Source organism: Hypomesus nipponensis, chromosome 2 (assembly GCF_054491055.1).
Source record: "Hypomesus nipponensis isolate SF chromosome 2, ASM5449105v1, whole genome shotgun sequence".
Taxonomy (NCBI): domain Eukaryota; kingdom Metazoa; phylum Chordata; class Actinopteri; order Osmeriformes; family Osmeridae; genus Hypomesus; species Hypomesus nipponensis.
In genome coordinates, this window is record NC_140362.1 from 13,886,516 (window position 1) to 14,000,061 (window position 113,546).

At 50.2% G+C, this 113,546-nt stretch overlaps 9 protein-coding genes across 11 annotated transcripts; 5 read left to right on the top strand and 4 right to left on the bottom strand.

Annotated features, from left to right (window-relative positions):
- Nucleotides 1-4,179: 4,179 nt before the first annotated feature.
- Nucleotides 4,180-11,570, top strand: fbxl4 (F-box and leucine-rich repeat protein 4). 2 transcript variants are annotated; one of them, XM_084707466.1, is made up of 8 exons: nt 4,180-4,300; nt 5,713-6,156; nt 6,337-6,667; nt 7,459-7,703; nt 8,436-8,649; nt 9,646-9,717; nt 10,027-10,339; nt 10,436-11,570. In XM_084707466.1, the coding sequence occupies exons 1-8, from the start codon at nt 4,227-4,229 to the stop codon at nt 10,597-10,599; spliced, it is 1,857 nt and encodes a 618-aa protein (XP_084563592.1). In that variant the 5' UTR covers nt 4,180-4,226; the 3' UTR covers nt 10,600-11,570. The 2 variants fall into 2 exon arrangements, with proteins under 2 accessions (XP_084563592.1, XP_084563602.1); XM_084707476.1 differs by having other exon boundaries at nt 4,186-4,300; nt 5,465-6,156.
- A 5,035-nt stretch (nt 11,571-16,605) lies between these two features.
- On the bottom strand, nt 16,606-17,835 carry pou3f2b (POU class 3 homeobox 2b). The gene has a single exon (XM_084669999.1). It carries the CDS (start codon nt 17,731-17,733, stop codon nt 16,606-16,608), a length of 1,128 nt encoding a protein of 375 aa, XP_084526125.1. The 5' UTR covers nt 17,734-17,835.
- A 1,674-nt stretch (nt 17,836-19,509) lies between these two features.
- LOC146300916 (proprotein convertase subtilisin/kexin type 4-like) lies at nt 19,510-72,659 on the bottom strand. Its single transcript, XM_084669134.1, has 23 exons — nt 72,492-72,659; nt 67,484-67,576; nt 63,525-63,606; nt 61,680-61,963; nt 60,519-60,624; nt 45,270-45,307; nt 43,911-43,990; nt 43,728-43,816; nt 42,421-42,593; nt 41,859-42,056; nt 41,333-41,436; nt 37,658-37,771; nt 30,265-30,375; nt 30,010-30,103; nt 28,821-29,006; nt 25,735-25,855; nt 25,422-25,493; nt 24,304-24,470; nt 23,697-23,867; nt 23,425-23,528; nt 23,038-23,147; nt 20,566-20,628; nt 19,510-19,517 (listed from the first exon to the last, which is right to left on the bottom strand). Exons 1-23 carry the CDS (start codon nt 72,657-72,659, stop codon nt 19,510-19,512), a joined length of 2,736 nt encoding a protein of 911 aa, XP_084525260.1.
- Nucleotides 72,660-74,599: 1,940 nt separating this feature from the next.
- mms22l (MMS22-like, DNA repair protein) lies at nt 74,600-84,639 on the top strand. The gene is made up of 25 exons (XM_084707488.1): nt 74,600-74,680; nt 74,904-75,087; nt 75,177-75,302; nt 75,655-75,707; nt 75,879-75,966; nt 76,340-76,514; nt 76,700-76,793; nt 76,900-77,024; nt 77,133-77,246; nt 77,362-77,538; nt 77,745-77,807; nt 77,904-78,023; nt 78,111-78,337; nt 79,662-80,168; nt 81,440-81,603; nt 81,827-81,977; nt 82,168-82,307; nt 82,419-82,561; nt 82,668-82,824; nt 82,958-83,103; nt 83,266-83,477; nt 83,655-83,821; nt 83,917-84,010; nt 84,096-84,263; nt 84,363-84,639. Exons 2-25 carry the CDS (start codon nt 74,912-74,914, stop codon nt 84,436-84,438), a joined length of 3,663 nt encoding a protein of 1,220 aa, XP_084563614.1. The 5' UTR covers nt 74,600-74,680; nt 74,904-74,911; the 3' UTR covers nt 84,439-84,639.
- Nucleotides 84,640-84,957: 318 nt separating this feature from the next.
- klhl32 (kelch-like family member 32) lies at nt 84,958-99,015 on the bottom strand. 2 transcript variants are annotated; one of them, XM_084707501.1, is made up of 11 exons: nt 98,595-99,015; nt 94,463-94,566; nt 93,563-93,770; nt 91,614-91,721; nt 91,189-91,287; nt 90,360-90,566; nt 87,914-88,661; nt 87,464-87,522; nt 86,293-86,485; nt 86,033-86,127; nt 84,958-85,947 (listed from the first exon to the last, which is right to left on the bottom strand). In XM_084707501.1, the coding sequence occupies exons 2-11, from the start codon at nt 94,483-94,485 to the stop codon at nt 85,786-85,788; spliced, it is 1,902 nt and encodes a 633-aa protein (XP_084563627.1). In that variant the 5' UTR covers nt 94,486-94,566; nt 98,595-99,015; the 3' UTR covers nt 84,958-85,785. The 2 variants fall into 2 exon arrangements, with proteins under 2 accessions (XP_084563627.1, XP_084563634.1); XM_084707508.1 differs by lacking the exon at nt 98,595-99,015 and adding an exon at nt 98,263-98,585.
- LOC146300919 (tubulin alpha-4A chain-like) lies at nt 95,621-97,733 on the top strand. Its single transcript, XM_084707521.1, has 4 exons — nt 95,621-95,709; nt 95,828-96,050; nt 96,167-96,315; nt 96,679-97,733. Exons 1-4 carry the CDS (start codon nt 95,659-95,661, stop codon nt 97,657-97,659), a joined length of 1,404 nt encoding a protein of 467 aa, XP_084563647.1. The 5' UTR covers nt 95,621-95,658; the 3' UTR covers nt 97,660-97,733.
- Nucleotides 99,016-101,353: 2,338 nt separating the features above from the next.
- Nucleotides 101,354-103,165, bottom strand: LOC146300920 (tubulin alpha chain-like). The gene is made up of 4 exons (XM_084707542.1): nt 103,086-103,165; nt 102,740-102,962; nt 102,475-102,623; nt 101,354-102,382 (listed from the first exon to the last, which is right to left on the bottom strand). The coding sequence occupies exons 1-4, from the start codon at nt 103,086-103,088 to the stop codon at nt 101,405-101,407; spliced, it is 1,353 nt and encodes a 450-aa protein (XP_084563668.1). The 5' UTR covers nt 103,089-103,165; the 3' UTR covers nt 101,354-101,404.
- Nucleotides 103,166-106,999: 3,834 nt separating this feature from the next.
- On the top strand, nt 107,000-109,259 carry calhm6 (calcium homeostasis modulator family member 6). Its single transcript, XM_084670011.1, has 2 exons — nt 107,000-107,567; nt 108,098-109,259. Exons 1-2 carry the CDS (start codon nt 107,031-107,033, stop codon nt 108,530-108,532), a joined length of 972 nt encoding a protein of 323 aa, XP_084526137.1. The 5' UTR covers nt 107,000-107,030; the 3' UTR covers nt 108,533-109,259.
- A 778-nt stretch (nt 109,260-110,037) lies between these two features.
- Nucleotides 110,038-112,584, top strand: LOC146300922 (calcium homeostasis modulator protein 5-like). The gene is made up of 2 exons (XM_084670025.1): nt 110,038-110,862; nt 111,261-112,584. The coding sequence occupies exons 1-2, from the start codon at nt 110,320-110,322 to the stop codon at nt 111,642-111,644; spliced, it is 927 nt and encodes a 308-aa protein (XP_084526151.1). The 5' UTR covers nt 110,038-110,319; the 3' UTR covers nt 111,645-112,584.
- Nucleotides 112,585-113,546: the final 962 nt, after the last annotated feature.

The following is a 113,546-nucleotide window of genomic DNA, read 5'->3' on the forward strand; positions in this document are numbered from 1 at the left end:
AGCAGTCATTTTATGCCAAGGCCCAGCATGCTTTGCAAACACTCAATAGATGTCGCTCCCAATACATTTGGCCACGGCTGTATATCTGTGTGTTTGTGTGCGTGTGCATGTGTGTGTGTTAGGAAGACCAATCAGAATGCACAGTAATGGAGGGTTGTCTTGTTGTTGTGTGGATCTTGTTGATGTGTGTGTGTGTGTGGCTGTGTCTGTATGTGTGTGTTGTTGGCACTGATGCAGGCCTGGTTGTTGCGACTACAGTTTCAGGTCAGACAGGTGCAGCGGGGAAGTCTTGGATTATTACTGAGGATATAACCACAGGCAAATACATTTGTCTTCTCTGCCCCTCCCTACCCAACACCCTTATTTCTCTGTCAACACCCCCCCCCCACACACACACACACACACACACTGATGATGGATGACAACCTTGAGCAATACGTAACTGAACCAAATACAGGCACATATGACCGGGGACAGTCGTCCGCTCTGACAGGCTCCACAGCGGCTAATGAGCTGCATCAGTCAAGTGGAGTGGAGCAGGGTACACCTCTCTCTCTCCCTCTCTCTCTTTCTCCCATCTCCATCTCTGTCTCTGTGTGTCTCCTCTCTCCCTCGCACTCTTCCTCGTTGTCGCTCGCTTCTTTCCATCTTCTCCCATCATTCCGTCTCTGTCTCTCTACCCATGTCCACCGTACACATTAGACACTCTCTAACGTTGCATCAGTGAACTGCATCCACTCGCAACGACGCACCAGAACGCACAAACCCAGTCGAGACCCGATCCCCCCCCCCCCCAGTTGTAGAAACTCTGGATGATATGCTGATCAGATGAGTTGACCCTTGGATGACCACCCCCTCGCCCCCTCAGCACGGTGTGGACCACAGCTGCGGACCAGAGGCCCCACCTGTACGCCAGCTGGCTGCGCGGAGCCTCACACCGGGGGCAGGATCTGAGGCGCACGCCGAGCGGAGAGAAACACGTCAACTCCCCCTCCTGTTCCCTGCTCCGGGGTGGCAGCCACTGACAGGAGGCACAGCCGTAAAGAGAGGAGAGGAGAGAGATGAGAGGGGAGAGACAGAGGAGAGAGAACCCCGGCCTTTGTGGGAGATCGACCAGGAGAAGGCGCCGAGCCAGAGGTGGAGGAGGAGGAGGAGGAGGAGAGGAAGGAGGAGGAGGAGAGGGCATCTCCAGCTGTCACATATCCTCTTTGCTCGGGAGGTGAGGGGAGGCGAAATGTCAAAATATTTGAATAAATTCCCACGGAAGGCTGTTAGGGGTGGGTGAGGAGCGGGGTGGGGGTGGGGTGTAGCAGCAGAGAGGGGATGTGAAAAGGAGGGAGGGGGGGAGGGGCTGAGGGGTGCAGGATGGAGGAGGAGGAGACTAGGATGGCGGCAGAGAGGGTTGGGTTTTGATGGTGGGAGGATGCACAGAACGAGTGGAGAGAGGCAGTGTGTGTGGAAGGGGGGGTGGATGAGACAGGGGGGTAAGGAGGGAAGGGAAATGAACTGTCGGGAGGGGGCAGAGGGCAGGGCGAGGCTTGGAGGATAGCCGTGAAGCCTTCAGAGGAACACAAATGGAGACTAAATAATGGTAGTGAGCTGGATGTGGCCACTCTCTTAGCACAGTGCCAGCAATAAGGATGTTTGTCAGGTGTATAGCCCACCGGTCCTCTCCTGTCTTCTCCTTTCCAGAGCATCTCACTGTAAACTTTAAAGGACAGTCTCATCTGCTGAACATGTACAGGAGTTTACTCAGTCAGAGGCCATGATGTTCTGTATGTATGGTGTCCCAGAAGCCCCAAGGGGGCAGGGGAGGTCACAGTCTCCTCTGAACTCTCCAACACCCTGTGTTTAAAGTATACCTCTAATCGCATCAACACACAATAAACAATATCTCTCTGTTTACCACCCCCCCCCTCCCACCACCACAGTTCCCCCACCTTCACACACACACACACACACACACGCACACATACGTGCACAAACATACACACACACACACACCACCACCTTGCATTTGCATCTAGCTGCTAAAAACAACACTTATCGTCAGGAAAGATCAAGGTCATGACTTTCCATGGCAGCTGATTTCCTGAAACCAATTAAAGTGTTGCCGGGCGAAGTAATGCTGGAGGTCACAGAGGCACGCAAAGACTCTGGGTGAGGTGGGTATGAGGGTGTGTGTGTGTGTTCCTGTGTGAGGGGGGTGGGGGATTGGAGGAGGTGGGGGCAAGGGGAGAGGGTGGAGGCAAGCGGCTGGCTGCTATCGCCCTGTAGCACTTCTTCTGCCAATGCTCATTAGCTTTGCAGATTCTGTCATTTAGACAAAAGCCACAGAAAAAGTCTGTAATCAGACCGAAATATTTAGGGGGCTCCTCAGATAAGATGAACTTAAAAGGTAAAATATGAGCTAATAACAAATATTATCATCTTGAAGTATGAGCTTATCATCTTGAAAATAATAAGTGGTGAATATTATCAGATGGATGATTACTAATGAGGACTGGGTGTGATGAATTGGAATGTGTTCTATACATGGTTTTACAGAGTACAAACTGAAACCGAGTTGGTCTGATCAGGGCTTTGGATGGAAACTGTTCTTCAAGGACATCCTGCACATCCACTTCTCTCCTCTCCTTCCCTCTCTTCTCTTCTCCTCAGCCTTTCTCAAGACTAACAGATCCTTAATTCAAATACGCCTTTGACAGCTGGTGCAATGCATGGGCACAGAGATCCACGGTGTCTCTGTGTGAGAGAGAAAGAAACCGAGAGAGAGAGAGAGAGAGAGAGAGAGAGAGAGAGATTAAAAAAACTGACTAGAGAGGAAGAACAGGAAAGAAAGAGAGAAAGGAGGCATGTGTGTCCATGCGTATTTGCATAAGTGTGTATGCCCTGCCATGTGTGTCAGCGTGTGTGTGCCAGTGGAGCAGATCAGGGAGCTGCCAAAGGGACGCACCCTGGTCACTGATGCTTAAAGGACCTGACAGAGCTGCCTGTCAATCACTCTGCTGGTCACACGGCTGCCCACTGGCGCCCAATCAGAAGCCCCCCACTCCCTCGTTAACTCTGGTTGGCTGGACACCAACTGAGAGTGCCTTGGTGCTGTGACTGGCACTTCCGTGCACAGGTTGAAGGGAGCATGCTTCAAACACCACATCACCACTGAGGCCTGGAGGATTCCAGTCACACAAGAGAAAAATGCGGTCTGTCCTAATGATTGTGGATGTCTAAGCACGTTTGGAAAATGTCCTTTGTTAATCCTTCTGGTGTAGTTTATTGTAAAGAGTACATTGAGGAAGCAGAGAGGCAGAAGAGGAAGATTGAGCAGGAGGATAGGAGAGGAGAGGAGAGCAGGATAGGAGAGCAGGATATAAGGTAGAGGATGGGGAGAGGAGGAGGAGAAGAAGGAGAGAGAAGATGTCAGAGGGGAGAGGAAGAGAGGACAAACAAAGAACAACAGGTTAGGAGAGGAGGCAAAGGGGACAGGAGAAAAAGAGAGAGTATACAGAGCTGTTAGTGGGAGAAAGGAGGTAGAGAGGAGGAGGGGATGAGAAGAGGATAGACAAAGAGCTGTTAGTCAGAGCAGGAGAGATAAGCAAGCTCATACAGCTGTTGGTCGATCATTACCTGGTCTCCTCCTCTGAGGATGTCTGCTAATGACAGAATCACTGTCATTCACTTGGGGTATTCCGGTATTCCGTTGAGACAGGCTGCTCTTTTACGGTGACAGTAAGACCTGAGTGCAATGGAGACTGAGTGGATCAGCAGTTAGTCTGAGGAACTGACAGTCACGATGTGGACACACACACATAGACAAACAGTCCCAAGGCATACAGGTTTGAGTAGCCTATAATGTTTACCATAGGAGGTGTGTGCATGTCTGTGTGTGTGTGTGTAGGTGTTGGTGTGTGTGTGTATATGTGTGTGTATATATGTGTGTGCAGAATGGAATGGGAATGTGGTCCACACTTACTCTCTGTGAGATTTCTACTCTATAAAGCCATTGGGTTGTGTGACATACACCAATTTAGCCAACACACATTTATCTACATTTTAGAAATGCTTAGGCACTAAATGAAATCTGCAAAACAACCATTCTAGGAGATTCTAACGATTTAGTATAGAGAACTATAATTCCCATAATACCCCACTTCCCCACGACCATATTTAACCGGATGTTGATAATCGAGGTGTAAACAGAACTGACAGATCGTGTATGCGGTTTTATGAATAGAGTTGTCTCTAGAATGGAAAGAAGACACATTCAGTACATTAATGGATCGTTTAACAACGAACTGGTGTAAGTTCAAAATACCTTATATTAGTTTCCTTGACGTAGCAATGTCCCACAAAACTTGGTTTCTAGCTCGCTATCGTTAGCTTACGGGAAGCCAAGCCCAGCTAGCTGGACTAGCAAGCTAGCAAGCCAGCTAATGTTTTCATTTACCTGAAGAATGCACGGCTATCTTAGCTTAGCACCATCCCCATCACTGTAACTGGCTAGCTAATGAATGATAAACTTGCAATGATGATCATTGTCCTCTGAGCTTCATATTGCGGCTGTGTGTTTTCATAACGACCATGTTAGCAACTAGAGTTGTTGCAATGTCATGATGATTTTACCAGATGTACTTTGGGCGAAGGCCCATATGAGAACAAAGTACACAGCTGGTAACAGAAAAACAAAAACCTTCTGGTGTTTCTGCTCTTTACACTAAGACTAACGGGGAACGGGCTCGTTCTAGATCAAGCGAAACGTTATAATTGTATTTAGTAAAATAGCGTTTTACAGGATACAGGCTAATGCATGTGGTTGAATGAATGTGGTATACAGTATGGTTTGCTAAATTAGCTTGCCCGTTGTTCCTAATCGAGCTAGTGAGGGTTCAAATGGTGGAACATGTTGTACATGTTTGATCTAGCTGTGTTTGTGACTGGGTGCCTCAGACTCTCAGGGCACCAAGACTAATAAAGTCCTTGGTAGTCTGTCACTGAACTCAAGAGCTTGTAGTCCCCTCCCCAATCATACCCTTCCGTCATACCCTTAACGCCTGACTTGGGGCCTGGACAGAACTGTTTCTTCTAAATATACCCACTGAATGTCCTCCTTGCCTGAGCAAACGGCAACAAACAATTTTTTGCTGATGCCACAGTAACAACCTCAGGACCTTCAACCTCTTCAACAGTTGTGTGTCCTGGAGGAAACACTGGGGACACACCACTCGCCTTTTGACGAAGTGAAAGTTGAGTCTCAGCTCAGGCTTCCAGCTCAAGTCTTTGTGGAATGTGAGATTTCACATCGCCAGGCTGTGGAAAGCCATTTGGTACAAGAACGAGTCAAACACTAAAACCGCTCAGATACCCTGTCTGTCATTGTTCTCACTCCAATGCTTTTGTGTGTGTGTGTGTGTGTGCACATGTGTGTATTTGTTTCTAACCAACAGGTGATGTGTCTAACCCTCAGGTGATGCATGCAGCTGGGTTCCTACGCTGTGCCCTCTAGAGCAAGACCCTGCGAGCCAGACTGCTTCTCTCACTCCCCTCGCGCACCCCCACCCCTCCACCCCCACCGCGCCTGCCCTCTGACTTCCCCAGGCCCCCAGAGCCCCCTCCACCCCGCCACCCTCATCCCTCCCTGGACCTGGCACAGGAGGTCCCTATGCTAACCTTGCTCAGCATGTTCTACTACATCTGTCTGCGGCGTCGGTCCAGGAGCGGGACTCGCGGCGAGGCCCTGACCAGCCGGCGCGCCGTGGAGTCCGGCCAACGGGCGGTGCTGCCGGTCAGCGTGGAGGTGGACCAGTACGCCAAGGAGGTGCTGGACTTCAGCTCTCACTACGGCAGCGAGAACAGCATGTCCTACACCATGTGGAACCTGGCCGGCGTGCCCAACGTCTACCCCAGCTCGGGCGACTTCACCCAGACCGCCGTGTTCCGCGCCTACGGGAAGTGGTGGGAGCAGTGTGCCAGCGCGCCGCCCGCCTTCCGCCGCACCCCGCAGGGCTTCCACAGCCAGGACTTCCTGGAGCTGGCCTTCGAGGAGCCCGTGTACCCCACGGCCGTGGAGGTGCTGGAGACCTATCACCCTGGGGCCATCGTCCGGATCCTGGCCTGCTCCCTCAACCCCTTCTCCCAGAACCAGCCCTCCGATGTCAGGTAGGGCTACACAAGGGGGCCTGGGGGCTGGGAAGAGGAGGCGTGTGTGTCTGGGGTGGTGGACTTGGGATGAGGGAAAGTGTTTGTTGGATGGAGGGCATCAGCCCGGAAGTTGACAAGACAAAAGTGGCGGAGGGATCTGACGGAGGGCCCTGTCCCTGCCTCTGTCTCCCCTCCCAGGTGGGAGGTGCTGTGGTCAGGGGAGCCCACCAAGGTTCTCAGCCCCCAGGCGAGGCAGTTTTCCCCCAGCATCAAGCAGCTGAGCTTCCCCACCAACCTGCTGCGCCTGGAGGTCAACTCGTCCCTGCTGGGCTACTACACGGAGCTGGACGCCGTCATCCTCCGCGGCGTGAAGGAGAGGCCCATTCTGTCGCTCTACAAGATGCCCGTCATCGACATCGGCGACCTGAGCGACAGCGAGGATGAGCTGGCCGAGCTGGGGCCGTGCGGGCCGGGCGGAGACGGCAGGAACGAAAGCGGCAACGGCTACTTCGATAAGCTGCCCTATGAGGTCTGTGAAGCAGGGGCGCACACGCACACACATGTTAAGAAAGGGGTACTCGCACTGCAACACGCACAATCCCAAGCCTTTGTGCAACACACACTAACGCACACACTCATGAACAAACAGGTACTCGCACTCATGGCTGCAACATACACTTTCCCCAAATGGTTGTGAAACGCACACACACGCCCGCAACACACACACACACACACAAAGAGGCACTCAGACACTGTAGCTGCAGCTCATGGAGCTATCTGATCCCCTGCCTCCAAACCCAGTAATTTAGGTGCCACGGAGGCATGTCAGGTGGTGTGAGAGGAGCTGACTGCAGCAGCAGTCTGGATGTTCTCCCCCCCCCCCCCCCCGTATCTCCGCTCCAAACCGCTGTCACCCTCCTCACTCCTCACAGCCCACGCCCCTGTGTGTCTGAAACACAATACAGCTATTATCTGCCAGCTGATAGCCTGCTGAACACAGTGCACGCACGCACACATACTTACAGACACACACACACACGTACACAAATATTCATCTATTCTGTTTTTCTCTCTGTGAGGGCGGCACGTGTGCAGATTGCACAAACAGGCCGACTCACTTCTTCTCAGATCACGCTTTGTGTTTCAGATAAGCACTTCACTGGGTTACTCTAACCTGCCCTCCTCTCTCCCTTCTCCTCCCCTCCCTTCCCCTCTTCTCCCCCCCCCACCCATCATCTCCGTTCTTCCTCTCCACGCTTCTCCTACTCTCTCCTTTGTCTCCTGCTCTCTCCTCCTCTCCTCCTCTTGTTTCCTCTCCAGCTGATCCAGTTGATAGTGAGTCACCTGACCCTCCCAGACCTGGGTTGTCTTGCCCAGACGTGTAAGCTGCTGCACCAGCACTGCTCGGACCCGCTCCAGTACATCCAGTTGAGCCTGCAGCCTTACTGGGCCCGCCTGTCGGACGCCTCTCTGGACCACCTGCAGGCCCGCTGCGCCCTGCTACAGAGGCTCAACCTGTCCTGGACCGGCAACCGGGGAGCCCTCACCCTGACCGGCTTCAGCAGGTAGGCCCCTCTCACCCTGTCACCCTCTCACCCTGTCACCCTCTCACTCTCTCACCCTCTCACCCTGACCGGCTTCAGCAGGTAGGCCCCTGTCACCCTCTCACTCTCTCACCCTCTCACCCTGATTGGCTTCAGCAGGTAGGCCCCTCTCACCCTGTAACCCTCTCACTCTCTCACCCTCTCACCCTGACCGGCTTCAGCAAGTAGGCCCCTCTCATCCTGTCACCCTCTCACTCTCTCACCCTTTCACCCTGACCGGCTTCAGCAGGTAGGCCCCTCTCATCCTGTCACCCTCTCACTCTCTCACCCTTTCACCCTGACCGGCTTCAGCAGGTAGGCCCCTCTCACCCTGTCACCCTCTCACCCTAACCGGCTTCAGCAGGTAGGCCCCTGTCACCCTCTCACTCTCTCACCCTCTCACCCTGACTGGCTTCAGCAGGTAGGCCCCTCTCACCCTGTCACCCTCTCACTCTCTCACCCTCTCACCCTGACTGGCTTCAGCAGGGAGGCCCCTCTCACCCTGTCACCCTCTCACCCTCTCGCCCTGACTGGCTTCAGCAGGTACGCCCTCCTTCTATCTCCCTGTCACTCTTTCTCACCCTCTCTCTTTGACCGGCCCTCACCTTAATCCCCCCCTAAAGCCCACCCTAACTGACTCGCTTCAGGATGTATGAGGCCGTTCACACTACTAATACACATCCTTAATTCCTTCCCTCCTGTCCTGACCCCCAGCTTCCTGAAAGTCTGTGGCTCTGGCCTGGTGTCTCTGGAGCTGTCGTGTTGTCACTTCCTGTCGGAGGCGTGTCTGGAGGTGGTCGCTCAGGCTTGCCCCGCCCTCCAGGAGCTCAACCTGGCGTCCTGCGACCGGCTCCACCCCCAGGCCTTCACCCACATCTCCAAGCTTCCACAACTCCGTAGACTGGTGCTCTACCGCACCAAGATCGAGGTACGTTCCTCTACCAGGATAGAGGTAGGCAGTCTGCTCTACCAGACCCAGAAAGAGGTGCTTTCTGTGCTCAGGTGTGTATGGGTGAACCCAGAGCTCGGGTTTGTAGGGCTGAACCCGACAATGGGGTCCTGAGGTGCATAGCTGTTCAGGATCAAGCCTGTACCAAACCACAACTCTGACTATCTCCTCATGTCTCATTGTGTCTGCTGGCAGACAGCCTAGTGGTGTGTGGCGGGAGGTGTGTGTAGGGGAAGGCTGGTATTCTAACGGGCAGATGTGTGTGTGTGTGTGCGTGTGTGTGTTTGTGTGGCGTTGTAAGGCTTAGACGTGTGTGCGTGCGCGTGTGTGTGTGGCGTTGCGAGGCAGAGGGGTGTCAAATGTCAGTGGTTGTTTACCCCGTCAGACAGAGCAACTAGTGTCTGCAATGGCTCTACGTGTCGTGCTGTCATTAACCTGTCACCGGGCTAATTACAGCGCTCTCTCACTGTCATGGTGCCAGAGAGGAACCCTTCATAATCCACACCCTCCACACACACACGCTCGCACACACCCCCACACACACACACACACCCACCCCTGCCTCTACAGACTGCTGGATTGTGTCGTAGCTGCCCGAGCTCAAGAGAGCGGTGCAGACACAGACAGGGGCCCCTTCCCGGAGCTGAGGAAGGTGTTTAGAGTGAGGGGAGCTGGGTGACTGTTCTGTCCTATCAGGTGTCTTCACGCTGCCGGGGGGGAGAGGGCCAGAGCCAGGTGGTTTCGAGGGATATTAAATGACACGACAGTTGTGGCTCCCACACACACATTTTTTTGTCTCGATTTACTGCGTGTTTACAGAAATGACTGCATGCACCCGTTGAATTTTGAGCTGTTTACTGACTCCTCACCCCCCCCCCCCCGCCCCCCTTCCTCTCTTTCTGTCTGTTGTCGTCGCTGCTGCTGCTGCTGCTGTTGTTGTTGTTGTTGTTGTTGTTGTGGCTGCTGCTGCTGTAGCAAACTTCCTTGCTCAGCATTCTGACCTTCTGTGTGGAGCTGAGACACCTCAACCTGGGCAGCTGTGTGATGGTAAGAACACGCGCGCGCACACGCAAGCGCGCGCGGCACGCACACACACATGCTGTGTTCCTACCCCTCCCTCTGACCTCCCCTGTCCCACCCCTGCAGTTTGAGGACTCGCACACACAAACACCCAGACCGACAAACACACACACACCCACCCACAGTTCCTACCCCCCCCACCCCCCCGTCCCTTCTCACCTCCCTCATCCTGTCCCCCGAAAAAGCCAAGGACACACCAACACACACGCCCCCCCCCCCCCCAAACCGCCCTCTGACCTCCCCCCCTCCACCTGCCCCCCCCCCCCCCCCACGCAGATCGAGGACTACGACGCCGTGGCGAGCATGCTGGCGGCGCGCTGCCGCTCGCTGCGCTCCCTGGACCTGTGGCGCAGCCGGAGCCTGACGGAGCGCGGCCTGGCGGAGGTGACCTCGGGCTGCCGGCAGCTGGAGGAGCTGGACCTGGGCTGGTGCTCCACGCTGCAGAGCAGCTCGGGGTGTTTCCTCCACCTGGCCCGCGCCCTGCCCCGCCTGCGCAAGCTCTTCCTCACCGCCAACCGGACCGTGTGTGACTCGGACATAGAGGAGCTGGCGGCCAACTGCCCCGCCCTGCAGCACATCGACATACTGGGTGAGCACGCGCGCGAACCTCTGTTGACGCGGCGACTTGGCCCCGAGCTGTTGCTGAGGAGTGGTCCTGATTGGCTGTCGGGTGTTGGATTGACAGGTACGCGGATGGTGAGCCCCGCCTCCCTGAAGAAGCTGTTGGCCGCGTGTCCGAAGCTGCTCCTGTTGGACGTGTCCTTCTGCTCCCAGGTGGACGCCCGCGTGGTCCAGGAGCTCTCCGCCCTCTTCCCCCGCGTGGACATTAAGAAGAGCTTCACCCAGTGACGGCGCCTCCGAGGCGGGCCCTCTCGCCTGGTGGGACACCCAGAGATCCTGGGGGAGAGGGGAAGGGTGGGAGGTTGACACCAGAATGAGACCCACCTCCCCCACACACATACCCTCTCTCTGCCTTGGGGAAGAGGGCTCAGGGGCGGACCCTGTTGACGGAGGTCAGGTGGGAGTTTGATGGGAGATTTCGATCGGTGTGGTAGAGGTTGTAGTGCATTTCATAGAGGCATAGGTATTAGGTGTGTTTGATTCGAGGTTGGGGTGTGTTTTATTACCACACGGGGTTGGAACCCTGCCATGTCTGCGACATCTTCTGGAGTCACATTTCCACATCAGCCTCCAGCCTCAGTCTCAGGGGTTTTTATTGTATTGTTTTATTCTTTTAATTAAGTTTTTACTTTCGTTCAGGAGTCATTTAAATGGCCTTCTCTACACAAAGCCACAGTCTGATCATCTTTAACACCCACACACACACACACACATTGACAGGTCCCTCACTACATGGAGACAAACATTGATATTCGATGTTCAATATTGTAGTAGAATTTGTATGATTGTAAAAATGTTGTTGATATTCCTTAATTATTTATTGAATGATTTTGTATTAAATGAATCCACCTTTACAAGTAGTGCAAGTGCTTGAACAGCATTTACTTTACGCAAAAAAAACTTGAAGTTTCCTTTTAAGCACATGCTCGCAAGTGTGTGAAGTCTTTTTGTGCCTTATGCTTCTGGTTGAATGTTGTGTGTGTGTGTGTGTCTGTGGTTGTAGCTCGGTGCCCTGTTTTTCTTGCCCTTCACCAAAGTCACATAGTAAATGGTCCTCAGGACTTTAAACCAATGAAAATACTGATCAGCCATGTTGATTTACATATGCAAAAAAAACAAGAAATTAAAGAGAAATGACTGTAAATCTGTTTGAGATGTCTGGATGATGATTTTTTTCATTAAATGGCTGATCTGTTCAACTAGGTTATACGTTAGTTTTTTCTTCAATTTGATGTCATTTTATCATATGTTGTTATTTCCACTGCTCCTGTAACAGGTCATATTCCCTGGGTATAAATACTACTTGCTCTCTACCCTACAGTAGAGGGGAAGAAATGAGAGGAGAATGAGGACATGGAGGTCTTTCCCTTGTTTTAGAACAATTGAAGGCCATCAGTCAGTCAAGCCGAGGGAGCAGAATTAGCCATAACCCTTTACCGTTTACATCCCATTAATACCACAGAGAGGAGTGACAGTAGCTTGTCTGCCTAACGGCCTTTTAATGAATTGTTTATGCCTGGTTTAATGGCTTGTGCTGAGGCTCAGTAATGGGCCCTAATGACAGAGAAGCAGGCGGGTGCTGGTGAAGGATTCATTTGGACCGTCTCCCCATTGATTACTCTTCCTTCTCCTCCTCTACCAGTTCCTTTCCACCTCTTTCCCCTCCCACCCAATCTTTCTCCTTTCCCTCCTCCACCAGTTCTTCCAGGTCTTTAACTCAACACTCCTTCCCCTCTTCCTTTCACCACCACTATCTACGTTTTGTCAGGAAGACAAGCAGTGAAAATGTATTCCTGTTGATTCCTGCTCCCTTCCGCCATGGGCGACTTTCATCAGAGAAACCAGAACCATTAAAGACATATGGAGACGCTGAACCATTTAAAGGCTGATAATGTTTCTGAAGTGGCATTCGGAAGTCGAAGACGGCCTGGCTGAGGCGCGGGCAAAGTGTCACTTTAACAGGGCGAGCAATTAGCCCGAGTAATTACAGGCTGAAGGGGAGACACGTTTCGCCCCGCTGATCAGCGAAGTTCACGCAAAGTTATAATTAAACAATAACTCGTTTACAAATGAATGCACACAAACATTTGTGTACTTAAGTGCGTCGAGTATAATTAGGTTTGATGCGTCTGAGTGAGACTGAAGAACAACAATGTCAACCGATGGAATTATCTGAGCTCGTGAGCACGTATCACTGCATTCGGTCAGAGAGAGAGAGAGAGAGAGAGACAGAGAGAGAGAGCGACAGCGAGAGAGAGAGCGAGAGAGAGAGAGAGAGAGAGAGAGAGAGAGAGAGAGAGAGAGAGAGAGAGAGAGAGAGAGAGAGAGAGAGAGAGAGAGAGAGAGAGAGAGAACGTGGAGCTATTAAATAATTTGTCAATAAGAAATGTGGACACACCCTACTAGACAAGTTAACTGTCATGGTCCGCGCTTTCAAGTTGTTATATTACAATTCGGAAACAAGATCAAATCATGTTTCCGCTGGTGATAAACTATGTTTTCTCTTTTAGTTAGGGCTGTCTCTGCGCACTGCTTATCTTTCCCCTTCCATCCTAAGCGCGTTACTCTCCAATTCCAATTTAGTGGAATTTGAGGGGCTTACCATGGTATGAAACACAAATGTGTCGTTTATTTTATCCCGAAAAAAATCACTAATTTTACCAAAATGCAGCTGACAGGACCATGGCGTAACGTTGACGTGGATTCCGCCAGATGGCGGCAGAGGACCTGTTTTATCAGCACCAGCGAGGCTCTGCGAGTCTCGTGAGAAATCTCTGTAAGTCACGGCAAAATAACTACAAATGTAATCAAAGTGGTGCAGTATTAATTGCATCTGCAAGTGAGCAGATGAAGTGCACGCGACCGTACTTTTCTGATTATGAAACGTTGCAGTTCACAGCTCGTGTAACATCCAAAGGGGTGCACGGGCCACATCCTAATGGAAACGCCAAGTCATATACTGCCTCGTTAGGACCCATGAATATTAGTTCCTCTAAACGCATATTGATAGCTAGGCCTATATATCAGGCAACTGATGCTCTTTTTAGATAGCCTATCTAACCCACTACTAGCCAATTAGGCTAGACCTACTGAAGATTAGAAATGTATGAATGTAGCCTATGCTTAAACATGATGATAAAGTTTTAGCCTACTAATTGCCGAATGACAAACTAGCACCTGTTTGGTTTTCTAATTTTCCTAATGTTCCTTTCCAAGCCAATGTGTTTAGGATAGACTACAAAAACGCACATCTCAATTTGTAGGCCTACTGTTGTATTCACAAAATATAGCTTGCTGAAGGACATCTGATGGTGTGGATTAGGCTACACAACACATCACATTCTGGACGCCTAAACTTTAGACGAGTTGGAGTTAACCCGACCGAGCGGATGCACACTAGGCCTGTAGCCTCCGATATTCAGACCAGACCACTAACACACAAGGTTGAAACATAAGTATGTCGGATAATGTGCCGGTGATTACTCCAATAAAATTCTTTATTTCGACGTAGAGTACAATGTGGTCTAACGACTGTCAGACGAAAGTCGTAACTACGACCATCCCTGTTTTACTTCAGCAGAGACCTGCCTTGTAGTGTGTAAGCTTTATGCTGGGTGTGGATCATGCAGTCTTCGATCCCTGATCCGTCATCGCGGGGGTGACATTGCAGTTCAGACACTGCGTGGTTTTGATATATCCGTCAGAGAACGCTTGTTTGGCCTCTGGGGTCCCGCCAGTTGTGCCCAGCAGAGTGTAGTTGAATCGTATCCGAATTGATTTATTGACCGTTGTGTCGACGTTAGCCTGGGCCAAGTTTGGAGCGATGCCTCTGCGGCCCCGAAGCGCACGGGACAGAAGGCTTTGATTGACAGTATACAGACAGGTGGAGCAGGCCGCGAGCCCTGCAGCCTCCTGTTCCGTTGTCACTCTGTCCCCATCATTCACGTGACCTCTGTGACACGTGAACGTTCAATTGTGAGAAGACAAAAAAAAGCATAGCAAACACAGATTAATGTGGTGGGTATAATATCAAACAATGCAATCAGCTGTGTGTCTTTCAAAGCGCTCTGAATAAAAATTCATAGAATCTCGACGTTGAAAAAAGTATTTTAATATCAACCCCCTTATTTAAAAATGTGCAAGTCTTTGTTCATAATACCAAGTGATGAAATACCTAAACATATTTCTATCACCATCTCTGCGCGTCTTGACTGAGCCCATGGTTCACTCAGACCAGAAAATGTGACAAACAAAATACAAAATCATAATAATAAAAAAATAAGTACATGAAAAGAAATGACATCAAATCATATCATCCCACTTCTTGATTTTAAATGAATTGTAGGATTGACGGATTACTTAAAGCTACAGGAGATTCTCCAAGTCATGACCGACGTTTCTGACGTTTCTTTTCTCCCAAAGAAAGACTGAAAAGGTTGCTTCGGAGAGAGGTCACGTGTCCCTGGATATTATTTTGCATTAAATAAAGCAAAGCTACAAACAATTCAAACGGTTATCAGAAAATATGTATATACACTTAGCAGTGACGGTGATCGTTATGACAATTCGCTGAAGAAGAAAAAAGATGTTCCTCAATAGCCTTCTCCATGCCACTGTGGTTTATCTCTCGTAGGCTACTTTGTATCATTTACATCTTTGTATCATAATAAATTAGAACCTCGATTACAAGACACCCAATCAAATCTGGGATAGATCAGCCATACCAAAAACAAGGTTGGAAGATGGCCAAAGGACAAAAATAAACAAACTTATAATTCAGCCAATAATATTGAAACTAATAATAATAATGACGTTTCGGAGGTTTAGAAACATTTGTTTATATTAATCAATAAATGATATCTGAATATCTTTTTCCTTTTTAAAGGAATTTAAAAACATATATATCTTTTAAATAGAATATATTGCAGCGAAAATATCGCCTCTCTGCCAATATGGTATGATTCATAGTTTAGTGGCCAATCATTTAAAACACAATTACCAAATTAATCTCAATTCGTATTTAAAGCACATGTTTGATTGTAATTATAATGACAGTGACCCTATCACTGTAAAAGCGAATTAAAATATCGAGGCCTATGAAAAACAATTCATGAACAAAATGTAGCCTGTACATGTATATGCAAAACATTAGGCTGCACTGTAAACAATAATAATGCCAGTGACAAATAACTTTAAATAGAAACATAAGAAATATAATAATATTGTGCCAAATCATTTGGAATAAAAAAATAAACTGCTATAGCTTGTTCTGTTTAAAACATTGAAAGAAAAAAGTGCCCCAGTGAGAATAAGCCATGATGTCATGTTTTACATTATATACAAAATAGTTCACAATGTTCTGTGGAACTTGCTGTATTTCTTTTTGAGAAAAGTGCCAGGTTTTCGTCGCCACGTAGCCCTTCCGTGACCTGCCTGCATGGCGCGAGGCTCACTGTTGGCAGCCTTTTGTGTTTAGAACTGCACGTGCTCCTATATCACTGCAAGAGAGGAGGTTGATGGTCCAGAATATAAAAACTCCCTACAGCCAAACGAAATTATTCTAGTTTAGTATAGCTGCGTTTAATATTGGCTTAATAATAATTATAACAATAATAATTATAATAACAACAACAACAATAATAATAATAATAATAACAATCACATAATAATAACGTAGGCCTATCGCGCAATAATTGATCATAATAAAGGGCTAACTAGCAGCTACCTTATAATTAAATGGAACACCCAACAACAATGCTGAATGTCAAACATAACTGGGTGATAAATGGCAGTGCTGAGTGTTTGGGACAGCTGGAGTTACAGGTCTATAGGGCTCTCTGCAGGATGCACACGTCCAGAACACAACTGGAATTGGGGATCACCCTTACAGATTCAAAACACTAGAAAAGTCGACAATGTAAACCGTCAAGTTAAGAAGCTAGTTTTGAATCAGGATTCCCTTCAGGTCAAGTGTTTTTTTCCAATCCACAATAGGGCTACACCTAAAAACTGCGTCGAATCACATAGGCATATCCTCGAAAACAGAGCCTACAATGCTCTCTTACAGCTCGTGAAGAAGCTCGTAATCTCCATTGCTATTCAGTTTTCAACGATATTCAAAGCAGATCTTGTGTGAGAACTCTCTTACTCTCCTCTCTGTCAACTATAAAACACCCTCTATCAATATAGTCCAGTGGTTTATATATAATGTTCAGGATAAATAAAAACAGCTGTTCATTGGACCGGCGTTTGGACTCCGTGATGTGGTGGCGTGTCCCCGTACACATCTTCGGTCCCGGGGAGCGGTCCACCGGGAGGAGTCATCCGTTTCTCCTTCTGTCTCCGGTTACAGAACCAAACCCTGACCACCTCCTTCTCCAGCTGCAGGCTGTCCGCCAAGGACGTAATCTCTGAGGCCGCGGGTTTTGGGCACTTTAAGAAATGACTCTCCAAAGCCCCTTTTACGCTTACCTCGATGGAGGTCCGTTTTTTCCTTTTCCTTCCTTGGGCAGCAATTTTATCCAAGCTAGTGGGACTGCCCGAGGTCGAGTCCGCCTCCTCCAGCCACTTGTTCAACAGAGGCTTCAGCTTGCACATGTTCTTGAAGCTGAGCTGCAGGGCCTCAAACCTACAGATGGTGGTCTGGGAGAACACGTTTCCATAGAGCGTCCCCAGGGCGAGACCCACGTCTGCCTGCGTGAAGCCCAGCTTGATCCTCCGTTGTTTAAACTGCTTGGCGAACTGCTCCAAATCATCGGAGGTCGGCGTGTCTTCGTCCGAGTGGTCATGATGGTTTTGCTGGTGCTGCTGGGACGGCGGGTGTCCGTGGTCGCTGAGATGCGGGCTGTGATGCTCCTCGTGTGCGTCTCTCAGGTTGTGGTGGTGCATTCCCTGTCCGCTACCGGGAATCAGTCCGTTCACACCAAACCCGGGCTGAGAATAAATCAGACCCTGTCCGTTTGAAGTTGCCATGGTCGGTATGTGAGCCGCGGTGGTTGTCCTCCAGGCTCGGGCGTCGTGGTGGTTCCCGTGCGGCGCATGCACCAGGTGTGGTGGACGCTGCTGGTGCTGGAGGTTGGGGGAGTTGTGCATGTCGTCCCTCGTGCCCTGCACCGAGGGCTTGATGTCCTGCTCGCCAAGGGGACTGCTCGACCACGGGGCGCCCTCCCCGTGAGACAGCGCTGTTATCCACTGGTGCGCGTGGCTGAGCGGGTGACTGTTGCTCTGCAGTGAGTAGTCGTTCTGCAACAGGGTCTGCGCGTCCCTGTACGGCGTGCCTTGCTGCATGTTTCCGGGCTCCGAGTGCACAACGGAGGCGCTGGAGGTGAGGATGCTGTAGTGGTTAGATGCTGTGGTCGCCATGTCTCTCAGAGCAGGACTGATAGCTCTTATTAAAGAAACCTTGCATTTGACAGTTACTCCGCTCGCTGCCACAGGCGTCTCCCAGGCTCTGTGCCAAGTGGACGCAGCGACACGCACCTGGAGCTCGCCTGGCCCGGCCGCTTATTGGCTACACGCGGCTGATGGACGTGGTTGCCAAGGGCAACGGCCTGTTCATTGGTTGGCTGGGAGTCTCATCAAACACTACCCCCCTCTCTGGGAGAGCAGCGAGTTCTGCGGCACCTCTGGACGTGCGAGACTGGGTACTGCATGGGAAATAGCGCGCCGATCTGGAGATTCTCAATGGAACAATAAGGAATAGTTCTGCCATTCTCGCAGGTGATAGATATCCTGTCCAAGGCCTTCTAGTAAAACGAATATTATGAATAGTATAATGAGTAAAGTATTGGATATATGCTTTTAATGCAACAGTCTAAATAGCTCACTGATTTCAAGTAAGTGAATTCAATTGTTTAAATGTAAGTATACATGCATTTCGTATTAAATAACATTTGTACGCATTAAATGTGTTGGCAATCTCATGTGCAATCTTGACTTTGTGACGATCATTGCATTTTCTGAAAGTTTTGGAAAACTTAATAATTGTTCTTTTGAAATACGTTAGTGAACTGAATGTGTGCCAAAGTTGGGGTGGCAGTGTGTGATATGCCAAATTAATAGTTAAACATTAATCTCTGCTTCTTGCCTAAATAGGCCTAGGCCTAGGCTTTACATGAGAAAACATTATTTTCATTTTTAAATTGACTAAAAGTATTATACGGTTTTGCATTAGTCACACAGTAAAAGAACACCCCACAATGATCTTCATCCAAATTGAATCAAATTGGAGGTAGACTTCTATGAAACAACAAGCTGGTATATTTGATCAGGTTAGAGGTGCCGTTGGTTGGATCGTGTCCGGGGCAGGTGCACCTATGTGAAGTGAATGAAAAGTAATGGGGTGTGTGTGACAACCTTAATGTGATGGCCTCACTGACGGTTCAACCACCATGATGATGATGTCATTGTGGTTTTAGGAACTCACTCCCTCTCTCTCTTTCCTCCTTTTTTCTGTCTTCCATGTGTGTGTGTGTGTGTGTGTGTGTGTGTGTGTGTGTGTGTGTGTGTGTGTGTGCGCGCGCGCACACGTGTGTGTGTGTGTGTGTGAATGTAAACTAAATTGAATTCAGACATAGGCCACAGTAATTCAATTCAATCCGAATCACAGGGTGAGGTGGAATTAGGTATGCAGTCCATGTTGTGTGACCAATATTAAACTAGGAATATGATGCTTCTTACCAGTCATTAAAATATAGCAGGCCACTGGCAGCCTATCAGCCTGAAAGCACCCGGGACAGACGTGCGCAAGCGGCTTAGCGCTTCAGTCCAGGGCTGGAGCGCAGGTGTCAGGCCCGTCACAGCTGCCGTCCCTTAGTGTCCTGTGTGTGTGTGTGTGTGTGTGTGTGTGTGTGTGTGTGTGATAGGGCAAGGGCATTGTCCGCAGAGGGACATTCTTGCCCAGCCGCTGCTGGTTGCCATAGAGAGAAGTAAAAGAAACAACAGAGCTCGCGCCGCAGCTACTTTCGCCCCCACTTCGTGACTATCTAAAGGCCTATTTAGAGTGGAGGGCCCCTCCGCGCGAACAAAGGGTACAGGGGAGGGGTTGGGGAGAGCGGGAATGGGGGAGAGGGACAGTTGGGGAGAAAGATGCAGTAACATGGGGAGAAGATAGACAGAGTGTAACCTACTTCTTTAGTCTCAGACGTCTAACAGAGAGTGAAGACAACATCAAAAAGATTCGAAGATGCAGATTCGACCCAACTTTGCGAAAGCATATGGCTCTTTAACTATCTGACTCCTTGTTGTACACAACATTGAGTTTTCATTAGAGTACATGAACAACAGCTGGCAATTACAGCCAGAAAAGTATTGATCATAGAACTATATGTCACTCAAAAAAAGTGTTCAATAAACTATTGAGAAACGACCATTAAATCGAAAAAGAAAACACCTAGGCCACACAAAATGTATATAAGCTATAGGCTAACATACACAAACAATACAACGAAAATAAACAACTGACTACTTGAACAACTGTTGTCCCCACAGGGGAAGGTGTTTGACTGGATAGTCATACTATAAATTTGCCGAATCAGGTCAGGTTAGCCTACTGCAAATAAGAAACTTATTGATTACAATGACTTGTTCCTCTGTGGTCTTCTGCACATGCAGCCAAACTATTTAAACTATTATACGCTTAGTAACAATAAAGTGGCGTATTAGGTTATCCTCTTTCCGTGGACACAAAGAGAATAATATGCTATTTTATTAATCATTTTACTGTAGGGTATGTCTTTGAGGTTACATTGCAGTGGAGGATTAGAGTCCAATGAGAAGAAGTTTAAAGGCACGGCTCAGTAATTCATTCTCGCAATATTGAACATCATTGTGGCGTAACACTGAAATCATCCAAATGAAAAGAACATTTGCTGTAATTAGGGCTGTAATTCGAGGAATTACCACATCGCCACACAGTCTTAAACAGTCGTGTTGGGAGAAACGCAAAGCACATTATTTTAATGGTGTAATATGCAAACTATGGGTCGTTCAATTACATGGCTTAACAACGCATAAATGATGCGAGTCTTGTTATTTGGACTGTGGGGTCCCTGCTAATTCATTTGGAAGGGCCAACGTGCTCTCCCCTACAGAAACGTCTATTTTGAGCGCCAAGAACCGCTGCCAAACTACATTTAAGGGAATAAAAATTAACGACGAAGAATCTAAGCGTTAAATTAACAGTAATTATATGACCCGCATGCTGTAAAGATTCAATTTTTAACGGTCTAATTAGGTAACTGTCGCCCCATACATCAGCTCATGTCCCCCTGCGAATTTCGTTCATGTTCAAATGCTGTAGGGAAAAAGAATTAGGTTCTTAGATACGCTCCATGTAATGAAAAATCAAACAACAAACGTTATGTGATGTTCGAAAAAATCTCTGATTGTTTCATTGTTATATACTCAACTGATTGCATGACAGAAACATTTAACTGTAGTCTGGGATAACTAGAGCCATGAGCTCATTACCTGCACACACGCACACGCACACACATACACACACTCACTCACTCACTCACTCACTCACTCACACACACACACACAGACACACACACACACACACACACAAAACACAAGGCCACCCCAGGTCAGGCTAGGACTCTCGAGCACTGGCCTTGTGGTGAAATCGGCAACCACCACCCAACCAACAGGACTACAAGCAACATCCCATATCAGAACAAGACGAGCAGGCTGTCTCTCTAGATGTAGACCTCTGTGTGATGCAACAAAAAAAAAGTCCTGTTCCCTGAGAAAAGGAGTTTGACAGACTGTGTGAGTTTGAGAATGACCGAGAGGGAGAGAGAGCGAGAGAAAGAGCGAGTGGGAGAGAGAGGGAGAGAGAGAAAGAGTTTCGGAGAGGAGAGGGAGTGCTCTGATTGTGTGTATTGTGTGCGGGACACTGCAGCGAGCCTGAGAGGGTGTGTGTGACGTGACCCCCTCCGCGGTGCAGTGTGATCTGAGCAGGCTCTCAGGGGCTATGGACCAATGCAATTAGACTCTCAAAGACCTGCTTAAAACTGCACCCCTACCAACGCGCAGCCCTGGGGGAGGGGGCGTCGGAGAGAGGGAGAGGACGAGGGGGTGGGGTGGGGGGGGAGGGTCTATTGTGGTGGAGGGTGAGAGAAGATTGAGGGACCCCCCGAATAAAAAAGAGAAAGAGAGGGGACGGGGGTACTGCACTGCTCTCTATTCTGACAACCTGAAGAGACGGGCGGGTCATGGAGCACAGACAAGAGGAGAGAGATGGAATGACACGGGATGGCACGAAGACAGGACCGGGCCGTGGTCAGAGTGAAGACGGCTCTCTGGGACGGGCCACGAGGAGAGATCGAGTTCATCCGAATGACAGCCTGGACACGATGTCCACATTAGCCTCGTCACGTCTCCCTGCATGTCTAACCGCTAACCCGGCCGGCCACTCCTTTTCCACGCAGACACGGGGATCAACAAGTGACTCACACCTCATAAAGCTTGGCTGTGGAGCGAGGGAGGGAGAGATGGAGAGAGAGAGGCGGAGAGAAGAAGAGATGGAGCAGGAGAGAGAAGGGCAGAAGAAGGAGAGAAAGACGAAGAAAGCGGGAGAGCGATGGAGAGGGAAGGAGAGAGCAGGGCGATCAGTGATCTGCTGGCTGGCTGTCATCTGATCTCCCTCCCCAGGCTGCGTTTACAGCAGATTACCCTGCTAAGTCTGATAACCCCCCCTGGAAGACAACAGAGAATCTGGCACATGAACACCTGTATCAGCACTCAATGGCGGGCACAGATTACGAAGGTAATCCACACAGCCAGTGCTGTGATGCCAGGGCTGGCAGCCTGGTGTGCCAAGCAGCATAATGAATACTATTATTTCAGTCCGTTCCCACACGTGTGAAACTGGCACCGATCTTGGTCCCTCCTGACCAGTTTTATCACAAGTGCTTTTCAAGAATTTCCACAGAACTAGTCAAGCTTGTTTTTGCCTGTTTTTGTCTGCTAACTTGTGGCATTGTGTATGTGTGTGTGTGTGTGTGTGTGTGTGTGTGAAATAGTGAAAGAGAGAGAAAGTATAAAATGCAAATAAACCTGAATGTTTTTCAAGAAAATAATCAGACACATTTCTGTCCATATTATTTTTGGGGGGTCCTTAACCATGCACATCTTAACACATGAAGAGAACACAGGGTCTTCTCATCTCCACAGTGACGTTTCACACCAACAGCCATGTTTCTGAGCCCAGACAGCTTAATGGACTGGGAACTGGGAGCTCACGCTGATATTACTTGGATTTTGTCATGATCTGAAATTAATTTGAGGATGGAGAGAAATTAGGCTGCTGAAATCTAACGAGGTGTTTGTCCAACTCAATGAGGAGTGACCAGGATGGGCAACAGGGGGCTAATTGAACTCTGAACTAAGCAAACATACACTTCATAAAACCTCCCCCCCAGGAGACAGAGAGATGGGTGGGGGGAGGGCTGGGGGGAGGGCTGGGGGAGGGCTGGGGGGAGGGCTGGGGGGAGGGCTGGGGGGAGGGCTGGGGGGAGGGCTGGGGGAGGGCTGGGGGAGGGCTGGGGGAGAACCAGGACAGTCAATGTTGTTGTAAGTATTTTTTTAATATGCATTTGTACCCACGAGAGGCAGTCTTCACAGACAGGGTCAAACACAAAGCTGTGTGTTGCAGGTCACCAGGAGTGGGTGGGGGGTGCAGTGAGGATGGGGGCGAGGTGTAGGCCCCCTGCTGCTTGGTGTTGTTTGTCTGGTCTGCACTGGGACATCTTGCTGAAGAAGCTTTCGACCTCCACGGGTTACCAGGTTAAGTGAAGGTTAAACGAAAACGAAAAACACCCCTGCCTCCACAATCTCACCCCTTCTCTCCCTCCTCTTCCTCTCCTTGCTTCTCTTTCCCCTCCTGCCTCCATTGTTACCTATTCTCTCATCTAGCCCCACCCACTGATCTAGCCCCTCCCCTCTGTTGGCATGGAGGAGTGTCCTCAGCCATCTCCCAGGCGACGCCATCAAGGAAGATGATTCCTGTCATCGAGGTTCAGGTTCCTGTCCGGCGGTGGTGCCGACCCAAAGGCTCCTCCCACTCCATCTTGCATGCTGTGTACATCATCCAGAGGCTCCTCCCCTCCAGGTAGCCCCGCCCGCCAGAAGTTCCTCAGAGCAACATCTTCCTGAAACAGGGATTGGATGGATCCTACATGAGTCTGTCTCTGCTTGTCTCAGAACCACTTGAGACTACACCAACATACACACACTCTCTCTCACACACACACTCTCACACTCTTACACACACACACACACACACACACACAGACACACACAGACTAGGACAGCAGGACCTTGGTGGAGTAGTTGGGAGAAGCAGCCTGGTACGGTCTCCAGTGTTTCTCCAGCCGGTCTCTCAGAGTGTTCCACAGCTGCCTCAGCTGGTCCCCCAGCTCGGCCCCGTCTGTGTCATCCATCTCCTCGTTCCTGAAGGACACCAGCGGCCCTGACGCCAGCCCGTGGCCCTGGGGACAGGAAGACTCTCAACTCTGAGACCCATGGCTACGTTGGCGGTGGAGGATTGTAGACGCTCATTCGCTCTCTCTGTCTCTCGCTGTCTCTCTCTGTCTCTCTTTCTCTCTCTCTCGTTCTCTGTCTTGCCATCGCTATCTGCTATACACACACACGTTTGTCTTCTCTCTCTCTCTCTCTCCCTCTCTTAGACACACTCACTCCTCAGCCTGAGAGCCATTCTTCAGCATGTCAGAGTCAGCGATGCCTGGGCCGCACTACACCTGAGCTTGATCAATGCACATTTGTCCAGAGGGGGAAATTGAAATCCATAGGAAATTAGGCACCATGGGTGATTTATAGGAACACTCAATCACAGTCTGTGTGAGTGTGTGTGTACTGTACGTGTGTAATGTATACATTTGTGTGTGTGTGTGGGAGGGCCTATACCTTTCGATGGCGAGGGGCAGGAATATCGGCTGTGCCCACCTTCCTGCGTCTCTCATGCGCATATGCCCACTGGACCAGGTCTTGAGGAGGTGCTCTGTTCCGGACCAACACCCCCCTTTGGGAAACAGGATGGTACGCTCCCATGGAGACCACACCAGGCTGAGGCTCTACCACAGATGTGGGGGGATGGGGGGAGGGGAGGATTATACTATGTACGTGTGTAGTATACAGACATTCCTGTCTGGGTGTCACACAAGCATCCAAACATACACCACGCGCACACACTGCAGTTTCTCATCCTCATAGCAGCTCACAGGTAGGAAGCCTTTAACAGCCTGTCATTCTTCTGGAGAAACTGCCTCCATCACTAAGCAACACAGGCAGACATGATATAGGACAAACACACTCACGCAAAGACAATAAAAACACTGTGTGTGAGCCTGTCTGTGTGTGCATGTGTGTGTGTGCTTGTGTGTGTGTGTGTGTGTGTGTGTGTGCATGTGAGTGTGTGTGTGTGTAAAACCAGAGCTCCTCAGATTTTGCCAGGAACACTAGGGAACAACAGCTCTATTAAACACACACCATCCCCATTCAATTACTGCCTCATAATCACAGCAAGTTAGCTTCCTTTAGAACACTGACACACACACACTCTCTTAAAATCTGTGCGCGAGGACTTATTGAAGGTAGAGTGTACCTAGAGAAAAGGGTTTTAAATGCTAAAAACACATCCTCTCTAGCTTAACCCAGTCAATGGGACTTAGTGCATCTTTGTCATGTACTGTGAAAATCTCTGTGACGAGAATTGCGACTCTGCGTGTGTGCGATGTGTGAGAGTGTGCACGTGTGTCCGTACGCGTGTGTGTGTGTGTGGTGTATGTGTTTGTGCCTGAGCGTGTGTGTGCGCGTGTGTTTGCAGGCTCACAGTTGAAACTGTGGCCTGGTGTGGACAGCAGATGGACTAACAGCTTGAACTGGCACCAGATCCAAGGCCTGGGAGAAGAGGAGGGATGGAGGGATGGAGGGATGCAGGGATGGAGGCAAGGAGACGGAGAGATAGACGGGGGAGAGAGAGAGGAGTAGGAGGTGGAGTGTCTCTGTCACAGATCAGCTCCCACCTGGTGGAAGACTTCCCAGCATCCCCGGCGGCCGCGCTAACGAGAGCCGCAGCAGCAGGCAACTAGCCCACACTGAGAGGGGGGGGGGGGGGGGTGTGAGCGGGGGTCAAACAGTAATTACACATCACTCCCCCTGGTGACCCCCCCTACCGTGGACTAGAGAAATTGAGAGAGCTGGACCGATAGATGGAGAGAAAGAGAGTAAGTGAATGAGAGAGAGAGAGAGAGAGAGAGAGTGAGAGAGAGAGAGAGAGAGTCAGAGACAGTGAGAAAGAGTGAGTGGGAGGTGGGAGAGAGGGAGAGAGAGGCTCACCCCGGGGGGGTCTGTGGGAGGTGCCGTACAGGGTGAGTGTGAGACTGAGCAGGGCCCCAGCAGCCACTTCTGCCCCCCCCTCCCTCACACACGCCTCCACCGTACCAAGATGGTCTGTCACCTGGGGACACACACACATACACGTGAGCACAGACACGCACAGACACACACACACATACACCTGCCAGTTACACATCAACCTGATTACATTAACAAATAAAGCTGTTGTCAGTACTAATGCAAAGTAGAATGGGTCTCGCTTGCTCAATATCACTTACAGTCAGAGTGAGTGTGTGTGTGTGTTTTGGAGATCGAGAGAAATAGAGAAAGAGAGAGAGGCTGTTGCCGGTGGTCTCCAGCTGGTTGAGGTATTGATCTGTTGTTGGTAAACAAACAGCTGGACACCAGAGGTGGATCAATAGCCTGCCTGCTAGGCTGAGACCAGACGAGAGAGCGATGAAGAGAGAGACACCAGGTCAGAGAGACTAGACCAGCAAAGGACTGGCCAAGAGGGTTAAAATGAGAGAGACCAGGTCAGAGAGATGCATAGCCGGAAGAGAGAGAGCGAGTTAGAGAGAGAGACCAGCTTGGAGAGATAAATAGACGTGAGAGATGGGGGAGGATATGGTAGGTGGGAGAAAAAAAGAGTGAGTCGGGGAGCGAGAAAATAACTGCAAGAAAGGGTGACAGAACGGTTTAGAGTGACGGAGAACGAGAGTAAGAAAGAAAGAGAGAGGGGAGGAGAACAGAGAAGGAGTGGGAGTAGGAGAGGAAGAGGAAGAAAGGGAGACGGAGAGAGGGATGCGAATGAAGGGGGGAGAGAGAGGCAGGAGAGAGGGGGATAAGGAGAGAGGAAGAGCGATAAAGGAGGGGGAGAGTGAGAGGGAAGGAGGGAAAAGGGGGGGAGGGGGGTGTGCGCAGGATGCCAGGGCGAGAGGCAGAGAGGGAGAGTGGAGGATGCCAGGGAGAGAGGGAGGGGGAGAGAGAGAGTCGGAGGATGCCAGTAGAAGTCTTGCTGGGTGTACATATGTAAAGCAGCAGGGTCTCAGCAGTGTGAGAGCCTGGGTCTCTCTCTCCTCCCTTAGCTGCATCAATCATCCTCAACAGGGCCACAGTGGCCACTCACCACGCAGGGAACCACACACACACGCGCACACGCACGCACACGCACACACACTTCCATGTACACATTGCTACACACCCACAAACACATGCGCGCATTCTTATTTACACACAAGCACACACACACACACACACACACACTCACTCAGAACTGTACACTCACAAACATACACACACATGCAAATGCACGCACACACACACACACTCCCATCCCCCGTCCCCCTCCACACACACACACACAAAAGGTACCCCATGTCCACAGGGTGCCCTCGGCCCCCGACCATCTGTGACGAGGTGCCAACACACAGTGGGTGATATTCACATGGAGGGCCATAGAGAGAGAGAGGAAGAGAGAGAGTGAGGGAGAGAGACAGAGAGAGAGAAATACCCACAAAGGAGCACTTGGATCGCTTGATCTCCCCAAACTCATTAAATATGGAAATACATGCAAATGTATGCACCTCTAGAAATCCACCTTGGGCCAGAGTGTGTGTGTGTGTGTGCATCGATGTGTGTTTGTGTGTGTTTATATTTTTGTGGGTGTATGTTTGTGGGCGTACGGGAGATCTGTTTGTGAAAAAGTGTGTGGTGTTCTTACAATATCATTACCTATAATATGACATGTGTGACTGCCAAGTGTGTGTGTGTGGGACTGTATGTATGTGTTTAATCCTTGTTTACGTAAGAGGCATGCTTAACTCAATGCAGAAGAGAGAGAGAGATAGAGAAAGATTAGGAGAGCAGGGAAGAGACACACAGACAGACAGATGCAGAGACAGAGATAGAAAGTGGAAGAGACAGAGAGAGAGACTGGTATTCTAATTTGACTCTGTAAACCTTCACTCACTCCTAGTAGGAGGATAGTGGGGGAAATCTTTCAAATGAAAGTGTTGTTTGCTTGTGGCTGTCCAGCCCTCGGACTGTCCTTCACCCTGTCACCCCTGCCTGTTCTGGAAGGTCACTCGGCCTGCTCCCTCTCCCCGTGTTCTCATTTCAACACCCCTCTCCTTTTCTCCCCTGCTCTCTTCATTCCCTTTTCCATGTGTGTGCGTGCATGTTTGTGTGTGTGCGCCCACATGCATGCGTGTGTTTTTGTGTGCATGTGTGCATGTGTGTGCTTATGTGTCTGTAGGTTGGGGTAACGGTGATACTATACGCTAAGTCGAAGGCGTGTTAAACGCCGTGTGTGCTTATTAGCAGTGTGTTAAGCTGTCGGGGAGTCAGATGTGTGTGTTAATGTATGTTGAGCACACTGACTTCACTGGTAATGAGCATCCCTGCTCTGCAGTGTGTGTGCGCCTGTGTGTGTGTGTGCTGTGTGTGTGTGCTGTGTTCTCGCTGTCTTTCGTGCGCTGGGCCTGAGTAATTGGTCACAAAGGGGACAGTAAATCTGCAGGAGGACGCGAGAGGGGTGTGTGTGTGTGTGGTTTATGTGTGGTTTGTGTGTGGTTTGGGTCTAGGAGATAGACAGTCTCTTTCATCTCTCCAGCATAACCCTACAACTGTTTGAAACGAGTTCAACACACACACACACATATATATATATATATATATATATATACTGAGGCACAGGGTATGTAGCATACAGGGCCCTCATTGTCTCCAGGCCCCCCCCCCCCCCCCGCCCACAGCAGGAACTGTGGGGGTGTGGGCTGTGCCACTGAGGGGGGAGTCAGGTGTCAGGAGAGGGGCTGAAGCGGCCAGGGTCACGGATTCACCTGACTCTCCTCCTGACCCCTCTACTGCATCCACACACCAGAGAGAAGGGAGAGAAGAGGAGGGAAGGGAGAGAAGAGGAGGGAAGGGAGAGAAGAGGAGGAGAGAGAGAGAGGTGTAGGAAGAGAGAAGAACAGGAGGGTCCCTTGATGGGGCAAAGCCGTGAGGAGAGGGAGGGTCTGCACGTGTCGAGGTGTGGGAAGATGGTTTGTGGGTGACCTTGAAACCCATGGATGATCCAGTCTGACCTTGAGGGCCCAGGGCCCATGGGGTGTCTCCCCCCAGTTGTGGACCGTCATCAGGGTCCAGTTCCTTAGGCCGCCGGTCCAGTCGTCGTTCCTCCGCGGTGCCAGCAGGACCGACACCGTGCCCGCTGGAGACTCCAGCTGCACGGACAAGTCCCCGCGACACACACTGCTGAGGCTCACACACACCTGGGGGACAAGGAGGGAGCGAGAGAGAGAGAGAGAGAGAGAGAGAGAGAGAGAGAGAGAGAGAGAGATAGAGAGAGAGAGAGAGAGAGAGAGAGAGAGAGAGAGAGAGAGAGAGAGAGAGAGAGAGAGAGAGAGAGAGAGAGAGAGTTGGAGAGAGGGAGCGAGGGACAGAAGAACGCATAGAAGGAGGAGCAACAGGGAGAGAGAGGGTGCAGGAGTGAGAGAATGTCCGTGGATGGCGGGGGGGGGGGGGAGCGAGAAGAAAAGAGACTGGGCAAGAGGGGGGGGAGAAAGGAAGGAAGCGAAACAGAAAGGAGGGAAAAAGAAAGGGAGTGAGGTCGAAGGAGAAGGAGAAAGAGATAAAGCAAGATAGGTGAAGGGTTTTAGATATGTGGTTATATGAGCCAGATGATAAACAGATAAGTCCCCTCCCCCAACACACCCTTAAAAAAACACACACACACAGAGAGACACACACACACACACACAGACACACACACACACACACACACACAGACACGCACGCAAACAGCACATCTGGTGTGACAGCAGCACAGTGCCAAGACTGACAGCTCACTCCTGTTTACACCTCGTTCCCATGGCAACACATCTATCAATCACACCCCACAGCAAAGCTCTGACCCACGCTTTCTGGCTGTAACATGCTGACACACATGCAAACACACACAAACACACATAAATGAGCGACTGTCTTTCTTCAACACTCATTTTCCACAGGAAAAGAGCCACCGAAAAATTGGTCATATTGAAGCAAACCATACTCTAAAAAGAGTTCACAAAGAACTATAGAACAGAAATGCTTAATGCATAAATAAATTAATGTAAGCATCTAAAACAGTCATAAAATAGGCATTTCTGATCAAGGTTATTCATGTCTTCAGGAAAACACTACATTCTATGCTTTCTCGTCATAGCACAGTATGGATATGTTGCGGTAAACCTTGCTTCACAACAATGACCCCTGACCCTTTGCCCCCCTGACCTGCACATGCTCCAGAGTGTTGACCTCAGTGTCCTTCCCCAGGCATCCATCTGATTGGATGATGATACTGACCTGTCCTCCAGAGGGGAGGATCCTAGAGGGACAGAAATCCATCAGCCAATCAAATGCCTTGAAACATGACAAGCCTGATGTCATTGGTGGGATGAAAACAAATGACCCTCCACCTTGCCATGAAAGCATCTTTCTGTTTGAGCAAAAAAATCTAGTTCAGGGGTGAAATGTCAAGCGGCCTACCTGGCAGGGTCAAAGTTGATTTCCTGTGAGCATTTCCTGTGTGGAGGGCGGGGTTTGAAGAGTATAGCCTGCTGTACCATGAGAGCAGCGTCCAGCAGCCCAAACCCATACCTGGACAAAGCATACTAGGGTTACAGTGCTGTTCTGTGTGTGTGTATTTGTGTGTCTGTATTTGTGTGTGTGTTGTGGTCTCTGGGCTGAACCAACTCTCATCCCAATCGATGGCTCTGGCATTGTGAAGCTCCAGGCTTGTAAAGCTACATGAATCGGACTGCGAGCGAAGTGTGAAACAGTTCGACCAACTACCAAACCAGGCGGTCAGAGGCCCGGCCTGCAGAGAAGCTGCCTGCAGAGAAACCAGCCTTCAACACACAAACATCGTTTTTTTTTTACCCCGACAACACTTTAATTTCCACCTCTAATTGAATGTAATGCTGATAATCCCCATGTTTTACAACATGTGTCTGGTAAGCGTCACTGTTAATCCAAAAATGTATCAGTGGCCTCGGAGATGAGGACCCTATCCAGTCATCAACACTCAGACCTAAATTAAATGTTTTATTGTTCTACGAGACATCACATTACAGAGATATAAATCTCTGTCAAATCCAGCTCTCTGCTACACCGCAAACTAGACTGAAGCCAGTTAAATGGGAGGTGAAGACTGAGAGGATGATAGGCTTCACCATGGAGAACCAGAGAGGAGAGGAGAGCAAAGGAAAGAAAAATAAAGGAGAGGAGAAGAGAGTATGGGGAAGGAGAGAACGATGTGTGGGTTCAAAGCAGAATAATTCCTTTTGCCCAAAGAACCAGACAAGCCGAGGAGTCTCATCGTCTCTGAAACTGGACTGTCTTTAAAATGCTTTTAGAGATTTATTAGACACATGTCCATCTATCTCCAAATTGCAGAGTGGAGCAGTAAGTAGAGCTAACACCGTCCTCCTGAAATGCCAAATAAATTACCTCACGAGGAGTTAAAAGTTTAATGAAATCTCTGACAGCGGAAAATGAGAGGTTTGGCAGCATCAGTGATCCACACAGACGGACACACACACACACACACACACACAGTCTGAGGAGAGAGACAAGGGCCTGGACATCCCCCCTCCCTTCATTCTCTCCTTCCCACAAGGAGAGAGGCCCCTCTCGGACGGTCAGGGTGATCTGCTACAGAGGGCCTCGTTGGTGCCAGAGCCCACTCAGTGATTTGTTACTGGAGTGTTGTTCACACGCAGTCTCTAAGTGTTTTGTTGGACGCAGTGTGGGGGTTTTGCATCTGGCATTTGGCCCAGTCCTAGTCATCCAGAGAGGTGTGCTGTCCTTGTTGTTGTGGTGGCTGGCTGAGAGCACAGAGGAGGACAAGGGAGGCTCTCGACATCCCATGATGCTTTACGGCCCGCAGAAGGGCGGACTGGGCCAGGACGGGGTACTTGCTGTTTCGTCCATTAGAGTAGCTGTCTGGGATGTCATGAAACAGACAAATCCCTTACTTTACCTGCCTGCCTGCCTGCCTGCCTGCCTGCCTGCCTGCCTGCCTGCCTGCCTGTCTTCCTTCCTTCCTTCCTTCCTTCCTTCCTTCCTTCCTTCCTTCCTTCCTTCCTTCCTTCCTTCCTTCCTTCCTTCCTTCCTTCCTTCCTTCCTTCCTTCCTTCCTTCCTGTCCTGTCTGTCTGTCTGTCTGCCTGTCTGCCTGTCTGCCTGTCTTTACAGACAGAGTAGAACCGGGACAGTTCAACTCCAAAAGGAGGGAAAAGGTGAATTTCTTCAGAAATTCAGTATATTTTTCTGTCCCCTGGCAACACACCAGAATTGCTGCTTTGCATGAATTATACATTAGTAGAGGGTGAGAGCAGGGGACCCTGTTCCTGCTGAGCACTGGGGGTGTGGTGTGTGTGTGTGTGCGTGCATTTATGGTTCATGTGTGTGCGCACCGTGTGTGCGCACGCTCTCATTTGTCTGTGTGCACGTTGTGCGACTGTGTGTTTGTATGTGGGTGCGCGGGTGGGTGGAGAGGGGGAGGTGGGGGGGTAGGCTGTCGCCCGCCTGCTGCACCCCCCTGCCAAGCGAGACTCCACCCCCCTGCAGGAAGTCTATCGCTCCACTTCCCTTGTCCCTCCGGGCGAGGCAGTGTCATAGTCCCACAGCCTACCCACTTTATCTACTGACCCATCAATCAAACCCCCTCACACACACACACACACACAGACGCATACATAGACACACACACACACACTCAGACACACACTCCGAAAAGTTTAATCCCACATAATACATCAGAGAACCTCACATCTGCATGGCTTCACGCCCCCACACAGAAATAGAGCTTGTTTTTCTGCCATCCATTCACAACAACCTCAGGCCTGTGAAGCTTTAGTCTTCGTTTGGGAAGGTGGATAAGGTCTCTCTCTCTCTCTCTCTCTCTTCAAATCTTTTTCAGTCTCCTGCAGTCTTTCTCAGTCTCCTCCAATCCGTTCCGGTCTTCCACCATACCAGAGAAGTGTCCCTCTCCGTCTCCTCCCATCTCCTGCAGTCTCCTCCGGTGTCCTCCGTGTCTCCATGTCTCTAGGCTCCCTCCATCTCAGTCTCCTGTCACCAGGCTGGCAGTAGTTCAATCCCCAGCATGGCTGACAGGCAGACTCCATGCTAGCTGGTACCCAGTACCCTGGGTAGCTGGCCTGCTGCCCGCTCAGCTCAGGGGGGGGGGCATGTAGGGGCGGCAGGGGGGGCACAGCAGGGGCTTTGGTGTTGGAGGTGGATCAGGGGGTTTTCAGGAGGGGCGGTTTTGGTGGTATTTCGTCTATCTTAACCCACCTGTGATCTAAACACAAAGGCCTGGAGGAGAGGACAGATGGAGAGGAGAGGAGGGTAGGAAAGGAGGAGAGATGAGGAGATGAACAACGAGCCTGGGAAAGGAGGAAAAGGAAGAGGAGAGGAGTTGAAATAGACGAGTACTGGAGGATAAAAAGAGGAGACTGATGGTCTGTGACTGGGGGTGACCTCCCAGAGGTGAAACATATGTTCACTTACAGAGCCATCCATTACCCCAGTCGCCCTCCTCTATTAACCCCCCCCCCACCTCTCAACTGTCCCCCCTTCAAGACTCCTCAGAGCGGCAGGCCTCGTTAACGAGGATCCCAAACCACTGTACTAGTGGTATACTACCATTGTATCATGCACCACAGAGATAACACAACATTTCTGCCTGCCTGCCTGCCTGCCTGCCTGCCTGCCTGCCTGCCTGCCTGCCTGCCTGCCTGCCTGCCTGCCTGCCTGCCTGCCTGTCTGTCTGTCTGTCTGTCTGTCTGTCTGTCTGCCTCCATAGGCCAAGTCGGCCCCTCAGCAGGTCTGCTGGGATGGTGACTGCCATTTTATTAAGACTGACAGTTTGAGGGTTGAAGCATCATTTCAACAGGCTCTCAGGGGAGATCATCTTGCCAAATTCCCTGTCTAAACAGCTATGATCGCTTTCTACTCTAACACTTAGCCTGGCTGTTAGCTACATCCATGATGTCTCTCTACTGCCACACCTACAGGCCTGACAACGGCTGTGACATTTGGGGGGAACAGACCAGCGTGTGTCTGGGTTCTATGGCTGCTTACTGTGTGACTAACGGTCTCTGTGTCTGCCCTCTCTCAAGTAAGGGATAATGTGGTCGTTAATGCATGTGTGTCTTCTTGGTGTTGCTATGGTTGTGTGTGTCAGTTCATGTGTGTGTGTGCTTGCATGTGTTTGTCATTGTGTACGGGTGTGTTTGTATGTGTTTGGTAGTGTGAATGAGTGTGTCAGTGTTAATGTATGTGTGTGTGTGTGTGTGTTGCCCCGTAAGACGCAGTCATGGAGGAGCATGTCTGAGTTATAGTGACAGGACTCTGGGCTTGTCTGCTGAAAGCGTCTGCTCGTCTAATTGCGTGTCTGGTCTGAATGATGGGGCACTTAACTCTAACACACGTCTCACCCTGCTGGTCTCTCCAGCACACACCCTGCTGGTCTCTCCAGCACACACCTTGCTGGTCTCTCCAGCACACACCCTGCTGGTCTCTCCAGCACACACCTTGCTGGTCTCTCCAGCACACACCCTGCTGGTCTCTCCAGCACACACCTTGCTGGTCTCTCCAGCACACACCTTGCTGGTCTCTCCAGCACACACCTTGCTGGTCTCTCCAGCACACCACGCTGGTCTATCCAACACACACCCCAAGGTGCTGGTCTCTCCAGACTCACAACACAACTCAAAAGGAGGTGCAATCTGCTGAAGGCTGGCTTCTGTGGAGCTGGTGCTCTTCTAAGAGGGGACCCCCCCCCCCCCCTTTCTCCCAGGCGTTGTGTTTGTGTTTCCGTGGCACAGGGCAACCTCTGACCCCAGGCTAATGAGAGTGATAACGAGGATTAAGAGGGCAGCGTGGAATGTGCCTGAGACGAGGTTTAAACTATTACACTGCGCTGCCAACACGCTTTTCTTCATGACTCAGGAAATTACACTCGCTCTCTCTTTCTGTCGGCACAAAAGAAAAAAGCTTATGGAAAATCATAAATTATCCAGGGGCCACATTAACTTGGATGTAAATCGCCAGGCAATTATGTTTTAATGGCCCTTTAAGAGAATGAGTAATTGGGGGTGAAGCCAGTGGGCTGATCAGACTCACCCATCTCCCTCTCTCTGTGACTCCCACCACAATGACTGTGTATGTGTGTGCATGTGTGTGCATGCACATGTGTGTGTGTGTCTGTGTGTGCTTGTGTGTGCGTGCACATGTGTGTGTGAGTTTGAAGTATAGAAGGATGTAAGGGAGTAGGACAGATCAACCCAGGCAGTAACAGCAAGTGGAACTTAGACGAGAACACACACACGCGAGCAGATATGCAGACACACACATACAGACACACACACTCGCACAGACTAGGGAAGGCTTGGAAGTTTAGGTGGATTCAAATATTCAAGACATCTGAGGTGTTCTTGCCACCCCCCTGCCCCCTCTACCCCTCCCCCCACCACACACATACCCTCGAGCTGTTCTGTCACCCTCGTCGTCACAGGGACAAGGAGAACGTGGCGTTTCCCTGGATCCAAAATTTACGACCAATTAAAAGGCGGGTGAGGCGGAGCATCCATCAGCCTGGCGTGCTGTTGGCCGGCTGGGTGGGGGGTTGGCGTGGGTGGGGAGGGGTGGTGGGGGTGGTGGGGGTGTGGGGGGGGGGTGGTCGTAAACCACAGCCTATATAGTTTTATATGTGTTTTCTCTCCAAAGAAGGAAGGTTATGGCTGAATGATGTTTTACTGTGCTCAGCTCCTCTGCCAGAGACAGTGGCAGGAAGAGAGAGAGAGAGAGAGAGAGAGAGAGAGAGAGAGAGAGAGAGAGAGAGAGAGAGAGAGAGAGAGAGAGAGAGAGAGAGAGAGAGAGAGAGAAAGAGAAAGAGAAAGAGAAAGAGAAAGAGAAAGAGAAAGAGAAAGAGAAAGAGAAAGAGAAAGAGAAAGACAAAGAGAAAGAGAAAGAGAGTAAGCATGCTTCTACAGATTCCCTCCACCTCCACCTGGATGATGTATCAGGTCCAGGGAGAAGGAACATCCCATAATATGGATCCCCAAAAGAAAGATGGGTTGTCCTGTGTTGTATGATAACATCGGGGGGGGGGGGGGGGGGGGGGGGGGGAGAACAACTTTGTCATTAATATTTATGTTTACTTGATCTTATTCCTCCTAAATAATTGCAACAAGACACACAACCACACACACACACACGGACACACACGGACACAGACACACAGACACACAGACACACACACTAGCAGGGTGATCCATTCTGGCTCAGTAGATCACCTAAATGCACGCCCCCCCTCATGCATCAGGCCCCTGCTCTTCCTCTGCCTCACTGACAGCCAACGCTAATTTGCATATTTAATTGCATTGTAATGTACTTTTAATTTGAAAACGGAGGCAATTCATTATTTTGATACAGAGCAAAATATCCCAAATGTAAACATTCTAATAGTGCTCCACAAGCTGGGCATCATTTTTTTCTTCAACGGATTGAAATATTCTCTCATATTTTACTCTCTTGACAGTGTGTCACTTATTTCAGTCCTCTCTGTCTCTCTTTCTTTCTCATCTCTCTCCTTCTTCCTCTCTGCCTTTCTTCTGCACCCGCCTTGTCCTCTCTCTTCCCTGTTTATCCCTCCTCTCCTCCATTTCTCTCTCGGAGCGCCTGCTCCACCCTCCCCTTCTTCTTTTCTCCCTAATCCTCTCTCCTTCCATATCTCCATCTATCTCTCTCTCTCTCATCCCCCCATATCTCCTTCTTCTTCAGAATGGTGGGGGAAGGGGGTACTGACATCACAGCAGGGCTAGCAACAGCCAATAAATTATGAGTGACAGGTGTGTGGGCCAATAAAAGCCCTGCCGTATCTCAGCTCTGTAAATCTGAGCCAGCGTGCGGTGGCTGACATGTTTATTGTCGCCGTGGCGATGGGAGCCGGGGGTGAGTCCCCGACATCAGCGCTACCGAAGTCTATATGGAGGTCACAGATGCATTCTGGGATGCCGCTATTCTTCCTCCCTCTGCCATCAGAGCCACGCTTTACACTTCTACCATCTGTCCCTCACACACACACACACATACATACACACTCACGCATACACACACGCGCACACAAACACGCACACGCACACACACAGCCCTCATGTTGAGTTACTGTTACAGCCCTGGCTATAGGTCCATGCCTGTCCTGCAGCCGCTGTGGTCTGCATCATCACCCACTCATTCATCTGGTCCACAGACAGCAACACACTCATCATAATCTCCTCCATTACACCCTGCACACGGAGGAGAGGGAGGGAGGGAGGGAGGGAGGGAGGGAGGGAGGGAGGGAGGGAGGGAGGGAGGGAGGGAGGGAGGGAGGGAGGGAGGGAGGGAGGGAGGGAGGGAGGGAGGGAGGGAGGGAGGGAGGGAGGGAGGGAGGGAGAAAGTGAGAGGAGGGGGAGATAAGAAAGAGAGAGAGAAATAGAGTGGAGCAGGATCTAAAGGACAGAGAGAGAGAGAGAGAGAGAGAGAGAGAGAGAGAGAGAGAGAGAGAGAGAGAGAGAGAGGGGGGGGGGCAACTCTGTCCGACTCCAGGGCTGACATTGTTAAAAAGGCTGTAAACCTTTACAAGATGTCTGAAACGCTTAACACTGCTCTCTCTGCTTCCTGCCTTCCACGTTAGAAGAGAGAGTTGAGAAGGAGAGAGAGGGAGGGAGAGAGAGAGAGGGAAAGAAAGCGAAAGTAAAGAAGAAGATCGGACCAGCTCTGCCCTGCCAAGATCACTCCTGTCAACTCTCGTAAACACGTTTTACTATAGTATTGGTTTTATGTCTGTGTGTTTCTGTATGTATGTGTTTATGTGTGTGTGTGTGTGTGTACCTGTGGTGGACATGGTGCCCAGCTCCATTGATGGTCCAGCCGGGCTCCTTAGGGTCGGGGACCTTAGCTGTCATGGCAACCAGGTGCTGCACATCCCTCCAACTCAGCTCAGGACTGGAGAAGACAAAGATCATCGACAAACCGATACACACACCCAGACACACACACACTCATAGAGACATGCTCGCAGGCACACAGGACTGCACCCCCCCCCCCCACACACACACACACACACACACCTGCAGACCAGACTGGTAGAGAACAGACTACAGTACATGGGACAAAGCCTGTGTTAAGGTCCATTCAGGCTTAATCACTGTCTCTGAACACAGAGAGTGTTGAGAGGCTAACAAAAACGGGAGGCGTGCTCTACTGACAAACTGCAGACCTCAGTCAAGTCCAGACTCACACTAATGGAATCCAATTAAGCCTCTAACAGCCCAGAGAGAGGCAGGATATTAACTCTGCTGCTTCCCACAATGCACCACAGGCCCTTCAAGGAGAGCTTTCTCAGGACAGAGAATCATGAAAGGAAACAGTCTTTTCTTTTCTTTATCCTCCTCTCATTGCTGGCCAAGAAAATGACTTGAATGGAGAACCTGACTGACGGAGACACCCGTGCCCACCATTCAGACTGGGGCAGCTGGTTGGCTGATTTAGCAGCCAATCAGAGGCCTCCGAACAAAGGACTTGTAAGGTGAGTGTAGTGGAGGTTTGTGTGGGGAACATCTGATTTCTAATATTCCTGTCTGCCTAGTTTCCTGCCTGTCTGCCCGCTTACCTGTCCACACGCCTGTCTGTCTGTCTGTCTGTCTGTCTGTCTGTCTGTCTGTCTGTCTGTCTGACTATCTGTCTGTCTGTCTGTCTGTCTGACTATCTGACTGTCTGACTGTCTGACTATCTGTCTATCTCTATTCCCTACCTGCCCATCTGCCTGTCAGTCTGTCTGCATGTCTGTCTACCCAACTGCTTGACTACCTGTCTGCCGTGTAAAACAGTAAGAACACGTCTACATAACCTTTCCTTTCACACCAAGCAACAATAGGGAAGAAAGAGAAAGCTTTCATCACAGCTTCCCATCTGAAAACAAGACCTAGCAGAGGGTGCCACACTATAGAAATAACTCCAACCAGAACTCCCCTAATAATAGAGCTGAGAAACACACACAGTCATTAATACTCTTTGATTTCAAAGGGTTTGAGTGGGGTAGGGCTTTGTACTGCTGAACTGTTGCTCATGGTGTGTGTGTGTGTGGGGGGGTGTGGGGGGGGGTTGTATGTGTGTGTGTGTGTGTGGGGGGGGGGGGTGTATGTGTGTGTGTGTGTGTGGGGGGGGGTGTATGTGTGCCTGTGGAGGGGGGTGTGGGAGGGTGTATGTGTGTGTATGTGTGGGGGTGTTGGGGTGTATGTGTGTGTGTGTGGGGGTGCTTGTGTGTGTGTGCAGTATTAGATATCGTAGCGGCGTGATTCCGTTAGTAGTTGCTCCTCAGCCCCGGCTGGTTTGCATAAAGCAAACAAAATTAAATTTGCTTTGCTAAATCAAAGCTGGTGTGGTGTTCCAAGCCTCTCTCTCTGGGACAAATTACTTCAAACGGCCTCCTTTGTACAGAAACATCAGCCCAATCAGACTGTGTGAAACCCTCGACTTGGGAATTAATTATTGAACCACAGCGAGGTCTTTCTGGCTCACACACACTATGACACTGATCTGTTTGTCTGGAAAATAACGCTCCTTGCTGTTCAAAACACCCTCTATGTTTCATTTCCATCCATCCGTCAGTCTGTCTGTGTGTCTGTCTGTGTGTCTGTCTTTCTCACAGCCTCTACTTGAGCCTCAGCTCTGCTCTACTAATGTACTGTACTCTACAGTACTACAATGCACTAATGTACTGTACTGTACTGAACTCTACTGTACTGGGTTCTACTGTACTGGACTCTACTGGACTGCACTCTACTACACATCTTGGGCCCTATCTTGCACCCAGCGCAATTAGTCAACGACGCAGATGCACATCGAAATGACTTTGCGCTCCCGTGGTCGGTTCAGCGAAAAAGGAGGCGTGTTCCGGCGCAAACGTTCCCTGGTGCTATTTTGCAGTTTCCAAAAAACAATTCCGCCACTGACCAGGAAAAACGTGGTCTAAAGTCAATGGCGTATTATTCAGATGCTATTTTAACGGGCGCAAACTTGGTCCTTGCGCACTGCTGGCAAGCCAGGGTCTTCTTTCTTTAAAGCTACGTTACATTGTTTTGATTTTTGGCGTGTTACATTTCTTCAATGATCATGAGAAATCTCTATGTATGTGAACTTGATTTGTAACAATTGTGGCAATTTCCTCCCATGACTGTTTAACCGCAGCTAATTTGGGTGGGTTTCTTCTCCCATCTCCATCAGGTTCAGAATGAGAATTCGGTTTATTTGCCATGTAGCATATGTCATACAAACACGGAATTGACTGTGGCAGGAAGGCGCGAACAATAAACAGATAGGGCCTACCGGTCTTAAATTAAGTTTAAAAAAAGTACAATAGTTAAACTAATTCTAAGAACTAAACAATTTAAAAATATAACAATTTAAAAATAAATTATATACAAAAATAAGAATATGAATGAACAGTATGCGCCTGGCAAATCCGCCGTTGTAATAGCAATCCGCCATGGAACAAGCGCTGCTCTTAAAGGGAATGTGAGATGATGCTCTGATTGGTTTATTGCACGTTACGCCTAAACCGCACCCATTAGTAATGTAGCTCCTTCAGACCAACCCATTTTAGACTTGCGCCAGGCACAAAGTCATTTATCCCGCCGGTATAATAGCAACAGCGGCAGAGTCCAGCCCACAAAGTTACTTGTGCTTTGCGTTTTGATACTTGCGTTTCATATCGTCAAAATAGGGGGGCTTGTCTCTTATTCTTTCTTTCTGTCTACTATCTTGGCAATAATCAGAATGCTGTACTTCTCACTTAATCTGAACTGCAACTAGCTAGGGTGTAGCCTTGGTTGGATGTTTGTGTGTGTGTACATGTTTGTACGGTGTGAGTAAGTCTGCGGTATGTGTGTTTGTGTGTAAGCTTGATATAACTTCTTTTCCAATTAAGATGAGCCACAGGCAGGATCGATGTAGGAATGAGCAGCCTTGGAGAGAGCAGGGCACCAATAATCTATCACCTGGGGTTCGGAGAGGGGGGGAAGGGAGGAGAGGAGAAAGGAAGCACACACTGACACTACAGGCCTACAGTTATATATGAGGTGATTTATTTTACTGTAGATTTTGTCTTTCACTATGTTGTCCATAGATGAGAGAGAGAGACAGAGCAAGACAAAACATAGAAAGAGAGAGTGAGAGAGAGAGTGAGAGAAAGAGAGAGAGAATTAGTTGGAGTGTGTGAGAGAGACATGAAAATTGAAAGAAAGAGAGAGAGAGAGAGAGAGAGAGAGAGCGAAAGAGACAGAGAGGTCCCTAATTAGAGCAAACTAAACCATCGTGTGTTTGCCTTCCCATGGTGCACCAGTCTGACCCCTGGTCGTGGGGGTTAATAAGGAAGCCATCCCTTCATAGGTCCTCCTTTAGACACACACACAGCAGCGACGAACATGACGTACACACGCACACGGACACACACACACAAAGTGGAGAAGCACGCACTGGCACACACTCAGGTATACACACACTCACTTAGCCTCCAGGACCAGAGCCAGGATTCCAGCAGCGAGGGGAGCAGCACTCGAGGTACCAGAGAAGTGTGTGACACAGCCGTCTCCTACGTTAGACACAGTCACCTAGAACACACACACACACACAGTGCTTGCAAACCAAATGGTCTTTAAACGTTGACCCTGTCCTAGCGAGCCAGCCGGAGGCTTCAGGCTCCTTCTTTGTTTGGGGTGACATAAGCAGCCCTGGTAGAAAGGGAGGTGTGACGGCGTCTACATCTGTAAGTGACACAGTGTCTCTTCCTGCCTTTCGCCTTTGTCACACCTCTGAACATCAACACCTCGCTCTCCTCCTCTCCCATCCTCCTCTTCTTCTCTCTTTTCCTGCCCGTGATTCACCTCCAATTAACACTTTGTGTGTGTGTGTGTGTGCGCGTGTGTGTCTCTTGTGTACATGTGTGGGAGCTAAAGAGGAGTCATTCACGTACACGTACACGTACATGCACACACACACACACACCCACACATGTACCCGGAGCCAGTCTCACCAGACTGCCTCCAGTCAGAGTGACCGCCATGACGGCTGGACAAGCCTCGCCAAAGAAGGCGGGACTCCCGCTTTGAGTGACAGCTCCGATGGACAGGGTGTGGATGTTGTTGACGTAGCCGTCTGCGCCGCAGTGGTCACTGGCCGTGCCCCCGTTGCCCGACGCCCACACGAAGATGCTGCCCCGCCCTCCACGACCCTGCAGAGGACAGTCACAGGCTCTTACTGTCACGCCCCTCCTCCTGCACTGGGGCGTGTATGTTATCACACATGTTGCATAGCAACAGTGTGTGTGTGTGTGTTTGCGTTTGGACGTGCGCACGTGTTCGTGCTCGTGTGTCTGTGCATGTGTGTCTGTGCGAGTGCATGTCATTGTGTGTGTGTCTGTGCGAGTGCATGTCATTGTGTTTGTGTGTGTCTGTGCGAGTGCATGTCATTGTGTGTGTGTGTGTGTGTGTGCGTGTCTGTACTAGTTTGTCTGTGTGAATATGCCTGTGCTTGCGAGCGTCTGTGTACTGGCGTGTCGGCACCGGGGTTTTTCTGCTGTGCGTGTGTGTGCGTGCCTTCAGTGTGCCCAGCCTTAGGGCCCGCTGCGTCAGCCTGCCAGGCCCCGCCATCTCCCTGCCGTCATCCCGCGGGCCCCAGCTGCACACGTACACGTCCACCACCTGGCTGCTGAAGGTCAGAGACGTGGCCTCCATGGAATCCGTCACATTACCGTCCAGGAGACGGATACCTGGGGGCAGGGATGAGGGGTCAGAGGGGCAGGGATGAGGGGTTAGAAGGGGGCAGGGATGAGGGGTTAGAGGGGGGCAGGGATGAGGGGTTAGAGGGGGGCAGGGATGAGGGGTTACAGGGGGCAGGGATGAGGGGTTAGAAGGGGGCAGGGATGAGGGGTTAGAGGGGGGCAGGGATGAGGGGTTAGAAGGGGGCAGGGATGAGGGGTTAGAAGGGGGCAGGGATGAGGGGTTGGAAGGGGGCAGGGATGAGGGGTTAGAGGGGGCAGGGATGAGGGGTTAGAAGGGGGCAGGGATGAGGGGTTAGAAGGGGGCAGGGATGAGGGGTTAGAGGGGGGCAGGGATGAGGGGTTAGAGGGGGGCAGGGATGAGGGGTTAGAAGGGGGCAGGGATGAGGGGTTAGAAGGGGGGCAGGGATGAGGGGTAAGAAGGGGGCAGGGATGAGGGGTTAGAAGGGGGCAGGGATGAGGGGTTAGAGGGGGGCAGGGATGAGGGGTTAGAAGGGGGCAGGGATGAGGGGTTAGAGGGGGCAGGGATGAGGGGTTAGAGGGGGGCAGGGATGAGGGGTTAGAAGGGGGCAGGGATGAGGGGTTAGAAGGGGGCAGGGATGAGGGGTTAGAGGGGGGCAGGGATGAGGGGTAAGAAGGGAGCAGGGATGAGAGGTAAGAAGGGGGCAGGGATGAGGGGTTAGAGAGGGCAGGGATGAGGGGTTAGAAGGGGGCAGGGATGAGGGGTTAGAGGGGGGCAGGGATGAGGGGTTAGAAGGGGGCAGGGATGAGAGGTAAGAAGGGGGCAGGGATGAGGGGTTAGAAGGGGGCAGGGATGAGGGGTTAGAAGGGGGCAGGGATGAGGGGTTAGAGGGGGGCAGGGATGAGGGGTAAGAAGGGAGCAGGGATGAGAGGTAAGAAGGGGGCAGGGATGAGGGGTTAGAGAGGGCAGGGATGAGGGGTTAGAAGGGGGCAGGGATGAGGGGTTAGAGGGGGGCAGGGATGAGGGGTTAGAAGGGAGCAGGGATGAGGGGTTAGAAGGGGGCAGGGATGAGGGGTTAGAAGGGGGCAGGGATGAGGGGTAAGAATGGGGCAGGGATGAGGGGTTAGAAGGGGGCAGGGATGAGGGGTCAGAGACAGCCTGACCTCCAACCCTGGCGTTGAAGGCGATGCCCACACCACAGTAGGAGTTGTTGGCTTCCATGGCGATCTCCCCCGCACACCGCGTGCCATGGCTGGATTAGGGGGGAAAAACAAGTTATGGTCTCACAACCCCCCCCCCCCACACACACACACACACACATGTAGTGAATGTAGGAGTGTGTTTACCCGTTCTCCTCGTCCCTCAGAGGCATGGCGTCATGGGAAAGGCCGTGAGAGCCTCGCAGGTCAAAACTGGCGGATGCCTCCTGACTCACACACACACACACATCACACGCTCACATAACTCGCCATGCTATGACGTATGTCTGTACTCTTATCAATATTTTTTATTAAATAATCTATTCTATTATATATCCTATGATGATATTCAATAGGTCACATGACATGAAAACTTCACTTTAGGGTATTTAACATTAATATGAGTTCCCCTAGCCTGCCTTTGGTCCCCCAGTGGCTAGAATTTTCGATAGGTGTAAACCAAGCCCTGGGTGTTGTTTTCCGCCTTTGAGAAAATGAAGGCTCAAACGCTCTGTTTGAAAATCTGCTCCTTGTGACGTCACAAGGAGCCTCTGCACAACCACTAGCCTATCTTAATTTTATTTTTGCTGAAAATGCGCCGACACAACTTCTCAAAGTTTTGCATGTCTGCGCCAAACATGTCAGCCACCACTGTTTCCTTAACTTGAGCCAATACAAAGTTGGCCTTGCTGACCGTCTGAAATTAAATTCTGGATCAGTACTCCTTGGTCCAGCTACAAACCTCGGACAACTAAGTCAACTAACGCTATATCATTTTGTTGCTTACTATATGGTTACCTAGCTTGCTACCCTTAGAATCTGGCTGTAACATTAGCTCTGCAGCTATCAGCTGAGGTACTGTCGCTAATGTAAAGGTAGATACCATCAAGTATGTGTGTGAATACACATTCTGTAACGCAGTGTTGTACGCTTCGTTGTTATGTGGATAACGTTCTGGTGTTGGTGTTATGGCGCGCGCGATATCCGCCTTTCCCCACATTGAAATGACTGAGTGTGCAGCTCTGCAAGCCAGGGTTATCAGATGAGAATGGGCAAATTTGAGACATCTTACAGCAACGGATCTACGAGCCATTGCGATACATCCACTGTAAACATTAGCGCATGGTGCCGCCTCTCTCCTCCTCATTTAGCATTTAAAGCTACAGACACAGAAACAGCGCGTTCTGAGGAAAGCTCATTGTGGGAGTTCTCATAATGGCTATAATTCTGCACCAAGGCTAAATTTCAGGAAAGAGACTTCAAATACAGTATTAGGGGACCACCAAGGCCTATATAAAAGCATCCAAAAACACCATTTCATGTGACCTTTAATATATTGTAATATTCTTTATTGTATTGCTGTGTTGCTCTGTGCTGAATACTTTATATGACAGTAAACATCTTTGAAAAGTCCTATCACTGTAACAGACTTGACTCGTTTAACATGCATGAAAGGTGTTATAAGGCAGGGAGGAGGACAACTAACGAGCCGGGAAGTAGACTCACGTAGTTCCTGTGGAGATCCCTGTTGGTGTGGTCCACCCCTGGTGAGAAACAGCAACAATAATTAAATCTGTGGCCACGCCCACACTGCTGGTTCCCCCAGTGGAAGCAACAGTGCCAACATGCTAGAATCACATACATTCTGACTATTTATACTACCTGCTAGAACCACAGTCATTATTACTATACTACCTGTTAGGAGCACAGTCATTATTACTATACTACCTGCTAGGAGCACAGTCATTATTACTATACTACCTGCCAGGAGCACAGTCATTATTACTATACTACCTGCTAGAACCACAGTCATTATTACTATTCTACCTGCTAGGAGCACAGTCATTATTACTATACTACCTGTTAGGAGCACAGTCATTATTACTATACCTGCCAGGAGCACAGTCATTATTACTATACTACCTGCTAGAACCACAGTCATTATTACTATACTACCTGCTAGGAGCACAGTCATTATAATAATATTATCTGCCAGGAGTACAGTCATTATAATACTGCCTCCTAGTAGCACAGTTATTATAATAACACTACCTGCTAGGACCATAGTCAGTCTTACATGATTACATTCTAGGAACATGTTGATTAATTCAGTACTACATACTAGTCACATGGCAGGTATAATGTTATTATTCCCCCTGCTTCCCTCAGATCTCTCTCATCCATGAAAGACTCTCCTCCAAACCCTTCTGCCTGCTCTCTCTGCCTCAGCCTCCCTCCCTCCCCCTCAGTCTTTCCCGCACTCCCACCTTGCCTCCCTCCCCCCTTCCTCCCTCCATCCCTTTTTCTCTCTCGCTCTATTTCTCCAGCTATTCCACTCCAACCTTTCTGTCTATATCATTTTGCATCCCTCCCTCCCTCCATCCATCCCTCCATCCCTCCCCCATCCCATCCCAGCCCCCCACCACAAGGCCAGGTTCCTGTGGTCTCTGTCAGAGACAGGCGAATGAGGGCCCCAGGAGGGCCCTACCCATCTACACACATGCACAAAAACACACAGCCTCGCTCACACACACACACACACACGCTCACACACACATTCAGAAACACACACACCAGAACACGGACGCACACGGGACCCGCCAGCCTTTGTCCCATGCAGGCTGTGCCGCCAGGTTGCCATGGCAACCCGCCGTTGGCCACCGCCGCCTGATTGTGTTGATGTGAGGAGGGTTAGACCTCGGGACACGCCTCCTCTGCATAACCTCCCCTCTCTCTCTCTCTCTCTCTCTCTCTCTCTCTCTCTCTCTCTCTCTCTCTCTCTCTCTCCATCTCTCTCTATCTCTCTCTCTCTCTCTCTCTCTCTCTCTCTCTCTCTCTCTCTCTCTCTCTCTCTCTCTCTATCTCTCTCCTTATCTTTATCTCTCTCTATCCAGCTATCTGTCTCTCTCTATCTCTCTCTCTATATATGTATATATATGTATGTATATATATATATATACATACATATATGTATATATATAAATATATATATATATATATATATATATATCCCTATCTCTTTCTCCATCTCTCTTTCTCTCCCTCTCTCCCTCTCTCCCTCTCTCCCTCTCTCCCTCTCTCTCTCTCTCTCGCTCTCTCTCTCTCACAGCATGTCTCTCTCTACCGTAAATAAATATGTTCAGATTCTTTCCCAATGCCTTCTTCTCAATCCCCTTGCTCCTCTCGCTTCTTCTTTCTTTCCATATTTCTCTCTTTCTTTCTCTTGCTCCCTTCCACACACTCTTTCCTCTTTTCTCCCTCACTGTTCAGCTGTCCACCCCTGTCCCTCCCTCCTGTCTTCCTCTTCCTCTCGTTTGACTTCATCCCAGAGTCATTTTCACTGGTAGAGGGTTACAGCAACCCCAAACACCATCAGCGGCCCTCTTACTCTATCTGGGGTCCATCACTGGTGAGTGTGTGTGTGTGTGTGTGTGTGTGTGTGTATGTGTGTGTCACCCTCATCACGTCTGTGCTAGGAGGTGACACAATCACCGCTACAGGTTTGAGCAGGGATGTCACAAGGAATCAGCGTCAAGACTTCCAGTAAGGGTGTGTGTGTGTGTGAGGGTGTGTGTGTGTGTGTGTGTGTGTGTACAGGTACAGAGGACAGTGTAAATCCCTTTGCCCTAGGGGGGTGATGACACCAGTAAGGAGGACCTGATGTGGTGGTAATCATTCCGGTAATCTGTGTGTGTGTTTGTATGCGTGTGTGTGCGTGTGTGTGCGTGCATGCGTGCGCGTGCATGTATAGTGTGTGAGTGTGTGTGCCTGCATGCATGCATGCGTGTGTGTAATGTGTGTGGTATCACTGTGACAAAGCAGCCTGCCAGCCTAATGAAGATCTTCGCTGCTCCACAGTGGCCTCACCAACCATTGCTGCAGGACGGGGAAGTGTCTCTGTTCAACTGGCATAGAACGGTCGAATATGAACGCACACTCACGGTTACAACACTGTGGGCCCTATTTTAACGAAACGCTAGTATCAAAACGCAAAGCGCAAGTAAACTTGTGGGCGGGACTCCGGCCTGTTGCTATCGTACCGGTGGGATAAATGACTTTGCACCTGGCCCTAATCTAAAGCGGTTTGGTCCGAATTATCTACATTACAAGTAGTAGTAGTAAATCAAAACAATGTAACGTAGCTTTGCAGGAAGAAGACCCTGGCTTCGCCAGCAGTGCGCACGGGCCAAGCATGAACCCTTAAAATAGCATCTGAATAACACGCCATTGACTTTAGACTACGTTTTTCCTGGTCAGTGGTGGAATTGTTTTTCTGAAACTGCAAAACAGCACCAGGGAACGTTTCCGCCGGAACACGCCTACTTTTTTTGCTGAACCGCCCCCTGGAGCGCAAGGTCATTCCCTAATTTACCCGAGTCTGCTTTGCGTTGAGTGCAAACTAGGAATGATACTTGCGTCGTTGACAAAGTCAATTGCGCTGGGTGCAAGATAGGGCCCTGTGTGTTGTTGAACAAAAGTAGAACTTGACATATGTCTTGACCATGCATGAGCTGGTTTGCGTGTGTCTGTTCTGAGTGTGTGCGTCTCCTTTGAGTGTGTGTGTGTGTGTTTTGTTTGTGCAGAAGCACACCTGTCACCTCGCCTCATCCTTGCCATGATCCTGGCTGTTGGAGCTGCACACACACGCACACACTCTGAAGGGACGTTGGGCCCTATCTTGCACCCAGTGCAATTGACTTTGAACACAGACGCGTGTATCATTCCTATTTTGCACCCAACCCACAGTGGACTTTTCCCTCCACAGGTAAATTAGGGAATGAATTTGCGCTCCCGGAGGACGGTTCAGCGAAAAGGGGAAGCGTGTTTCGGCGCAATCGTTCCCTGGTGCTATTTTGCAGTTTCAGAAACCAATTCCGCCACGGACCAGGACAAACGCAGCTTAAGTCAGTGGTGTGTTATTCAGATGCTATTTTAAGGGCGCAAGTTTGACCCATGCGTACTGCTGGCGAGGCCAGGGTCTTCTTCCTGCGAAGCTGAGTAACATTGTTTTGATTTATTGTATGGCTGTGTTACATTTATTTCATGTCACTGATTACAAATATTTTAATGAGAAAATCTCTATGTGAACTTGATTTGACAATTGTGGCGATTTCCTCCCACGCCTGTATGACCGATGCTAATTTGAGTGGGTTTCTCCCTGCCCCATACAATGTCACTCCTCTGTCTTTGACGGCCCTGGCGAGAACGTCGGTCTCCTCGGCTGTGAGCTGCTCCGCCATTATAATAGCAATCAGCCATGAAACAAGCGAGCCTGCTTTTAAAGGGAATGTGAGGTGAAGCTCTGATTGTTTTATTGCACGTCAGCCCAAACCACACCTCTGAGTAATGTAGCTACTTCAGACCAACCCATTTTAGATTTGCGTCGGGCGAAAGAGTCATTTATCCCGCCGGTATAATAGGAACAGCGCCCAAGTCCTGCCCACAAAGTTACTTGCGTTTCGCGTTTGATACTTGCGTTTCACATCATTAAAATAGTGCCCTTAGTGTGGGAGAGATGGAGAGGAGCAAAGAGATAGAGGAAGTTTCGGAGAAATCCGCGAGGTGTGTGTGTGTACGTGTGTCAGTGTGTGTGTACGTGTGTCAGTGTGTGTGTGTAGCGAGGTGGGAGGTGTTAGTCCTGGCAAGGGTGAGATTTCCTGCCCTTTAATTAATCAGCGCAGTGTTTAAGATGGCCGGGCGCCACGGAGACCAGCCCATAATTACAGCGCTTTGTTCAGCCGTGGCTGCCAGGAGGGGGAGGGTGGCAAAGGGGGGCAGGGGGCGGCGCCGAGGGGGGGCAGAGGGCTTAGCAGGACAGAGAGAGAGAGAGAGAGAGAGAGAGAGAGAGAGAGAGAGAGAGAGAGAGAGAGAGAGAGAGAGAGAGAGAGAGAGAGGAGAGAGGATGACTAAAGTGGGACATTAGTATTCCGGGGTCTCGCCTGGTCCTGCCACTTCCCTGCTTGACCAGTAGATAGATCCTTCCCCTGGGGGGCCGGAGGGGTACGGGGCTGGTCTCTGGATCAGGGGAGGGGGGGGGGCTATAAGGTGGGGAGACTGTAGTTGACGAGGTAGTTATGGAGTTTGAATAGCAATGTGAGATGGCTATGAGGGGCTTTGGTGGTGGCGGTGGGGGGGGGGGGGGGGGGGGGGGGTTAGGGAATATCAAAATGGTGAGTGGTGGTGGGGGGGGGTTAGTGAGTGGTGGTGGTGGGGTGGGGGGGGGGGGGGGTTGAACTGGTCATTCAAGAAAGCCCCCAGAATGTTGTTACAGCAGTTGTATGGGCCAGTGGGGATCAGACTACGTTTGTGAGCAGGGCAGCACACACACACACACACACATACACACACGCCTTGTGCCCTCCCTCTCAGCCAGCTAATTGTATTCTCGGCCTTCAGTGTTGACAAATTCATTTTGAAATCCATTAGTGAGGTGGCGTTGTTTAAACGTTGCACTCAGTAATGCCTCTAAGCCCCTCCTAACAGCCTGATAAATCAGGTTATCTAGCACACCTTCCACACGCCACGGAGAGCGGAAATTAGGGTATTATGAACTATCCGCACTGTGTATACACACTCTCATGGGTGCGTGTGGGTGTGCGTGTGTGTGTGTGTGTGTGTGTGTGTGTGTGTGTGTGTGTGTGTGTGAAAGAGAAAGGGAGTAAGTGATTGTTTATTATAAGATGACAAGGCTGATAAACAGATGGAGAGGAGAGGAGGAGAGAGGAGAGGAGAGGAGAGGAGAGGAGAGGAGAGGAGAAGAGAGGAGAGGAGAGGAGAGGAGAGGAGAGGAGAGGAGAGGAGAGGAGAGGAGAGGAGAGGAGAGGAGAGGAGAGGAGAGGAGAGGAGAGGAGAGGAGAGGAGAGGAGAGGAGAGGAGAGGAGAGAGGAGAGGAGAGGAGGATAGGAGAGGAGAGGAGAGGAGGAGAGAGGAGAGGAGAGGAGAGGAGAGGAGAGGAGAGGATAGGAGAGGAGAGGAGAGGAGAGGAGAGGAGAGGAGAGGAGAGGAGAGGAGAGGAGGAGAAAGACAGTGAGGGGAGGAGAGAAGGAGGCTGGGTGTGAGTTCTCTCGAGTTGATGTCTGCTGGATGAACCTCCACAGGGCTCCGAGGACTGCAGCTCGGACTGAGCACACAGCTAATGGGCCCTGCTACTTGTGAGCAATGCTGTGTGTGTGTGTGTGTGTGTCTGGGTGTGCAACTGCCTGTTTGTACGTCTGTGTGTGTGTGCTTTATGATGTGTGTGTCACTGAGTACATTTGTGCATATATCCACGTGTTTGTGTGAGTGTGTGTGTGTGTGTGCGTAATCACGCCTGCGTTCTCTCTCCTGCCGTGGCGTAGGATCTTAATTAAGTGCGGGAGGGGGGCGGAGCAGCTGGCGGGAGGCGTGGGGGCCAGGAAACATCTGCAGGGGGGCACAGGAACACACACTCACGTTGTAACAGACACACACATACTGTAACACACACACACAGCAACACATACACACTTACACACACAGACAGTCACACACACATGCACACACACACACCCAGGGGAACACATCACAGAGTTCTGCCACCCTTCCAGGGGGACCGTCTCCATGGTAACCAGGGACCAGTCATGTCAGCCGTCACGGAAAGAGGGGTGACAGGGAGAGGGGGGGAGAGGGAAAGAGAGAGAAGAAGAAAGAGAGCGAAACAACAGGCAGAGACCGAAAGAGAGAAAGAGAGAGAGAGAGAGAGAGAGAGAGAGAGAGAGAGAGAGAGAGAGAGAGAGAGAGAGAGAGAGAGAGAGAGAGAGATTGTACGTGGACGCAGATATACGACACAACATGAGATTTATATTCATAAATCAATATCTGTGTTTCATGAGCTTATGGAGGCTATTGATCTGGAGGTCAGGACTGGACAACCTGCTTGACCTATGAACCTCATAAAAGCAGAATATCTCTTCCTAAAGCTGTACAAACACATACACACACATCACACACTCCGAAAAGGCACTCACATACACATACACGAAACATCAAATCAAACCCAACACTCTCAGGACAGATCCAGGCACACATAAGCCTGTAGGATCTTCACGGGAGAATAAGAGCTGAACTTCGTCTTTGAACTATGTCCTACTTCCTCTGGCCATTAGACTTGAGCGTTGAGTCTGTTTCACCACATACAAGTGTGCTGAAGTTAACCATTTGGTTTCGTTCAATTGACTTACCAATGCAGAGGAAACACCTTTATAGATCAGTCAAGAGTGGAGCACTCTACACACTCAGAAATGATACAGTGTTGGATTGTCCAACCAGATCATACCTTTCCTTTCTATGTACTATGGTAGAGGAGTGTTACTGATCACCTCGATCACCAAGACCCAGTTAAATCCAAGTGCTCACTCTGTGACACACAAATCCCCTAATGTGATTTCATAATTAATATATTGCCCTTCTAACACATGAAGAGTGAGCTCTGTTCTTGTATATGTATGTATGTATGTATGTATGTGTGTGTGTGTGTGTGTGTGTGTGTGTTTGTGTGTTACTGATGTGTGTCAGCCATCAATAATGCAAAGTCTTGGTTCTCTCTTCATCAAAGCTAAGACACTCTACTGTTCTACATAATGAACACACACACACATGCCAGAGACACATACACACACAAACACACTCATCTGGGTCAGACACCGGGTGTGCCATCTTGAAGGCTCAAAGTCAGCTAAGCTAAGCCTTATTGAAACTTTGGAACCCCAGATGTATTTGGAGTAGACATGTATTCAAAAACAGAGTTCTCCTGGTTCATACATCAGGTTTGCCAAAGGTCCAGTGCGGAATTCCAAACCACCTCCACTACGCTGGAACACTGATGATGGTTATTTTGCTGCAGAGGTTCGATTCCCTTTAAAATGAGCTGGGTTAGTGAGAAGTCTCTCCAGATCGTAATGAAACGGATTAAATAGAGTCTGCATGACAGGAGGTATGAAGCTATTTATAGAGTTCTGAAACAGAGAAGAAGGGCTGTGAAAACACATAGAGACACACAGACACACACACACACAGACACACACACACACTGACGACCATGCTGAGGCGTATCAGTCTTGGAGTCCTGGAGTGAAGGTAGGAGTGTGTGCGTGTGTGTGCGCGTGTGTGTGTGTGTTTGTAAAGCTGCTAATGATAAGACTGGATGGTATGGAGGCTCCAGCTTCGTCCACTAATTACCTTAAAAGCTCTTCACACACTTTCCCTTGTCAACAGACGTATATGTGTGTGTGTGTGTGTGTGTGTGTCTGTGTGTCTGTTTGTCTCAGAAAAAGGGATCATTCTCATAAGAGATAGCCCTTGAAACAGACAGCAAAGCAGTGATGATACTGACACACACACACACACACACACAGTGCAGCAGGGTGCTTTACCATGTCACAGTACTCATTAGAAACAGGAGAATCCTATGTCACTCACGCCACCACCCACACACACACAAACCCACACACACACTGCTGGATGTCTGCTTTTATGTGCTGGACTTGAGGCTGAGCATCTCTACAGAGCAATCACTGACCGTAGATTTGTGTGTGTGTGTGTGTGTCTGTGTGCGAGAGAGAGAGAGAGAGAGAGAGAGAGAGAGAGAGAGCAAGAGAGAGAGAGAGAGAGAGAGAGAGAGAGAGAGAGAGAGAGAGAGAGAGAGCAAGAGAGAGAGAGAGAGAGAGAGAGAGAGAGAGAGAGAGAGAGAGAGAGAGAGAGAGAGAGAGAGAGAGAGAGAGAGAGAGAGAGAGAGAGAGAGAGAGAGAGAGAGAGAGAGAGCAGTAGGGGGTCAGTGTCAGGATCAGGGTTGACACTCTTTCCCTGGAGACTCCTCGCCTGCCAATAGATTAAGGAGGCAAAAGGGGTCAACTCCAATAGCTGCCACACACACACACACACACTCACACACCTACATACAGACACACACACACACTTACACACATACACCCACCAGGAAGCCAATAACTGCAGCCATTATTGAGCCGGCCAGGTCCAAGTTCTGACAAGGTCCTCAATTAACCCTTTAATTCCCCAGTGTGTGAGGATGCTCTTTAGAAACAGCTAACGAAGCTGAATGTGTGAAGGCTTCGGGGGGCTTGGGAAGGAGGAGGAGAGAGACACACACACACACAGACACACACACACTTACAAAGACACACATCCCTGTCAGCAAGTTGGTCATTCCACAAAGATGAGCGAGTACTGTCTATCTACACCGCCTACACTCCCATTTAGAGCACCAACCATTGTGTGTGTGTGTGTGTGTGTGTGTGTGAGCGAGTGGCGAGGCAAACGCGGAGAAAATAATTACCCTCTGCCTCCAACAGCTGGTTTGTTCATAAACACGCAATTAGGATTTCACGGCAGTCCATTATACACACACACACACACATAAATACACGCACCCACACACACAGAACGTTCAGCCACGGCAGGGTCACTGCAAACATCTTAACCACTCTAGCACTGCTAAGACCTGGCGGCTCATTGCTGCTCCCTGATTGGCTTGGCAGCTCCTCAATAAGGATTCAATTAGGCCCTAGGATGCAAGAGGGGCAGTGTGTGTGTGTGAGAGAGAGCGAAAGAGAGAGAAAGAGAGAGAGAGAGAGAGAGAGAGAGAGAGAGAGAGAGGGAGCAATACAGCCACACCTGACCAGTCCAGACCAATCTGGACTGAATCAAACCAGTCCAGTTCAGTCTAGACCAGACCAAACCAGACCGGTCTGGACTGAATCAAACCATTTCAGTTTGTTCACCCCGGCTTTCCATTGTACTGAGCCCTATTCCTCTACACTCCAAGGAAAGTTCACGTCATTCAGCTCATGTACCTCAAACCCACTCTGACAGACCCTCAGGAACACAGGAACACAGAGCTCATTGTGAATTGTGTGTTTTAACAAAGTAAGAAGCATGCAACGTAGTACAAACACACACACACACATTTGCACACACGTACATGCCGTCCACGCAGACACTAACATAATAAAGTCACACAAAGGCACGAGCACAGGCACGCACACACAGACACGCACGCACGCACATAGAGACACGCGCACACATAGACACACACACGCGCACACACAAAAGGATCTCTCTCCAGCAGTCCCCCTTACACACATCCCTTGGTTCTTGTTTCATCTAAGGCTCTCTTTTGTCCTCCCTCTCTCCCTCTCTCCCCTCTCTGACTCCCTCTCTCCTCCCTCTCTCTTTGCCTGTCTGCTCTCTCTCACCAGTGACCCCCCCCCCCCCCCCCGCCCCCCACCCCCCCTGTCCATCTGGGCCCGTCAACCAAAGAACCTTTCACACCACAGAGAGGCTCTCCGCGTCCCAGCGTCCCCGTGACAGGCCAACAAAGATGACATCATAATCCTGGGCCCCCAGCGGCCAGGATGAATGGACGGAGGGGAGGAGTCCTGGGGAGAGCCAGGGAAAAAAAAAAAGCACGCACAAATACACACGCACACACAAGGACACGTACACACGCACATGCACGCACACACACACAAGCATACACACAGACGCACACACACACAGGCAAGGGGGCTGGGCTTTGGGGGCAAAGGCAGGGGCGGGGCATGAACCAGGAAGTAGGAAGAGACTCAATGGGAGAGAGAGAGAGAGAAAGAGAGAGAGAGAGAGAGAGAGAGAGAGAGAGAGAGAGAGAGAGAGAGAGAGAGAGAGAGAGAGAGAGAGAGAGAGAGAGAGAGAGAGAGAGAGAGAGAGAGAGAGAGAGAGAGAGAGAAAGTATGTTTGACACTGTTGCTGGTTTGAGGGTGGGAGGGACATGGAGCGGGGGAGGAATGGAGGGGAAGTAGAGAGCAGGGCTTGGAGGAAGAGAGCAGGACAGACAGAGAAGGAGGGAAGGAGGGACAGAGGGATGGTGGAGAGAGAGGGGGGGGGGTGTTTCCAGGCTGACAGATGTGTGGCAGACATCTCCCAGCCTCTGAGCCTCAACACTGCTCCACAGGAGGCCCCAGTGCATTATGGGAGTTGTGTCCCAGCAGGAGCCATGTCAGCAGCCTGCAGGTGCACGGCCCCCTGGGAAACACGCATCACAGCCCAGCGCTGCTCCGTCCTGGGAGCGGAGGCTGTGAAGGTTTGTGAACTTGATTGTTGTACCTGAATGGAATCACACACACACACACACACAACACACCTGTGGGCCCAGACCATGTAATCAACACGTTATCATACGTGATGAAACTAAACCCATGATTTTCCCGTGCTCCAGTCAAACGGCCAAGCTGGGATTCATGACATAGGCCTGTTGCTTTTATATCTGGACCATTGCCAACTGGTTCACCTGTTGACCGGCTCACTGTGCTCCAGATGGCCAGTCAACTACTACACACACACACACACACACACACACAAACACATACACAGTACAGTCAGAAACATTTGGAATAGACAAACTTTAGAGCTAGTTCCTCTCTTCCCATATCTTCTCTCCTCTCAACTCCCCTCCCTGGTTGTCTGTTCCAGAGGTAACCTTTTCGCTTTCATTTCACGTCGTACCTCTCTCCTCTCCTCTCCCCTCTCTGCTGTCCTCTCTCAGCTCCTCTCTCCTCTCCTCTCTGAGCGGGGAGCATCAAAGAGTACTGGGCCTCTACAGGACCCCCTGCTAGGCCCCTCCTCCTCCGCCTCCTCCTCCCCCCACCCCTCCCCCACCCCCCTGCCAGCACAGAGGCCGCCTCACCTCCCCCACCTCCACTAACCCCCCCTCCCACCTCGCTCCAAGCCGAACCTCTGCAGCCCCATGCTGACTACACACACTGACAACAGGCTGGCAACAACAGTGTGTATGTGTGTGTGTGTGTGTGTGTGTGTGTGTGTGTGTGTGTGTGTGTGTGTGTGTGTGTGTGTGTGTGTGTGACAGAAAAAAAGGCAAGACAGGAAACCGTGGAGGAAGAGGTTGATGAAGCACTTGATTATCAAAGCTTCCTCTGAGATGTCAACGTAACTCCAGTAAAGGACTGAGGTTTAGACGCACACGCCCGCTCCCAGACACACAGCCAGGCAGGTATAATGAAGCCTGGTAACAGCAGCAGCAGCAGTGGTAGGGCACCGTCTCCAGTACAGAGGGCAGCATCACTCTGCTGCATGAATATCAAAAAGCTCCCTCGCTTCTGTGACCTTGAGATTAATATTTAAACACACACACACACACAGGGGTACACACAGAGAGGCACACCCACATATGAACACACACGTACACCAAAAAACACACATCCGTCACGCACGCGCCGGCACGTGCGACACGCACACACAGCCATTGATGAACTGAAGTCGCTGCTGTTTTTTTCTCTCGCCGTCTTTTTCCCCCCTCCAGATTTGATGGCGTCTCTTCCACCCTATGTTTCTTCCCTCTCTTCTATATATTTTTCTACCTTCTTTCTTTCCTTCGTTCCTTCCGTCTTTGCTTCCTAGCTTCTTTCCTTCTTTCCTTCCAGCCGTTTGTCTATCCCAGGGGGTTTATATCTCGGACGGTGTGTGTGTCTCCGCGTGTGTAATTCTGCGTGTGTGTGTGTCTCCGCATGTGCGCGTGTGTCTGTGTGTGTGCATGTTTCTGCCACTCCAGCTCAGGAGTTCTATTGAAAGACAGTAGAGAATATAAAACAGCCTGTAGAAACTAAACAGAAACCAGCCAGTAGACACCATCCAGTGGGAACTCAGCCGAAAGCAGCCAGTAAGAACCAGCCAGTCAGGGTAACCAATCAGGGTAATTGTGCGGGTGCTGCCGTGAGGGATGGCGCTGCCCGCGGTCGCCGTGACTACCATGAATCACAGCCAGCCTCTTGCCGGCCCTCCGCCCCACCGCCATAAAACGTAAGATGGAGATGAAAAATGCTGCAATTAAGAGATTTGATTTCTGCTCTACCCTCCTGTCTCTTACTCCCGGCATTCAACTAGCATACACACACAAACACAGACGCACACAAACACAGACACACACACACACACACACATGAACACAGACACACACATGCATTAGCCACAACCACATACTCGATCCTCCTCTCCCTTCCCACCAGCACCCTCCCAGCACACATACACACCCAGATGCATAGGAATGGTAATTCCCCGCTTGTAGGCATAATATGCATCAGCTCCAAGCGTTAGTGTTGGGGGCAGCTAGGCCAGAGGAGTGACTGATGAGGGTTAGGAACGGAAGAGATCTGGACAGCTGTGTGCTGTGTGTGTGTGTGCGCGCGCGTGTGTGTGTGCACGTGTTTTGGGTGTGTGTAAATAAGAGCAGTATTAATACAGGTCTCTAGGGGGCGATGTGGTCCTGAGTGTGTTATGGGGCGCCACACACACATACCGTCCATTAAGAACCACACACTCATTAATCCTGCCCAGCTCCACTTGTTTCACACACACAGGAAATCATGGGCTAGGTAAACACAGAGCAGCTGTGATCCATCACACACACACATACACACACGCACGCACACACACAAACAAACAAAAACACACACATTCACACAAGCACAGAATGTGGCTGCAGCTCACCATATTTATACTTTGGGAGAATGGAAACCATGTGACATGTCCAGGGTGTGAGGTCATTGGTCACCTTGGGGTCATGCAGGGTTCAGGAAGAGGTCAAGCAGGGGTCATGCTGGGGTCATGCAAGGTGTGAGTGGAGAATAGCGAGGAACAACAATCTTCTGACCTAATCTCAGATGATCACAATACAGGAACAAACACTAAAGCTGGAAAAGACACACACACACATGGAAAGGAGAGACCCTTACCATGGCAGACCCCCACAATGCCGCCAGCCCCCTCCACACACACACACTTCTCTCTCTCTTTTTCTTGTGTGTTTCAGAGTTAGACCGTGCAGTCCTGGACTGTGAACAAATTATAAATTATAAATCACAGTGAGAGGAGAGAGATAGACAGAGAGAGAGAGAGAGAGAGAGAGAGAGAGAGAGAGAGAGAGAGAGAGAGAGAGGGAGGGGAAGGACGGGATGGAGGCAAGGCAGGAGCAGAGAGGATGCACGGTAGAGTCTGGACTGGGGCCGAGGGCAGATGAGACCGAGGGAGGGAGGGAGGGAGAGAGAGGGAGAGAGAGAGAGAGAGAGAGAGAGAGAGAGAGAGAGAGAGAGAGAGAGAGAGAGGCGGTAGAGAGGTGAGAGGAAACATAGGGAGAGCCTCCTCTCCCCCCCCCCCCCCCACACACACACACACTCCTCCCAGTGGGGGGTCCTCTCCCTCTCACTGTCTGCGTGTCTGCCTCCCAGCCAGGTGATTTATCAGAGATGCAAAGAGCATGCAGAAACAATCTTTATTACATCCATTTCCTGCCTGTCAGCCGGGATCATGTAGGCTGTTCATTAAAGGCTGGGCGCAGGTGAGGAGGAGGCCTCCCGACGGCCTGATAGATTGTCTGCTCCCCCGCCGTGACAGGGGGCTGGATGGCTGCAGCAGCAGGGGGTGGGGTTTGGTGGGAGGGGGGGGGGGGGGCGGTGGAGGGGGAGGGGGTGGGGGTACCGACTCACTCCACCCCCCACCCCCCACACACACCTCTCCTCCTCCATGTCCCTGTCGGACAGATTTTTACATGGCCGACAGTGTCGTCGTAGCTGCCGAACACAGACACCCCTTCACGCCGTGAAGCTGAACGCACACGCACGCGACTGGTGAGCGCCAGGCACGCACACGCAAACATAAACATGCATACACACATGAGCACACGCGCCGGATGCGTGCGCGCACGCAGCCGTACAGATTGGAGGCGGCGGGGTGCATGTGATTGAGCTCTGTGGAGACCAAGAGCCAGACCCGGGGAGAGGGATGGAGGGAGAGGGAGGATGGGAGGAGAGGGGGGACAGAGGGAGAGATGGGGGGAGAGGGAGGGATGGGGGGAGAGGGGGGAGAGAGGGAGAGATGGGGGGAGAGGGGGAGAGAGGGAGAGATGGGGGAGAGGGAGAGATGGGGGGAGAGGGGGAGAGAGGGAGAGATGGGGGAGAGGGAGAGATGGGGGGAGAGAGGGAGAGATGGGGGGAGAGGGGGAGAGAGGGAGAGATGGGGGAGAGGGAGAGATGGGGGAGAGAGGGAGAGATGGGGGGAGAGGGAGGAGAGAGGGAGAGATGGGGGGAGAACAGTGGAGAGGGAAGAAAAGGAGGGAAGGAAGGAAGGAAGGAAGGAAGGAAGGAAGGAAGGAAGGAAGGAAGGAAGGAAGGAAGGAAGGAAGGAAGGAAGGAAGGGAGAGTCTCGCTCGCTTCAGGTAAAATTATTCATTTCATTGTGATATCTGAATCAATAAGCATTGATTCAAAGGTGTCTAAAGGTAATGTGTGTGTACATGATCCTTCTGGTCTCTGCCTCACTCTGAGAAAGAGGGGACGGGGGAGAGAGAGAAATGAGGGAGATGTCATCCACTGCCTCTATCTTCTGCAGCATCCACACACATTATTTTCTTCCACCGAAAGCTAATCATCATCATCTCCATCATCATCGTCATAATAATCACTATCATTATCATCATCATCATCATCAACTCCTCCTCCAGCTCCCTCTCCCCCTACACCTCCTCCTCCTCCCCACCCCCTTCCTTCCTCCGTCTCTCTCCACATCCTCCTTCTCCTCCTTCTTTCTCCTCCCTCTCCTTCTCCGCCCTCATTTTCCTACCCATCCCCCTTCATCCTCCCTCTCCCTCTCCCCCACCTCCTCCTGCCCGCCTTCCTCATCCTCCTCATCCCTCCCCCCTCGTCCCCCCTCCTCTGCCTGTGAGGCGGGACTCACCGTCATCGATGATGCTGACCACCACCCCCCTCCCGGAGATGTTGCTCTTCCACACAGGCATGATGTTCAGGTCAAACACACTGGAGCTGTCCTGGCCCTGCTTGTACTGGACACACACACACACACAGACACATGTTGGAGTTCTGTGTCTTAAAAATCCCAACATAGACAATGGTCCTTCAATACCCTCCCTCCCTCCCTTCCTCTCTCTCTCTGTCTCTCTCTGTCTCTCTCTGTCTCTCTCTCTCTCTCTCTGTCTCTCTCTCTCCCTCTCTCCCTATCTCTCTCCCTGTCTCTCTCCCTTTCTCTTTCTCTCTCTCTCTCTCTCTCTCTCTCTCTCTCTCTCTCTCTCTCTCTCTCCCCCTCTCTCCCTCTCTCCCTCTCTCTCTCTCCCTCCCTCTCTCTTTCCCTCCCTCGTCGTCTCCCTGCACCCGTCCTCCCTCTCCTCTCGGGTATCCCTCCCAAGTCCAAACCCACCTGTCAAAACCAAACAAGCCTGCGCAAAATGTCAACCTGCCTCAAGATATTCAGCGTGTTTGGAGATATTTTAATTGTTGTTATCGATGGAGGGCGGAATGGAGAGAGATATGAGAGGAGAAAACGAGAAGTGAAGAGAAAAAGGGTAGCGAGAGGGGGATGAATAGAGAGAGGGGAGCTCATATGTATGAGTGTAACTAAGCACGGTGGATAAAGAGCCCTCCTCTGGGGGGAAGTGTGTGTGTCTGTGTGTGTGTTTGTGGTTTTGGTGTGCGTGTGGTTTGAGTGTGTGTATGTGTGTGTGTGTGTGGTCACTGGGGAGCAGCACTGCTTTGTAGCGGCAGCAGAAGAAAAGGCCTGTCAGATGAATAGAGCAGCGTCCACTGGAGAAGTGGCGGTGGCCCGAGGGAATACACACACTCACTCACACACTCACGTACACACACACACACACACTCACGTACACACACACACTCACCCACTCACATACACACACACGTTTATACGACGCACGCATGCACACAGTCAAACACACACTCACACACCCTCACACACCCTCACACACCCACACACACACACACACAACCGCAATGCACACACCACACGCACAGCACACACAATGCACTTGCTACACACACACTCCATAAAGGGCATGGGGTGTGCGTGCGGGTGATATAGACCCACCAGTTCCCATTGCCTCGGCCACAGAGGGTCATTAAAGGTGAGGGGCTGCTCCTGCTGTTCCTTAGTCCCCTGGATCTGGTCCTGGATCTGGTCCTGGTGCTGGTCTTGGATCTGGTCCTGGATCTGGTCCTGGATCTGGTCCTGGATCTTGTCCTGGTGCTGGTCCTGGATCTGGTCCTGGATCTGGTCCTGGATCTTTTCTTGGTGCTGGTCTTGGATCTGGTCCTGGATCTGGTCCTGGTCCTTGTTCTGGGTCTTAGTCTGGATGTTTTTGTCACTGACCTCTGTATCAACAGAGGAAGAGACATTTACCTTACTTTGAATGGTCCATTATGAGGCTTCATCGTGTTTGTCCAGTGTTTATCTACCTGGACTTGCATACATTTGTGTGTGTGTGTTGTGTTCCCTGAGACCAGGAAGTCCCACAACTCTAACCAATGGTGAAAGGCCTCCCAGAATGCCCCTCTCTCTGGTGATGTGGAATACTGCTGCCAGATTACCATATGATTAGCATATGATTAGCATATGATTAGCATGTCATTTTGGCAGCCTTGCTTGTGTTGATGTCTGTGGACTAGGTATCATGTCACTCAGACACTCACAGTCCTCTGTAGGTACATTACTTCATTCTCTCACTCACTCCCTTGCTTTAATACACCTTTCACACCCAAGGGAGGGAGGGGCGAGGGAGAAAGGAATAGAAGGAGCTACTTGATAGTACTCCATCACTCTTTCAATCTCTCCATCGCCCCCCCCCCCTTCTTCCTCTCTTCGTCCCTTATTTGAATCTCTCTCTCTCCCTCACTCACATACATCAGACCTTATCTCCCCCCTCCCCCTCCATCTCTTTAATCTCTCCCCCTCTCTGTCTTCCTCCTTACTTTTTTCCTTTTCTCTCTTTTTTGTATTTTTTTCCTTCCCTCTATCTCTCCAGTATTCCCTGTCTCCCTCCCTCTTTCCCTCCTTCTTCCCCTCTCTCCCTCTCGCCCTCCCTCCCTCTCTCCCTCTTTCCCTCTCTCCCTCCCTCCCTCCCTCCCTCTCTCACTCTCTCTCTCCCTCTTTCCCTCCCTCCCTCCCTCCCTCCCTCCCTACCTACCTACATACCTCCCTCCCTCTCTCCCTCTCTCCCTCTCTCCCTCTCTCCCTCTCATTCTCCCTCCTCCCTCCCTCTCTCCTTCTTTCTCTACCTCTCTCCCTCACTCTCTCCCTCCCTCTCTCCCTCCCTCCCTCCCTCCCTCCCTCCCTCCCTCCCTCCCTCCCTCCCTCCCTCCCTCCCTCCCTCCCTCCCTCCCTCCCTCTCTCTCTCCTTCTCTCCCTCCCTCTCTCCCTCCCTCTCTCCCTCTCTCCCTCTCTCCCTCTCTCCCTCTCCTTCTCCCTCCTCCCTCCCTCTCTCCTTCTTTCTCTACCTCTCTCCCTCCCTCTCTCCCTCCCTTCCTCCCTCCCTCCCTCCCTCCCTCTCTCCTTCTCTCTCTCCCTCCCTCTCTCCCTCCCTCTCTCTCTCCTTCTCTCTCTCCCTCTCTCCATCGCTCTCTCCTGGCAGCAGTCTGGAGCAGAGTGAGGCATCGCCGTGGTGATGGAAGCACGTTCCTCTCTGCTCACTGCAGCACTACGTGAGTCATCAAACACTCACGCACACACACACTCACATTGACACGCATGCACGTGCGAGCGAGCGAGCACACACATGCACACGCGATACGTGCAGCGGTGCTCAGGCACACGTACGCACGCACACACTCAATCACTCTCCACATGCACACATGCTATACACCCCCCCCCCCCCCCCCCTCCGCTCTGCCCCCCTCCGTCACCAACAAACACACTCCCCGGGCAGTAAGAACTCACGTGTGTGTGTGTTCTGGTCCTTTCCTCTGACGATGCTACGCTTGTCTCTGTAGTGAGTGTGCTGTCTCTGGACCCACTTCACCTGAGACACACACACACACACATTCAAACACACGCACACGTGAAATGTATCAGAGAGATTTTGGTCGTTCGATGGCTCTTTTTGAAAATACTTCCAAGTCAGACTTCTTGGACACTTCACAAGCACTCACGCACGCACGCATGTAGGCACACACGCGCACACACACACACACACACACACGCTCATGGATAACGGTCATTAGAATGGACGGGTGGCTGTGTAGGAGGGCAGGGCAGGACAGAGGGATCAATACAGCTGATAGGGAGCTAATAGCACGGGCTAATGACACACTCACAAAGGAGTGTGTGTGTGTGCTTGTGTCTGGTGTGTGTGTGTGCGTCTGTGTGTGTTTGTGTGTTGTGTGATAGTGTGTGTGTGTGTGTGGGCAGGCATATGTGTGTGTGTAAATGTGCGTGTGTGTTAGAGTGTGTGTTAGAGTGTGTGTGCGTGAGTGTGTGTGTCGGACGTCTGGATGATGGATGTGTGGGTGTCCAAGGAGTCAGAGACCCAGACAGCCTTGTCACCTGACCTTAACCCTTGATTTCAAGACCCTCGTAGTGCCACCATGACACACACTCACTCTCACTCGCACACACACACACCTCTTCCGTCCTGTCTCGCAGCGAAAATGACAACGAGCCATTGTGATGCAAACTCCAGATCAAAACAAAAGATGCCACCTGAAGTTGGCATTTCACACATCACAATGCATCCCAGCTAAACGGAGAGAGAATGATAGGAGGAGAGAGAGCGAGAGAGAGAGAGAGAGAGAGAGAGAGAGAGAGAGAGAGAGAGAAAAGGAAGGAGGATGAATAGACAGAGGATCATGGAGACTGCTAGGATAAACAAACCTGTAGAAAACAAGCTTTCAAAAGGATAGAGGTAGGGGGGTGAGAGCAAAAAGGGTGAGCAAGCAGGACAGACTGACAGACAGACTTAGCCTGAGCGAAAACAGACAGAAAGAGAAACAAAGAGCGTGTGTGCATGTTGTATGTCTGTGAGTCAGCGAGTATGTGTGTGTGTTGTATGTGTGCGTGTGTGCGTGTGTTCCAGACCAGCTGCAGCCGTGCGATATGGACAGAGCAGACACCGGGAGAAGATATCACGGCTGACATTTCGGGCTCCGCTACGCCGCACGGCCCCCTGGGAAAGGAGCACCGACACTCGAGTCCCCCCTGCCAATCACACATGCGCCTGTCACTCTGCCCCTCCTCCTCCCTCTGCCCCTCCTCCTCCCTCTGCCCCTCCCCCTCGGTATGCCCCTCCCCCTCGGCATGCTCCTCCCCCTCCCCCTGGCCTCCCAACTGTCTTCCTGGACACCAAATCACACCGCGGACACACAAACAGCAAACGCATCCACGCACACGCACACACACACACACACTGTGAAAAGATTGGAAAGAGAAGATGAGATATGGAGCGAGAGAGAGGTGGGAGGTGAGAGGAGAAAGGGGGACGCTGGAGGGTGGAGAGCAAAGATAGAGAGAGTTGGCAGGAGAGAGAAAAGCCAGAGCGGAGTCGGAGAGAGACGCTAGACGGAGGGAGGAGAACGACGAAGGGAGGGAAAAGATGGGGGGCGAGGAGCGCGGACGGGCGAGGCGAGGTGGCGGAGAGAGGAAAGGGGGAGGGAGGGGAAGGGGACGGAGGGAGAGGAGGGGAGAGAGGTGAGGCAAACTGAGGCCGACCTGAACGGTTGGCAGAAAAACCGCACTCCAGCCCCCCCTCTCCCCCTTCCTCCTTCCTCCTCTCCCTGATCCGCCTCGCCCCCCTCCTCCAGCCAGCCAGCCCCCCACCCTCTTCCACCCCTCCTTGATCCCCCCTCTCCTCTCCCCTCCATTGTGTGAGCCTTCAGCAGTGCTCAGCCTGAGTGGCAGCTCGTCACAGATCAGCTGGCAGCTAAGGCCTAGTGGCAGGCCGTCCCGTCAGGCCAGGAAGGATCTAAGTGGGTTTATCACGGCGGGTGTGTGTGCCCGCCCGTGCTCGCGCGTGTGTGCGTGCGTGCGTGCGTGCCCGCGTCTGTGTGTGCAAGCGTGAGGGTGTGTGTGGAGGTGTACGTCGGCACTTGTCTGTGTGAGTGTGTGTGTGTGCGCGTGTGCGCGCTTATACGTGGGCGCATGTGTGTACGTGTGCGTGTGTGACTTTGCGTGTGCACGTGTGTCTGTGCGTGTGCTTGCGCGTGTGTGTGCGTGTACTTGTGTGTGTGTACTTGTGTGTGTGTGTGTAAGTAGGTTTATCAGGGCTTCTGAACGCCTCCCTAGCTCTCTGACACAAAGGAGAGGGGTATTAAACATCTAAAGCAAACCAAACAGCGTGAAAGCTCCTTATAAGGCCGTGGGACCGAGGACGTGACTGGAGTCTGAAAACAGCACAGTGGCCAGGAGAGGAGGAGGAGGAGGAGGTGGAGGTGGAGGTGGAGGTGGAGGAGGAGGTGGAGGAGGTGGAGGAGGAGGAGGAGGTGGAGGTGGAAAAGGAGGATGAGAAATATGTGGAGGAGGTAGAGATGGAGGACGTTGACGAAGAGGAGTAGCATAAGGAGGAGGAGGAGGTGGAGGAGGAGGAGGAGTTGGAAGAGGAGGTGGAGGCGAGGCAGCGGAAGAGGACACGGAGGAGAGAAAGGAAGGGGAAGAAGAGGAGGAAGCAGAGGAAAAGTTGAAACAGGCAGAGGGAGGTGAAGAGGACAGGTTCACCCCAAACACAGGGCTGACCAGAACATCACCAGAGCTGGAACCAATTGAAACACAAAACATAGGGTCCTAAATCCACCGAAATCATTTTCGATTGTGAGTGCACATGTAGGGTGTGTGTATTGGGCATGGGTGTGTGTGTCTCTACACCAGCAATGACCTGTGTGTGTGTCAGGAGGCAGCAGGGGGTCTGTGTCTGGGATGTTCAGCTAAAGGTCAGGGTGAAGTCTGTTTGTATGTTGCTGGGTTTGTGCGTGTGTGTGTGTGTGTGCACATGTGTGTGTGTACTCTCCCTGGAGGAGTGATTCGGGTGAGATGGCTGAGACAGGTAAATAAGGCCTGAGAGAGAGAGAGAGAGAGAGAGAGAGAGAGAGAGAGAGAGAGAGAGAGAGAGAGAGAGAGAGAGAGAGAGAGAGAGAGAGAGAGAGAGAGAGAGAGATATGGAGGAAGAGAACGATAGAGGAAGCCAAAAGAGGGCGGGAGGCCAGAAAGAACGGAAAAAGAAAGAGAGAAGCATCAGAAGAGAAGGGGGAGGGTTAGAAATAGAGGGTTAGTGATAGAGGGTTAGAGATAGAGAGATAGAGAGAGGCTTTTGCTGAGATGGTTTCTCCAGACCCAGAATCGTATGATAAGCAAAGTGATAAGAAGTAGTGTGATAAACCTATAGTGGTTCTGGCACACACACAAGTCTACACACACACACACGCACACACAAGTCTACACACACACACACCCACACAAGTTGACACACTGATACAGATTAAACATTGGAAGTAGAGGAGGGGTGCTGCCTTGACATAATTTGAACACCCTTTTCTGTGAGCGTAATCTGTCTTTTATTACAAAATATTATTTACGCAATCCATTACGTTTGAGTTTCGTGACTAAATATAATATGTTTCAGCGCAATGGCGTTCTCACCTAAAGTGAAGACGTTGGAAAAGTAATTAAAGTTACAGTTTGATGAAACCACGGAGTCACTGGAGATTTTGCATAAATTACTTCAATTAATCACACGCCGTATGGTTCTCATTATACCTCTGAGGAAGTTAGGGATCCTCTTTCTGTCTCTCGCTTTCATTCTCGCTTTCTCTTTCATCTCCCCTCCTACCTGCTCTCTCTCTCTCTCTCTCTCTCCGTCTGTCTGTCCTTTCTCTTTCTTGCTCGCCACAAACATCCACTCTGTCACTCACCCCCGCCGTGTCAGCCAGCCGTGCCTCCAGGTCGTCCGCGAGGTGGAGCCCCCTGCTGTCTCCCAGGGTGAAGAGGTCCTCCAGGCTGCCAATCTGGAACACAAGCGCATGCTAGACTGAGCGGCACACATCGACGGGGCCCTCCGCATCCACCTGTTACCGGATGAGGACTTTATAGCTCAGCTACAACTGGTGTTAGCTAACAGGAGACCTCCACGCCCTAATACACCGCTTCCCTGGCCGGGGCAGGGCTGGAGGACTTGGGGCAGAAGGCCCTGGTAAGCACGTGAGTACCGACATCCTGATGGGGCTTCAGCGGAGGCCTTGGCCAGGCTCAGGGAGGCAGGGTGACACATCCTCCAAACACCACTAACTCAATCCTACTGACCGCCCGGGAGAGTTGCACGTAACTAAGTGAAATCCACTTTGTGGCAATTGTGTGCTGGTGTGTGTTTGTGTCTGTGTATGTGCGTGTCTGTCTGTGTACGTGTTAGTGTGTGTGCATGTGTGTGTGTGTGTGTGTGTGTGAAGAAGATTCTTTCTCCTCCCTCTATGCAGCGCCCCGAGGGGGCTCAGAATGAGGCTGCAGAGTAAATGATCCTAAATTGAGTTCCCTTTCCACAGCAGATACAGGAGGGAAGGAGAGAGGAGAGAGGAGAGAGGAGGGGAAGTGAGAAGAGAGGAAAGGAGAAGTGATAGGAGAGGGGAGGGGAGGGGAGGGGAGGGGAGGGGAGGGGAGGGGAGGGGAGGGGAGGGGAGGGGAGGGGAGGGGAGGGGAGGGGAGGGGAGGGGAGGGGAGAGGAGAGGAGAGGAGAGGAGAGGAGAGGAGAGGAGAGGAGAGGAGAGGAGAGGAGAGGAGAGGAGAGGAGAGGAGAGGAGAGGAGAGGAGAGGAGAGGAGAGGAGAGGAGAGGAGAGGAGAGGAGAGGAGAGGAGAGGAGAGGAGAGGAGAGGAGAGGAGAGGAGATACCACCACCATGGCAAACCCTCATATAGCCCCCCATCATGCACCATGGCAGGGCCACACAGGAACAATAAGAAGCCAATCAGGGTGTTGGGATGGATCTCCCTGCTAATGGAGCCATTGGAGAAAGTAATCTAATTCACCAGCAGCAATTAAAGCTGGGAGAAGCCTGTCACTATCAATTATCCCCTGCTTCTGTCCAGATCTGCTGCCTGGACCAGGGGTTTGTCTGACACACTGACTGTCACACACACAAACGCACACACTCCATAACACACAGACATGCACGCAATCACACACACACACACACAAATACACCCTGCACTGTCCCCAGACACACATACACACACACAGACACAAATGTATTTCAAACTAAAAAATCTTGGACTGTGGATAACTGGGACTCATGCCAGCACTATCACGCCGTGAGAATTTCTGCTGTGAAACTGAGTCACAGAACTTACAGGATACAGAACGTGTCTGTTTCCCACTCTGCTAAAACGCCGGCATGCCGAGCTATGGTTTACATTAAAATGCCAGCAGGGAAAATACAAGAGTTCTTCAGCTAAAAAAGAAGATAAGAACACTTGGAAAACACTACTGGTAAGATGTTCTCATTGAAATCTGTCCTCTCTCCACTGCTCTCTCTCTCTCTGTCTTCCATATTTCATTAAACTGATGTGCGTGATATAAAACAGATAGAGGCTGACCGACCGACAGAGTGAGCCACTAGCCACAGCTAATAAAACCCAGTCTGTTAAAAGGATGATTATCCACTGTAGTAAACACTTAGGCCTCGAGTTTGGCTAAAACTCTGACTGTACTTGTTTTATACTGACTGCATCTGCTGCTGGAAACAGACAAGCTGTAACATCTTCATTTGTACAATTGGGGTACTATTGGGGAGACCAACTGTTGATCTACGGACTGGGGAACATTTTGAACAACATGACAGTTTGGAATTTAAAATGGATGATTGCGGCTCTGGCATTCCTGGTAAGTACTTCCTCATTCAAATCCATAGTCTCTCACACTACAGTTCTCTCTCTCCTCCACTAACCCCTGGGCTGCTGCCAGTCGCTCTGTTAAACATATCACAGCAGCTACATGGTAATACCTGTGGTAGCTACACTGTAGTTAGGCACAGTAGGAATTGTGAAGTGGCTACATGATAATACTTTCGAAATCCAATTGTTAGGTAATGCAATCATTTTCAATGGTAAATCCTGTAAATTCTGCAAGTCCCTTCATATGAATGGCTACTTCCTCACAAACGCAGACTTAACATTGTTCGAATCTTCTCTCCGTCTTTATGTGTTCTGACATGTGCAGAGCCTTTCCTTTGCTGGTGAGGGGTTGGAAAACTCAAAACAACTCTCCTTTTGTAGAGTCAAGAGGGATATTGCAATGTTCTTACTCTTAAAATTGCGTGCAACCTACCCAGTCCCAACTATGAGAGTGAAGACAATGAAGATGAGCGTCTCAGCATCAGGGATATTCAAGATTTAGACAAAAGTGGAAAGACAAGATGGCCCAGTGGATCTCTTCAAATGATTTGCACGACACAATCATGCAACATTTTGGGGAAGAAAAAAGTCAAGAGATATTTTACGAATGTGCCACCATTTGTTTTTGTCCTATTTCTATTCCATTTTCGATTGGGTTATTCACTACTTTTGTGGCAAATGGAAACGCTATATAACTATTTTGATGTTAAATGATTATTTAAATGTTCGTTTTTTTCTGATCTTGATAATTTAATGAATAAGGGAGTCAGGTGGCTGAGCGGTTAGGGAATCGGGCTAGTAATCTGAAGGTCGCCAGTTCGATTCCCGGCCGAGCAAAATGACGTTGTGTCTTTGGGCAAGGCACTTCACCCTACTTGCCTCAGGGGAATGTTCCTGTACTTACTATAAGTCGCTCTTAATTTAAATGTATTTCTTATTGGTTGTCAGTATCCATATACTGTTTATATAGTGACCAAGAAATGTTAAAAAAAAAGTATGTTTATGTTGTGAACAACACTATGAAGAGTCATGCTACCGTTTATTTGTTTTTTGTCTCAGTCTGTCCTAAATCTCCCTTACAAGCGTACCTTGCAGGTGTGTCAGAGTGGATCCCGCTTCTTGACTCTATCTAGTTTCTCTCTCTTTCTCCTTTATTCTCTCGTCCTCTCTTTCTCACTCGCTCTCCTTTCCATCGCCCCTCTCTCCCTCTCTCCTCTCCTCTCTCCATTTCAATATTGAAGAGAGTTTTATTAAGGCATGGACTCAGGGGTGCTGAGGCGCTCTCCGTAATTTTCCTACAAAGTGCTTTAATCCATCACACGGCCAACACCAGGTCTCTACACCCATACATCATCTCAACCCACGGAGCCTGCTCTGCTGTGCTCTCCACCTCTTACTCCTGCATCTCTTCCTCGTCCTGACCCCCCCTCCTCCTCCTCCTCCTCCCTCCTTCCTCCTCGCTGCACTCAACAGAGTAGGGGAGAGATTAAGAAAGAAGGAGAGGAAGAGAGGGTAAGTAATGGAGGGGACCTCACCCCCAATCCCAGCCATTAGACGATTGGTGCCCTGCCTTTAGAGGGGGGACAAGAGTGAGGGAACCATGGAGAGCTGGAGGGGGAATAAGGAGGGCAGTCAAAAAGAAAGGGAGCGGGGAAGAGTGAAGGCAAATCAGAGAAACAGTGAAAGATAGGGAGGAAAAAAACTGCACAAGAACTAAGAAAGAGGGAAACATTCGGAAAGCAAAGAGGGAGGGAGGGAGGGAGGGAGGGAGGGAGGGAGGGAGGGAGGGAGGGAGGGAGGGAGGGAGGGAGGGAGGGAGGGAGGGAGGGAGGGAGGGAGGGAGGGAGGGAGGGAGGGAGGGAGGGAGGGAGGGAGGGAGGGAGGGAGGGAGGGAGGGAGGGAGGGAGGGAGGGAGGGAGCATTCAAGGCTACACCCAAAGGAGGACTAACTGAGAGCTGAGGGCCGCTAGACCTTAGCTGGCCGGGAGGATGGATGAAGAGGAGAGAGAGAGAGAGAGAGAGAGAGAGAGAGAGAGAGAGAGAGAGAGAGAGAGAGAGGGAGGAGGGGGGCAGAGAGAGAGAGAGACAGAGAGAGAGAGAGAGAGAGAGAGAGAGAGAGAGAGAGAGAGAGAGAGAGAGAGAGAGAGAGAGAGAGAGAGAGAGAGAGAGAGAGAGGGAGGAGGGGGGCAGAGAAAGATGATACATGGTCTACAGGCACCAACACCAGTTAGGCTCTGGTAATGACATGCTAATGACATGGTAATACTATGCAAATGACATGGTAATCTAGCAGTGGTATTCCACATCACTAGAAAGAGGGGCATTCTGGGAGGCCTTACACCATTGGTTAGAGATGTGTGACTTCCTGTTTTAAGTCGACACACATGCTTGTTTCTCATGCTTTCATACATACTGTATATAAACAGAACTTAACTTTCATTTTATTCCTGATTGTCCTAGAAACAATACTAGTTTCACCATAGAAGTTGGGTTTGAATAAAGTGGAGTATGATCCACATTCATTGAGCCAATCCCTGTTCCCATTATTGAACAGGATGTGATGTTACTAAGAGGATTTAATATGGTTGACATTTAGCGGGCGTGCATGGCGATAGAATATAGTCTGCAGACTGTGTGAAGAGGGGAGACGATCAAACACTAATTAAACTCAAACCAGTCTGTAAAACGACACTTCTTTGTAAAAATTAAAATAAAGAATATAGTAATATACGTGACTTTGACAGATGAGGACAGACTCGGTGAAGCAAATTATTTCCGTATAGGTCATTCCGTTGGATTCTACATAATACAATAATGCACAGGCCCACAATGGGGTTAAGTAGAAGTAGTGTATGTGTGTGTGTGTCTTTGATCAGATATTAAATATTCAGAGACACTGCTGTAATTTGTGGAAAGTCCGATATCCTCAAATGGAATCGACAGTCAGCAGTTTCAAGCTCACCTGACAGAGAGCCTCGATAAAACTATTAAGAAACATGAAAGTGAGGGTCCATGGATGCTCCTGAACGTGCTTCTGACCTGGGAGATGAACTGGAGTCCATGCTGCTGGGCCAGGACTTTGGCTGATGTGGCTCCTCCCTTTATCTCCACAGCGTAGAACACTTGGGGCTTGGAGCTGCGCTGCCCCCCTGTGGCCATAGACAGGCACTGCAGCAGGAAGCCTGCAGCTTGAACGGCCAGGAACATGAAGGCTGCTCTTCTAACTGTCCTGGAGCACGGGCAGTAAAGAGGAAGACTTTGTCTTTTCAGCCCTTGGAACACACACACACCTACACTCCTCCCCCCACACACACAAGTACACGCACACTGTCACTAGTTTGCTCGTTACAAAAAAAACCTGATGAATAAACTGGTTGAAATCCAGTGGTCTGTGGTTCTTATTGTACTAGGTATGTATAAGTATGGTCTCTGACTGTCATCTGAATCCACTCACCTGGTGCTGTAGAGCAGTCGCTGGGAGATTGTCTTTAGTAGTACTGCTGTCTAAGTAAGGACTGGCTGAAGCTGGACCAGACAATTCTCTCTCTCTACCTTTTTCAGTATCTCTCTCTTTCTCTGTCTCTCACTCTCTCTCATTCACCCTCTCTCTCTCTCTCTCTCTCTCTCTCTCTCTCTCTCTTTATCTCATCTCTTGATGCAAAGCATCGGAGACACACCAGTAGTTTGTGGACATGCAAAAAGGGGCCTTTATTTGACTGCTATACAGTGTGCCATCCCTTCCTCTGCCTCTTATCGTCTTATCATACTTGATGAACGACCGCTTCATCTCACAAGTAGAATGTTTGGAAGAGGCGGCCGAGCTGATCTGGGTTGTAGAGGAGGTGCATGCTGTGTATTAATCAGTGCTTCCTGGACTACACAGCACCATGACTCACACAGCGTACTTCTGCAGCATGCAGCAAGGCTCAGTCCCCTGGCTCATATCCAACAGCTTCCCGAGGGGACTGAACCTCAGTCAACCCCTGTAGCACTGGGCAGGACCACGCTGTTCTCAGCTCGCAGGCAGAGGGAGAGAGAATGGGGGAAGATAAAGAAGGGGGAGGAGAAAGATGGACAGACTGAAGGACAGAAAAACAGAAAGACAGAAAGACAAAGAAAGAAAGAAAGAAAGAAAGAAAGAAAGAAAGAAAGAAAGAAAGAAAGAAAGACAGAAAGAACGAAAGAACGAAAGAACGAAAGATAGAAAGAGAATAATAAAGGGAAGGAGGCAGTGAAAGGAAGGTTCACTGCATAGAACACAGAGGCCCTCCGGCCTACTGGGACACTGATAAAGCACCTGGACATTTTTATAGACAAACTACTTATTCCCGTTGTCCTATCGCTCAGAGAGACTGATAAGTTTCTGTCCCTCCCAGCCAGGAGGAAGAAAGGGCCAGGGAGAGGGCTTTTCAGGGCTCTAATTGATCAAGCTGAGGCCTCTGGGTTTGTTCCAAGATAAAGCTGACTGGCTCCCTCCTCAGCACAATGGTCAGATCTCTTCCAGAGAAAACCCTGTGAAGATAGAGAATGTACATCATTATGCAAAGTCATTATAGGTTTTAACTACATAGAACTCTTTCAGAAAGAGGTTTAATGCTAACGGTTTTAACAAGACTTCCAGAGGTCGGACTCGAGGCCATGCACTGCCAGCTGGCTTACTCAGAGGTCACTGCTGCTTGCTGCTGCACCAGCAGAACAGGCTAGGATTACACAACTAATGTTTTCTTGAAAAACTAAATAACTGTCTTCCAAAGCGTAAAACTTATTACGCATTATTAAATGTCAACCTTAATTAAAAGTGGAGCGCATGTCATCGTAGATAATTATGATGACTTTGGATCTTTTGTATTAAACTCAATAATTGCTACATTTTGATTATGGATTATACAGTGTATTTAGTGTATACAGAGTAAGTATTTAGATATATTTAGATATTGAAACCGGAATGAAACCGGCTGAATACTATAGAGCATGTGGGGAGCTGTAGGACCTCGTAAGTATTATGAATATTATTGAAAAAATAGTGTGTATGCAACAACGTGTTTTATTGCACAGTCTTGTGTATTTCTACTAACAGCCTGGTCACGCCTCTCTAGAGAATGGCGAACCAATCATTGAAGAGACGTCCTTGGGTTTCCGACTGCGCAAGCCCAGCTTACGAGCGCGGCAAAGGCAGTAAACCCAAATATACAAAAGAGAACGAGAAGGAAGCGATATTAGCAATCTGCGTAAGAAGAAAGGATCATAATTAACTTCGGGAATATAGATATTCGCAATATTCTGATGAAAATAAGCGTTGCTGTCTGGATTGTTGTCTGGCTTTGTTGTGGTTCCTGACTAGCCAACAGCAACTTATAGTTTTCTAAGTTAGCATGCTTGCTGGCTTTGTGACAGCTCACTAAAGCGGGGTGCAACAATACACATTGTGTAGCAATGTATTTTTCTTTGCAGTGAACGAAATGGACGAGGACTTCAATCAGTCTCTCACTCCTCCGGTGTCACCGTTCGCAGCGGAGAGTTCGTGCAGTTTGGCTCCCGCTCGCCCACCCTGTTTCGGCTGCCTTTCCGAACCGGGACGGGATAACACCCTGCAAGTCTCACCAGACGCTTACATCGGCAGAGGTTCACTGAAAAGGTAAGTTACACTTAAAGTCCTCAATGTGTTTTAACTTTAACAGTCTGTTTTTTGGTTTGAGCGCAACTGTTGTGGTTCCGCTGCTCCAGGTTGCTGCTGAGACTGGACCCAGCCCCGGCTGACTATGAATCAGACACCGTGGAGCTGTTCGGCTTTCTCTGGGTGACCGAGACGGCCCTGGTGGAATCCACGCAGCTGCTGTTCGGCCTGTTCAGGTGAGGGCGAGGTATTCACCTCATCATAATAATAATCATACTAATAATAGATTGGATTTGTAACGCACTTTACATTTGAAACAAATCTCAAATAGTCATCAGGAATTCATCACCTTATTTTTCTCTACTACTTGATCACACTTGCACTCTGCACAGTACAGTAAACATTACAAGTCACATAGCCATTAGTTTCCCTGCAGACAACTGTCTTGCCAGAAAAAGAATAAATCTAAACTACTGCATGTAAACAAGCTATAGTCTAAACACATGTTTTAAATTGTGAGCCGGGTAAGGGCATCATGTGGTCACAGTGAACTGTGTCTCATGAGACTGTTGTATTGTCATCTTACAGACAGAAGGTGTTCAAACTGGAGACACTTGCACAATCCAGCTCTCATGACTTTGGTGAGCTATCTTTGACTCCACATTCCTGCATATCATGAAATGTCGAGACACAAGCTGATGTTTCTTCACACCTTCGAGCTGCCTGTGTTCTATTGAGTAGAAGTGACTTCATTGGCTGTTAAGAGATGATTCTAATTGTGTAATGTAGTTGTGATGTGGCTTGTGTTTCAGGCCAGGCTAGTGGACTCCACTACGAGGCTGAGGACCTGAGGCACCAGTGTGTGCAGTTCCTTCAGTATGTCAAAGTCTTCCTCTACAGGTGAGGACACCGATTGGCTGCTGTCCACAGACAGTCCACACCCACACACAACAACTGTGTAAGGATCCTCCCTAAACCTCCCTTTCCTACGTTTACATGTAATCATTCAGCAGAGCGACCGATAGTAAGTACAGGGACATTCCCCCGATACAAGTAGTAGTGCCTTTCCCAAGGACACAACTTAATTTTGCGCGGCCGGGAATCGAACCAGCGACCTTCTGAGTACTAGCCCGATTCCCTAACCGCTCAGCCACCTGACTCCCTACACATCCTCACTTGCCTCCGACTCCTCCCCTTGCCTACTCCTCTTTCCCCCCCTCCTCCCGTTTCCTCCTGCCTGCCCGTGTGACCGCCGGCTGTGCCCCTCCCGCAGGTTCCTCTCGCCCCCCAGGCCGGAGCAGGCTGCCCCCCACCCCTACGAGGCCCTGGAGGCCCTCTTCCCCTCGGCTCTGCTGGAGGAGCTGTTTGGGCTCTCTCTCCTCATTGGGCGCCTCAGAGACATGCCCGCCAGCGTGCAGGCTGCCTTCACCATGCAACACATGGGCAAGGTACTGTCCTCCACCCTTGGCAAAATGGAACTTAACGGTGTTGATGGTATGTGAATGTAGGGCGTGATCTGTCTCTCTGTGTCGGACGTGGCCTTCATGGTCCCTCTGCCTTTCTCTGATTGGTCTGCCTGTCTGTGTCATGTCATGTCTCACAGCCTTTGATTGGTCTGTGTGTGTGTTCTCAGCTGCTCCCGCCCACCTGGCACCTGCTCCACCTGCACCTGGACCTCCACTGGTCCCTTCTGGAGCTGCCGCACCTGCTGGGTCACAAGATGCAGGGTAGGCCCCGCCCCCGGGGACATCCCACACCCTCTATAGGCCTGCACTCACTGGGTTCTGGAAGCCTTCCACCTTTTATAAAGTGTGTGTGTGTGTGTGTGTGTAGGCCAGGTGGTGTACGTGCAGCAGGACCTGACAGGAGAGAACGTGACCGACGTCAGCCTGCTGGAGCAGCAGCTCACCAACCTGCTGTGTGACCTCACCAGCCTGGCCATCAGCAAGTACTGCAAGGTGACTCCCCCCTGACCTGGAGCTGTCCCAACTCTGTGCCACCTTGCTGTTAGTGTGTGTGTGTGTGTGTGTGTGTGTGTGTGTGTGTAACTGGTCAGTGTGTTGCAGGTGCGTCCGACGGAGGCGCAGAGCAGCCAGCCGTACCTGTGCTCCTGCAGCAGGGAGCTGTGGATCCAGCTCATACACCTGCTGGAGCACAGGAGCAAGGTGCTGCACACGCCGGTGAGCTCTCTCACACGCACGCACACACACACAGACAACCTTCCGAGTCGAACCTGTCCATATCACGGCAGTGGGTGTTTTTATTCAGCATCTGTTTGCCTCCTCCTCCCCCCAGTCTTTCTGGAGCTACATGAACACCCTGCTGCGTCCTCTGATGGGGGGGCCCCGGCCCGAGTCTGGCCAGGGTGCCCCCCTCCCACCCTGCAAGGATGCCCTGGGCTTCAGCTGGTGGCTGGTGACCCACCTGGCAGAGCTGGGCCAGTACAGCCGCAGTGGCAGCCTTCAGACTGAGGTAGGGGGGGGGGGGGGGGGGGGGGCTCTCTCACCCAGGACCATACCCTTGTGGCACTCGGCAGGTCTGGGGTGGGGGGGTGGGGGTGGGAGTGGGGGGGCCCTGGGGTGGATTGGAGATTGTGTGTGACAGCGTATGTTGACTATTTGTATCCAACATTTGTCGTGCAAATTGGCATTTACGCGAGTCGTGCCCTGTCTTCACAGAAACAGCTGGAGGATAACTGGAGCTTAGTAGGAGAGCTGCTGAGGGCCTCCTGTAACCCCAAGGTACTGCCCGCCCTGCCTTGCCCTGAGACCGTGCTGGGGGAACAGGCTACTTGTTTTGCTGTCTCAAAACTGAACGCTGTGTGTGTGTGTGTGTAGGGAGGGCTGCAGGAGGAGCAGGTCAGGATGCACGTGCACTGCTGTCTGAGTGTGTGTCTCATGTGGGGCCCCAACACCAGCACCGTGTCTATCCTCTGGGAGTACTACAGCCGGCACTTGGTGAGACCGCTTAAAAACCTCCCCTCCACCTCCCCTCCACCTCCTCCGTATTCCTCACTCCCGCACTCCCCCATGTGGTGTCCCCAGGGAGGCTCCTTCTCCGTGCCCTGGCTGGGGGTGTCCTCTTTGGGCAGCGTGTCGCGGAGCCCCCTGGCCCTGCTGGAGCAGGCCCGGAGCTGCTGCGGCCCCGCCCCCCTGCGCTCCGCAGGCCACGCCCAGCTCTACCGCCACGCCTCCTCCTTCCTCCTCTTCCTCAGGATCCTGGCACTCTACCTGGCCCAGGACAGCGCCCCCTGGAGGCAGATCAAGGGGAGGTGAAGACTGGGAGGGAGGGAGGGAGGGAGGGAGGGAGGGAGGGAGGGAGGGAGGGAGGGAGGGAGGGAGGGAGGGAGGGAGGGAGGGAGGGAGGGAGGGAGGGAGGGAGGGGTGTAAAAGAGAATGAGGGAGGGACATATGGTGTGGAGGGATGAAGGGAAGCCTGGTCGCTTTTTGCAGTATGCCAGCCAGCATGCTTTTTTCTGGCAGCCCACAATCTTCTGCGCAGCGTAAGACCAACCAACAATTTTTCACTAGGAAATGTGACGGATGAATGATCAAGGGGGTTCGAGGTGCAGAGCTATGACAATGTTTGTGCCGATTGTATGCAGACTGCATGCAACCGTATGTACTTCATATGGGCAACTGGAGTATTAAAAGTGACAGGACAAAGTATGCGATTTGAGACTTGTGTTGAGGCCGTATGTTAATAACCAACACCCGCTGCCCGGCCCCCAGCCCGCGGGGGTGAAGGCTAATGCTCGTGCCGTGTCGTTAGTCTTCTAAAGCTGGTTTGCTGCTGCCAGGAACCAAGTTAGGGGGTGGCCTACCGCCATGGCAACGGCCTGATCACCTCCCCTGGGAGACTGGAGCATCTGGTTGCCCCCGGAAACGAGCTGTCTTGGACAAACAGACAAACAAACAAATCCCCCAAAATAAACAGACCCGCAAACACGAAAGCCGACCGACAGGTGTGTGTGTGTGTGTGCGTATGTTCTCAACACACACACACACGATCTGTTCCTACGCATGTCTCTTTAACTTTTCAACACGTCAGTCATGAAATATACAACGCATCTCCAATCCTTAGGCCGGGGCTCATTCAAATTCCAAACAGCTTCTCCAGATTCTGACAGTGGTTGGGGCATTAGTAATGTAATGGCTTTCCCTGCGAGCTCCCTGGAATGCATGGACTGTATATTCACTTCCAACGCTCCACGTTGCTATTCTATACGAGCGCCGCGTCATTTGAAGCCTTTTTATTAGTTAGGCTCTAATCGCATATGATGCACTGCTGGGACCAGTCAAGCAAATTATTATGTTATCATAAGTAATAGAGTTAACTCCCCTCCACCCCCACACTCTCTCTCTCTTTCCCTCTCTGTCTGTGTCTCTCGTTCCCTCTCTCTGTCTGTGTCTCTGTCTGTGTCTCTCTCGTTCCCTCTCTCTCTGTCTGTGTCTCTCTCGTTCCCTCTCTCTGTCTGTGTCTCTGTCTGTGTCTCTCTCTCTTCCCCTCTGTCTGTGTCCCTCTCTGTCTGTGTCTCTCTCGTTCCCTCTCTCTCTCTTTGTCTGTCTCTCTCTCTCTTTCCCCCCTCCCTCCAGGGTGTACTCCAAGTTCCACCAGCGTCGGATGCAGGAGCTGTCGGAGGCGGGGCTCGCCCACTTCCTCCTCCTCTTCCTGGTGGTGGCCCTGCGGGCGGAGCCGGAGGACGTGGCGGGGCGCGCGTGCGAGCTCCTGGGGCTCCTGCCCTGGGACGGCCCCCCGGCCCAGCGGGGCCTGGTGTGGAGGGGCCAGCTGGCCCTGCTGCTGCTGCTCCAGGACCGGGGCCTGGACGTGGGGCCCCAGGCCTGCTGGCTTGCCGACTCCTTCTCCAAGTCGGCCCGGGAGTTCTACCTCCGGACCACGGAGCCGTCCAGGCGCCTGGCGCTCTGGCCGCCGCTCGCCTCCTACCTGGAGGGCGTGGCCGAGGTGTTCGAGACGAGCAGGGCTCTCGGCCAGTCGGAGGAGCGGCTGCTCAACGAGGGCTTCGGCCTCCTGCTTCCCGCCTGCCGGCAGACTGAGCTGGGCTCCGCCCTCGGCTTCCTGCAGGTCGTGCTGTCCCAGCTCCGGTGAGGAAGCACACAGACACCTGTGTGTATGTGTGTGTGTGTGTGTGTTTGCACACACTCGCCTATGCTAAGTGTAGGCACTTAAGTCCGCAATCAAACACACATACACACCCCACTCACCGGTCCCTGCCTCTGTCTGCTTTTTGAGTTGCCCCAAAGCCCACCCCAGTCCCCAGGTCCCAGAACACTCAGGGCCCAGTGGACCTGACAAAGGCAGGGCTGTGCTCTTCCTCTCTGCTCAGGCCCTGGGACTGGGGGGGCCCTTCTCTGGAGCCCTGCGGCCCCCGGCTCACCCCAGCAGGTGCTGGCAGAGGCCTGCCTAGAGTTACGGCCCCCAGGGGCCCCTCAGGCATGGAGGGTTCAGCTGCAGGACACAGGTGTGTGTTACACCAAGCGTGGGTCAGAGGGCCACAGGTGAAACAGGGGTCTGGAGACTGACAGGCAGCAGCAGTAGAGGCGCCAGGATACCTAACCTGTCTGTCTTCTCTGTGTGTGTGTGTGTGTGTGTTTGTGCACTGGATCTTTGTGTGTGTCTGTCATGCTGCCTGTGTCAACGTGCGTCGTGTTTGTTTGTGTGTCTCTGTCTGCCGCTGTGTCTTTGTGTGTGTGTGTGTGTGCTCGCACGCTGCACAGCCAAAGGGGATTAAGTGGGGACTCTGACGATGTCTTGTACAATGAGTCTTGATGTGTGTGAAAGGACCACGCCGCCGTGGCAACGCCGTGGTAACGAGGCTAATGAATTCAGGCTCTAATCGATTGTTTCAGCTCTCTCTGGATTAGATACAACCTTGCTGGAAGGCGCAGCCGAGGTGTGTGTGTGTGTGTGTGTGTGTGTGAAAGGGAGACAAGCAGTGGGGGGAGGGGGGGCTTGGAGAAGGTGCCAGTGCCCACCCATACCCCCCCCCCCCTTTCGGGGTGAAGGAGGGACAGAGGGATCATCTCTCGTCTAAATGAGATTACAGCTCCTTCAGCTGCTTATCTGGGCTAATGCCAGCCGCTGGGAGGGTGTGTGTGTGTTTGTGTGTGTGGGGGGGGGAGGGGGATTGTCGGTCTCAGCCTCTGCCCCACGCCGCACCAATACACCACTAATCCCCCCAGAGAGAGCAGGGAAGAGGAACGGGGGGAGGGGAACGGAGGGGTGAAAAGAAAAGGGAGGATTTGAGAGAAGGTACAGATGGGAAGAAACGACTGGTTTGGAGGAGAGGGATCTGGTCTTGAATAATGACTTCAACACTTGTGTGTGTGCGCGTGTCTGTGTGTGTGTCTTTCAGGCGGGTCCATCAGCGCGGCGTCCAGGCGGGCCCCTCGGTGGCCAGTGTGGGGAGAGAGCGCCACCTAGCGGTGGCAGCAGCCCTGTGGACCCACTTCTTCCCCTTCCTGCGAAGCCTGCGCCTCACCCAGACCCCCCCAGCCCCCCTGGCAGACGCAGCCGCAGGTCACACACACACACACACACACACACACACTGCCTCCTGTATTAGCAAAGCATGTTCAATCCGCAGCATTTGTGATCTGAATACTTTTATCCACTAGAAATACTATAGTATACTATATATCACCTTAATCACACCTTTTTGGTTTGCAAAAAAAAATTCAGATCAACTTGGATCCTTCTTATGGTTGTTAATTAATTAAATGGTTGTTGACTCTTTTCCCAGGATTCACTCTCCTGGCCTTTGACCTGCCGAGCTCCGCCCCCCAGGACCTCCAGCCTAACCCTGTCCAGTCCATCATGCACTGCTTTGGCTGGGATGACATGCTTCACCCCCTCCTGGTGACTCGTTACCTGCCTCACCTGCTGCAAGACAGGTACTCACTCTGACATCGACTACTCTGGTCTCTCTGCCTCTCGCTCACCTGCTGTCTGACCTCGACTACTCTGGTCTAGCTCCCTGTCTCGTTGACCTTGTGTCCTGTGTATACATGGGTATGGAGCTGCTGTGAACAGCTGCAGGCTCTCTGTGTGTAAAAAGAGCCTGACCAGTCTTCTGGTTCCCAGTGAGCTGGTGGCGGCGGTGAGCTCCGGCTCAGGTGCTTCTGCTTCCGGTCCGGCCCAGGCTCTGTGTGTGAGAGCCTGGTTCCGGTGCTTTCTCCAGCAGCACCTTCACAAGAACCCAGACAGGTCCGACAGCCGTGCAGGTACAGAATCTCACGCCCTAGCGATGCTACACACGCACACACACACACACGCACACACACACACTCTACTCAAAAAGTGATTTGGGGGTTGTATGATGTGTGTGCTGACAGGCAGGGCTCTGGAGGAACAGCTGGGTGAGCTGACCAGGCTGGTTCTGCGGCTGCCTGAGGTGGACTCCCTGCTGCAGCGCTCTGGCCTGCAGCCTGCAGCCTCCAGACCGGAGCCCAGACCAGCTCTGCAGCTCTTCATCAAGGTACAGCAGACACAGGGGATAAACATGCATACACACACGCACACCTGTGTCAGACGTGTCACCTGACATGCATACTTCTCTCCCTTTCTCCTCGTTCCCGGTCCAGGCCGTGGGCCGGGTCTACGGTGGTCTCCAGGTTCTGTCGGAGCGCGCTGCCATGGTTACCAAGGCTCTGGACTACCTGGGAGACTTTCTGAAGCATGTCAAGCCCTACCTGGTCAACAAGAACCCAGAGGGTCTGCAGCTGGCCTACTGGGTTGGAGGTGGGTGGAGCTGGTGTGCTGGGCTGGAGGTGGATGGAGATTGCCTCCTGGGGTGTAGATGGGTGGAGCTTGAGGTGGGTGGAGGCCTGGCGGAGGTATCTGACTTCTTCATGTGTCCCTTGTGCTGTTGCAGGCTGTGTGGTGAAGCACTGGAGCCCCCTGCTGGCCTCCTCCCGGGCCCAGCAGCAACTGTTCCGCCTGGTGGAGGTCCTGCTGCTGCCCCACTCCCTGACCCACCTGGAGCAGGCCCTGCGAGACAGCCTGCCCCTCTACCTACAGGTAACTGCCCCTCTACCTGTGGGTAACTGCCCCTCTACCTGCGGGTAACTGCCCCTCTACCTGCGGGTAACTGCCCCTCTACCTGCGGGTAACTGCCCCTCTACCTGTGGGTAACCTCCCCTATCCAGATATGTAACAGACTCTACCTGTCCCTCTGTCCAGGGTCTGTCCGTGGCAGCCGGCATATCCCAGTCTCAGGGGGCGGGGCTAAAGCAACAGCTCCGCAGCGTCATCGCCAAGTACCTGGACCACTTCCTCCCGGCCACGCCCTCCGCTGGAGTCATAGCCAATCACCCGGTGCTGCTGGCCGCCTGCGAGGCCACGCCCACCCCCCATGGGGCAGGACTGAGGAGGAGCATCCTGCAGGTCCTCTGGTAGGTAGACTGTCTAGTAGTTTGTATGACTGTCTGGTAGTTTGTATAACTGTCTGGTAGTTTGTATTCTTTGGTAGTTTTGAAAGTCTCTGGTGGGTCGACCAGTATAGAGTGTAGGCCTATCATAACTGACCCAGCACACAACCTGCTAACTCTGACCCTCCCCGTTTAATGCAGCGACAACTTCCTGCAGTTCAAGGGCCACGCCCCTCCTCCCCGCCTGGCCGCAGTCCTGGCCTTCCTATTGGAGCTGCTGAGACGGAACAAGGATGCTGACCCCGCCCTGCTCACCGTGCCCCTCCCCTCCGTGCTGCGCTGTCTGATGCTGGTCAACGAGCCACAGGGTGAGACTGCAGACACACACACACACACACACACACAGAACGTACTGCGTGTGCATCTGAGCTGACTGACGTGTGTGTGTGTGTGTGTGTGTCAGTGAGGAGGATCGCTACAGAGGCTCTGCAGCTGCTAGTGGAGAGGTGTGCAGCTGCAACAGATGGACCATGTAACCAGACCACCACTGTCTTAAAGTAAGTCGCTTGACCTCCTAGCCTCTCTACCCAGTACCTGCAGCGATACGTATCCCTAATCCATGTGTGTGTGTCCATCCTGCAGGTCGTTTGTAGAGCAGAACGAGGGTGTGTATGACAAGCAGGTCTACAGTGTTCTGGAGACTGTGGCGGTTCTAGATCTGCCAGTGGTGCAGGCTCTAGTGCCGGTTCTGTCTCTGAGCTTGAGGAACACGGAACATAAGAGAGGCCTGGGCAGGAACAGCACCTTGAGGTGAGGAAGCAATTCTCTTTCTCACAACGGAAGGATGAAGTCATCGGTCCCTTTTCACCCCCTCTCTTTTTAAAATCTCTCTTACTCTCTGGATTGCAGGAGTGCCTACAAGAAACTGCTGAGCATTTTGGGAGATGTAGGCCAAGCTGAGGCCATCAGTCTGGAGGAGGAGTGAGCCCTGGACCTCATCACATGACCCCTGACCCACCCCTGACCCCCCAGCTGACACATAGAAGCCAGAATATATATGCTTTGGACATAATGTATGGCTTCTATTAATTTATTTGTATTTGTACAGATGCAGTATGATTGTGTTTATCATACATTCATGATAATGATGTGGATTGTGATTAAAATGAAGATGAAACTCTGTAAACTTTCCACCTGACATGCAGCATATGTGCGCGTGTGAGGCAGCAGTGTCCACGCTGCCTGGCTTCACGACAGCCCCGTCTTGCCTCTCTCAATCAGGATCTTACTTCCTGTCACAGCTATATACTGCACACACTAGTCCCCCCATACTGCTAAACGGCCTTCCTCTGTCCTACAGTTACACCCCTGTCTCCCTCCTACAGTGGCCCTCTCTCCTTCCTACCCCCCACCTCCATAATTTTTCTATCTGCATTCTCCAACATCCCACTGTCCTGTTTTGCTCTCTGGATGAGACAGCGAAGAAGTAAAGAACACACGCTGATTCAAACAGATCCTCTTTATTACGAGAACAGAGCGGCTCGAGTTCCTCCGCTGTCCAGGAAGTGCCCCTGATTGGTCAGCAGTTCAATGACGTCATCGTACGGTGTGTCACAGAGCTTCGGTTGACCTATGCAGAGTGTGTGGGCAGGCTGGTGAACGTGTCTGTTCAGCTGAGAACCTCTCGAAGCTCTGAACCTCTTAGCAGAACATGGTCGTCAGAAATCATCCAGGTCTTCCTTAAATCCTGAAGAAGCACCCACGCAGGCAGCTCTAGTGCAACTTAAATACAGGATTTGTAGCCCTGATAAATATGTAGTAGCTGTGTATATACAGTACCTATAGCCCTGGTAAACATTTACGCCCAGTTTCCCAGACATGGATTCAATCTTGTCCTAGACTATATACTTTTTCAATGGAGATCTTCATTGAATTTTGCTCTTACTTTAGAACTAGGCTTAACCCACGTCTGGGAAACTGGGCCATTGTTGTGTAGATGGAGTGCCTATAGCCCTGTTAAATATACCACAGATAGAGAGTAGAGTATACAGTCCTATAATGCATTGAAAACAGGTCGACAGGAGCAGACCTGTATGTCTGGGGAAAGTATTCTGGTCACTTTCCTATCCTGCGCTGTGATTGGTCCAACAGCTCACATTCTGTTTTGTGATTGGTCAGATAGCTAATATCCTTTCCAGTATTTGATCAAAAAGCTCCCATCACGTGGTACTGATGGGTCAGATATACCCAGTCCTGTCCCGTGGTTGGTCAGACCGTTTCTGGACAGTCATGTGATTGGTCAGACGCCCCCATTCCTGGGTGATGTGATTGGTCAGACAGCTCCTATCCAATGGGACGGCTCCTGAAGGCTGGGGTGGTTTGGACAGGTCAGTGAGGGGATGGGCAGGAAGCAAGCAGCGATGCCATTGGATGCAAATGGCAGAGTGGGTCCATAGAACACTTCCTCCTCTCCCTCTGAGCTCACATCCAGCACCTACAATAGAGCAAGTGGAGCGTGACGATAGCGGAACATAGAGCTTACGAACTCCAAGCTGGTTAGTGTCAGTCAGTCATCTTACCTGGATACAAGCCAGAGGTTCGTTGGTCCAGATGGAGTAACCTCCGACTACATAGATCTTGTGGTCATGGACCGCCACTCCCGCCTCATTCTGACCTGTGGGAGACAGTACAGGGTTAGGTTGAGGTGTGTGTGTGTGTGTGTGTGTGTGATACAGGGCCATCCTCTGTGCCCCGCGAGGGAAGGAGCCGAGACAAAGTTAGGTCTACCTGTGTGTGTGTGTGTGTGTGTGTAAACGTGTGTTACGTCCTCGGCGCTCACCGGTGAGCAGGTTGAAGGAGCAGCGCGTCCATTGGTCGGTGTCCAGGTGGTAGGCGTCGATGTGCCTCACCAGGACGCGGTCGTTGTTGTAGTCCAGGTCGTTCCCGCCCAGCACGTACAGGTGGCGCCGCACCGCCGCCATCACATGGTACACACGGCGCTGGAGCATGGGGCTCCGGGACAGCCACTTGTTCTGGTGTGTGTGGGGGGGAGAAGGAGGAAGGATAGTACGGGTTTCATGGGAGGGAGGGAGAGGAGAGAGCAGAGTGAAGGAGAGAGGAGGATGAAGGAGAGAGCAGAGTGAAGGAGAGAGGAGGATGACGGAGAGAGCAGAGTGAAGGAGAGAGGAGGATGAAGGAGAGAGCAGAGTGAAGGAGAGAGGAGGATGAAGGAGAGAGCAGAGTGAAGGAGAGAGGAGGATGAAGGAGAGAGGAGGATGAAGGAGAGAGCAGAGTGAAGGAGAGAGCAGAGTGAAGGAGAGAGGAGGATGACGGAGAGAGCAGAGTGAAGGAGAGAGGAGGATGAAGGAGAGAGGAGGATGAAGGAGAGAGGAGGATGAAGGAGAGAGGAGGATGAAGGAGAGAGGAGGATGAAGGAGAGAGGAGGATGAGGACACAGAGGGTGAGAGAGTGAGAGAGTGAGTTACTATACCAGCAGGGTGGGAGGTGTGTTTCCTCCTCCTTTAATGACACGCTCTACACACACACACCACACACACACACTGTCCCAAGTGTGTCGTTGCTCATTTGGTGAGTGCAAAGAGTGCCTGTGAGCTAGTGAATGTGCGTGTGCATGTGTGCACTGGAGTTGATGGTGTGTGTGCGTGTGCATGTGTGCACTGGAGTTGATGGTGTGTGTGCGTGTGCGGGGGTGTTTACTGGTGACCATCTGTTGAGTGTGTATGTGTGTGTGAGGTGTGTGGGGGGGGGGGGGTATGGTTAATGGAGGTGCAAGAGTTGAATAGAGATCCATGATGAATTCAAATGAGATTCTCCTGCCCTCCCCTCCATCTCTCTCCCACCCCCTTCTTCTCCCTCCCTCCCTCCCTCTCTCTCCTATTACACACACACACACACAGCTACACACTTCCCCGTTTCACAGGTGGTTGGCAGCTCACCGGTGACAGCATTAATGATTCCAGGTTCGCATTATCATGGGTTTCCATAGTTACCTGTTCTGGGTCAAACACCATCAGTCGGTTTTGGTACTGAGCTGTGTTGGTGACTCCGCCTGGAATACACAGGAATGTTAAACACCTGTACACTGTGTGTGTATGTCTGTGGGTGTGTGTGTGTGGTTGCGTGTGTGGTTGTGTGTGTGTGTGTGTGTGTGTCTGTCTGTGTGTGTGGTTGTGTGTGTGTGTGTCTGTGTGTGTGTGTGTGTGTGTGTGTGTGTGGTTGCGTGTGTGGTTGTGTGTGTGTGTCTGTCTGTGTGTGTGTGTGGTTGTGTGTGTGTGGTTGCGTGTCTGTGTGTGGTTGCGTGTGTCTGTCTGTGTGTGTGTGTGTGGTTGCGTGTGTGGTTGTGTGTGTGTGTCTGTCTGTGTGTGTGTGTGGTTGCGTGTGTGTGTGGTTGTGTGTGTGTGTGTCTGTGTGTGTGTGTGTGTGTGTGGTTGCGTGTCTACCTGAGACCCAGAGCAGTCCGTCTGCCACACAGCCAGCGTGGCAGGACAGCGAGCGGTCAAAGGGCTGGACGTAGTTCCAGCGGTTCCTGCGGGGGCAGTAGCGCTCCACGGAGGGCAGCACCTGCCGCAGCTCGTTCCTCCCGCCCACCGCGTACAGGAAGCTGCCCAGCACGCCCAGCAGGAAGTGCTCCCGGCACGCCTTCATGGGGGCGATGTCCGTCCAGCGGTTGACCCGGGGGTCGTAGCGGCACGCCGTCCTCACTGCGCACGTCCTGTTTGTGGCGTGCTCCACCTCCCCCCCCGCCACAAACAGGAAGTCCCCCATGACGGCCACACAGTGGTGGCTCCGCCCTGTCGTCATGGCCGCCACCTCGCTCCAGTTCGAAGCCCCGCCCATCAGGTCGCCCCAGTCTGAGGCCCCGCCCACCAGCTTGCGATTGGCTGAGTTGAAGTAGCGCAGCTCTCGTACCCGGGTCGTCTCGCGCTTCCTGCCCCCGGCCAGGTAGAGCACGAGGGCCTGGCGGCGTGGACGGGTGCGGGCGCTCTGCTGGAGGGGCTGGGAGAAGGGGGTGTGGTGGTAGTCCAGGGCCTCCTCCACCAGGGCGGCGACAGAGGGGCAGGAGCGCACCAGGGGGCAGCAGGAGAGCTGCTGCAGGGTGGGCGGGGCCAACAGTCCAAAGCGCACGTGCTGGAGGAGGTCCTCGCTGTACTGGTACCGACAGTCCCGCTCCAACCACCGGACCACCAACTAGAGAGGGGGGGGGGGGTGGGAGCAGAGAGGAGAGGAGAGAGAAATGGAGTGGGGAGGGAGAGGAGAGAGGAATGGAGTGGGGAGGATACAAGAGGAGAGGATAAGAGAGGGGGAGGAGATGGGGTGAGAGAACAGGAGGAAAGTTGTGGGGGAGTGTAATGAGGAGGGGGGGGGGGAGGGGGGGGGGGGGCGGATGGGCAGAGGAGCAGAGAGGAGGCGAGCGGAGTCACGCTGATTAGTATTCTAAACACCTACACAACAGCATGGCGAGATCAAGACAAGTGAGCCAGTGTACACACACACACACACACACACACAACAGTATATATTCAGTGTATGAGCATGGTGGGCTGCAGAGAGTGTAATTGAACGGGAGGTTGTTTAGTTGTAGTGGTGGAGAGGGAGAGTGGGCGACATGCAGGCTGGTCACCGATACTCCCCTCAGGGGGAACAGGAGCCTCTTAGCACAATCAGGATAGACACAGGGAGGCTATTACACCACCGCTAGATTGGCCTAATGAGCACAGCTCCACTCTGCTGGCTCCACTGACACACAGCTACACACACACACACACACTAGCAATTACAATTTCACGCACACACATATGATGATATCACAGTCATGACAATAACAAAGCACAATTTAGAACACACAATTATAGAACACATATGCATAATTTATGCATATTATTGTCTGATCATGGTCTTCTTTTCCTCTTCTCTCTCCTCCTCTCCCCCCCTCTCTCCCCCTCTCGCTCTCTCTCTCTCGCTCTGCTCTCCCTGCTGCTTTGTCTGTCTATGTGTAAGGGAAAATGTGTTTGTTTAAGGCAGATGTGTGTTTGCATATGGAGGTGTGTGTGGGGGGGGGGGGGGGGGTGAGGTGTGCGTGCTACACCATCTGATTTTGAAGGTCACGCCGGATCACACAACTTCCACGGGGAAAAAACCCATCAACTAGAGAGAGAAGAGATGGAGGGAGAGAGAGAGAAGGAGAAAGAGGTGGAGTGACAGAGAAAGAAAGAAAGAAAGAAAGAAAGAAAGGAAAAAAAAAGAAGAAGAAAAAGAAAAGACATACACAAGAACGACCAAGAAATGTGATTTCCAGTGCGTGAGACTCTGGGAGCAGTTCTGCTGACGATGATTGACAGCCAGACCATATCGGCCGGGGGATTTGTCACTCGCACGTTTCGCGGGCTGTGGACGACGGGCTCGCTTCCGTCTGACTCCCAAATTAACCTTCTAGGCTCAGTGAAGGAGGCCTAGGCAGCCTAATCAGCGTGTGATGATGGTGCGGGCGCGGGCTAAGGGGTCAGGGTAATTGTGCCATCAGAGGCCTGATTGTTTTCAATCAGCCGGCGTCCGGAGTGACAGCTGGGGATTGGAGCTCTGATGGGGACGCCGCTCGACTAATCAGAGACGGGGGTGGGGGGGTGGGGGTGGCAGCGGGAGAGGAGGGAGGTCTGATTGGTGCAAATGAACAGTCAAAACGCCTGAGCCACACTCCCCCTGCCCCCACACCCTCCTCCCCCCCACCACACAACACCTACTCTTCAAACATACAAAAACACACACACGCTCCCTCCTGTTCCAACAATGGAGCGGGCGCCATCAACAAGGACAAGTTTAACAAGAGTCTCTGTGTGTGTCGGTGTGTATCTGTGTGTGTCTGTGTGTGACGAGGAGGTGCCGAGGTACCTTCCAGATCTCCTCTTCGGTGAGGGAGGTGAGCCGGTCGCTCTGCAGCACCTCCCTGAGGAGGCCGAGTGGGAGGAGCTGCACCTCCTCCTCCTGCTGCTCGCTCAGGTGCTCCACCAGGAAGGCCACCACCGCCTCCGCCACTGCCGGCAGGTGGAACAAGTCAGCCAGCCGGTACAGGTCCAGGTAGTTACTGCTGCTTAGCTCCTGTGGACACACACACACACAGAAATACACACGGGCACACCGTAGGAATACAAGCAGAAATATACACACAAATGAGGATATACCCACAGGAATACACAACCGCACACACAGGCAGACACCGATACACGTTACACAAACACAAACACACGAACCCAGAACCACACAAAGCATACAGGCACACAAACGTACAGTTAGTTTCCTGTCACGATTTCTTGTTCACTTCAATTAGACTTGATGAGGAGGAGGAAAGCAGGGAATAATACACACACACAGAGGAGGAGAGGACACAATCATGAGAGACGGACAATGGAGGAAGACTGCCATCTACTGGCTCAGAGTTTCACCAGCACCCGGCATGCAGTCCAACTCCACCTCCAGCCCACCAGCAGATGGCACAGAAGAACATGGTTCACAACGGTGATGTCAGTGGACCGCTCCCCTTGCAGGTCCGGGGCCAGGGATAACGGTGACGGGGACTGTGTGTGAACATGTACACCTGGAGACATGCATGCGTGTGTGCGTATGCGTGCGTGGGTGTGTGTGTGTGTATGGGTGTATACTATATATGCGTGGATGTACTGTGAATGCGCGTGTTTGCGTACGTGTGTGTGTGTGTGTGTACCTGGATAAGGTAGTGCGAGCACAGACTGAGCAGCTCCAGCAGCTGCAGGTGACTCCCGGCCGACAGGACGTCTTGGACCAGCCCCGGCTCCAGCATGATCTGGGGAGAGGACCCTAGTGAGACCACTTCCTGCTCCAGCTCAACGTAAACATACCACGCGGCACCTGACCATACACGGGTGCTACCTTAGGTTACGTAACTCTTAATCATATGTGTGGGGAGGGTGGATTGTTGATGGCGGGGTTTTTGTTTCGCTGATTGTGCTATAGTTAACTGTGTTCTACCTCGCTAGATGTGTGGTAATTAGCAAGCTCGGTGCAAGTTAGCTACGAGCTGTGTTCTAGATATCGAGCTGTGTCATAGTTAGCATGCTGTGTTCTAGATAGCTAGCTAGGCGTGTTGTGTTGCTGTCCTGCGGTTCGCACCTGTCCAGTGTAGGCGAAGTCGAGAGCATGTTTGAGTCCCAGGCTGGTTACACCTTGCAAGGTCACCTCACCAGCACCACTCTCCACCATGCACAGACTGAACATGGCCTGAAGACACACAAACACACACACACACACACTCCATTAGAGATGAAAGCCCCAGACTGTCCTAGAAGTCCTGCTGGGTTTCCAGCGGGATTCTCTCTAATCAAAGATATTGATCGATGTCGCACCATGAGAGGACGGAAAGGCATTGATCAGACAACCAGGAACAAGCGATAAACCTGACCAGGACCAGGCCAAACTAGATCCAGACCTAGCCCTGAACCTATACCTAGACCCAGGCTAGGAGCATGGTGTGGGTACTTGAACATTCAAAGGCAGAGCCGTGTGTACTTCCTGTGTCCTATTTAGGGGTGGAACTGCCGGGCTGTGTGCTGCTAGAGCAGGTCTGCTCTCTGTTAGATAAAGGCTGTGTTTCTCAGCATGGCTGAGCTGTTTTAATTAAACGTCCTCTGCTTGACTGAGCACAGGCCAGTGGCAGAACCTGGGGTGGGGGTGTGCGTGTGTGCCGTGTGCGTGTGAGGGAGCGCGTCCGAAGGGAGCTCGAGAGGACTTCCACTGTTAGTCCCACGCCGCTTAGGCTTCTCCCGACCTTGAGAGATGAGAGGACAGGAGAGAAGAGGAGATGAGGGGTACGGTATGTGGTCGTACAGATCATACTACTGTATGTTCGACCGCCTGCTCTGTCACATCAAACGCTCCCTCAGAGTCAGAAGCTGCTCTGGCGTGATTGGCTGCCATGCCTCCCGAAGGGGCCCAGGCAGAGTGATGGGATTGGAGGAGACAGGTGACAGGGAACAGACAGGTAAACAAGCCTGGACAGCTTCCCGCAATCTCCTGTGTCTGCTACAGTACATCACTTCTGATGTGTGTATGACAGAGAGAGAGAGAGAGAGAGAGAGAGAGAGGGGGTAGGGGGGGGAGTAGGAGAGGGAGAGGAAGAGGGAGAGAGAAAGAGGAAGAAAGTAAGACAGAAAATATACCCGAAAATGCTATTCAGACCGACAAATTGTTCCATTTTTCTTTTGAGAAGCTTTATCAGCTGAATGAACAAACGAGTTAAAACAAAGCCAAAGAATATGATAACAGCACAGAGAGATGAGCCATGCGGCAGCTGACTGATCTGATAAGACAAAAGAAACCAAAGAGATTAGCAGTGTTCTCATCCCTCAGATTCAAACACTCTGACATGAAAGACGAGACACAAGGAGCGAGAGCACAGAGAGGAAGAACAAGAGACGCCTACCCTCGCTCCACCCTGCAGAGCAAAAGAGAGAAATAAATACCCAGAATTAATAATCCCGCAATTTGGGGCTTAATCTCCATTCCCTTTCAAGAGGGATTAAATTCATTTTTCTAATCTACTCGGTTCCCTAAATCACATCATCTCATCTATGCAATGGCTCAGGCCAGACAGGACCAGGCCAGACAGAACCAGGCCAGACAGAACCAGGCCAAACGGGACCAGGCCTGACGGGACCAGGCCTGACGGGACCAGGCCAAATGGGACCAGGCCAGACAGGACCAGGCCAGACAGAACCAGGCCAGACAGAACCAGGCCAAACGGGACCAGGCCTGACGGGACCAGGCCTGACGGGACCAGGCCAAATGGGACCAGGCCAGACAGGACCAGGCCAGACAGAACCAGGCCAAGCGGGACCAGGCCAGACGGGACCAGACCAAACGGGACCTGGCCAGACAGAACCAGGCCAGACAGGACCAGGCCAGACAGGACCAGGCCAGACCAGACAGGTCATGTTGTTTCTGGAAGCCTCCCCCTGCCAACGTCCTGTATGTCATCCGACACTACACCTTTATGTGTCCTTCCCTGTGTCTTCCCCCACCCACCCACAAATGTTGATGACCCCCTGGTGACCCACACTCACCCTGAAGTAATCACTGCAAGCTGCCAAGACCGCTTTGTGGGCGTGGAACTTCTGTTGCCCGGCAACCAGCGTGACATCACAGAGCAGGCCGTCCTTCCGCTGCTGGTTGAGTGCAGAGAGCACGGCGTCCTGGTGGCACTTTGACTGGCACAGCCTGGTACCCGGCACCAAACCAGACTGCTGGCACAACCCCTTTCCTGTCAAGCCGCTGGCACAGAACAACACAGCTGGGGATCAAATTCCAAGCTCTGTGTGTGTGTGTGTGTGTGTGTGTGTGTGTGTGGGTGTGTGTGTGTGTGTGTGTGGGTGTGTGTGTGTGTGTGTGTGTGTGTGTGTGCGTGTGTGTGTGTGTGTGTGTATGTATAGGTGTGCTGCCTGCCTGTCAGTCAGTCTGTAGAGAGGTACTCATTAAAGTTCCACTCTAAAAGTCAGTGTTACATGATGGTGTGTCTGTGAATCTGCATTTGTGTGAGTGTGTGTATGTGTGCAGGGGCGGTTCTACACTGGGGCCTACAGGGGCCAGGGCCCCTGTAAAAATGTCCCTGCCCCCCCCTGTGGCCCCCCTGAGCTGACTGGAAGAAGAAAGAAAAAAAGTAAATTAAAAAAAAAAAAAATCTTCTTCTAGTAGTCATCATGAAATGAGGAAGGGACATTGCAGCCTTTTTTGCCCCAGTAAATACAAAAGTTAGAGAAACATATCAAGGTATTGAGAGAGCTGAGGAGCTAGAGGGAGAGCCAGAGCCGTTTGTAGGATTTTAATGTAAAGCAAAATTAAAGTATTTAATGTTTAAATATCATTTGTTTGTTTTTAATGTGCCCCCCTGATTAAACACTGGCCCCCCTTGGCCCCCCCAGTAAAATGTCTCTAGAACCGCCACTGTGTGTGTAAGAGATGTCTACCTGTGTGCAGGTTCAGAAGGCATGCTCCAGGAGGAGAGGGGGGGAGGTGTGGTGTACCAGAGGTCCTGGGGGCTGCAGTGTCCTCTCCGGTGATGTCAGCGAGCCTGCAGAAACAACCATTAGCAGGGCAGCCCCTTTCTCCCATTGCTCAATGTCACACAGTCCTGCTGTAATGAAGCTTAGCCTAATCAACACTAATCTGCAGGCTGGATTTGTGTGTATAAAATGTAGCGTTTCTCAGATGAAAGGAATGTTTACATGAGGGGAATATACTTGATGTGCATGTGCCCTGATCAACCACTGTTGCAAGGCTGTTGAAACACTTTATTGTGAGCGGACAGACTTAGTAGGAGGCAGGGGTCGGGTCATGACCCATTTGTTCACAATGTTGAAACTGCCAGTGGCTTCACCACCTCATGATCTGCTTAAAACTGAACTCAAAGCGTGGAGATGGTCTCGGGCGGAGGAGCAGATGATTAAAAAACAATGAATGGCAATCCTATTTGACTTCAGATAGAGCAGGCTTCAAGTACAGCAATGGATTCAGGGTTTCCTGTATAAAATGTGTTAGTTAAGGTGGTAGGGTGGGGTTTGCTGTCAGATCGGGGGGTGGGGGCTAGTTTGTGTGATAGACTAATGCGTTCTGCAGAGAACGGAGACTGGCTTTGGTCACGGTTTGAATGGAAGGGAGAAAACAGGAGAACAGCGGATATCGCTATAAAAAAGTTTTTGTTTATTGTTTTTTTGACAACGCAGTTATGGCGGCAGGTGTGTGTTGCTTAGGCGGCCGCCTTAACTGAAAAGTGCCGCAGGAAACCATGGGATTAGTATTTCTTTCAGTATGTTAGTCTATGTTTGATTTGACGGTCAACAGGCTGTGTAGTTTTAACTCCCTATATGAACACAACATTCGTTTCAAGAAAGAAACTCGGCCCATGTTTTCACTTCTCACCAGTTAAAATTGAAAATCGTTCAAACCTAACATGTTGACTTGTTCTCAACATTTTACTAAAAAGGTTTGTACTACAGTAACTTTCTGATACAGTAACATCTGTTGACGCATGACGTTTTTCAATCAAGGTTGTTGAAGGTCACACCCACCATACTTGATTGCTTTGACTAGAAAAGCAGGTGAACTCCATTAGGCTGATTATCTGTATTCAAGATGAGGAGGGCTATTTAAGGGGTAACTGCTTATGATTTTCAGGGTTGGGCTTGTTCAGGTGTGCCTAATAGTTGTTACAATGGTAAGTAAATGACATTAAGTTGTCTGAATTGCTCTCACCAGAGAATTTAACCAATCAAACGTTTCAACTTTAACCCCTTGCATATATTTTTAAAAACACAACTTTGATCCACTGACAGAGGGAGTGCATTTCTGTTCACATCGGACAAGCAGGCATCCAGATGGGCAACTCCTGCTGGGAGCTGTACTGTTTGGAGCATGGCTTCCTGCCAGATGGAACAGTGCATGCATCCAACGCTGCCTCCCTGGCCGACACGTCCTTCGGTACTTTCTTCACTGAAACCGGTACCGGGAAGTACGTCCCCAGAGCCATCTTTATTGATCTGGAGCCGTCGGTCGTGGGTGAGTCTGGACCGCTGCTGTGGGGGTGCCAGAGGCCATGTTTACTTGATTAATCTCCTTTTTAAAATTAGCCATTTCCCCCACTCTGTTAATTGTTTCCTGGTATTTCTTATTAGATGAAGTACGAAATGGCCCTTATGGTCATTTGTACCACCCTGAGCAACTGATCAGTGGCAAGGAGGACGCAGCTAACAACTATGCCCGCGGGCACTACACCATCGGCAAGGAGATTGTGGAATCCGTCCTTGACAGGATGCGTAAAATGGTGAGAATCGCAGCTGGATGTTGAGTACAACATGCATGGCTGCTGTGGCTCAGGGGGTACAGGGTAGAGTGGGTTGTCTGTCGGTTCGATCCTAGACTCCACCCCAGGCCATGTGCCCAAGTATCCTAGAGCGAGACTCTGAACCTCAAGTTGCTCCCGATGGGAACAGCGGCGCCTTGCATGGCAGCTCGCCGTCGGTATGTGTGTGTGTGTGTGTGTGTGTGAGTATGAATGGGTGAATGAGGCAAAATTGTTAAGTGCTTTGGGTGCCGCTTAGGTGTGTGTATATAAATGCAGTCCATTTACATGTCCTCCAAATGGCTGAACTTTTATGAATTAATAATCCATGTTTGGTCTGCATAGGCAGACCAGTGCACCGGACTGCAGGGCTTCCTCATCTTTCACAGCTTTGGCGGGGGGACCGGCTCTGGTTTCACCTCCCTGCTGATGGAGCGTCTGTCTGTGGACTACGGTAAGAAGTCCAAGCTGGAGTTCTCGGTGTACCCTGCCCCCCAGGTGTCCACAGCTGTGGTGGAGCCCTACAACTCCATCCTGACCACCCACACCACCCTGGAGCACTCGGACTGCTCCTTCATGGTGGACAATGAGGCCATCTTTGACATCTGCAAGCGCAACGTGGGGGTGGAGCGTCCCTCCTACACCAACCTCAACCGCCTGATTGCCCAGATCGTGTCCTCCATAACTGCCTCCCTGCGTTTTGACGGCGCCCTCAACGTGGACCTGACCGAGTTCCAGACCAACCTGGTGCCCTACCCCCGCATCCACTTCCCCCTGGTGACCTACGCCCCCATCATCTCAGCTGAGAAGGCTTACCACGAGCAGCTCTCCGTTTCCGAGATCACCAACGCCTGCTTCGAGCCAGCAAACCAGATGGTGAAGTGTGACCCCAGGCGTGGCAAGTACATGGCCTGCTGCCTGCTCTACCGCGGGGACGTGGTCCCCAAGGATGTCAACGCCGCCATCGCTGCCATCAAGACGAGGCGCTCCATCCAGTTTGTGGACTGGTGCCCCACAGGCTTCAAGGTGGGCATCAACTACCAGCCCCCCACCGTGGTTCCTGGAGGGGACCTGGCCAAGGTGCAGAGGGCCGTGTGCATGCTGAGCAACACCACCGCCATCTCCGAGGCCTGGAGCCGACTAGACCACAAGTTTGACCTGATGTACGCCAAGCGTGCGTTTGTGCACTGGTACGTAGGTGAGGGCATGGAGGAGGGCGAGTTCTCTGAGGCCAGGGAGGACATGGCTGCCCTGGAGAAGGACTATGAGGAGGTGGGGGCAGAGTCTGGAAATGGCTGTGAGGAGGGGGAGGAAGATGAATATTGAATCCCTGTAGCCCTACGTGCTATGACCTGTTACAGTACTAAGTGGCTTTTGTATTAAAATGTACTAAGCATTTACATCGTCTTGGTGGTTTTGGCTCAAGGTGTAGCCTACATAAGCGTTTCTCGATAGTGGAACGTAAAACCGCACACCAATATCCCATTTTGTCCTGTACTCTGATCCTCAACCTGTCTGGAATACACTGAAACTAATCAATACCCTGTCCTACAAGAGTGAACAGTGTTACATTATGAAACTTGACCTCAGCACAGAGGATAGGCACTGGCGCTCCCAGATTGTCAACACCGCATAGATTGTCTGCTGATGAGCAATCCTGAGAGAAATATTGATTTAATTCGGAGTGACCTTGAACCCGCCTGGTCGCAGGCAATCTACTGCTACACAGCAGCGTAAACAGCCTACTTCAGAGACCTGTACCTGAGACTGGATTTTAAATATGACCGATTGGGCCTGCAAGCTTGCCTTTACATTTACATACGGTAAAATAGGTTCTGTGTTAGCCTACATCCCATGCTCGTTTTGGGCTGAGGCGCGGTCTTGTTTCATAATACAACAATGTTCACTCTTGTAGGACATGTGCTTTACCTGTTCAATGCGTTTGGGGATAGGCGATCAGCCCCAGAATCGTGTGTATTGCAGGCTACGCACGTTAACTCTCACAAATCTGCGAGCTGTCAAAGGTCTCCTAGCAACAAGACCGCGCCTCAGCCCAAAACGAGCATGGGATGTAGGCTAACACAGAACCTATTTTACCGAAACGCTGTCGTAGCCTATAATAGCCAGATTGTCGGTAATGGGGATACCTATCCAATAAACAAAAACGGTAGCAGTAAGCCAACCACAACTTAACATCTCTGGAGTTTAGCCGTCTCCCATATTCTAAATAAAATTAAATTGAATGTTAAAGCTATACGCACCTCATATGCATACGCTGTGACCAAGTCCAACTGGAAGCTTCATTTGGAAAACAATGTGTTTCGACATCTGTGAGTTCGGTAAAGTGTATGTTGACAACAACTGGGTGGAATAACAGAAGGCCAGCTGTCGCGGACACTTATCTGTTATATTGTAGAACCTAATTCTAACCCCGCCTCTTCCCTCGCATCAAATGTATGTGGTCGCCCTCTAGTGAAACAATTTATCATTGCAAAAAAATATGTAAGCAAGAAAGTGATGGTACAATATTGTTTGAGTATTATCCTGCAGAGAAGTAGTGATGGAGAAACGAAGCTTTCCGAAAGCAACGAGCTATTTAACACAATTGTCTCGAAAAGGTAGCTCTGTCGCTATTTTTCTCAAAAAGTAGGCTATCGCTTTTTCGAAGCGTTCGATACATCTTCTCCATAGGGACATCTGCTGGTCAGTTTATGGTAGCCTATGGCGACTGTATCGAGCGAAGGAAGGAATCAAGTGACGTCAAGTCCACAATCGTCATTGACAACTTGATAAATAAAGGTTATGTGACAAATGTTTCGATTTGCAAGTGTCAAAAATATGTTATCACATATCTTGCTGTACTATAAACAACGTAACAACGTCTTTGCTACTTTATGTTTATAACATTTATTTGTAGGTTCTTATAGGCTAACATTAATTACACTAAGTGCTCATCTGAGTATAGGCTATGGCTTCTTGATATGAGCGCAGCCTCTCACTCACAGTGAGATGATCGTATCCGCACACTCCGTTTTAGTGGAAGTATATGCTAAATGAATACATTATTATATGATAATGCAAGCTAGCGGTTAAGGTTTCGGAACATGCTTTTGCAACCGGGAAAGGGATGGCCACATTTGAAGGCTGGTAAAACTAGAGAAATGTTTAAGCTATGTGCTTGTGTACGATCTCAAATCTGTATATATCTCTGTCTATCAAGCTCTGGCAATCTATCTGTATCTCTGGCTCTGTCAATGAATGTATTCTATAGCGTCCGTAGGCCTATGTATAACCTACGAATATTTGTGATTTCTGATGTCTTCTAAGCGTTTGAATAAAACGCCGTTTGTCTCAGCTGCTCGCTTCGGACGTCACTTCGAAACTTCGACTCTGATCACGTGGGTTTTGCCCATTTGAAGCCACGCTCGACACGTTTCTATCGGTACCAATTGTTTCGAAAGGTCGATACCTCTTCGTCAGCACGGTATCGAGCGTAACATCACTACAGAGAAGACACTGACACATTATGCATTATTCTAAAACTATAGCCATATATTCTCAAATGTTTGAAAGCTTGTGTAGGATAAGGGCTGTCACATTCCGCCGCCCTTCGTTAACATCCATAGTTATCTAACCCAAACTAATGTTTCAGAAAATAAATAATGGAAAATAAACAAGGTAAAGAAAATGTATTGTATTCCACCAATGGCCGGTATATTTACGTCCATGCAGTCGTAATGGGTGAGTTGAGTGGCAGCACGATGGCGACATGGAGTGCCATGTGCGCAAACTCTCTGTTAACTGCAGCTGTGCTGTGTGAGCGCATGGTTACTTGATATAGCCTTAACATTCAAGCATGCATACTTTGCGCAAAAGAGGGTTGCTTTAGTCAGACCACTGTTTAGCCATGCACATGGTGTTTTATAAACAGATCGATGTGCTCAGCGGCGTTAAGTGCCAATTAGAATTAGGAACAATGTAACATTTCTCGCAGGATTGCTCATCAGCAAACAGTCTATGCTGTGTTGCGTATCAGGGAGGGCCCGTGCCTATCCTCATTGTGCTGAGGTCCAGTTTCATAATGCAACAATGTTCACTCTTGAAGGACATTAATTGCTGTGTCAAGTATCCCAGACAGGACGGTACGAGACAGTTTGGGGATCAGAGTACAGGACAAAAAGGGAAATAAGTGGTCGGTTTTACATTCCAATGTCAAGAAATAGGCCGCAAGGTGAACCACGAAAAGTCTTTTAGAAAATTATTCCAGCTCCACCGTCTGGCATTTACACAATCTTTAGCTCAAAAAAGAACGAGTTGTGCTAAGCTACCAAAAAAAGTTACTAAAATTCCAGTCGATTGTCGATGCGTCTGTTTTATGCAGAACTAGTTTCTTCAGAGCGTAATAGGATTTTGGTGGCGTGGTTCGACACGTGATCGAAAATAAGGTAGCTGCGTTTTGTGAACGTGGATGTTTTTTTGTTGTTGTAATTTTAGCAATCACAAAACAAAGTAGTAGCACATGAACAACAAGTGAACTAACTTCCATACAAATTATACAAGTACAACATACGAAGCAGCATCTTTGCATAGACAAATAATAATCAGACAAATGAAAATCAAACCAAACCTTGTTAGAGGTTTCAGGGAAAAAGGACTCTTTCCACAAATTCAATACTTTTTTGCTATCCAAAGACCTAAGATACTTCAGTAGAGATTTAAAATCTATGAGAAAAGGCACAACATTAGGAGATGAATTTAGATGTTTTCCTGCTCCAACACACCTGATTCAAATGAATGGGTCGTTATCCAGCTCTGCAGAAGCCTGCTAACGACCATTCATTTGAATCAGGTGTGTTGGAGCAGGGAAAATCTAAAACATGCAGGACAGGGGGTCCCGAGGACCAGGGTTGGGAACCACTGGTGTAGATGAGAAATTGTGGAGCAGGATTAAAAGATAACAGGGTTCCACCTTACGGCCTAAAATTGATGTACACCTTGAGCCAAAACCATCAAGACGACGTAAATGCTTAATATATTTTAATACAGGTCATAGCACGTAGGCCTAACAGATTCAATATTCATCTTCCTCCTCCTCACAGTCATCTCCAGAGTCCGCCCCCACCTCCTCATAGTCCTTCTCCAGGGCAGCCATGTCCTCCCTGGCCTCAGAGAACTCGCCCTCCTCCATGCCCTCACCTACGTACCAGTGCACAAACGCACGCTTGGCGTACATCAGGTCAAACTTGTGGTCTAGTCGGCTCCAGGCCTCAGCAATAGCGGTTGTGTTGCTCAGCATGCACACGGCCCTCTGCACCTTGGCCAGGTCCCCTCCAGGAACCACGGTGGGAGGCTGGTAGTTGATGCCCACCTTGAAGCCTGTGGGGCACCAGTCCACAAACTGGATGGAGCGCCTCGTCTTGATGTGAGCGATGGCGGCGTTGACATCCTTGGGGACAACGTCCCCGCGGTAGAGCAGGCAGCAGGCCATGTACTTGCCACGCCTAGGGTCACACTTCACCATCTGGTTTGCCGGCTCGAAGCAGGAGTTGGTGATCTCTGAAACGGAGAGCTGCTCGTGGTAGGCCTTCTCGGCTGAGATGATGGGGGCGTAGGTCACCAGGGGGAAGTGGATGCGGGGGTAGGGCACCAGGTTGGTCTGGAACTCGGTCAGGTCCACGTTGAGGGCGCCGTCAAAACGCAGGGAGGCAGTTATGGAGGACACGATCTGGGCAATCAGGCGGTTGAGGTTGGTGTAGGAGGGACGCTCCACCCCCACGTTGCGCTTGCAGATGTCAAAGATGGCCTCATTGTCAACCATGAAGGAGCAGTCCGAGTGCTCCAGGGTGGTGTGGGTGGTCAGGATGGAGTTGTAGGGCTCCACCACAGCTGTGGACACCTGGGGGGCAGGGTACACCGAGAACTCCAGCTTGGACTTCTTACCGTAGTCCACAGACAGACGCTCCATCAGCAGGGAGGTGAAACCAGAGCCGGTCCCCCCGCCAAAGCTGTGAAAGATGAGGAAGCCCTGCAGTCCGGTGCACTGGTCCGCCTATGCAGACCAAACATGGATTATTAATTCATAAAAGTTCAGTCATTTGGCGGAGATGTACTTGAAACTCAACATCCAGTTGTGATTCTCACCATTTTACGCATCCTGTCAAGGACGGATTCCACAATCTCCTTGCCGATGGTATAGTGCCCGCGGGCATAGTTGTTAGCTGCGTCCTCCTTGCCACTGATCAGTTGCTCAGGGTGATACAACTGACGATAGGCGCCATTTCGTACTTCATCTAATAAGAAATACCAGGAAACAATTAACAGAGTGGAAGAAATGGCTAATTTTAAAAAGGAGATTAATCAAGTAAACATGGCCTCTGGCACCCCCACAGCAGCGTTCCAGACTCACCCACGACGGACGGCTCCAGATCAATAAAGATGGCTCTGGGGACGTACTTCCCGGTACCGGTTTCAGTGAAGAAAGTACCGAAGGACGTGTCGGCCAGGGAGGCAGCGTTGGATGCATGCACTGTTCCATCTGGCAGGAAGCCATGCTCCAAACAGTACAGCTCCCAGCAGGAGTTGCCCATCTGGACGCCCGCTTGTCCGATGTGAACAGAAATGCACTCCCTCTGTCAGTGGATCGAAGACAGAGTTGTGTTTTTAAAGTATATGCAAGGGGTTAAAGTTAAAATGTTTGAGTGGTTAAATTCTCTGATGAGAGCAATTCAGACAACTTAATGTCATTTACTTACCATTGTTACAACTATTAGGCACACCTAAACAACCTCAACCCTGAAAATCATAAGCAGTTACCCCTTAAATAGCCCTCCTCATCTTGAATACAGATAATCAGCCTAATGGAGTTCACCTGCTTTTCTAGTCACAGCAATCAAGTATGGTGGGTGTGACCTTCAACAACCTTGATTGAAAAACGTCATACGTCAACAGATGTTACTGTATCAGAAAGTTACTATAGTACAAACCTTTTTTACATCAACAGATTTAAAGTTATCATAGGACAAAACCTTAATGTTGAAAACAAGTCAATATGTTAGGTTTGAACAAGTAGATTTTAACTGGTGAAAAGTGAAAACATGGGCCGAGTTTCTTTCTTGAAATGAATGTTGTGTTGCAGGGGCGTTGTTAGATCCTTTTTACTGGGGCATGTGCCCCAGTATAAATCTGCTGTGCCCCAGTACAATCAAAAATTTGAGTTTTAACAATTTACTTTATTAGTCAGTGCATTCATTTAGATTGATAATCCCGGAAAAAATAAACGCAGTACTGCTCAACGCTTGTAAAATCAAAGCAGTAACCAAAAACACAAACCAATGCCTGCAGAATTCCATGTCACCGCGCTCTTCTGAGCTTGCCAAATACCCACTGCAGCACGCACACAGAAGTCCAGGTGTCGGACTCAGACACAAAAATGTGCGCTCAAATGAATACAAAAATGAATGCACACTGGCATTAACTATTGATGTCCCTGTCAAAGACCGAGGTGAAGTTAGTTTCATATTCGACATTCGTCTCACATTCGGAAGAGGCTACTTTGTGGTGTCGCGTTAGGGGCCGGGTGAAAACTACCCATACCATTTTGAAAAATTATGACTTTTATAATATTTTTAAGAATATAAAACCTCAAAGGAACAGCAGAGTATTCAAACATTGTCTATAGCTCTCCCTGCCACCAAAGCTGATATCAAACCTGCGTCCCCGAACTGTTGTATAGTGGGTTAAGCAAGGGGAGTTTCTATAGCCGAGTATTGTGCAGAGCACGCTTGGAAGAAAAAAAGTAGTAGTAGAGTTTGAGAGTATGTCTAACAATGCCTCTATTGTGTTGATATAGGGGGTTAAAACTACACAGCCTGTTGACCGTCAAATTAAACATGCATAGACTAACATACTGCAAATACTAATCCATTGCATACTTGAGGCCTGCTCTATCTGAAGTCAAATAGGATTGCCATTTGTTGTTTTTGAATCATCTGCTCCTCTGCCCGAGACCATCTCCACGCTTTGAGTTCAGTATTTAGCAGATCATGTGGTGGTGAAGCCACTGGCAGTTTCAACATTGTGAACAACCGGGTCATGACCCGACCCATGCCTCCTGCTGAGCATGGGTGTATCTAGCCCTATTTTGGGGCTGGAGCCCCCCCAAAAGTTTCATTAGCCTCCCCCAATTTTTTTATATATAGTTTTTCTTAATTTCTGTTCCTAAAACCCACTAGAGGACACCATTTAACCAAGGATATTTAAAAAACAATATTATGGGGGAACATGCCCTCAGACCCCCCTAGTTTTGCTGGGTCACAGGAAAAATAGGTTTTATCTAGGGAATCTACAAAGTGAGAATCTAAATTCGCCCCTGCTGCTAAGCATATCCGCTCACAAGGGTTTCAACAGCCTTGCAACAGTGGTTGCACAAACACATCAAGTATATTCCCCTCATGTAAACATTCCTTTATTCTGAGACACGTTACATTAAAAAACACTTCTAGCCAATTCATGAATGAGAATTAAATAGAGACCCGGATTTAATTTAGTCTTTCTTGCGACTCGAAGAGCTGACAGCACCGCATCCTGTCCACGGATGGAACGGTATACCCTCTTTACAAGAAAAGAGCGGCAGCTCTGCCTCGCACTGCTGGTGCTTCCCACAGATGATTGTTGAAACCCGTTATATTCACGCCGGTCATGGCACATTCAAAGTAGTTGCCGTTTAGCAATGCGACTGCAATCCAATTGACAGGAGCGACCATGGCCTTCGTGGTGATCTGAAAGAGGACCACCAAAAACCCGCAACAGTTTTTGCAGCGAAACTTTGATTTGCAGATACATTATCCTGTTGCCAACTTCAGAAAAATAAGGAACGCTTGTCGCAGCGGGGGCCACGATGACCACAGACCCGATCGTGCAGTGGTGGTAAATCATAGCCTGACGTTGTCATACTCATAATTCCAGTCAGAATATGAGTCTGAAAACTCTCCGTTGGGCTTTGAGTATGGAGCGTGTTTCAACCGAACTCGTAAAACAAATGCCTTTACGTTCAATTAGATAGGCCTACAACCAGAGCAACGTATTATGTTGTTTGTTGAAAACGAATTCAACCCAAGGGCTCTTTCGTGACGTTTTTGATTACGTTACTGTTGATCATCTGTCCATCATCGTATAAAGCCCGCCCTGGCAATTTCATTGGTCCGTCCTGATTCTGGGTTTTCTGTAGTTGTCCCCAATACGAGACCCTCCAGACCCAACTTCCCGAACACATTTTTTTGTGGGTTGGGCTGGCAGCCAGGCTAGTAAATCACAACTTGCCTCCAGAAAAAATGTTTTCATAAAAATATTAAGATTGATACATGGACATTATAAAAAGATATCTGCTATTGAAATCAGTATGAACAGATGCTCTCAGTATATATCACAACTCAAGTGGTCTAATCGTCATAGCTGAATATGACGATAACAAACATAGGCCAGTGAGTTTGACAGTGAGACCACAAACAGTTGGCTTTTGGAGAAACTTGTGAGATTTGAACCATATTTTATTAACTTTAAATTATACAAATGCTTTGATAACATCGTGAACATGATAATATCAGTGGAACAGAAGTAGGCCTAGTAGTGTGCAGTATTGGAGCACGCCTCTTCCCTCGCATATGTGGTCGCCCTCTAGTGAAACAATTTATCATTGCAAAATTCTAAATAAGCAAAAAAAGTGATGGTACAATATAGTTTGAATATCATCCTGCAGAGAAGACACTGACACATTATGCTTTATTCTAAAACTATAGCCATAGATTCTCAAATGCAATGTGTTTGAATGCTTGTGTAGGATATGGCCCGTCACATTCCGCCGCCCTTCGTTAACATCCATAGTTATCTAACCCAAACTAGTTTCAGAAAATACATAATGGAAGAGATAAAGTTTTGTATTCCACCAATGGCCAGTATGTTTATGTCCATGCAGACACAATAGGTATATATGAGTCAACCTGACAGGAGCACGCCTGGAACGTTTAAACATTTAAGCATGCATACTAAAGAAATTACCATGGTGCTCTCCGAGGCCAGATTACTTCAGGAAGCGTGCGCCAACCAAGACTGCGACTTTTTACGCACTTTTTACAACATGGCTATCGATAATCGACTAAGGAAAGACTATTTTGACAAATCACTGACCATAAGTAGAAAAGGATTCGAATGATATTTTTGCGCAAAACAGGGTTGCTTTAGTCAGACCACTGTTTTGTCACGCACATGGTGTTTTTATAAACAGATCGGTGTGCTCGATCGCGTCACGTGGAAAAAAGTGCCACCGGCCGTTGTGTTCCATAACCGTATAGCTGTGCAACAGGTTGTGGATGGGGACGGCCCCAGACACAAAACATAAGATGTCACTGTATGTGGTTTTCTAATCTAGACAGTTCCCTTTAGATAGCTCCATGGAAGCCATAAAATATAAAATATCAAAATGCTGCTGCTATGTTAATGTCACACATGTCATATTGCATCTCCAGAAGTCTATTGACCCAGCATGAATCATAATATTGTGGCAAGCATCTGAAATGCGTATCCAACTCTGACCCGCATGAAAGAAGGCAAACGCACATCATGAAACGGAACTGAAAGTCTATTTTCTTCTTAACATGCTTCCCACAACTCACTGTCACAGCAGATCTTAAGCAACCAGCAAGATGGATAAATTCAAAACGGTCCTCAACATTGCTCAAAAACAGCAGGAAAGCTTGAGTTTGGGATTTGTTGCCTTGTTCACCGCTGGCGGGGAACAGATTTTTTCGAGTGTGGTTTTTAAGTGCCCATGCAGTGACTGGAACTTTACCTATGGAATGGTGTTCCTCCTCGTGCCTGCTTTGGCACTTTTAGTCTTAGGCTACAGCCTCAGCAATAGGACATGGAAGTTGTTCACAGGAATATGTCTCCGCAAATCAATGTTTCGCTGCAAAAACGTTTGCGGATTTTTGGTGGTCCTCTTTCAGATCACCACGAAGGCCATGGTCGCTCCTGTCAGTTGGATTGCAGTCGCATTGCTGAACGGCAACTACTTTGAATGTGCCATGACCGGTGTGAATATAACAGTTTTCAACAATCACTTGTGCCTTGGGAAGCACCAGCAGTGCGAAGCAGAGCTGCCGCTCTTTTCTTGTAAAGGGGGTACCGTGCCATCCGCGGACAGGGATGCGGTGCTGTCAATTCTTCGCGCCGAGTCGCAAGTAAGGCTAAATTTAATCTATATAATTCTCATTCATGAGTAGGCTAGAAGTGATTTGTTACCATCTTTAAAGTCATTCACATTTCCCTTATACATTGCATAAAGCAGAACTAAGAGGCTGGGGATGGGAAGTCATTTTTTTGTTACATAATTTCTCAAAACAATAAGTCAGTGTTACTTCACTGGAGTCCCACCTGTCAAGGAGGCAAGTAACCTACTGTACATTGATGAACAAAACAAGCATAACTGATGTTGCATTAGAGGAATTACATTTCAGAATGCCTCACTCAAAACTCTGATCTCCCTGTAGTATTTATCTCACTTATTGGTCCCTCTCTTGGAATGTCTCTCTGCATCTTACTTTCATCTCTCACACATCCCTCTCCTACTCGTTCCTCAAGGGAATTGCTTGGGTGCTCTCTCTCTCTCTCTCTCTCTCTCTCACTCTCTCTCTCTCACTCTCTCTCTCTCTCTCTCTCTCTCTCTCTCTCTCTTTCTCTCCCTAACACCCACATTGTATTCTGGTTTCAGATCTTGGGTTGGTTGCTGATTGCATCTATCCTGGTGTCCAGCCTGCTGCTGGCCTGTGTGTCCAGGTGCAACTCCCCAGTCAGCTACCTGCAGCTGAGGTTCTGGAAGTCCTACGCCCAGCAGGAGTGCACACTGCTGGAGACCTTCTCCGAAGGCCACGCCCGAGAGCTGGCCCAGAGGAACTTGCAGAGCTTCTTCCAGGTGCAGCCTCCAGAGCCCATCACCACCCCATCTAACCAGGCCTGGCAGAAGATCTCCAACTTTTACCGTTTCAGCACCCGGGACCACTACTACAGCATGCTTCACCAATATGTGGATAACTGCCTGGGGCACGGAGAGGAGGTACTGAAAAGGACCTTGTCCATCCAATCAGATGGTCCTGATGCTAACACCCCAGGAGTGCTGGGCTTTGTGGACGGTGGTAGGATGCTGTGAATGCAGAGGATTTTGATGGTAATAGCAAATCATATTAACAAACTAAAAAATGATAGGTTTCTTTCTACACCTGTGTGGCGTAATCTTTCCTGAGCCTATCTACTTCACATATCTTTGCTTCAATCAGGAAATGTAACCCAGACCTGCTTCCTGTGTGCGCTGAACCACAGCAGAGAATGTCTAATATAGAGAGAACTGCCACTCTCGGGAAACTTCCGGGTTCTGAACTGGTTGAAGTTCCATGTGAAAAATAATACACACTGCTGGCTGTTAGATTGTTTTAAAGTTGCCTTTCTGTTCTAATTTGGCTTTTGAAAATGTAATTGACGAAACATTTATTAAAACGCTACATTTCAAAAACAATCTACTACTTACAACACAACAGCATTGGTTCACACCACCAACATCAGCCGAGAACACCGCAACAATAGCCGAGAACACCACAACATTAGCCGAGAACACCGCAGCATTAGCCGAGAACAACGCAGCATAAAATGAAGCGTTTTAATAAATGTTTCGTTTTTGTTAATGTCGTTGTGTTGTGTGTTAATGTTGTTGTTTTCAACTTTTGTTTGCTTCGCTAATGTTGCTGTGGTGTGCACCCGTGGGCCACCGTATATAACTGACATGTTATATCTTAACAAATGATTGTTAAACTAGCTTTTACAGCATTGCTCATCATGTTCTTGTCCATGCTAATGCAAAAAAATACTGACATTAAATTACATTATCTCTGAAAAAAACTCTGAATTCTTTATGAACGAGCCAGGGTGGTTGGGTTGGATGGAGCCCACTTCAAACTCCACGATGTCCAACTCCACTGATTGTATTTTTGTCATGTGAAACTGAAGAAAAATGTAAAAACTGCAACCAACATCATCTTAGTGCCTGGCCCGACTGTGTGAGGCTTTTAATTCCAATGTTATAGAAGGAAGATTTTGAAGACCAGGATGAAAGCTTTTGCTAAGATCAATGCTCTTAAAGCCTTTTGGAAGGGGGGAGGGGAGAGAGCACTTCTCCATAATGCTCACTTATGCTGCACTGTGCAGTTCTTGTGGTATTCCAGATTGCTTCCTGTGTGTGGGTGTGTGTATGTGTGCAACATTCACACGCCTGCATATGTATGACTAAGTGAAACAGCGTGTTGTGTGTAGATCAAACTGCTGCCAGTAAAAGCACGTTCTCAGCTGCGGTAACACATCTACATTCTTCTTTGTAATAGTTCCGTGGTTTCCGTGTTTGTGGTATGTCCTTGGTATGTACTAAAAGCAGTGTTTTTGCCAAAACATTGGACTCAAATCCAATGTTAAAGCACAGCTGCTGAAGATTTGGAAGCCGGAAACCAGAAATGCAAGATCTCCGTCTGTTGAGTCACAATCTGTAGGATTAGCCGGGGGTAGAGAAGGAGGGACCAGAAGAGAGAGAAAGGGAAGTCAAGAGAGTAAGGGAGTGGTTTGGAAGTGTACAAAGACAAAGCCTGCATGGACATGGGTGGAGAGCAGAGGCATGGAGATAGAGAGACAGGGAGAAAGGGAGGAGCTGAGGGAATCTGAAAGAGACAGATCCGGAAAGAAGGAAACGGGAGGGGCTGAGGCTGTTGACAGATGTTTGTTTTCTTGTAAGTTGAAGTGAGACGGTGAGAGGCAGTTGGAGTTAGAAATTAAGAATTACGCTCTTACCTCCCAACCTGACAAGACAAATACCTCTTTAGATTTTCTATTCAACAATTGGTCATTCCTTGAGTTCTTTTCACCCTGGATCGTGTTTCAACCCGCCTCACGGCCAACATGGATAACTTCCAGACCGTCCTGCGTTTCTTCATGAACCAGAAAGCCACCTTAGGCTACAGCTTCATGGCCCTCCTGACCATTGGAGGGGAGAGGGTCTTCTCCATGGTCTCCTTCCAGTGCCCCTGCAACCACAGCCAGAACTTCGCCTACGGGCTGACCTTCCTGATGAGCCCGGCGCTGGTCCTGCTCCTGCTGGGTCTGTTCTTCAGCACGCGTCTGTGGCGCCTCTTCACCGGCTGCTGCCTGAACCCCATGAAGCTCTGTCCCCGGGGGAACAGCCTCGGCTGCATGAGGGCGATCGCCAGCATCTTCACCGGGGCTTGCGTGGCACCCATCATGTGGCTGTGTGTGGCCCTGCTCAATGGGACCTTCTACGAGTGCGCTGTCAGCGGCCTGGATGAGAACATAGTGGTGGACATATTCTGTAAGAACAAGACCGCAAAGTGCCGGGAGGAGCTGGCGCGCGTGCCCTGCGGACGGTCCAATCTGCCCGCCGAGGAGAGTCTGGAGCTGTTACAGATGTTCAGGGCACAGTCTCAGGTGGGAACTTCTGTATATGTTTAGATACAGAGTCAGACATACTTCTATAGATATTTGACACAGAGTCAGGCATACTTATATAGATGTTTAACAGTCTCAGACAGGAACATCTATAGATGTTCAAACAGCCTGAGAGTAGCCAGTAATTATGTACTGTGACACCTAGACACTTGATACATGCAATTGATGTTCAGGGTCCATGTTATCACGTCCATGAAACCTGTTTCAGCACCTAAGTACTAAACTGGTGTTTTGTTCTGTTTATAAACATTTAGACATTCTTGTTTCGGGGTAATAACTTAAACTACAGAAGGACTAACAATGCTCATTATTAACATATTTGACTTCCTGCTTGTGTGTGTGTGTGTGTGTATGTGTGTGCTTGCATGTGTGCTCAGATTCTAGGCTGGGTCATCATTATCACAGCAACCTCGGTCGGACTGATTGGAACCTGTTGCACCAACTGTCGCTCCAGGGTCAGCTACCTGCAGCTGACCTTCTGGAAGCGCTACATGGAAAAGGAGAGGGATCAGTTCGATACCTACGCCACAGACTACGCCTCCAGGTTGGCTGATCGGAACCTCAAGAGCTTCTTTGAGAACCAGGAACCGGAAGCCTTCCCTTTTCCCAACCACAAGGCGTGGGAACAGATATCATCCTTGTACACCTTTTCCGACAGCGAGCAGTGCTACAGCACCCTGCAGAGATATGTGGAGCGCGTGGACAAAGACTACACCTCGGAGACCAGACCAGTCATGGGCAAGATAGATGTGGAAGCATAGGAAGTGTGATTTCAAAACAAAACATTGGTGCTTGGGCACATATCAAGCAACATTATAACTTGTTTTGTAAGAAGGATGACCAATAACATCAGCAACATGCATATGAGCACATATTACTTCTGTGCACTTTTTTCATTGTTGCCCCACATTATTAATATATGGCCCAGGATAACAATTCTGGCAAAACACCCTGTACTAGTAGGGCCAATCCCTGTGTTACCAGGGAAACCACAGTTATTAACACGCTGTCACTGCAGAAGTGATGAAACAATGACATCCTGTCTGCTAGCAGGAAACAAACGTGTGCTACATAGACCTCCTAAAATCACATTCTACCTAGCTACTGCAACAACAACACATTGACCATTACGTTTTTAGGTCTCTGACACATAGTACCATCTTTCTCTGCTGTTATCTCGTCTGTGATTGGTCTAACCACTGCTTCTCTCCTCTGTGTCTCTGTGGCAGTCCATCTATGCCATTCATAAATTATTTATTTGTCTGGATGGTTGTTTTCCTATTGGTATACTATAGATTGAACAACATCATATTTAAAGTACAAAATGTTTTATCCATTTAATCATATAATTTTTGTAAAAACATACATTGTACACAAGTTTCTGGAAAGGCGTAACCAAGCTTGATAATCCTGTTTTCCAGGTCATGTTTGATGACAAATGGAAACAGAGGGATGTTTTGTGCATGCAAACATGTTTTTAGAAAGCAGTCTTTCAGTATGATACGTACAAATAAAAATAATCCCAGTAATTCCAGGCACTTGATTTTCTATATAGTTCAGAACTTTTTAGGAGAAGAGCATGCTAAGATTGTCTGTCTAGAGCTCATCAAGGGCATATATTATGTAAAACACACACGTAGGGGGCCTGTTGAAACATTTATGAAGTGTTTACGCGTCTTCTTCATAAACTAATGTTACATATGTATACTGTGTTTATCTGTGTGTGTGCATCTAACACAAACAGTGACATTGTTTCAACCGGCCGCCAGCCAGCGGTGTGAAACCAGGTGTGCCTCAACATGTCTGGACAAGTACAAAAACCTCTTGGACTTGTTGGGCCCATTAGACAAAATTGTTCATGTCCACGGTCCACCCATTGCCTGCATCATAGATTTACAGTTTTTCACAATTGCTAAAACACATTTCTTAAAACAGTCACCCACGATCTCAAAACTGTAAACACAAAACCTCATCTTCAAGCACTATTTACAAAACCTCTGAATCCTATTGCAAAATGAAACTTTCGCCTCAAAACAGATTTACCTGTGGTCAAAATCAAACACTGCTCTCAAATCATAAACAAAGTGATCTAAATTATATACACTATCAAGCAGTCAGTAAACAATACACCAAAAAATAGAAAACACATTGTTCAAAACATAGTTCTCAGGGAGAAGTGCATTTTTACGCAATCTCACAAACAAATTTCATATTTATCCGTCATTGTCTTTTTATGAACGAAAACATGTTCTATCATAGTAGCTTAAAATTGATCAGAAATTACTACTCTGCTTTGCTCTTTGCAATTTTGTTGTTCTTTCTCCTCCTTGTACCCCTATAGTACTGCACCCTGCATCTCACTACTCACTCTTGTTCTTTGTTGATATGAACCTGCAACCAGTCAAAATCTATTGAGCATTCAGTACTGTTACTGTACCAAATGGAAAGCACAATGTTCAGGGCCATACAATTTGTTCACTGTACAGTATACAGCCTACATTGAAATGTACTGCAGTATACAAAACCACAGTAAAAGAGACAAAAATCAAAGGAGTAAACGTGATCAATGTGCTTCTTATTGTCTTTGGGCTGGGTTAGGCCAGAGCACTTTGTCGACATCACAAGCAATGTTTTTCCACCTTCAACAACCTGTTTGCTCTCTG

Excerpts from the sequence above, each read along its gene's own strand:
- fbxl4 (XM_084707466.1), top strand. The coding sequence starts at position 4,227 with ATGAATAGAGTTGTCTCTAGAATGGAAAGAAGACACATTCAGTACATT. Across the intron at positions 4,301-5,712 it reads TCGTTTAACAACGAACTGGT|GAGCGGGACTCGCGGCGAGG; the intron begins GTAAGTTCAAAA and ends GCGTCGGTCCAG. Across the intron at positions 7,704-8,435 it reads ACCCTGACCGGCTTCAGCAG|CTTCCTGAAAGTCTGTGGCT; the intron begins GTAGGCCCCTCT and ends CCTGACCCCCAG.
- pou3f2b (XM_084669999.1), bottom strand. The coding sequence starts at position 17,733 with ATGGCGACCACAGCATCTAACCACTACAGCATCCTCACCTCCAGCGCC.
- LOC146300916 (XM_084669134.1), bottom strand. The coding sequence starts at position 72,659 with ATGTTCCTGGCCGTTCAAGCTGCAGGCTTCCTGCTGCAGTGCCTGTCT. Across the intron at positions 67,577-72,491 it reads GACTCCAGTTCATCTCCCAG|ATTGGCAGCCTGGAGGACCT; the intron begins GTCAGAAGCACG and ends CTTGTGTTCCAG. Across the intron at positions 30,376-37,657 it reads GGGCACCATGTCCACCACAG|GTATGGGTTTGGGCTGCTGG; the intron begins GTACACACACAC and ends TGCTTTGTCCAG.
- mms22l (XM_084707488.1), top strand. The coding sequence starts at position 74,912 with ATGGACGAGGACTTCAATCAGTCTCTCACTCCTCCGGTGTCACCGTTC. Across the intron at positions 75,303-75,654 it reads CTGCTGTTCGGCCTGTTCAG|ACAGAAGGTGTTCAAACTGG; the intron begins GTGAGGGCGAGG and ends GTCATCTTACAG. Across the intron at positions 82,562-82,667 it reads CTCTGCAGCTCTTCATCAAG|GCCGTGGGCCGGGTCTACGG; the intron begins GTACAGCAGACA and ends TTCCCGGTCCAG.
- klhl32 (XM_084707501.1), bottom strand. The coding sequence starts at position 94,485 with ATGCCTTCTGAACCTGCACACAG. Across the intron at positions 91,722-93,562 it reads CTTGCAGTGATTACTTCAGG|GCCATGTTCAGTCTGTGCAT; the intron begins GTGAGTGTGGGT and ends GTGTGTCTTCAG. Across the intron at positions 91,288-91,613 it reads ACTTCGCCTACACTGGACAG|ATCATGCTGGAGCCGGGGCT; the intron begins GTGCGAACCGCA and ends TCCTCTCCCCAG.
- LOC146300919 (XM_084707521.1), top strand. The coding sequence starts at position 95,659 with ATGATTTTCAGGGTTGGGCTTGTTCAGGTGTGCCTAATAGTTGTTACA. Across the intron at positions 96,051-96,166 it reads TCTGGAGCCGTCGGTCGTGG|ATGAAGTACGAAATGGCCCT; the intron begins GTGAGTCTGGAC and ends ATTTCTTATTAG. Across the intron at positions 96,316-96,678 it reads TTGACAGGATGCGTAAAATG|GCAGACCAGTGCACCGGACT; the intron begins GTGAGAATCGCA and ends TGGTCTGCATAG.
- LOC146300920 (XM_084707542.1), bottom strand. Across the intron at positions 102,624-102,739 it reads TCTGGAGCCGTCCGTCGTGG|ATGAAGTACGAAATGGCGCC; the intron begins GTGAGTCTGGAA and ends ATTTCTTATTAG. Across the intron at positions 102,383-102,474 it reads TTGACAGGATGCGTAAAATG|GCGGACCAGTGCACCGGACT; the intron begins GTGAGAATCACA and ends TGGTCTGCATAG.
- calhm6 (XM_084670011.1), top strand. The coding sequence starts at position 107,031 with ATGGATAAATTCAAAACGGTCCTCAACATTGCTCAAAAACAGCAGGAA. Across the intron at positions 107,568-108,097 it reads TTCTTCGCGCCGAGTCGCAA|ATCTTGGGTTGGTTGCTGAT; the intron begins GTAAGGCTAAAT and ends TTCTGGTTTCAG.
- LOC146300922 (XM_084670025.1), top strand. The coding sequence starts at position 110,320 with ATGGATAACTTCCAGACCGTCCTGCGTTTCTTCATGAACCAGAAAGCC. Across the intron at positions 110,863-111,260 it reads TGTTCAGGGCACAGTCTCAG|ATTCTAGGCTGGGTCATCAT; the intron begins GTGGGAACTTCT and ends ATGTGTGCTCAG.